The 110,412-nt window shown below is 35.1% G+C and overlaps 8 protein-coding genes, 1 non-coding gene and 1 pseudogene across 10 annotated transcripts; 4 read left to right on the top strand and 6 right to left on the bottom strand.

Moving 5' to 3' along the window:
* Positions 1-4,040: 4,040 nt before the first annotated feature.
* LOC141711904 (uncharacterized) lies at positions 4,041-8,504 on the top strand. Its single transcript, XM_074514607.1, has 7 exons — positions 4,041-4,196; positions 5,000-5,156; positions 5,349-5,431; positions 6,237-6,401; positions 7,311-7,421; positions 7,814-7,880; positions 7,958-8,504. Exons 2-7 carry the CDS (start codon positions 5,039-5,041, stop codon positions 8,218-8,220), a joined length of 807 nt encoding a protein of 268 aa, XP_074370708.1. The 5' UTR covers positions 4,041-4,196; positions 5,000-5,038; the 3' UTR covers positions 8,221-8,504.
* A 2,624-nt stretch (positions 8,505-11,128) lies between these two features.
* Positions 11,129-18,726, bottom strand: LOC141711903 (ubiquitin carboxyl-terminal hydrolase 8-like). Its single transcript, XM_074514606.1, has 13 exons — positions 18,234-18,726; positions 17,892-18,119; positions 16,832-16,958; positions 16,293-16,352; positions 16,121-16,207; positions 15,480-15,809; positions 15,252-15,392; positions 14,981-15,151; positions 14,494-14,751; positions 13,703-13,860; positions 12,350-12,916; positions 11,584-11,857; positions 11,129-11,438 (listed from the first exon to the last, which is right to left on the bottom strand). The coding sequence occupies exons 1-13, from the start codon at positions 18,455-18,457 to the stop codon at positions 11,331-11,333; spliced, it is 2,733 nt and encodes a 910-aa protein (XP_074370707.1). The 5' UTR covers positions 18,458-18,726; the 3' UTR covers positions 11,129-11,330.
* Positions 18,727-29,357: 10,631 nt separating this feature from the next.
* LOC141711902 (uncharacterized) lies at positions 29,358-33,461 on the top strand. The gene is made up of 4 exons (XM_074514605.1): positions 29,358-29,979; positions 30,786-30,941; positions 31,067-31,747; positions 31,956-33,461. Exons 1-4 carry the CDS (start codon positions 29,635-29,637, stop codon positions 33,081-33,083), a joined length of 2,310 nt encoding a protein of 769 aa, XP_074370706.1. The 5' UTR covers positions 29,358-29,634; the 3' UTR covers positions 33,084-33,461.
* Positions 33,462-34,014: 553 nt separating this feature from the next.
* On the top strand, positions 34,015-35,894 carry LOC141711900 (UDP-glucosyltransferase 29-like). The gene has a single exon (XM_074514603.1). It carries the CDS (start codon positions 34,165-34,167, stop codon positions 35,680-35,682), a length of 1,518 nt encoding a protein of 505 aa, XP_074370704.1. The 5' UTR covers positions 34,015-34,164; the 3' UTR covers positions 35,683-35,894.
* A 1,188-nt stretch (positions 35,895-37,082) lies between these two features.
* Positions 37,083-42,339, bottom strand: LOC141711901 (uncharacterized). The gene is made up of 4 exons (XM_074514604.1): positions 42,123-42,339; positions 41,208-41,306; positions 37,622-37,779; positions 37,083-37,348 (listed from the first exon to the last, which is right to left on the bottom strand). The coding sequence occupies exons 1-4, from the start codon at positions 42,217-42,219 to the stop codon at positions 37,232-37,234; spliced, it is 471 nt and encodes a 156-aa protein (XP_074370705.1). The 5' UTR covers positions 42,220-42,339; the 3' UTR covers positions 37,083-37,231.
* A 10,842-nt stretch (positions 42,340-53,181) lies between these two features.
* On the bottom strand, positions 53,182-55,498 carry LOC141711899 (33 kDa ribonucleoprotein, chloroplastic). Its single transcript, XM_074514601.1, has 4 exons — positions 54,958-55,498; positions 54,669-54,770; positions 53,769-54,077; positions 53,182-53,681 (listed from the first exon to the last, which is right to left on the bottom strand). Exons 1-4 carry the CDS (start codon positions 55,369-55,371, stop codon positions 53,595-53,597), a joined length of 912 nt encoding a protein of 303 aa, XP_074370702.1. The 5' UTR covers positions 55,372-55,498; the 3' UTR covers positions 53,182-53,594.
* A 404-nt stretch (positions 55,499-55,902) lies between these two features.
* LOC141711898 (nuclear transcription factor Y subunit A-10-like) lies at positions 55,903-59,586 on the bottom strand. Of its 2 annotated transcripts, none has more exons than XM_074514599.1 (6): positions 59,331-59,586; positions 58,530-58,863; positions 57,853-57,971; positions 57,686-57,751; positions 57,168-57,308; positions 55,903-56,667 (listed from the first exon to the last, which is right to left on the bottom strand). In XM_074514599.1, the coding sequence occupies exons 2-6, from the start codon at positions 58,762-58,764 to the stop codon at positions 56,281-56,283; spliced, it is 948 nt and encodes a 315-aa protein (XP_074370700.1). In that variant the 5' UTR covers positions 58,765-58,863; positions 59,331-59,586; the 3' UTR covers positions 55,903-56,280. The 2 variants fall into 2 exon arrangements, with proteins under 2 accessions (XP_074370700.1, XP_074370701.1); XM_074514600.1 differs by lacking the exon at positions 59,331-59,586 and adding an exon at positions 58,964-59,105.
* On the top strand, positions 58,326-58,398 carry TRNAK-CUU (transfer RNA lysine (anticodon CUU)). Its single transcript has one exon. It is a non-coding gene; the product is annotated as a tRNA-Lys (tRNA).
* Positions 59,587-73,595: 14,009 nt separating the features above from the next.
* Positions 73,596-75,113, bottom strand: LOC141713959 (uncharacterized; annotated as a pseudogene).
* Positions 75,114-75,579: 466 nt separating this feature from the next.
* LOC141713958 (uncharacterized) lies at positions 75,580-87,207 on the bottom strand. Its single transcript, XM_074517515.1, has 3 exons — positions 87,117-87,207; positions 77,226-77,392; positions 75,580-76,098 (listed from the first exon to the last, which is right to left on the bottom strand). The coding sequence occupies exons 1-3, from the start codon at positions 87,205-87,207 to the stop codon at positions 75,580-75,582; spliced, it is 777 nt and encodes a 258-aa protein (XP_074373616.1).
* Positions 87,208-110,412: the final 23,205 nt, after the last annotated feature.

The raw sequence follows: 110,412 nt of genomic DNA, 5'->3' as shown, positions 1-110,412 counted from the left end.
AAAAATCTCTGGTGTAGTTACTTGTTGTTAAAGTGTTATTGATATTATAGTAATGCATGTATATATAGGTCTGAGTATGTGTCTTTTCTTTTTCTTTTTTTTTCAACTTATATGTTTCGTAATACTTACATATATAATATATTATGTATTGTTAGTTGCCATGATTTGTATTTAGTTGTATAACAGTTTGGTAATTTATGTTAAATTGTGTAAACATGTTACAATGATTGATGTTAAATTCTATAAATGTGTTACGGCCTCACAAAACATGTTTACATAAATAGTTAAAATTGTTAATACCTAAATGTTTCATTCTGTTGTTAAAAAAAATTTAATGTTATTAGTTTAAATATATGCAAAAGAATGAGTAAATTGTATACTTATTTAAATCATTTATTGGTATAAAAAAAATTTAAAATTATATTTAGTTTCTTGTTGATTTAATTTTATATAAATAAATGTATTTATGCTAATATTTATTTTGAAAAAAGAATACATATACTTTTATTTGAGTTTGTTTTTTTAGAACAAGTATTGTATTTTTAGCATAATTTAAAATAGATTGTGATTGTAATTTTTATTATTTAATAATTGTAGTCAACTAAATATATAAAATTTGTTAAGTTAAAATGTAATTCTTTGTGTTAGTTAAGAATTATATTTAGGTATGGACCTATGTTTTTGCCAGGTTGTTTACAATAATTAATATTCTATTAGCCATATATATGTTATTAATTTGTGGGACTTAATTTCATAATTTTTACATATTTTTATTTTACTTCTTTGTAGTTTTATAATAAAGATTGCTTATTTGTTTAATGTAGCATATATCTCTAGGGATTGTGTATTTGGTGATTTTTCAACTAATATAAGTTAACTATTCACACTTTATTTTATTTTGAAATCTTTTAAATATTTTTACACTGCTTTTGTTTTAAAATTTATGGATCAAGTTTTAGCTGAATAGTTAAGTATAATTATCGTGGAAAAAGTCTAGAAGATAAGGCTAAATTAAACAAATAAAAATCTTTATCATAAAACTACACAGAAGTAAAATAAAAACATGTAACAATCATGAAATTAACTCCAACAAATTAATAACATATATATGGTTAATAAAATATTAATTATATAATTATAGGTCATGCAAATAACATGACAAAAACATACGTCCATACACCTAAATATAATTCTTAACTTAACACAAAGAATTATATTTAACTTAACAAATTTAAATATTTATGACTACAATAATTAAATAATAACAATTACAACCACAGTCTATTTTAAATTATGCTAAAAATACAATACTCATTATAAAAATAACAAACCCAAATAAAAATATATGTATTCTTTTGTCAAAATAAATATTAGCATAAATACATTTATTAATATAAATCAAATCAACAAGAAACTAAATATAATTATAAACCCTTTTTTATACAAATAAATGATGAGTATATGTATTATTTTGTCAAAATAAATATTAGCATAAATACATTTATTAATATAAAATCAAATCAACAAGAAACTAAATATAATTATAAACCCTTTTTTATACAAGTAAATGATTTAAACAAGTATGCAATTTACTCATTCTTTTGCATATATTCAAACTAATAACATTAATTTTTTTAGAACAAGAGAATAAAACATTTAAGTATTAACAATTTTAACTACACTTATGTAAACAGGTTTTGTGAGGTCATAACACATTTACCGAATTTAACATCAATCCCTGGAACATATTTACACAATTTAACATAAATTACCAAATTTTTAATATGTTATACAACTAAATGCAAATTATGACAACTAACAGTAAATATTATATTATATATGTAAGTATTACAAAACATATAGTACAATATTAATATCAATCAACACCTTAAAGTACTAACTACACAGAGGAAATATATTTTTATAAGACAAGAAATAAAGAAAATAGAATAGAATAAGAGGTACCTTAAGAATAAACTGTACAAAAATATAAGCTAAGATACATAGGTTTAAGGTGCTCATAATGGTAAGTGACCATTATTTTAAAATGATGTATATCTCCACTAACAGTAGTTGTTTTAGACTAAAGATACTTAAATAAATATATTTGTCAAACAACTACACAAATTTTAAAATTATAGTCATAAAATAATTACACAATAAATTAAAATTATGCACACATCAATCAAAACAATTTTTTTAACCTTACTAAATATTTTAAATAACTATAATATAAATATTTTTAATATAAAAATAATACACGTCTTTATATTATATAACTAATATATATACATTAAAATATTATTTTTTTATCTAACCAAATAATTAAAATCCTAAAAGTGTATATAGATTTAAGAGTAAAACGCAAGATGTGTACGTGAAGTTATCAAATTGTGCAACTTGTGTACTTGCAATTTGGAAATAGCAAATTGTGTACCTCAAGTTAATAAAAGGCATGTATTTTGTGTACAACCGTTAACTTCATTTAACACCGTTAGTGGATGCCATTTTTAAATGTGTACATAAAGATTCGAAATGGTGCAGATATGTTTATTAATCTGAAATGTTATAAAAAATAATCAATTTAAAATCGAAATACAAAATAAAAATAAATTTAATAGGTTTAGTATTATTTTATTTCCACTATATCTTGAATCATATTTAATTCAGCGATGATTTAAAAGATATCGTAAAACTAAAATTATATAGAAATCGGAGAAAAAAGTCATCTCAAATTATGTATTCTTTCATCTATTTGTTTTAATATACAACAAACTTTATTATTAAGTACCATGACTATCAAAATTCGAATAAAATCCCTCTTTTGTCTATTATATATAAAACTAAATCCGGAGTTTATTACACAACACAAAATACGTGACACGGAAAAACACAAAAAAATAGTGTTTGTATTTATATTTTGATTACACAACACGAAAGTAGTTGAACACGAAACTGCATAAGTACACGCCTTATGATATATATATATATATAATTTTTTAATTAAATATTAATATTTGTAATGAATATATGCAGGGGTGAGGAAAAAATCGAATTAAAATCAAAACCCGTCCGAAATCGTTAAAAACCAGTTAAAACCGAACCGACCTAACTATTAATATAAATAAAAATATAATTTATAACTTAAATAAATTTTAGAACGATATTTTTTTAAAACAAGTAGCCTACAATTGTAATAAAATAAGATATGATCACAGACTCACTTTTAAGTCATATTTTTTTAAAAAAAATCATCTACTTGGGAACTTGTATAAATTGCCGTAGTGTATTGATTTTATTGTACCCGGTAAATTGTAAAATAAAATATTTTTTTATTAAATTTAATTTACCTAACTTGTACATTTTAATTATTCTTTTTTCGATTTTAAAATAAAACCGATTCAGTAAAAACTGAATCGAGTTCTTTCAAATTGAAATTGAACCAATAATTTAGTTGCAATTGCAGTTTTCGATTTTTTTTGGTAAACATGCCCATGCTCTCCTAAATATAAGAATATTTATTAAAAATATGTGCATATTCATTTTTAAATTTATACTTGATATTTTAAAATAATAATTGATATTATGTTGTTTTTTATAAATGTAATATATATATATAAATAATATTAATCTAAAAATATTATATTATATTTTTGTTTATTTAATTTAGTTTATACAAATATTGAATTTTGCACAAAAATACGACACGAAACATTTTGCACGAGTTTCTTTGGGTACACATTTTGTTATTCTCAAAATTCAGGTACACAATTTGTATCATTTCAAATCCTCGGGTACATATACTGCAATCAAAAATAAGTTTTCACTAACGGTTAAAAAAAGGTAACTGTTGTACACAAATTGCATCTTTCTGGTAATTTTATGTACACATTTTGCTATTTGTAAAGTTCATGTACACAAGTTGCATAATTTGTAAAGTTCAGCTACACATCTTGCATTTTACTCTAAATTTAATTACAAAAATCATGGTTATTACATTGCCAGCGAAAGAATAAAATACATATTTCGGCCCATTTACATCTATACCCAATGGGCCAGGTTAGAGTCCAAATTAAAGATTGGTCTGCGCAATTAAATTACTCAAGTGAAAGCTAGGTCAAGCGAGTGTAGTGTTCTGAAAAGCACGGAGAAGAAGAAGGAGCATCAAAATTCGATATCCTTGGATCTGTCAACAGGTATTAATCAAAATTTAATCAAACTCAATATTTCCTTTTTTTTTTCAAACAAACATATGCATACATGTATTATTTTTATTCGAAATGTTTGTTTGTGTGATTTTGCATCCTACATGTTTGATGAAATGCCACTCAGTAGCTTATTTCAAATGCATTATATTTGTTTCTGTATCTATATTGTAAAAGAGCAAGCATGTAGGTTTATCTATGCAGTTGGCCTCACATTTCTTGCCAGAACTTTTTCGCCTAATTTTCGTGCTTTTTATTTAGCGGTGAGTCACTTTTTCGATGCATATTGTTAGTGGGATGTTTAGGTTATATGCTATGAATAGTGGCTAGGGTTACAAACCAGTTGCTTTCTGATTTAGTAGGATTCTTGATACATACGCACTAGCATACTTTTTTAATCCGCAGGTAATACACTAATGGCCTGTAATATTAAAGGGCTTAAAAACACATGTAACAACGTAAAGAGCCTTTTATGATTCAAGTATTATAGAGCTATTAATCAACTTATTTCTGAAATGCCTCAGTTGACTAAATTATTGTAGCTGTACCATTTGAACTGCACGTATATTGGCAAATTTAGTTAGTTGAATAAATACGTTCGTAGAATTGCTACATTATGGAATGATATTTCTTTTTTCGGAATTAGGATTTGAAGCATAGTTTTTATGATGATGAATGATTGCTTTTTGCGTAAAAACTTTGGTTTGGTATCGTACTACTACGTTCTTCATGGTTTTGAGGTTTCATTGTTTTATTTTGTTACTTGAATTACTATATGGTTTGTTGTTATATAGATCGAAATCACTGGTGGAGAATACCTTTGAGCTTTAGTCATGGTGGGCTGGCACCGACATCTGCAGTCTATAATTCGTCAGGTTGGAAAAAGAGTGGAGCAAAATTGCACTGCTACTGTCAACACTTCTTTTTATCATTCGAAGTCCTTGATACATGGTATGTGTATCTAACATCTTCTCTGAAAGCATAGGGAATAGAGCTCTAACCAAGGATAATTGAAATTTAGCTCTCTCTCTCTCATGGCTTTTATATTAATTTGAGAACTGGCAATATTTTTTTTCTTTACTATGTATCATGACCCTGCATTATTTTCCAGAATTTCATATTTGTTATTGGATGATCTTGCAGGAGAGTTGCCATATTTGCGCAGCCCTCAGGGTCCATTGCCTACTTACTATGCAAGACCGTTATATAACTGTTTTCAACAAATGGTAATGAAATTGCAAGTTGCTGCAAGGCCCGTAGTGGATTTGTTTGGAATGTATATTTGTAGCTTTTACCCCTAAATAATGGTGAAATTGTCATATTGATGCAAGGAAATTTCAAATGACAGCAGAATGAGGCCCCTTTCTGCTGTATATATGTTCCACATTTAACTTTTAAATATTTTTTTAATGCCTGTTTATGAGTTTTAATGAGAATTATGTAAGGTACTACACTATAATTGATTTGATATGCTGGATCACTTGTTCCTCCATACCCTGTGTATAAGTCGTGTTTAAAATACAGTGTCCTAATTTTAGAGTACCAGTGTACCACTAGTGCTAGTATGAGATGGTTAATCTTTACTACTGTCCACTATCACTGTATCTGTTTTAGTTTCTGGGAATATGAGATTGATTAGCGACCTAGTAGGTAAGATTAGATTATCTTCTTTAAGATGCACAAAATGTCACTGTGGGTGGTAGAAGATTATTTTTCTATAAAGTGTTTGTGAGGAGGAGGGAGTTAATTTCATATGCAAAGCTATGAGATTTTATAAGTAGTTGCCCTAATTTTGTTCCACAGATTTCAACACTTGCTTAAAAATAGATAATTGTGGATTTTATCCTGCTGAATTCCTATTTTTAGATGCAACATGTCCTTATTTCCATACTTCCATGTACCTATGTCTTCCTCTTCGCCTTTTCATATGCATTATGGACAAGTCAACTTTGTTTCGAGATAATAGTAGACCACTTTAGTGCAGGTACAATTAGTTACAAATTTATGATCTACTGCTTCTAATGATGGCAGGGATTCACAAGTTCAAGGATTTTACTTGCAAATATTTCTGATGAAACACCAATACCCTCTCCACTAACGCCGCAGTTGGCATTAACTAGTGGAAAAGATGATGCCAAGGAAGCTGTCACCAGTAAACCTTCGAAAGTTCAAGCAGTCTTGAAGAACATTAAACAGGTATAAAATTGTTTATATGTAGAGTCTATTAACCATATATTTAATTACCACCAGTGGTTAACATTATTGAACTATGTCATTATATCCTTCTCTCAGAATATTCGCTGATTACATCATTTTTTAACAACTAGATTCATCTGTGTTATCTTCTTATTAGAACATCTTCTGTAAAAATAAAGAAACAGAGAAAAAGGGAAGTGGATTAGTGTTATTTATTCAAGTACAGAGGACTACTGAACAAAAAGTACCTTATGTTCTATGCCTCTATTCAGTTATACAGCCTAAACTAAACTTTAATTCCCATTAAACTATAGATCTGTGTAGCGTGTACCAAGCCTTTAGTACCATGGGAGTACCATCTGGTTGGAAGGAATGGATGAGTGAGGATGGAAAAAATTAAATTATATTGTGCATGTGAAAGCATAGTTTATCTATTTGTCCGTTCCAACCAGGTATTTTAAGTACCGGGGGGGATATGTACTACCGAGTGTGGACATGTGGTTGGAGTTGTGACCCTAATGCATGGATATGTTGTTTGTTGTCTTATCGTGGTCTTTTGTTTCTGTTGTATTCTTGTTCTTGCCCTGTTATAACAGGGAGTGGGAGTCTTTACAGAAACAGCCTCTGTGCTCTTAGAGGTAAAAGTAAAGTCTGCATACATCTTTACCCTCCTTACTCCCTAGACCCTGCTCTATGAGCGAGATACACAGATTCATGTTTGGTGTGGTTTGGTATGAAATTTTAAATCCATCATTCTTTTCACTTGTCCCACCCAGTCTTCTTTTCAACTCGTTTACACCTTGTTCCATTAGTTCCTTGTATATTCAGTCCGAAGTATAAAAATGTAAGGTCTAATATGCTAATATATATTTTTGCTGGCCTTGTAATCTTTTTCCCTTCTTATTTCAGAGTCCTAAAAAGGTGAACCTTGTAGCTGCATTGGTTAGGGGCATGCGCGTTGAAGATGCATTGCTGCAGTTACAAGTCACTGTAAAGCGAGCGTCAAAAACAGTATATCAGGTGACTAAATTACTTGTTCTTCTATGAATGCAGAATGCAGTTAGAATTAGTAGCAAGTTATGATTTAGTGAAGTCTATACACATCTCAGAACTTCTGTTCTAATTTGGATTCTCAATAACTGTAAGCCAATGTGAGGCGCCTTTGGATCTGAAACCTGGAACAATGATTTTTAGTTGCAATGACTTGATCAAATGTAGTCCTTTTACCAAGGCCAATCACATAGGTAGTAAACTGATTTAGTAAACTACATATGATATGAGACGATAATCCAAGCATTGCTCATCAGCGGTATCAATTACTATCACATTATGATGAGCGAATGGCTTGCACAAAAAGTACCATATCTGCGATATAGTCTTGAACTATTTAAATAATGTGCGTGCTCTCTCAGGTCATTCATTCAGCACGGGCAAATGCAACGCACAATCATGGATTAGATCCAGATCGTCTTCTCATTGGTATTCTTGCATCTTATTCTCAGTAATTGTTTTTAAAGTCTAACTCTACTTACTGTACATCCTCTCATTTTTCAAAGCTGAGGCACATGTGGGAAAAGGATTTTTCAAGAAGAGAATAAATTACCATGCTAGAGGAAAATGTGGGATTAAAGTGAGACCGGAGTGTAGATTAACTGTGGTAGTCCGAGAAATTACCCCCGAAGAAGAGGCTGAGATCGCAAGGCTAAGGGTTAAAAACTTCGTCAAGCTCAGCAAGAGGGAGAGGCGGTTAGTCCCCCACAAGCTTATTGAGACTACTCCAATCTGGGATCGCAAGGGCAAAGCTAAATTGCAAAGTTAAGGCCGTGGAGGTGTTGTTGGCTTGTTGCCTCTTTAGCAGTTTTTGTCTGACCATGGATGCAGCTATTTTTTTTTTTGTTTGCCCAGAAATTATGTATCAAGCATATTTATCAGTTGGATGTTTTTGAAGAAAACTTAATGAAAATTAAGGTTGAGTTTGCATTGACGGACTTCCTCGGGATGCTGCTTATGACTTATGTGGGGGGAGAGTCTTGTGCATCTGATAGGATCTTCTTTTGTAATAAAAGAACAAAAAAATGGTAATAAACAAATGTCGTTTTACCATATCGGAGATATGCGGATGTATATTTTAATATTTTAACAAGGGGATGGCTGCAGTTTCAGGCTAAAACCGAAACAAAGTATAAATTCTTTGGTTTCTAATTTTGAAAACCGAAATGACAACCAATCCTGCGGTTCAGTTTCAGTTTCAAAATTCACGGTTCGGTTATAATCGATTTGATTTTAGTTATAAAATCGCATCACACGAAATTCACAGAAAAATGGCAACAATCTTATCTTGATTGAAATGATGTGAATATCATGATATTTTTTGTGTTATTGTAAGAAAAATATGTAAATAGATAATTTTTATTATCAAATATTTACCATCCATTTATGTGTTTTTTTAAAATTAGGAAAGTGAATGATTAGATAGATACGTGATATAAATTAAATCATATAATACACAAATCACAAATCAATCACTATCTTATAGAAGTTTTATAGAGTGTTATGTCGTGAACATGATCCTTATTTTCCTACAGGAACTAAGGAATGGGGGTGGCTGTTAAAACCATCAAATAACAGACAAGATTATAGTTGCAAACCAATGATAAAAGACTACTTAACTACATTCGGTCACATTTTGACCATCCTGGTAAAACAGACGTCAAGCATATATCTTGCTCTTTATTTTGACCATTGAAATTATTTGTACGCGTTATGGTTGCAATATGTGTAATGCATTATGAGTTTTTCGATTATTTTAATATTCGAACACACTAACATTTAAACATGATATGTTGTCATGAGGGGTTAGGGGTGTAAACGAGTCAAACTGTTCGTGAGCTACTCGAGCTCGACTCGTAAAAAATTCGAATACGGCTCGAAAATAATCGAGTCGAGCTCGAACTTGAGCTTTTCGAATTTTAAACCGAGCCGAGCTCGAGCTTCAAATTATTCGGCTCATAAGGTTCGCGAGCCTTATCGAACCTCTATTATTTTTATTTTTTCTTAGTATAAATATATTTTTATGTAAATATTTAATATTTATTATATATTATTTATTTTTATCGAGCCGAACTTGAGTCGAACCGATTATATTTCAATTTTTTGTTAATATTTAGTGAATTAATTCAAGTTTTCGAGCCGAACTCGAGCCTACCGAACCTTTTACGAGCCGAGTTTCGAACTTGAAATTAAATGCTCGATCGAGCTCGAGACCGAACTATTTTAATCGAGATCGAGCCGAGCCTGACAGTATTCGGCTCGGCTCGGCTCGTTTACATCTCTCGTTGTCATATTCAAGTACATTACACGGGGTAATTTGCATGATTTACAATGTGTTTCTTCGCCGGTGGCAGGATTCGAAATATTAACATGGATAATTTGTATTCCTTGATTTATAATCAGCTTCCAAGTTAGAAATACAATAGCGGAGAAATAAATATATATGTAAGGATATGATTCCGGTGATAATAATTGTTTTGTGATCCGTAAAACTGCTTGTATAAGAATATCTTCGACCCATACTCACTTATTACCTAGATTCTACATGGATAACGAATTTTAGCTAATAGTCTTAATTTTGGCTTTTTCAAGTGCACAACATTTTAGCTAAATTTTTAGATAATGCTAAAATAATCCTATAAATTTGTTGATTGGGAAGCCATCATCTATAATTACCATATCAGCTCTGTCCAATTAAAAAAGTTAAAGTAATATTTTCTTTATAGATGATGTAAAGTCATTCACAAGATCTTGAAATTTTAAAACTAATACTTTATTATTATTATTAAAGAATAGCTAATCATTATAAATAATAATATTGGAACAAAATACCTTTTTCATCATCTAAATTTTAATTAACTATTATTTTATATTATTTTAGCTAACCAAAATAACTACACCTTGAAGACAGCTCTAACACATTTTTCACGTGTTCAACACTGTATTGTTGTACAGCAGAATAATAATAATGTATTCAGGGTTCTCACTCCAAGAATTTCTTTTTAAATTTTGTTTCCCGAGTATTTTGTGAAGAGAATAGAAAAGTTAAAAAGAAAATTTCCCTAGGTTCTTTCTTAAACTTTTTTTTTCAGAAAATGAGATGAGATGTTTCGGAAGATCACAAATCTGTTTTTAAATAATTCATGTTCGTGTTTAAGCCGGCCCCAAAATTGAATTTATATCATGATATCAATGTACTATCCTACATTCTTACTTAAATAAGCCCACAAATTGAACTGAGATTCATATTAAGCCCTACCATATATATTATATAATATATGCAAGTAAAATAGAAAAGGACTTGGATAAAATTTGAAAAATCAGTTAATATTATTTGAGTGACCCGGATATGTGAAAATAAGGCACAAAAGAAATATGTATACTTCGTCAACTGCATGCAATGTTATTACATATTTTGAGGCACAGCACAACTAATATAAAATTAACCTCGTTTTAAGAAAATCTAATATATTTACCAAAATGTAAATATGCACAACTTACAACTAACACAGATACAGATGCATTTTGGGGGAGAGGAGGGGAAGGGGGATGCATTATCAGGATAACATAATAACAAAAGATACAGCGTACTTTTTTAAAACCAAAGCATAAAGTTAAGGTAAAAAAATGTACAAAACCAATCAACCAAATACCTCCTAAACAAACAACACTAAAAGTTAACTGCAAAAACATTCTGCCTTTAGTATTGATAAATATAACCAACTATTACCAGGTAGAGATTTGGTATCGAGCTGCAACTTTGTACAGTAACCACAAATTCTGTTGAACTATAAAATACTATACAGATTATATTCAAAAAACTTAGCCCTGCCAATTGCCAAGACTAGTTCTACATTTACATTTTACCACTGTTGCCCATCAAATTCTCCTATAGAACAGAACATAAGCAGCTGATGTCTTTATTTGTTCCTGAGCAACAGGTGAAACATGGCTATCGTCAAACTCATACCACTGATTTTGTCCCAGCTGCAAAAACGAACAGCATAAAATAAAAAACTGGCAGATTTTCCATAAAAATATTAGATATAAGGAATTGTAAGAAAAGAAAAATATCAAGGACGCAGGTTAGAGTGAACAAGGACACTACCCTCGACAAGTTAGTGCAACTTACTTGGACAAAGGCGGTATAATGACCCCCTCCCAGGCTACCATAGTGGTTAACAATCCCATATAATACATAGCGTTCTGAAACCCCACTAATTTTGTGAACAGTATAATCCATGAGATTAAAGTCCTCAACTGGAAAGTCCACAAAAGTTCCCAACTTATTCTTAGAAAATCTGTTGTATGAAAACCGCTTTAGATGAATAACCAAAATTTCTGGCAGTCTCCAAAGATCCAATTTTTTGCTGGCCTGGCGATGCTCCTTGCACTTGGGACAATACCTAATTAGATTTTTAAAAAGTAAATAAATCATTCATATGATTACCTGTACAATGTTTAAAAAGGCAAACATAGCAATATCAAAACAGCGGAAAGAAATAAGTCAATAACAATTGTACCTCAAGCATGAGAAGCTAAAAGGATAATTAAGTGTGTCTAAGTGGAGAATTAGTAACTGCTAATACTATGGTTCTGGGAGATATAATCAGTGTAACAGTGGGCAAGTGAGTAGCAGTGGCAGTTTTGGTACTATTTAGTGAATGTTAATATCAGGTCACCATCATGGTCTTGTTCTTATATTGATCCCTTTGTTACAACTTTAAAACCATTTCTTTAGGTTAAAAAATCACCATTTCCTATAAGCTAAAAATTCTTACCTCAAATCCTTCAAGCACAATCAAAATGCTCACAATTACATATTTTTGTGTACTACTTCGAGGGTTATACAGTTATACTATTACTAGTCAGGCAGAAGAAATTGAAAATATACGTACCACATGTCCTCGGGTCCTAAAGGCTCCTCTTTCAAGAACCCGTCCAGGCATTTATAAAGAGAAACAGATTCTTGAGGCCTTTTGGTAAATAATGAAGATTTAAATAACTCCGGCAATAAGCTTAGGCGAGCTGTGTCATACAAACTCCTCATCTTATTTGACCATGAAACAAGCACAGTAAATTTCCTGCAGGACCTCGGGGATGGTAACGGCTCATTCATCTGTATTGGGGTACCTAATAATGAATTGTTCTCTTCTATTAGAGAAAACTGGAAATCATCTTCCACATCCAAGGCAGCATCAACTACAAAATTAACATCATTATCCTCTAATTCGCTATTTGCATAGCCGTTTAATGTAACAGTGCTTCCAGCATTCTTCATCTTAGAGTCTTCACTACCAGTGGTCTGGGCATCATCATCCTCCACAAACATATCATCCACTGACATTAAAAATGGATTAAGTAACTTGAGAAATTGTTCACGTATCTCAGACCCTTTAGGAATATCAGGTATTCTTGCTAATAAAGGAATGCCGAACTTATTCCATTTTGATGCATATATCGACCTGATCAAAATAACAATACAGAAATTTACCATAAGATATACCAGGAAAATAGGGATTTGGATAAAGTTACAAGCAAGAACTACTATTAACATCTTCTCACAATGAAGATTGAAGAGAGCGATGAAAAACATACCCCCCAAAATTATTGGAGGTAAAAGTGGACGAATTCTAAAATTAAGAATGACAGCTTCCTTTCAAGTATGGTAGAAGTGTAAGTGCTGCAACTTTCAGGAACCACAGAGACATATAAGAGAACATGATAAAGTGTGACAACAGGTGTCAATTTTTTAAACTTCAACGTTTTGTTTATCAGATCCGGATAAATGGAAATATCATCTCTAAAAGGATAATAAGCAGTTATGATAAAAAAACCCAACTATAGAAACTAGTCATTTGAAGAAATAAGGTGATTATTAGATTTTGATACCTTTTGTGCACATGATACAATTTCTAAACCGGCTTCACAATATATTGATAATTTTTCTTACCTATCAAACGAAGAAAAACAAAGTAAAAAGGAATAGACATCAACCTAGCGCTATTGCTAAGATGACTAAAGTGAACTAATTATAGAAATTAGAGTCCTATCAACATAATATGCATAACTGCTAATATTCATTTACTGAAAATTAACACTGGGACAAAAAGAAGCATTATTTCTATGCCACAGAACCTTTTCGGCAACTGCCTTCTAAAGCATACTCTAACTATGCTTATCATTAACCAAAATCAGTCAAAATTATGATATTAAAAAAAATTAACTGGAACCCAAAAGATTAGACTTACATCGGCTTATATTCATGCTGATGCATGAACACAACCAAATAAGATGAATCATTGTTATCTTTTGGCAACCGATATGCCACAAGTTGATCAGAATCTCTAAGCAAGTCTACTGAGTCGGCTGGCTTGTCCAAAAAATGCATGATCTGATTGCCATATACCTGCCAATCACAGAATCACTTGATAAAGACAGGTACTAGATCCAAAGTGACCAATACACTACACACATAAATTTTTTGATGGATCTGCTTCGGAGTTGTGAAGACTGTAATCACTTAGAAATAAAAATCACACGAGTCAGTATTCCTGATCAACTTTGATATTATTTACATACGTACAAAATATCCATAAGTTAAATATGAAACCTGCACCTTACATTGCTCATCACAAGCCCCAAATCTATCTAAGAAACTATCAGTTTAAGGCTTCCTGGGACAGTTTTGTAAATTTTTCTCAGCACTACAAACTCAGAATGATTTTGAACCTCACGGTAATATACATCTAAAGGTAGAGCATGTTAGACTGCAACAAACTGGTTCTAGGAACTATGATCTCCTACGTTTGGTTTAAAATATATTAATTAGGTCTAAATGCCTATTCAGAAAAATTTGTAAACATGTTAAATAGACAAAGAATAAATTACAATACTCCAGCACAGTTAGGCAAGGCGATTTTAATATTTGGCTCAAAGTCAAAGCATATCCTCTCATGACCATAAAGTAACTTCACACTCATGATACATTGATAAACTAGAATGGTTCTCTAATTCGTAGACACGATCAAGCCACACATACCTCTGCCAGCAGTAGTGTTTCATCATCACGCAAGGAGCACGAGACACTTACAGCTCGAACAAGATCCTCACACTTTGCAAACTTGGGGACAGTTACAGTAACTGGAATGGGCATACTACTCCCATCAGTGCTCAAGACTGTCAAAGTCATAGTCCGCATTGTTGTTGAAGGCAACGGCAATGATAAGTACATAAAAGGATCAAACGTAGTTGACACCTTGTTGCAGAAAGGGCAAACTAATTTTGATCGAAATTGGCCCTGCAAGAAGCAAGAAGGTACACTTGTTTAACATGGTAGATCAAGTCATATTCACTATAAATGAGTTAATTAATTGTGTATTAATCAAGCTTGTGATGTCATCGGGGATTGTATAGAAGTGGGAATGGGGTGAACTACATGATGAAATTTTAAGATTATATAAATTAATGTCTCAAGGAAATGGAACACATTTCAGACAAGAAAGTTCTCTTGGTGATAGTATACTAACTTGGCACACATCCACGATAATGGAATCATTACGAGCAAGATGATTCCTCCAGTGTTCATCTGCTACTTCATTGTCTGGAATATCATCTGCATCTTTTACTTCAATATATGGCTTGCATTTGACTCGATTGAGATCTTCATGTAGTCCATCCAACAAAAAAGCAAGGAACTCCTGTATCAAGGGAAGCAAGGTTACATAATAAGAGAATCAGTATACATTTTCTGCAAAGCAAATAAAATGCCACCTAATATTTAACAAACATCATACTAACTTGAGAATCGTGCTGGTTGTAACCACCGAATTGAGGTGCAAAGTCAGAAAGTGCTGATTTAAACGTAGTAGGAGCCACTGGTCTTGCTCCTGGTGTCCATAGTTTTCTAAACAAATCCCCAGCTGCTAAAGCAAGCTTACCCTAAACAAGCAGTATAATGTTAGAGCTGGATAGAGCGAGACTTACTTTCAAAACTATATGTCAAAGCTTGATTATACATAAACATACATTCATGCCCAGGGGATTTTCAAAATTTAAATCTTTTTTAAAGTCCCCAAGGAAATAATCAACAAACTTTGTAGTATGCACCAAACACTGGAAAGCACTGTTCATAAAACAGGTGTTCCCAAGATTAAACAACCCAGTCATTCCCATTGCACGAGCTTCTGTGTACAGACTAGCAGATTGTTGGTAGTCTACTCTCAAATTTAAACTTATATCAGTGTTCCCATTAATTTTAGGCGAACCAGTCCAAAGATCTACTGCCGTTTCATCCTTGGAATGTTGTCTTCCTTTGGTCATTTGTGATAGCCCATATAGTTCCAATTCCAGAAGAATCTGCATAAAAGTTTTGATTTATATGAGCAAAGAATTACGCTTCTCTTATGACTGCAGAGACTAAAATACATAATTTATCGATCTCAAACATATAAACAATACAAACACATATTCACAATTACGACATATTATATCACAAATAGACTGCAGAGCCTGACGACACTTATATGGGGAGCTTGTACAGACTAAATTCTTATTAAACATATATAGATCCCAACAGATTCCTAATAACAGCACATTCAATATTACATCCTACACTTCACCACACATTATTTTGTTTCTGCGGCAAAAAAAACCAAGCAACCATTTACCCCTTCATTTTGTAGAACTGAATCTGGTATGTTTCTGCCATTTATGCTGAACTGGGTTATTTGTCCTGAATAGTCCCAAATGCGTAACTGTAAACATAAATCAAATGAACAACTTTTGCCGAAAAACCATTAAAATCTAACACAGGTATGAATTTAGAGGGTCTTGTCTCACCTGGCCATCACCAACACAGAAAATATTGCATGCTCTTTCAAACGTGACAGCTTCATTGTCCTGCAAAGTGCAATTTGATTGTAAGATAAAGGAAAAAAGAACTTTCACATAAAGATAAGAGTATACAATATCCTACACATTGACAGGATTCGGGCTTTATTAAAAAGATTCAGGATTTCCAGCAAGTACATATTATATATTCAACAACTTAAAATGATCAACTCAGATGCATTGAACTAGGGTAGCAGGGAAGTGAAGTGAGATACTAAAATTGGAACAAAAAAAGTAAGTATCATTTACTCATTTTGTATTGCATATGATGTCTCCTGCACCTACCTTATTATGAAACTGAAGGACACCAAGAGGTGCTTGTCAGTGTGGAGTAGTTGAAGAATGACGAGTATGACAAGTTTTTGACAATCTAATAGAGCCATACGCATAGTAGCATATATGGATGCATGAGTTTATGACAACCATTTTCATACATATGTTTGGTAACAGAAAGTAAGTAACAAGAACAAAGGTAATTTGCACTAAACCTTTCGACTAATTTTGGCAACCAAAATATTCATCTTTCCCAAAAAATAACGTATTTTCAGAGAAAATGAATCCTGCATGGCATCTTCAGCAAAAAGGATGGTTCCGACCTTGTTTACATCATTATGCCTACATGGAAGAATATAAAGGAGATCAGCAAGGACTGATATACAACACGCCAACTGTTATTTACAATATGATTCCATTTTGAATAGAATAAACATCTCCGTGAACATAAGGAGAACCGAGTTACAAAATATTTAATCGATATTAGGATAATGAAGCTCAGACTGCAGGAGGTTAATTATAAACAATACAACTACCAACAGTTCTAAAGTAGTTACTCTTTTTTTCTCCTAAACCTAAGCTATGCTAATTTAGAAATTCCCACCTCATACTTATCATGTAACCATACATCAGGAATAATAATTAATATTATAAGGGATAGTAATATATTATGTTTTCATAAAATTCAAGTTACACATGTACGAGTAGGTAAACAGGTAAAAAGCTGCGCCTGCGGCGCAAAAAAACTGAAAATGTGATCATTTGCGGCAGTGAGGATTCATATTAAAAGCCAATCAAATCTGGCACCAGGATTTATGTTATGGTTAACTAACATTCCCGGATTTATGTGATGGTTAACTAGCATTTCCACCCATGATATCAGTATTTAAATGCAAGGGCAACGGTCAAGGATATCAACAGGGCATCATAATTCATAATTCTAGCTAGAAAACCGTGTTTTATTAAATTGCAATTTCTTTGCTATGTAAACAATAAACAAGTAATCTACGGTAAAAAGGTATCCCGACAAGGATCCAAGAACAAAGTCTAACACAAAGGAAGTCGTATCTTATTCTAGGCCCAACTGCCCAAGAAGAAATTCAAATTCAATGCATATCTCACTTTTCTACTTTAATCTTATAGGACATATAAATGCAGTTCTAACAGACAAAAATTGCAATGCAAATAAATAACTAAGTAAACTAAGTTAGTAACCAAATTGAAACACTTAAAACAATATATATCACATGTAGAATCTCATACACAATGCCCTACCATTTAAGCGCCCGCAAAAACATCCAATCCGAAATCAAAGCATACCCACACGCCACGCCTTCCTCCTCAGCTTCCACCTCCTCTGGTGTCATTTTCATCAAAATTTCCGAGGTATATTCATCAATCTCCCAGAAAGCATCCACTTTCACAAATGTCGAAGTGGTGAGATACGATACCCCTATGTTATCACCGCCCGATAACACCGCCTCTCGCGCCTCATTCCACCACCTAAACACAACAAAACAGTAATTCAAACCACAATTCACTAGTAAAAACTAAAAAAAAAACAAAACAAATAATTCACTAATACATACACACATATAGACAAGGATATAAATATACCTGTCGTGAACGAGGTAGAGTTGAGGATCATCATTGGGAGGAGTGAAGGGGAGAGCGAGAGGAGCACCCCAAACGTCGTCGTTTTCGTTTTCGTAATCGAACAACATGGAATGAAGAGAGAAAGGTTGGATTAGGGTTTTAGAGAGGAGAGTTTTGAGGAGAGAGAGTGAGTAGAAGAGAGAGAAAATTAGGGTTTTGAAAATTCGATTCAAGCGACGGTTCATGAATTGTGTGTCCGTCAATTCTGATTACGGCGTTGACTGTTTTTTTTATATTCGGGGGAAATGGAACATACCGAGAGAGAGAGAGAGAGAGAGAGACTTGGAGAGACGTTTTTGATGGGAGTGGAGTACACGCGAGGGAGAGTGAGAGTGGGGAAGGGGATATGAGGACAGGTGGAGGACACGACAGCAGCTTTTGCCGTTACGGATCTCAGTTAGTATGTCTTTACGGTTCCGTTTCTGGTTGTGTCTACACCAGACTTGTCTGTCACTTGAGTTGAACTTACTTTTTTCTTCTATCAATTCACTTTAGGTTGTGTAATTTATAGGACTATAGATAAGGGATTTACAATCTTTTATCTATATCGATATTTAATTTAGATTTCGTTGGATTTGGATTGCAAAAATGGATATTAATTTGGATATCATTAATGTATAGGCGTAGTAGTTAGTTAATATAGATTTTATAGAGTTTTTGTTGTTTCTTACAAACTTAGAAATTAATCAATTCGAGTTTTAGATAATTTTTTTAAAATCTTGATCAATCTAATATGAATTATTAATAATTTATTACAATCCGGTCACAATATATGTTAGTTTTTTAAAAATCTCCCTAAAGTTTTTTAAAAAAATTATTACGAATACATGCACAATTCCGGAAGTCATAAAGTAGACTCTACAAATATTGCTTAAAATCTTCAACCGAACTAAAATTTATTAAAAATCATTAATTTTAATAGCATATCTAAATATTTTAAAAAGTCCGAAGATAATAAATAATTTTTTTTGGAGTCGTTTAGTTCAAATAGCGGTATGAGATTGTAATTTGAAATCGGATTAAAGTTGTATGAAGTCGAGTTCTCATTTTTGATATCATGTATTCGGTTGAGTACTGAAATTAGCATGTTTAAATTAAAATATTTTTAAATCATTAATTTTAATTATTTTAAAATATTAATTTAATATATAATTTTGGTTTTTCGATTGATTTTCGTATTAAACAATTATATTTGTGGTTAAATAATGATAAAAAAATAGAATTAAGTTTAATTAATTATACCCCTCTTTCATACTCATCTTTCCGTATAAAAAAAATCATAGGGTTTTACATAACGGTAAAATTACAGAATTAAGTTTGAGGAATAAGAAAAATCTGAACCTAATATGTGGATCGGAGATGAACGAAACAATCCCTTATTACTCATCAGATTTGTATAAAATGTTTAAAGTTATAATTAGCGCAAAAGCACGGCTATTTTACAACAATCACTTTTTTTGAACTTAACGCACATTTTGGGAAGGAAGTCATTCAGCTTAACAGAATTTTTATCTATGCCCAGTCACATTTCTCTCCTATAAGTTTCCTAAACGTACTGAATTTGGGCCCATAATCAACACACTCTGGCTTTCAGCCTTCGAAGTACATGGGCCAATATTAACTGGTAGTTAACCCGTTGAAACCAGCCCCACCCAATTCTTCATTGGGTTGATCAAACCGAACCATCCAAAATCATAGGTTAATTGAGTTAAATTTTTGTTGAGCCGGTTATATTAGGTTAGTTTAGATTTTAATTTTTAAAAACCTCAACCCAAGCTGGTCTTAATTTTAAGGCCAGCTCATTTTCATTATACATTATCGACTCCCGACCCATTTTAGCTTAGTATATTTATTTTTGCCCATAATTCAATATGCACTATGCTCTAGACAAATGAAATAATAACAATAATTTGTTTTGTATTTTATTGTACTTTTGCACTAAACTTTTAAATTGAATTGAACTCGGGTAATATGAATCAGACTATGAGTTGAACCAAAATAACATACTTTCACAAACTATTATGTTAGACCAATTTGATTAGTTATAATACTTATGCTTATCATATATTTATGCATAGTAAAAAAAAAATCACAGTTTATGAAATTAAGAATTTATGTATCTTGAATCAAGTGTATATTTTTAACTTTCCGCTTATTTTTCCGATAGTTGTGTATATCTTTAACTTTACACTTACAGTATAAAATATATTTATACTTATTTTAATATACTTGTAATAATTTAGATGATCATTTATTTCTTGTATATAGCATTTTTTTTATAGGCTACTACTCCCTCTATCTCATTCATTTCTATACACTTTCCTTTTTTGAATGTTTCATTCAATTCTATACATTTCAAAGTTACCAAAAATAGTAAAAATTTAATAATATAAAAATCAACTACATTCACTACTTACTCCCACAACAACCACTTTATCCATTAAATAGTGATTGGTCTCACCACTTTACCCAACTTTATACTTTCTTCTCACTAAATAATACTTTTTCATTTTCTCTCATTCCACTGTCTTACCAAAATTACAAAAAATAACATTATTTTCCTGTTATGTCTTTTTCTTCGTGCCCAAACTATTTGTATAGAAATGGTCGGGACGGAGGAGTATTATTCTTACTCAACCCATTCAATCCAACTATACTCGACCCAACCCATCACTCGTATAATAGGATTAGGTTATATTTTTTTCTTTGATATTAGTGGGTTGAAAATTTTGAAACCTGAACTAAATGGATTGATTAACTAAATTGTTGAAACCGACGTTACCAGGTAGGATTAATGTTTGTTTGGTTCAAATTCCTCTTTCGATAGAAATCAAGACATGTTTTGGAATCAGCTGTATAAAGGTTTAAATTAGTTGTTTTAAGATTAAGTAAGTTGTCTTACTTATCGAATTTAATTTAGCTGTTACGAATAAAATTATTTGATAAATAGGTGTTTAAATTATTATTTTCTGTTATCTACTTGTAAAAGCTCTACCCTTTTCCAAAATTAATTTTTTGAGATCAAAAAAATATTTCAATCATCTTATTACCAATATTATTATTAGATATTTCATTTGATCAAAATTTTAATTTAATATAAAAATAATTTTTTGACAAAAAACTAATTTCCAAACGTGCCTAAATTTTGGTGTGGGAGCCCCTTGCCATATAGAAATGATTTTTCATTGGTGGGATAGGTTACTTAGTAAGAATTGGATAAATAATATTTTTTTTGACAAATAGAAATGTAAATTTTGTACATATCCAAACTTCAGCGTATCTTTACTTCCTATTAGTGTAAGGGACCAGGCTGGGAAGGTCTTAGAGTCAAAAATCAAAATCCCCTAACACATACCCAAAATACAGTTTATCGAATATTCCGTTCAAAATAGAATATACATATGGGAGATATGTGTTTATTTTTTCTGGAAAAAAATTGTAAAAAACTTTCATTTTGACTTTACTATTTTTATCTCTATGACGCGTATACACTCAGGTTAAAAAATGGAACACACGTGCATGTGTGTTGTATTTTAAAAAGTTAAATACGCATCTATTAAATATATATTTCGTGACTATTTTAGACGGAACGTTTGGCAGTTTGAACTGGAAAATAGTCATGTTCCCAAAAGGTTATCTTAATATTTACTTAATATATTATAGTAATTTAATTTTTAATTATTTGTTATGTAAATAATTTTCTTTTGGTTTTATGGGATAAAATTTAGTATATTAACCTCAAATTTAAAACTCAATCTCATAATGTTCATGTATATATAATATTGGTATACAAGATATTTTATTTGATTTTAATAACTTTTTATTTTTAAATATATTGTACTAATATATTTGAGTTTTTCAACCCCATTTTATTTTTTATTGTATAAATTAGAGATAAATGACTCAAAATTGATTATGAAATATTATCGATTCAACTTTTAGTTTAAATACGCACGTATTTATTTTTATTCAATATTAAAAGAAAAAGTTTAAAATTGGCACCCTTGGATAAATCTTGGCTTCGTCCTCGGTCCAGACATTCACAAACGGTTAGGTATACCCAACAAAAACGAAACAAAAATTCGTGATTCTTTTTTGCGTGGCTTGCTAATTATGGTCGCAGTTCAACTTTAATAAATCCTGACATATACATCAATGGACGTCGTTGCCGATTTGAAGTTGAAGTTGATAGCCACTACTATGAAGGGAAAAAACAAGCATAAATTGACATGTACAAGTTTCTACTAGTATAATTTTTACGTTATTTCAGGAGCATTGCACATTATCCGGCAGGACCAGAACCAAACTAGAAAGTCATGTGTGTTGGTAATGAGCAGGGATGCACATGAGTTTAACTCTGCGTGTCCTACTCGAGTTCCGTAATATTTGAATTTCATTCGATAATATTCGAGTTGAGCTCGAACGATTCGAATTTTTTTACCGAATCGATCTTGAGCATCAGAGATTACCCGGCTCGTAAGATTCGGGAGCCTTATAAAAACCTTCACTAATTTTAATTTTTGATTTTAAATAAATTTTTATTAGAATTATTTAATATTTTATTTCTATTTCATAAATTTAATCATATCGAACTTGACACTAACCAATCATTGTTCGAGTTTTAATCAATATTTGGTAAAATAAATTCAAACTTTCGATCCAAATTTGAGGTTATCAAACACCAACCAAGTTTTAAGTTTGAAATTCAAGACTGAATCAAATTGAAGTTTGAGGCCAAACTTCTTAATCAAATTCGAATCGAGCCTCGTAGTATTCGATTTGACCAGACTCGATTACAACCCAAATTGGAACACATATATGCCAGTATATCATGATCACTGATCACATTTACAATACTATTCAGATCTCCCCAAATTTTGGCACGTTTATATTCTGTAGACTGTACTAGTAGTGATACCTGTGGTAGGAAATTTGTAAGAAGAAAATGAAAAATTGGTCCAGGAATAAAAAAGAACAGAAACAAAGACATTGATCAAGAAATTGAATGGGGGTGGATACAATTAAATAGGTCGGCAGACAAAATGAATGTGTTATGGGAGAAGGATGGAAAACAATGGAAATACAGCAAAGTGTGATAAATTACATGTCAAAAGCATGATACACAACAAACAAGTGAAGTATGGATTGCCGATAGCTAGGTGAGATCAAGTCAGCAAGATTATTATCCGTATGAAATTTACCATAGTAAAGCTGACAAATAACCTAATCCACGCAAAGTTTTCCTGCAGCCCCTATGGACTATGACTATTTTCTGCTGCATTTAGAAAGTTACTTTTGAACACCCTATCAAGACTCTAGAGCCCTTTATACTTATGGGCTGCTTTTAAGATAAAAAACAATTATAACCTCCCTTCACTCTAGGCTCATCAACACAATTAAGTATTGCTAATCAAGTTTTTAATGCATCTCTCCCTTGTACAATCACCAAAATTAATCTTGTTGTGGACCCTAAATTAAACTTAATCACAACTGAAACCTAACTCAACTCTTGGGGAAAAAGAAAAGGAACCCTAGTACAAGCAGACTTAAAAGGACTCGCATTAGAGACCAGAGCAATTGTCAATGTCGTCGAGCGTGTCACAACTCACAAAACAATTGGGTTCAAATAAATTTTTAAAAATTATATTTTTATACTCTTTTTTTGACGTGAGTCCTAAATAGGCCCAATAAACTTTGCATCATGAATCAAGTAAGAATGAGCCTGATCATAACAGTAAATATGGCCACATTAAGAGTCATACATGAAATTTGTTCACTGGGACGTTTTTACGGCCCTGAAAAGTAATATATCCACTAAAAGGGATCGTTATTATCATCAATGACGAACTTAATTACAGGAGCGTGTTATTCCATTTCTAGATATATGGAGGCTCGCAGACAAAACTTTTAACAGAGCGCCTCGCGAATGTAGAAAACCAGCTAGCCAAACTCCTAACTGAGCGCATCGCAATAAAAACTCACAAATATAAGTTTCGAGTCACATAGCATTATTATGAGATCGTTGTATGTGCCAAGATCCCTATGGATCGCATATGGGGTGCCAAAAAAATCTTACTCTGTACAGTCATGATACCAAACGCCGCTCAAATTTTGATTGCTGGGCTTTAATCTTGATGGCCGAGACGAAACCCTAACCCACTTAAAGTAACTTGTTTCTTATTTTAATTCAGAAATGGTTTGTATTAGAGAGAATATATATTTTCTCCGATATCCAAATAATCAATCAAGAAGATTAACAATCATTATTTCGTATTTTTCATGTGCTTATCAACACATCCATATTTCATTCTGTAAATTCAACAAACTCCGAAAATATTATTATACCAAATTAAGCCAAATTGGGGCAATGAACCGGAGATACTCTGATCTAGGGGTGGCAAAATCAGACCCGACACGAACCCAACCCGCAAAAGTACGAATTAGGGTTTAGGATTTTAACTTTCGGGTCGGGTAAAAATTTATCTGAAAAAATCGGGTCATTTTCGGGTTGACCCGAAATACCCGAACCCGACCTGTTTATTTAAATAATTAATATATATTATATATGTATATAAATGGTAGGTTATATTTTATAAATCATTTATAATATTGTGTTTTATTATATTTTTATTTTTTATATTAATTTGACATAATATTTTAGTTTTGTAATGATGTAAATTAATTTTTTTAATTTTAATTTTTTTAATTTTTTCTAATTTTTGGGTTATTTCGGGTCAAACAGGTCAATTTCGGGTTATTCGGGTACCTATCAGGTCGGGTTCGTGTTACAATTTTTGAACCCGTTTCGGGTCGGGTCGGGTTCGGGTCAGACTAAAAAAATCAGGTACATCCAGTCCGACCCGAACCCGACCCAAAACCCGAAATTGTTCCCTCTACTTTAATCCCATTACAAAACAGTACTCCACTAAAATTTATTCCATTGCATGCTAATCTCATGCACCAAACATGATCATGTTCACAGTTCACACTTCATTTCCTAATCCCCACACACCAACTTTAATTTGTGACCAAATATTATTATGTGGTGCCCGTTTAAGTCAATAAATGTGGATTATGCCTTTAATATATATTCATTATTCAAGAATAATATATGTTAATTTTCAAGAGTGAAGGAGTTTATGATACATTCTTTTAGTAAATTTTAAAGAAAAAAAAAAGAGAATTTTAATAATTAAATAGAATTTATTACCAGTTTTTTTTACCTTCGCGGGTCGAAAGCTCAACGTCATGGTTGACCTTTTATTAATTCCAAATATATTTTATTTAATCTTGGCCACTGACTCCCTAACATTGGTCGGCAATCACGCCATTAACATTGTAAGTATTTTAAACTAGTGCAAGATGTATGGCATTAATCATCAGGAAATAGGGGCCAATTTTTGGTCATAAATAGACTACTAACAATTCAAGTAATGTTTACTCAAAAAAGTGAATTCCAACCAAGTTTAGAACCGCTTATCTTATTACCGGCCATCTGGAAATTAACTTATAAAGCATGCTTAACAGCTGAACCATGCTGCCTCCCACGCAATTGCGTTCAGCCACTTTTTTATTTTATTCATTTTTTAAATATATTTATGTACTTAGAAAGGAAAAATTAGTAAGGTAACTCAATTTTATTTTTTTATTTAGGTAATATCAGACACCCCTTATTGAAGCTTAATTATGTATAAAATATGGGTTCTGTCGTACATTTATTTGATCTCTTGTATCTCATGTTCTATGTCTTGTTTAAATTATTAGGGGTTAAATTGAACAATATTTAACCATAAATTACACATACTATATGATTAAGAAATTTTTAAATGTATAGTTAGTTTAAAACATATTTTATCACTTTAAAATCTAAAATAATTTGTTTTATTTAAATTCAAACTTTGGTTAAATCGATCATCTAATAATCAAAATCTATATTATTATATTAAATACTAAATATTGAAAATTTGGTTGTTGGTACTTGATCACTTTTATTTTGGCAACTTAATATTTAACATAAAACACTTTTCTTAATTGAATAATACTCCCAATGTAATTACATAAATACAAATATAATTAAATATGTATAATAGTTTCTAGTCGAAACAAAATAATATATAATACTGACCCGGCCCAAAATAAATTATGCTATTGAGCCGGTGTAAAACAAAATAATTAAATATGTATAGTGGTCTCTTGATAGAAAAAATTGTATACTAATCATCGGGGCCAAAATAATTATATTATTGAACGACTCTAAAATAAGATTAAAATTAGAATAATTGGTTGGTAGGTATGACAACCCGAGATAAAATAAAATAATACAAAACGTTCATACGGGTTTAAACAACATTATACTAATGACCCGTGTTAAAATTAAAAATAAAAAAGTAAACATTGTTAGTTGATTTATTGTATTGGTCTAAAAAATAATAATAAATATTACCGGTGCAGTTTAAAATAATATATAGTACTCATCGGGCTAAAACTAAATGCAGCTAATTCAGACTCATCCAGCCTAAAACTAAATACAACTAATTCGTTGGTTGATATAATGACATCGAGTTAAAATAAATAATATATATTACCTAACTAGGCTAAAATTAAATAATATTCAACCCAAACTAAAATATAACTAAAAAAATCAAATATAATTATTTGAATTTTGTTGATTTAAAGGTCTTATATAATGAAATTGAAGGGTTTTCTTCTATGTCTACAATATCCATATTATTTTATAAAAATGAAACTAGAGATAATATTATTTTCGTAAAACGAAACTGGATATTATTATGTCGGATAAACACAAAATAATATATGTTGTCATCTGAACTAAAATAAATGTATGTAATTAATCCCAGGTAAAAATTGAAACCCAAAATTAATTAGACCAACTAAATACACAAACACACACACTTTTATCAGGGCTAACAAATTTATATAATATATCCGAACTTAAATAAATTATATTAAAATTTGAATATAATTACTTGGATTTTTTTATATAATGGGTTTATACCCAAACAAAATAATGTGTATAATTGAAGGCTAAAACAATGTTAAAATTGAAGTAAATATGATTCTCACTATTGAATATGTTAAAATATTAAAATAAAATAATTAAAAAAATTAAAACAATGTAAATAATAGAATATTAAAATTAAAAATAATAACTAAATATATTTAAAACAATCGTGCATCGCACAAATTTTAAATATACTATTGAGTAATATTTTGGTTAAAATTCTTTAATCAAATTATAAACTGTGTGCCGGTGTATACTTGCTAATCGTGAAATCTCTTCATTTTAATTCATTTTGATTGTTTCATATCTATTAATAATAATGGACCACCTTGTATAATAAAAAATGAGTTAAATTATTTATGATTATGTCCGCTGAGGCAGAGTTTAAATGCAGTTTACATTGTTTAACGTGATTTGTAGGTTATTGCGTGAGCCCGTGGAGTTTTACCTAATACGCACCTGAAGGGTAGCGACTACGGGTTTCGGGACTGAGCAAAACCGAACCGAAACCGAAAAACCGAACCGAACCGTGTTAATTCAGTTCGGTTCGGTCCTAATTTTTTAGAAATTCGATCTATTCAGAAATAAAATTCGATTCAATTTGGTTCTTTTAACAAATATTTTGGTCCGGATCAAATAGATCGAATATACCAAATCATAAATATTATAATTTTATATTATATAAATTTACATATATCTTAAAAGTTATAATCATAAATTTTAATTGTAATTATATTTGTAGACTATTAGAACTTTACATATCACATTACTTTAATTATATTTTAAATTTTATAATTTGTAATTTATTTTTTAATGCAATTTTTGTTTTCTGTCTGTTCGGTCCAAAAACGGACCGGACCGAACCGAACCGAATTCGGTTCGTTTCGGTCCGGTCCATAATATAACTTCGTCCGGTTTGATTTAAAAAAAAATGATTATTCGATTTATTCGGTTTGGTCCGATTTTGGATCGAACCCGAATTCTCAGCACTGACGGGTTTTCTATGATAATTTTTTTAAAAAAATTTAATGTGCGCTCAAAATCCAAATAATGAAATGCAGTAAGGAAATGTCGGTTTTTTCAAGAAACGGCAATTTTGGAGTTTAAAAAAAGTAGAATCTGTTCTAAAACAGTCGTACACAATTCAATACAAGTCTTATCTGTACGCAGATGCAGAGACGTTGTCATCATTGTTGTTCATGCCTCAACACAAATGTCAAACAACAGTTACAAACATAAACTCCCCCCCCCCAAATCAATATGTTTGTTCAATTTTTAAATGCAATACTAATTGTTTTTCTTCCAAATTAAAAACTACTCCAAGCAGTCCACCTCAGTTTAAACTAGTAACGGTATTTCCAATAAGGTTATCATATTAATTGTCAACTTTACTAAATTATCATATATATTAATATTTTATTTTTACTCAATTTTATATCAACTTGATAACGTTTTATTCTAATAAATATCAACCTTTAATTGTTGCCTATTTGTTCTCTTAAATTAAATTGTAAATGACTAATAAATTAAAAAAGACATTAATAATATACTCCCTCGTCTTTTTCATTTCTTTACACTTTCATTTTTGGGATGTCTCATCTATTTATTTACATTTCAAAACTTACCAAAAATAATCAATTGGTCCCCCTGTTTACCCCACTTTACCTCCCTTTTCGCGCTACTTTTTTCCCACTATTTTTTTTTATATATTAAAAATCGATGGATCCCACCACTTCACCCACATTCTTTCTCACTACTTTATACATATTTCTTAAACTCGATGCCTAATCCTTTTGATAACAATTTAAAAAGATGGAGGGAGTAATTTTTTTGCATTTATATATGTATTTTAGTCATTTTAAAAATTGCTAGATAAGGTTTGGGCAAACATACAACTCTAGTAGATTAACAATCAAAAGTGTCCTGCACATAAAATTTGTGAACCCATTAGGAACCTATATTCGAGATACTCCCGGCTTTAGCTACAAGAAAAATTATTTTGAGTTAATATGAAATATAAAGGCTATGTAAGCATGTGATATAAACTTTTTGGTGACCCAAGATCAACCCTACCCTCAATCTCTTTCTTCTCATGTCTACTGTCTAGTCTCTACACACACCCGTTTCTCTTTCAATATATACACACACATATATACATACAAAATTTGGAAAAACCTTAGTTCTGCCGGCCAACACCCCATCCCCTTCTTTCTCTACTTATTCTCTCTCATATTGTTCTCAAATAACATTACTCTCCATCTCTCTCTCAAAAAGACCCCATTTTTGAATAAAGACACAACCTTTTTCACTCTTTTAAACACCCTTATCAAAAAGAAGACAATGGGGGTGAAGATGATGAGGTGGAGGCCGTGGCCCCCACTCGTATCCAAGAAATTCCAGGTCAAGCTTGTGGTCAAGAGTCTTGAAGGATGGTGTTTCAGCGGCGGGGATCTGCTGCATGCGGGTGCACACAAAGAATGTGTTGTGGAAATCAAATGGAAAGGCCCCAAGATTGCTCTCAGCTCGTTGAGGCGAACTGTGAAAAGAAATGTCACTAAACAAGAGGCTTTGGACTCAAACGGTGTCGTTTTGTGGGACCAACAAGAGTTTTGTAATGTTTGCACTCTTTCAGGCATTAAAGATACTGTCTTTCATCCTTGGGAGATCTCTTTCACTCTTCTCAATGTGAGTCTTGTTGATTAGTAGTACTTGTGTTTTTAATTTAATTTTAATTTATTTTAATTGTTTGCAGATTTATGTGTCTGTCTAGCAAATTGAATTAAAATAAACTTGTTTAGGCTTTGTAATGTTGTGAAATTTCCTTCTGTGCAAGGCTAAACATAAACATTAATAGATGAATACGTTTGGAACCGGATAATTTAGTTATCGAGATTATTTGATTGAAGTTAAAGATACATTGTCTCTATTAATGTGGACTCCGAAAAATTGTTAATCTATGGATATATTAATTTATCGAGCGGAAATCAGTCTTTACTATACTTGTAGCATGAGACATGTTGGAGGTTAGCTATGATACATTAATTGAAGGAAATATGTAGTTTAGGTTTGCTTGCTTTAAACTTATGCTAATTATTATCCGGAGAACTGAATTTGAGGTGTCAATGATCTTGCTATTAGATTCAGCCAGTTTCATGGTTTCACGGATACTTTGTCACGCGGTCAATACTCATGAAGTCTGTTTTGTTTGCAGTTTTAGATTTAAGTCTATAGGATTCTTTGATATTTCAAAGATTAGGTGATTATTGTAGTGAGGGGTTATATTTGTGACGTCGAATCTTGTGTTTTATAGGTTTCTTTCCCGGTAAGGTGTCTTTTTTACTTAGTTGTATAATTTAGAGAATCTTGGAGTGCTATTGATGATGATGGGTTTGTAACTAGGTCAAGCGGAGATTCTTTGGGAGGATGACGTAAATCATCTTAAATGTTTACATATATAAACTATTTACTCATTTATGTTTCTACAAGTTCAGGGATCAAATTTGGGACCAAAGAACAAAGTTCCGACAATTGGAACAACGACTTTGAACCTCACGGAATATGCCTATGCAGCTGAAGGAGAAGAATTTGAGCTAAGTTTACCTTTGATAGTTTCTGGAACTGCAGCTGAGCCTCAACCTTTACTTCGTGTGAGTACTTCAAACATGTGTTCTACTGCCTATACTATTTGTTATCGTATAATTAAATACTACTTTACTTAAATTTCCTTGTAGGTTTTGGTGATTGTATATATTGACAGACATTCATTTTGCAGATAACTCTCGCCTTGGTGGAGCAAAGAATTGCTCAACAGCCAGCACAGTCGGTTTTGATGCCCAGAGTGCTCATTGCTTCTCCACTTCCTGCTGGAGATAATTATTCCGCGGAGAAAGATGAGCTTTCTGCGCTTAAAGCTGGTCTCCGGAAGGTAAGGATCTTTACTGAGTATGTTTCGACTAGGAGAGCTAAAAAAGTCTGCCTTGAGGAAGAGGACAGTGATGGCAGGTACTCTGCCAGGAGTGAGGAAGGTGATTATTCCTACCCATTTGATTCGGAGTCTCTTGATGAATTAGAGGAAGGGGAATCTGATGAGATCAAGGAGGATCCTTCTGTCAGGAAATCCTTTAGTTACGGCACATTGGCTTCTGCAAATTATTCGGGGTCAGTTTACTCTAATATGAAGAACAGTGAGGATGAGGATTGGGTTTACTACAGCAACCGCAAAACAGATGTAGGTTGCTCAAAATTAGAGGACACACAGGCATCTATTCCCGAACAGTCCGTGTGTGTTAATTCAAAGCGTAGTATATTGCCTTGGAAAAAGAGGAAGATGAGTTTTAGATCTCCCAAAGCCAGGGGCGAGCCGCTTTTGAAGAAGGATAACGGAGAAGAAGGTGGAGATGACATTGACTTTGATCGTCGACAACTCAGCTCTGATGAATCTCAGTCTTCTTGGGTAAGATTTTTTGAACTTGCTTTTGTTTGATTTTTACCAAATATGTCTACAAGGATATGCATATTAATTAGCTTGCGTGAATTGATAGTTTATGCTTTATATACTACGTAGCAGTAACTAAAAGTAAGTCATTCACAAATTAAACGAAATAAACAAAATAGAAAGATAAGGCAGATTATTGACAGATTGGTTTAACTTGATATGCCAGTGGCAGAAGACTGATGAGGAATCCTGTGCAAATCGCTCATCCGTATCTGAGTTTGGAGATGACAGTTTTGCCATCGGTAACTGGGAACATAAGGAAATACTGAGCCGTGATGGACACATGAAACTTGAAACACAGGTCTTTTTTGCTTCTATTGATCAGAGGAGTGAGCGGGCAGCAGGAGAGAGTGCCTGTACCGTACTAGTTGCGGTAATTGCAGATTGGTTACAAAACAACCAAGACATTATGCCCATTAAGTCCCAGTTTGATAGTTTAATCAGAGAAGGCTCATTGGAGTGGAGGAACCTCTGCGAGAATGAAGCTTACAGGGAGAGATTTCCTGACAAGCACTTTGATTTGGAAACTATCCTCCAAGCTAAAATACGATCTCTTTCTGTTGTTCCCAGGAAGTCCTTTGTTGGTTTTTTCCATCCTGATGGGATGGAAGAAGAGATATTTGATTTTCTGCATGGTGCGATGACCTTTGACAGCATTTGGGATGAGATTAGCCAAGCAGAATTAGAATGTTCAAGCTCTGCTGAACCTCAAATTTATATTGTTAGTTGGAATGACCATTTCTTTGTCCTCAGAGTTGAAGCGGAAGGTTACTATATTATTGACACATTAGGGGAGAGGCTATATGAGGGGTGTAACCAAGCTTACATTCTGAAATTTGATAGGAATACAACAATTCACAGGCTGCCCGGTAACCCTGCCCAACCGCTAAAACCAAATTCTACAGGTGACCAGCAGCAAATAGTTGCTTCAGCACCGGTACACAGGAATCAACAGGTTGATGCCAATGATAACTCTGCAGAGAAGGCAGAAGAAGAAAACCTTGGGGAAATAGTGAACAATGATAAAGAAGAGGTAGTTTGTCAGGGAAAGGAGTCGTGCAAGGAGTACATAAAGAATTTCTTAGCTGCAATCCCCATCAGGGAATTACAGGCAGATATTAAGAAAGGTTTAATAGCATCAACTCCGCTTCATCACCGCCTACAGATTGAAATTCACTACACACAACTACATATACCAGAAGGGCCTGAAAACTCAAATTTAGAAATAGTTATGCCCAACAATGAGCTCAGTTTGCCTGCATCATACATTACAGTGGCTGATGTTGCTGCATAAAGGACTTGCTAACTTGTAGGGAAGTGTGATTAGGCTAACATGTTTCTTCAGTTATATACCATGTTTACATCTTGAGGCGGCCAAATGGATGGGTCAAATCAAAGGGAAACCATGTGAGTTTGAGTTTTGTCATTTTTTTTATCGTTTTTGTTTGTAATCCGTATATTATTAGATTATATTATGCTAATAGCCAGGTTTTATTATGTTGTATTTACACATTTGTGAACTAGTGTATGTTTTGCGAAACACAAACCGTAAAAAGTGAGTAGAAGATGTGTTCTTCGTCCAACTCCATTAAAACTCCATCTAAGATGTGTGAGTGTTTAGTTTTTAGACCAATATATGAAGATTGTAGTGCCGTTCTAAATTATCTTTTTAGATTTGCTTATTTGTTTTTTAGTAAATAAAACACGACCATATAATAGGTAAAACTGTTTGAAACGAAAGCTTATACGTTGGTTGGCATTGTTAATCATGTAGCATTCACAATTCAGTATCCACAATAGGTAAATGTGCACTGGAGAGATTTCTTTTGATTAGTGCTAGGTAGCAGTATCCCGAATCCTTTCTCAAATTTTTTCCCGAATGATTTGGTGTGATATTTGTCTCGTTTTGGGGGCGTATATGTATACACGGTTTTGGAACCGTTCTTGGACTACATTATCCCTCTTTGTATTGGCTGAACTATATATTAATCGTCTGATTTACATTACAAACCCCAGTCCAGTCAAAGTCAAAATTACTTGCTCCAAAATTATAGTATAGATTTGTACGTATAATGGTATCCGATTCTAATTTCTAAGAAATGTGTGCATCCGTTTTTGAGAATTTTTTTAAAGTTTCCATATTTGCTTAAGGAGTATTAATATGACTATAATCTGGGTAGCATTAACATACCTTCATACCCTATCGGAACTAATAATGATATTAAATCATATTATACACTTGCAGTTAATAAGAAAAGATATACAAGTATGTTGTACACAGCACTTCATAAAAAACGATGATTTGAGATATCTTTTTGATTTTCTCATAGTTTACATGATTTTCTGTTCTTTTTTCCTTATAAATAAACGTTGTTATGACCCTTGCATTACCCAGAACCATAACCATTACTCCATTAGCTTTGAAAAAAAATACTTATACACCCTTCATGGATTGCATGCAAAAGAAGTTGAGTGTTTTGATGTTTCCATGGCTAGGCCACGGACACATATCACCGTTCTTAGAGCTAGGAAAAAAACTTAGCCAGAGAAATTTTACCGTTTATCTTTGTTCCACGCTGGTTAACCTCAAATCCATTGAGAAAAAGGTTGGTTTCGAGGACAGTTCGATTCAACTGATTCAACTCCATCTCATAAATTTACCAGATCTCCCTCCTTGTTACCATACCACTAATGGACTTCCATCACACCTCATGCCTACTCTGAAAAAGGCCTTTGACATGTCAAAACATGCCTTTGCAGACATTCTCAAAAACTACAAACCCGATTTGCTTGTTTATGATTTTCTTCAGCCATGGGCGCCCGAGGCCGCTTTCAAGCTTGACATTCCTGCTGTTCAATTTATAACCAGCAGCACTACACAAACTGCGGTTTTGTTTCATGCATACAAGAAGCCTGATGTTGAGTTCCCATACTCGCAGATTTATTATCGAGATTATGAGACTGCTAATGTGGGGGAATTGAGAAAATCTGTCAATGATCACAAGAGAGATCGCTCCAATCTGGTTATTGATTGCATAGAGAAGTCAAGTAAGGTGGTTTTGATCAAGGGCTTTAACGAGATTGATGAAAAGTACATCAAGTATCTGTCTGGTTTGTGTGGGAAAAAAATTGTTCCCGTCGGGCCTTTGGTTCAAGAACCTACCAACAATGTTAAAGACGAGAACTCGGAGACTTTAAGATGGCTGGACAAGAAGGAGAAGGCATCCACCGTGTTTGTTTCATTCGGGAGTGAGTACTTCCTCTCGAATGAGGATTTTGAAGCAATTGCAGAGGGCTTGCTGCAGAGTCACGTTAACTTCATATGGGTTGTAAGGTTTCCTCTTGGTGAGAAGATGAGTCTTGAAGGTAAACTGCAACCTCTGGGGTTTTTTGAGAGGGTAGGGGACAGGGGAATGGTTGTGGAGGGTTGGGTTCCACAAGCAAAGATTTTGGGACACCCGAACACTGGTGGCTTTGTTAGTCACTGTGGGTGGAACTCTGTGATTGAAAGCATGAAGTTTGGTGTCCCAATCATTGCCATGCCCATGCATATTGATCAGCCCATCAATGCAAGACTTGTTGAGGAAGTTGGTGCGGGCATTGAAGTCTTGAGAAGCCATGACTTGAAGCTTCATGCGAAGCAGGTGGCAAGTGTGATTCAGCAAGTGCTAAATGATGAGTTTGTGAGGGAGAAAGTAACTGAGTTGAGTTATCAGATTAAGATGAAAAAGGATGAAGAAATTGATCAAGTTGTCAAAGAGTTGAAGAAGCTGTGTGTAAAAACGAAACCTGCAGTAGAAGTGGAACCGGGATGCAGGGACATCTTCAAGTTGATAGGTCGACCCAATGGGTGGTTCGCCAAGTTTGGGAAGCAATTGCTGAAAATATCCTGATTGCATTATTAGTATGTTTTATAAGGTTATTATATTAGGTTTTAGTAAATAAAAGTTGCAACTAATATAGTCCCAAGTACTCATCATTATAGATGCAACATGTATCAGTTAAATCTACTAGTACGTGTGTGATGTTTATACATCTAATATCAACATGTACTGTTAAGCCGGCTGGTATATATGTACCGGTGATACTCAGTAATATCCAATATATATGCTATTTAGTTATATATTTTCTAATGTAATTGATTGTAATCAAGGGAAACCATGGAAGTTTGGTCATTTTTATTGTTCTTGTTTGTCATCTCAGTTCAACCATCATATTATATACTCCATCCGTCCCATATGGGGGTTAAAACAAGTGTATTATATAAAAGGTTAGTCTATTATGCACGTTAAACACAAACTTTTATGATTTTGGAGTGCATTTATTAGTGAAATTGATATAAATTCAAAGGTCCATCAATGATTGAAAGTCCAACCAAAATTTGACACATAATTTCTTATTGTCAGCCCACACCGCAAAAAATCCGTTACATAAATGTGTGATTAGAAAATTTTTAAATGAATACTATAAAAGAAGCTTCATTCTTTTTGGAAAAGGGAGCTTCATTCTTTTTACTACGTTCAAAAAAGGAAAATGGTTCATACAAAATAAAATAAGTGATGTTTGAATGTTTATCAGGTGTAAATCTGTTCTATAATTGAGGTATAACAATCACAATCATAATATAATATAATATAACACGTAACATTTAGTAAACATTTTTTCCCCGATTCGTACTTTTTCAACACTCCTTCAAAACATAATTTCATTCATCGGTCTTTCTAATGTGTGCCCAAGAACACACAATAAGTACTAAATTTTATGAGTTTGGTGCATTTTTATTGGTGGAGTTGTTATAAATGCAGAGAAGTCCTTCAATATTTATGATTAGAAGACCAATCAAAATACACTAAACTCATAGAAGTTGGTGCCTATTGTATGCTCTTGGGCACACATTAGAAAACCCGTTCATTATACGTACCTAGTTGGACGAAGGAAGTATTAAACTAGTAGTCGAGCTTCATTCTGTAGTCACGCATTTGTCAAGGAGTACATATTCATACATAGTGGTTGATTGCGCCAGATTGGTGAGGAAATCAAATAAAGCTTCACCACCTCAAAAGACCAAGTCATTTTTGAATTTTAAAAACTCTCCAAATAATGTCCCCTATATTTGTTCAAGCTCAAAACATCCCTCAAAATTAGCATGAAGCAGGTAATTTCTTCTTCTAGAAATCCTTCATATCAGACGATGTTCTACTTGGTCAATTGGTTTACAACAATTCCAAATCATTTTAAATACCATCTAGATAAGGGCATACCAAGTCCAAGAAGAGATGCACAAGTCTGCAAGTAGAAGCTTTAAAGGATTTAAAATGTTCATTTAACGGGTACTTGTCCATTTTTGTACTTCTTATGGAAAATTGTAACAATATACACAGCTACACGGAGCACGTATTTATAGTCTAAGCAAAGTGCAACTGAGTTCGAAAACAAACACATTTAAATATCCGCAATGGCCTCTGCTGCTGCAAACCATCCAACACTAAAATCAAAGGTGATGCATGTCAGCTTTTGTCCGTCTCCATCAGTCATCGTCATTTTAAGTGTGTAAGAACCCTGCAAATGTCAAACACTATAAGCACCTTGATTCGGGTATAGACGGTCCGATATAGATATGCTTAGAGAAATCTAGTGCTGTAATTAGCCAATCATATCAACTCTATCAATGTCCCAATATTGTAGCCATAATCATACACCTGAATGATTCCCTAAATATAACTGTACCCTCTGTATGTTCAGTGCAAATGTAGACCGCGTTACATTACATTGTACACTAAAAAATGGGAATGCAATTTTTTATTGGGAAGGAAAATAACATATACAACTTACTGGTGGAGTTATTCCAGGTAATACTTGAGAGTGAGAAATAACAAAATCACCAGTAGCAGGGCAAGAGGTCTCCCCGCAGAGGTCATGATCTTCACTATGGATATACCATCCATAATATGCAACTTCAATCAACAGTTTTCCTTCGGAAATTGACTTATCTGCACATACCAAAAGCTGATGAATCATACTGCCTTTACCACCAAATATTATATTTTACTCTTCTCAAGGATATTAAGGTTAGTCCTTGACCATAACTGTTCGTGACAGGAAACTCAAACAAGCTTCCCGTTAAAAGAGAGTATGCGAAACAGCACCCGTTAACTAGTCTATTGAAGTCCATACATGAAATTTGATAAGGATGAAAAAGACGATACATATTTATTGTTTAAATAGTAGTATAGCAGTACTGCCAGTACCTCAAATAATATCATTCAGTGATCAATAAACAAGACAGAAAGAACAATGGTAAAGATTAACAAGGAACCAGAATACAGGATGGAGATGAGCAAGTTCAAATAATCACAGAAAATGCATAACCACATATCTAACACCTTGCAAGAACATGACTCATGTTTAGCAATATATCTGCATAGCATGTATGTAAAATCCGCATTATTTTTTTTAGTTTATTTATTAGATATTAGATATTAGTTAGTTTAGATAAATATTTAATTTAGAATATTTCGGAAAATTTATGTGCAAGTTATTTAAGTTAGGAAAAAAATTTGTTATTTTTGGAAATAAGTGTAAGAATAATTTAGAAAATCAAAATCTTTTTAGATTAGGTATTTTTGTGTGTCAAATATTTTATTTTAGGAATTTACTTGGAGAGCTTGTAAATTATTAAGAGGAAAATTTATTATTTCTTAGTTAGAATTAGGGTTTTGTGCGCCTATATAACAACCCCGGTAGACAATAAATTAACTCGTACAGCTTCTCACCTTCAAACAGGTACAACCTTTACCCTGTGCCGCGTATGTTTATTTTGGCTTGTTTCATGTTCATATTTTAGCAAAGATAATTGATTTTTATATGACCTACTTTCATGTGTCTGTTCCTTTTTGTCATGCTCCAATTTTATTGTTTTGTACTATTTTATGTGGTGTGCCAAGGGATTACTTAACATATAAATTTGTTTTTGAGTGTGTGATTGAATAGGTTTTATGCATGTGTACATGATATGTATAATTGATTGTCTACATGATGTTATTGTAGTTGATCTATGATTATGTTCAGAAGTATATTTGCTTATTATGATATTAATACTTAATTGCTATGCTAAATTTCATAGAATCTTAAAAAAAAAAAAAAAAAAAAAAAAAAAAAAAAAACTTTTAATTTACTAGAGTTCCATGGTAATCAACTTTGGTGCATACTTTACTCTTATTAATTCCAATGATTAGCTGGTAGTGTTTAGGATCATTCATAATATTTTGTCTTGTCAATTTGTTAGTAAAATACTATTTTTGAAATTATATTTATGTAATCTATAAAGCAAAACCATTTTAATGCATTTAAATATTATTTTAAGTGTGTATGTAATATGCTAAATTTTGATAAATTTAATATGAAACTGTGATTGAATTCGGTGAATTAATTTGTGGCCAAGTATAAATTTATTATTTTATGTATTAAATTTGATGATTTAAATATAATACGTGCACCTAAATAGTAACTTGATTGCTAGAATTTCTCATGTGTACATTAAATTCATTGGCTCATTTATGGTAGCATGCTTGTGTAGATATGAAAGCAGTAATAGATTTATATAAAAAAAAAAAAAAAAAAAAAAATCATGTTAGACTAGAAAGAGTAATGTGGTGATCACTTGTACTTTGTATTGGATTTGGACCAGACAGGTTGCATGCATACTTGGGCTTGAAGCCCATTTGTTTTGTTTGTTTTGTTTTTCTTAATTGCATGGTTAAATTGTTGTCGGTCCATTTGATAGTGATAACAGGTGTTAAGTTTTGACCTTCTGCGATTACATTATTAGATTAAAATTTCTATTTGACCTTAATATAATATAATATGACGTCTGTTTGTAAAATTTGTACAAAGTATGTTGTAGATTGAATTAATTAATTATGTTCTGCTTATTAAATGCTAGGATTTGTTCGTGTTATTATTTTTGGATTTTTAAGTGTCGACTTCGAGGTAAGTACTTTTGACTTACTTTTATTTTTCGGAAAATATATTTCAGTTCTGTTTTTAATTTCGTATAAGATATAAGAATTTTGATTTCGAAATTATAAGATATAAGTATTTGTGAATTTTAGAACCCAGTCTCTACGTTTTCGAACCCGTTCGTAATTTACGCTATAGTTCCGGAACTAGCCTTAGATACCCTTAGTAGGCGCACAAGTGTGCAACTTTAGATACCTATTAAGGGCGCGTAATTATTGAACTTTAGATGCCGACCACCGGCAAAGTGTGGTATAAAGAATAAGAATAAGAATTAGATGCCGGCTACTGGCAAAGTGTGGCCGTAGATCAAGACTGTGGTATTTATAAGAATTATCGTTTCGTTCTGTTTTATTCTGTTCAGATCTGTTATAAAATCTGTACTGTTATAAATTTTGCTCTGTTCTGTTTTAAATTCTGACTTATAAAATATAAAACTTTGGGTTGGATTTATTTTAGAAAATGTTTTACAAAATTATTATTGTTTTAAGAAAAATCGTTTTATCAAAACACCCATTGTTTTTCTGTTTAAAAGTTAGTCAATTTGTACTTGCTGAGCTGTGTAGCTCACCCCTTTTAACATTTCAGGTTCGGAATTTGGAGCATATTAAGATTAAGGAATGAGAACTATGTGGAGATCTGTGCTGCTTCGTTTTGTGCTATTTGAATTAGAATAAAGATTTTGTTTTTAGAGAATGAATTTAATTATCTGTTAGACAATTATTATCGGATTTGTGGAGCTGCGTCTCTGTTTTTATGATTTTGATTATTGAGTTTGACCGCTGCTTTGACCTTCGTGATATATTTGAATTATCGAATAAGAATCTATTTTATTTAAATTTTGGTATTTAGATTTAATAGTCCGGAAGTGTGGGCTGTTACAATGTAGCTTTTAAGAAGGCTCAAGGAATAGAATAAGAAAGGGATAGCATTTCAAGTATCTTAGCACAACTTCTAATTTCACCATCCAGGTGGCTATCAAGTTAAGAAGACAGTGTCACATGCAAATTCATCTATTTATCTTACTATCTCTGATGAACTCCAATACAAATGACAGGTAATTTTTATGTATACAAGTATCATGTTCAGCGTAAATCCAGAGACCTGGAAAGGTAGATAAGATTGCAATTTATACATTTCTCCTATTTTTCTGAGTGTGTTTATGTTTTTCTACATTATGAGGTCTTTTCTTCCAAATTTAATATTAAGGTAATAGGTAGCATGCTAACATCATAATTCATATCCTGTAAGTTGTTTGAGAAACGTATAGTCAGTGGAACATTGCTAGTTAATATACATGGTATATTCAGTGGAACATTGCTAGTTAATATACATGGTATGACGCATATCTAAAGAACTTGACAATAATCAGACAAAGTGGTAAATAGAACAAAGTAACTACCTGTAGAAGCAGATATGCTGAAGGTGGCCTTTTTCCCTCTTGACACCGGATAAGGTTTGATTTCAACTCCGTTTACTTTTACATCATAGTTAGATTTATCTACACACATCATCAAAGGAGAAAAATTAGAACAAGTCAAAGGAAGATAACATAATACCTACATCAAATGAGCCAAGAAATGTGAAATATAACTGGTACAAAAATATTTCTATATGATATACATCGAAAAAGTCATTCTTTTGTCTTTGCACACAGGAAAACCATTTGCTGTTAAGCAAGCAAGTAATCCTGATAACTATGGTTTTACTATCATAAACCAAAACAATTTCTAAAATCAAATAATTACACACACATATAATAGGAAAAAAGAAAAAAGATCAGTAACACGGTAACACTCCAAGTACCATTTGCTGCTTACTACAAACAACGAAACTCATTATCGACCAAAACTAGACAAGTTTAAGGATCGAATACATGACAAAACAAATTAGAAAGGCATAAAACTGCAGTGACTATCTTTTTTTATTAGCCTTACATGATACATCCAATCCCTCATTTCAACAAACTACAACTTATTGACAAAGAAAAGTTCCGAAAGTAAGATTCCAATAGTGTAATCACAATTACAATACAAATTTTCCGATGATTCTAATTATCTAGATGATTCACAAACAGACAAATTACTTACCACCCAAGATCTAACTTTTTTTTTCCATTTTTGCCAAAACTCATCAACATAACAAGGAACACTATATAAGCAATATATATAAAAACAACAGTGCAAAAACGAAGATGTATATAAAATATAAATTAAGATTGAGATAGTAAAGTATGATTATTGATTAAGTAGGCAGAAGCAAAATCAATAAAAAATGGGAAAAAATAATCAAAAAAAAAGAGAGAAAAGAAACGCACCGCAGTACTTAATATCAGTGGCTTGAATCAAAGAAGAAAGTGAAGAGACAGTGAACAGAACAAGAAAAAGCAAGTTAGTGCATCGAGTCAACGCCATGGCTTCTTGATACTTGACTTGTTAGATAAGTTCTTGAATGTATAAATAAGATAGATAGATCGTGCAAGAAGAAGAAGAAGAGGATTTTGTTTATTATATAAAAAAGGTCGGTGATGATGTGGTTGGAGAAAACGTAAGTACTACGCATGTCAATTTCCGGGATTCTAGTAAATAGTATTATTAATAGCTTATTTTTCTTTTGATAAAGAGTTGAATTTTTATTTAAGAAATTTCTTTATATTTTTTTACATATTTTAAGACAACTATGAAATATAGTTTCAGGATTTATTTTTAATAACTTTTTTTATAAAAATTTGAATATTATATTTTCATTTTAAAAATAATAATTTTAAAATTAATTATGCAACTATATCTAATAGGAACATTAAATGAGTATTGAGTCTCTATATTCAAAATATAAAAATTTGAGTAGGACGGAAGGGGTATATTTTAAACAATTAATCTTTTGTAGATTGTTCAAAATATATAAAAACTAGTTATGTGTGATGTTATCCAAAACGAGGTAGTGCTAAATTGCTCATATTCGTTTCCTTGTCTACTCCGCCTACTTAAGTTGTCGAGACGGGCACAACAACTTCGACCATTTGTGTTTTGTATGATAATTGGTTTAGTAGGCGAGCGAGTGATTGTTTGGTTAGAGTTGATACAATTAGGCTTAGACGAGTATCTCTTCTAAGTTAAAAGTTCCGATAAATCTCGACGGCGAAATCTAAAGATAATAACTAATAATATCTTAATTATTTAAGCTATCTCATCTTTAACCACTGAACTCATCGCTTGATACCATATTTAAACATTAAAAAATAACTGGAATTCAACCATTTCTTTTGATATTAACACCACGCGTTACCAATGTGTCTCGTCTCGGATATGTTGGACAACCTTAGTATTTTAGACTAAATTGTGAATCATTTTGAGACTCTATAGCAGTGAGACACATTCTGTGTTAGTGGTGTGTATTTATTGGAACGTATTCTCCTCTTCGAGGGGATTTCAACGCATATTTACACGCTCAAAATGAGTAAAAGGTGAATAAGAACTGATGTTCCAAAGTTTTACCTTTTAATATAAAAAGTGGTTTTGTACCGTATCGAAAGTAGCACAAACCTATTCCTTAGTTTTTCTTATAAATACCGTGTACCACGTCGAAAAGAAAAACAAGTCATTTCAAGCCTCTCTTTATAAATAGAGTCTTAGGGCATCAGTTTTATTAAGTCAAGGGAATAAGAGTCATCTCTTTCATTCTCGGTCTCTTTAGTCTTAAATTTTTTCGATATTTCGGTGATAGTTCTCGGGCTTAGTTCAAGTTCGCTGAGAGTATATTCGATTTATCGATTATACTGGTATCTCGTTTTATCCTGGGAGGCTATCGACTCGCACATATGGTGAGAGGCGAAATAGCTTTAAGGAGACAGTTTCAACTGGACTCGAGGATCTCCCTTTGGTTATATCCTTTCTTTCTCTGTTTGATTTCGTTTACTCACGCACACACTTATTTGATTTATATGTATTAATCGCAGATTGTATTAACAATCTTAAAGCTATTTTATTTTATACATATGTGACTGATACATCTGTATCTGCTTGTTTTGTTGAGTAACAGATCGACGGAGAACCAAACTGTGAACGATCTGATGAACATGACGGCTGATCCCAACGCACAGATCACTGGATCTGATGGGGTTCACCAGCAGCCGATTAACCCTAACGCACAGATCGTACGATCTGATGGGGGTCAAACGCCTGTTGGACATGTGCCTTCGGGACATGTGCCTGTGGGACACACTGTCATTGGACAGTTTAGTGTTCCTCTTGGACAGATATCGGCAGGATTCACTCCTCCGATCATACCTGCGGTGCCTACTGGTGTGCATACACCAGTAGTACAGACGCACGTACCATCTGTTCCACATGTGGTGCCTGCTGCACCTGTTATGCCAACTGTGCCTGCTGCACATGCTGAAAAACTTGAGAAGTTCAACGGAACGAACTTCAAATGTTGGCAACAAAAGATGCACTTTTATCTGACCATATTGCATATGGATCGCTTCCTTAAGGAAGAACCATCGTTGCTCACTGCTGAGAGTAACATGCAGACTGTGTGTTGCTGATGCTTGGAAGCACTCCGACTACATTTGTCAGAACTATGTGTTAAATTGTTTGTCTGACTCGTTGTATAACGTATACAGCGCGAAGCCAACAGCTAAGGTCTTATGGGAGTCACTTGACCATAAGTATAAAACCGAGGACGCTGGGGCAAAGAAGTGGATTGTTGGCCGCTTTCTTGATTATAAGATGGCAGACTCTAAGATTGTGTTCAGTCAGGTGCAGGAACTGCAGGTGATCATTCATGACATTCATGCTGAGGGAATGGTCATAAGTGAGTCTTTCCAAGTTGCTGCTGTTATTGAAAAGCTTCCACCTGGATGGAAAGATTTCAAGAACTACCTTAAGCACAAGCGAAATGAGATGTCTATGGAGGATCTTATTGATAGACTTCGTATTGAAGAAGACAACAGAGGGTCCGAGAAGAAAGTTAATATTGCCACTGAGAAGGCAAACATGGTGGAGCATGCTCAAAGCTCCAAGCCCAAGAAGACTAATTCTAGTAAAGGGGCAAAGCTGGCACCCAAAGGAGAGATTTCGAAGTCGAAATTTCTGGAGAAGTGCTACAACTTTGATAAAGTTGGTCATAGGTCTTCTGACTGCAAGAAGCCTAAGAAGCCCAACAAGAAGAAAGAAGCAAACATGGTAGAGAATATCTCCAAGGAGATGGGTGATATAGACCTCTGTGCTACGGTCTCTGAAGTGAACCTGGTCAGTTCTAATCCACGTGAATGGTGGATTGATACTGGTGCTACTAGGCATGTTTGCTCAGACAAGTCAATTTTCTCTAGCCTTAAAGCTTCCGATGCTGGTGAGAAGCTCTACATGGGGAATTCGGCAACTTATACCATTAAGGGTGAAGGCACGGTGATCCTGAAGATGACCTCTGGGAAGAATCTGACATTGAAGAATGTACTTTATGTGCCTGATATTCGCAAGAACCTTGTGTCTGGTTCTCTGTTGAGTAAGCATGACTTTCGCATTGTAATAGAGTCATATAAAGTTATTTTGTCTAAGAGTGGTATGTTTGTAGGCAAGGGTTATTTAACCGATGGGCTTCTTAAGCTCAATGTAATGTTCGTTAAGGACGATAATGAAATGAAGAATTCTCCTGCTTACTTGCTTGAGTCTCCTAATTTATGGCATGCTAGATTAGGACATGTAAATTATGACACTTTATGACGTTTAAGTGCAAAAGAATACATACCTAAACTTACTATCGATTCAAAACATAAGTGTGAGACTTGTGTTGAGGCAAAATTAACGAGATCATCATTTAAACGTGTGGAAAGGAACACCAAAGTGCTAGACCTAATACATAGCGACATATGTGATTTAAAATTCGCTCCAACAAGAGGAGGAAACAAGTATTTTATTACATTCATTGATGATTGTTCAAAATACTGCTATGTATATTTGTTGAAAAGCAAAGACGAAGCTATAGATAAATTTAAAATCTATAAGGAAGAAGTTGAGACACAACAGACTGAGAAAATCAAAACGATACGAAGTGATCGTGGAGGTGAATATGTTGAACCATTTGGGGAATTCTGTTCACAACATGGTATAATCCATGAGGTCACTGCACCATACTCCCCTCAGTCAAATGGTGTGGCTGAAAGGAAGAATCACACTCTGAAAGAGATGATGAATGCGATGTTGTTAAGCTCTGGGCTTCCACAATCGATGTGGGGAGAAGCCATCTTAAGCGCAAATAATATTCTAAATATTACGATGCGCAAGAATAAGGATGTAAGTCCTTATGAAATGTGGAAGAAAAAGAAACCAAGCTACCAACACTTGAAAGTGTGGGGGTGCCTTGCAAAGGTACTGATCCCTACACCGAAGAAGGTGAAGATAGGTCCTAAGACTGTGGATTGTATCTTCATCGGATATCCTCCACACAGTACTGCATATCGGTTTCTTGTTCATGAATCCAAGATTCCTGATATTCAAAAGAATACCATTATGGAATCAAGGAATGCCTCATTCTTTGAGACGTTGTTTCCATGTAATCCAGGAAACCAACAATCCTTGAGAAGTTTCTTAAGGATGACTTTGAGAAAGCTAGGACACTCGTGGATATGACTTTGCACCTATCCAAGAACAAAGGTGTAGCTGTTTCCCAATTGGAATACTCGAGGATAATTGGTAGTCTGATGTACCTCATGAGTTGTACAAGACCAGACATTGCATACTCAATTAGCAAGTTGAGTAGGTTTACGAGTAATCCGGGAGCTGATCACTGGAAAGCGATCATAAGGGTACTAAGGTACTTGAGGGGAACTCGAGACTATGGATTGCACTATGGAAGATACCCAGCAGTATTAAAAGGATATACTGACGCAAACCGGATATCTAGCAAGAAAGCACTTAAGTCTACGAGTGACTATGTGTTTACATTAGCTGGAGCGGCAATATCATGGAAATCCTCAAAACAAACGGTGATAACTCATTCCACGATGGAAGCTGAGTTCGTGGCACTAGATAAATGCGCCGAAGAGGCTGAATATCTATGACAGTTTCTGGAGGATATTCCAAGATGGCCAAAGCCTGTAACTGTATTAGGGATTCACTGTGATAGTCAATCCGCTATTGGAAGAGCACATAGCACGATGTATAATGGAAAGTCTCGTCATATACGACGACGACACAGTTCCATTAGACAATTGATCTCAACCGGAATTATCACTATTGACTATATACCGTCAAAAGATAATATCGCGGATCCACTAACCAAAGGGTTATCAAGAGAAGTGGTTGAGATATCATCGAGAGGGATGGGCCTTAAGTCTATTGCTTAACGGCATTATGGTGGACACCCAACCATTACTGACCGGAGATCCCAAGAACTTGGTTCAATGGGAAAACTAAATCATGATGACCAAATCACTGTGGGGTAACCCCTGGCCTGATCCTATGATGAGGAAACAGTGAGACCCGTAAGGTACGAGGTTAAATTTTGAGCTTTTAATGATCTTTGATGAATACATGGAGTTCATGAGTGAACACATGGAATTCAGTTGAGTATCACCTATGTGGGAGAGAAGTGAGGCCGCTTCAAAGGAGAATTGCGAGGCACAATTCTTTAGAAACTCCTGCAGAACCAGGACGATGTTCCATGGCCAAATTGGACATAATCATGAGAACTGAATGAGTCAGGAAAGATATAGTGATGAGTATGTCATCGTTTACACAAACGGTCGAACATTTCAAGGACATCGCGTCATACTGTCTACCAGTAAAGTCGATATACTAAGCTAAAAGTTAAAAGTAGGCGAGCGAGTGATTGTTTGGTTAGAGTTGATACAATTAGGCTTAGACGAGTATCTCTTCTAAGTTAAAAGTTCCGATAAATCTCGACGGCGAAATCTAAAGATAATAACTAATAATATCTTAATTATTTAAGCTATCTCATCTTTAACCACTGAACTCATCGCTTGATACCATATTTAAACATTAAAAAATAACTGGAATTCAACCATTTCTTTTGATATTAACACCACGCGTTACCAATGTGTCTCGTCTCGGATATGTTGGACAACCTTAGTATTTTAGACTAAGTTGTGAATCATTTTGAGACTCTATAGCAGTGAGACACATTCTGTGTTAGTGGTGTGTATTTATTGGAACGTATTCTCCTCTTCGAGGGGATTTCAACGCATATTTACACGCTCAAAATGAGTAAAAGGTGAATAAGAACTGATGTTCCAAAGTTTTACCTTTTAATATAAAAAGTGGTTTTGTACCGTATCGAAAGTAGCACAAACCTATTCCTTAGTTTTTCTTATAAATACCGTGTACCACGTCGAAAAGAAAAACAAGTCATTTCAAGCCTCTCTTTATAAATAGAGTCTTAGGGCATCAGTTTTATTAAGTCAAGGGAATAAGAGTCATCTCTTTCATTCTCGGTCTCTTTAGTCTTAAATTTTTTCGATATTTCGGTGATAGTTCTCGGGCTTAGTTCAAGTTCGCTGAGAGTATATTCGATTTATCGATTATACTGGTATCTCGTTTTATCCTGGGAGGCTATCGACTCGCACATATGGTGAGAGGCGAAATAGCTTTAAGGAGACAGTTTCAACTGGACTCGAGGATCTCCCTTTGGTTATATCCTTTCTTTCTCTGTTTGATTTCGTTTACTCACACACACACTTATTTGATTTATATGTATTAATCGCAGATTGTATTAACAATCTTAAAGCTATTTTATTTTATACATATGTGACTGATACATCTGTATCTGCTTGTTTTGTTGAGTAACAGATCGACGGAGAACCAAACTGTGAACGATCTGATGAACATGACGGCTGATCCCAACGCACAGATCACTGGATCTGATGGGGTTCACCAGCAGCCGATTAACCCTAACGCACAGATCGTACGATCTGATGGGGGTCAAACGCCTGTTGGACATGTGCCTTCGGGACATGTGCCTGTGGGACACACTGTCATTGGACAGTTTAGTGTTCCTCTTGGACAGATATCGGCAGGATTCACTCCTCCGATCATACCTGCGGTGCCTACTGGTGTGCATACACCAGTAGTACAGACGCACGTACCATCTGTTCCACATGTGGTGCCTGCTGCACCTGTTATGCCAACTGTGCCTGCTGCACATGCTGAAAAACTTGAGAAGTTCAACGGAACGAACTTCAAATGTTGGCAACAAAAGATGCACTTTTATCTGACCATATTGCATATGGATCGCTTCCTTAAGGAAGAACCATCGTTGCTCACTGCTGAGAGTAACATGCAGACTGTGTGTTGCTGATGCTTGGAAGCACTCCGACTACATTTGTCAGAACTATGTGTTAAATTGTTTGTCTGACTCGTTGTATAACGTATACAGCGCGAAGCCAACAGCTAAGGTCTTATGGGAGTCACTTGACCATAAGTATAAAACCGAGGACGCTGGGGCAAAGAAGTGGATTGTTGGCCGCTTTCTTGATTATAAGATGGCAGACTCTAAGATTGTGTTCAGTCAGGTGCAGGAACTGCAGGTGATCATTCATGACATTCATGCTGAGGGAATGGTCATAAGTGAGTCTTTCCAAGTTGCTGCTGTTATTGAAAAGCTTCCACCTGGATGGAAAGATTTCAAGAACTACCTTAAGCACAAGCGAAATGAGATGTCTATGGAGGATCTTATTGATAGACTTCGTATTGAAGAAGACAACAGAGGGTCCGAGAAGAAAGTTAATATTGCCACTGAGAAGGCAAACATGGTGGAGCATGCTCAAAGCTCCAAGCCCAAGAAGACTAATTCTAGTAAAGGGGCAAAGCTGGCACCCAAAGGAGAGATTTCGAAGTCGAAATTTCTGGAGAAGTGCTACAACTTTGATAAAGTTGGTCATAGGTCTTCTGACTGCAAGAAGCCTAAGAAGCCCAACAAGAAGAAAGAAGCAAACATGGTAGAGAATATCTCCAAGGAGATGGGTGATATAGACCTCTGTGCTACGGTCTCTGAAGTGAACCTGGTCGGTTCTAATCCACGTGAATGGTGGATTGATACTGGTGCTACTAGGCATGTTTGCTCAGACAAGTCAATTTTCTCTAGCCTTAAAGCTTCCGATGCTGGTGAGAAGCTCTACATGGGGAATTCGGCAACTTATACCATTAAGGGTGAAGGCACGGTGATCCTGAAGATGACCTCTGGGAAGAATCTGACATTGAAGAATGTACTTTATGTGCCTGATATTCGCAAGAACCTTGTGTCTGGTTCTCTGTTGAGTAAGCATGACTTTCGCATTGTAATAGAGTCATATAAAGTTATTTTGTCTAAGAGTGGTATGTTTGTAGGCAAGGGTTATTTAACCGATGGGCTTCTTAAGCTCAATGTAATGTTCGTTAAGGACGATAATGAAATGAAGAATTCTCCTGCTTACTTGCTTGAGTCTCCTAATTTATGGCATGCTAGATTAGGACATGTAAATTATGACACTTTATGACGTTTAAGTGCAAAAGAATACATACCTAAACTTACTATCGATTCAAAACATAAGTGTGAGACTTGTGTTGAGGCAAAATTAACGAGATCATCATTTAAACGTGTGGAAAGGAACACCAAAGTGCTAGACCTAATACATAGCGACATATGTGATTTAAAATTCGCTCCAACAAGAGGAGGAAACAAGTATTTTATTACATTCATTGATGATTGTTCAAAATACTGCTATGTATATTTGTTGAAAAGCAAAGACGAAGCTATAGATAAATTTAAAATCTATAAGGAAGAAGTTGAGACACAACAGACTGAGAAAATCAAAACGATACGAAGTGATCGTGGAGGTGAATATGTTGAACCATTTGGGGAATTCTGTTCACAACATGGTATAATCCATGAGGTCACTGCACCATACTCCCCTCAGTCAAATGGTGTGGCTGAAAGGAAGAATCACACTCTGAAAGAGATGATGAATGCGATGTTGTTAAGCTCTGGGCTTCCACAATCGATGTGGGGAGAAGCCATCTTAAGCGCAAATAATATTCTAAATATTACGATGCGCAAGAATAAGGATGTAAGTCCTTATGAAATGTGGAAGAAAAAGAAACCAAGCTACCAACACTTGAAAGTGTGGGGGTGCCTTGCAAAGGTACTGATCCCTACACCGAAGAAGGTGAAGATAGGTCCTAAGACTGTGGATTGTATCTTCATCGGATATCCTCCACACAGTACTGCATATCGGTTTCTTGTTCATGAATCCAAGATTCCTGATATTCAAAAGAATACCATTATGGAATCAAGGAATGCCTCATTCTTTGAGACGTTGTTTCCATGTAATCCAGGAAACCAACAATCCTTGAGAAGTTTCTTAAGGATGACTTTGAGAAAGCTAGGACACTCGTGGATATGACTTTGCACCTATCCAAGAACAAAGGTGTAGCTGTTTCCCAATTGGAATACTCGAGGATAATTGGTAGTCTGATGTACCTCATGAGTTGTACAAGACCAGACATTGCATACTCAATTAGCAAGTTGAGTAGGTTTACGAGTAATCCGGGAGCTGATCACTGGTAAGCGATCATAAGGGTACTAAGGTACTTGAGGGGAACTCGAGACTATGGACTGCACTATGGAAGATACCCAGCAGTATTAAAAGGATATACTGACGCAAACCGGATATCTAGCAAGAAAGCACTTAAGTCTATGAGTGACTATGTGTTTACATTAGCTGGAGCGGCAATATCATGGAAATCCTCAAAACAAACGGTGATAACTCATTCCACGATGGAAGCTGAGTTCGTGGCACTAGATAAATGCGCCGAAGAGGCTGAATATCTATGACAGTTTCTGGAGGATATTCCAAGATGGCCAAAGCCTGTAACTGTATTAGGGATTCACTGTGATAGTCAATCCGCTATTGGAAGAGCACATAGCACGATGTATAATGGAAAGTCTCGTCATATACGACGACGACACAGTTCCATTAGACAATTGATCTCAACCGGAATTATCACTATTGACTATATACCGTCAAAAGATAATATCGCGGATCCACTAACCAAAGGGTTATCAAGAGAAGTGGTTGAGATATCATCGAGAGGGATGGGCCTTAAGTCTATTGCTTAACGGCATTATGGTGGACACCCAACCATTACTGACCGGAGATCCCAAGAACTTGGTTCAATGGGAAAACTAAATCATGATGACCAAATCACTGTGGGGTAACCCCTGGCCTGATCCTATGATGAGGAAACAGTGAGACCCGTAAGGTACGAGGTTAAATTTTGAGCTTTTAATGATCTTTGATGAATACATGGAGTTCATGAGTGAACACATGGAATTCAGTTGAGTATCACCTATGTGGGAGAGAAGTGAGGCCGCTTCAAAGGAGAATTGCGAGGCACAATTCTTTAGAAACTCCTGCAGAACCAGGACGATGTTCCATGGCCAAATTGGACATAATCATGAGAACTGAATGAGTCAGGAAAGATATAGTGATGAGTATGTCATCGTTTACACAAACGGTCGAACATTTCAAGGACATCGCGTCATACTGTCTACCAGTAAAGTCGATATACTTATTCGGGTGAAGGTTCAAGGAGCATTCTCTACCTATCGTATGCTATATCTGACCGCCGGAACTATCACCAAGTCAAGCTCCGCGTCTGTCTGTCTATGTGGACCATCAATCTCATTTGTGGGGGATTGTTGGACAAACTTAGTATTTTAGACTAAGTTGTGAATCATTTTAAGACTCTATATGAGTGAGACACATTATGTGTTAGTGGTATGTATTTATTGGAATGTATTTTCCTCTTCGAGGGGATTCCAACGCATATTTACACGCTCAAAATGAGTAAAAGGTGAATAAGAACTGATGTTCCAAAGTTTTACTTTTTAATATGAAAAGTGGTTTTGTACCACATCGAAAGTAGCACAAACCTATTCCTTAGTTTTTCTTATAAATACCGTGTACCACATCTAAAAGAAAAAACAAGTCCTTTCAAGTCTCTCTTTATAAATAGAGTCTTAGGGCATCAGTTTTATTAAGTCAAGGGAATAAGAGTCATCTCTTTCATTCTCGGTCTCTTTAGTCTTAAATTTTTCTAATATTCCTGTGATAGTTCTCGGGCTTAGTTCAAGTTCGCTGAGAGTATATTCGATTTATCGATTATACTGGTATCTCGTTTTATCCGGGGAGGCTATCGACTCGCACATACGGTGAGAGGCGAAATAACTTTAAGGAGACAGTTTCAACTGGACTCGAGAATCTCCCTTTGGTTATATCCTTTCTTTCTTTGTTTGATTTCGTTTACTCACGTACATACTTATTTGATTTATATGTATTAATCGCAGATTGTATTAACAGGATAATAACCGGAAAAATCTTGCACCAAATTCTCAATGAAGAGGTGATATAGATGACAATTACGGTATGTCTGAAGTCTGACTATAACTATAGGCACATTTCACAGTCCAATTATGCTCACTTTTACCAAAAGATAATAAGCATGTACACTCATTGGGAGCTTAATAAGCTATGACAAACCCTTCACAACTAGACACCAGACAAAAAATCGGCTCCAAGGTACATGCTTCTGTGCTCATCAAGTGTAATAAGGCCCTAGAAATCGTAACCAAACAGAAAGAGGGATCACGGTGAGAAGAATTTCATCTACAAAGCTGCATTACAAAGTTGATATGCACGTCTCAAACACATTTCCATAGAACATCAGAATCGACGTTTTCAAGTAAAGAACTTTCACAGATTCAATGCAAATCATCAAGCTCTGTGTGATTCTCAAAAATTTCTCTCTACTGTAGGTGGAGGTGTTCGTCGAGCTCTGTCTTCAGCCATATTTAATCTCATGATACGCCCTTCAACGTCCTTATTAGACACAAGCAAAATACAATCTTATAAGATAGCTGAATATGGTTTAACGCATAACAATTATCAATAGAAACCAAATCTTACCACTCCATTCAGTTCGTTAAGTGCAGATTCAACCGACTCAGCAGATTCAAAAGTAATGAATCCATAGCCTTGAGATCTACCGGATTGCCTATCATAAATGACCTTAGCACTCAACAAACCTGGCTGATCCGCAAAAATTTCTTTAAGTTTCTGCGAAGTGACACTCCAACTCAGGTTTCCTGCATACAGCTTGTGAGGGCTGTCCACGAATGACTGATAGCTGCTCTGTATCCTTGGTCCCATGACTTCTCTTTCACCTCCCCTTGGCACCTCAGGAAAGTTCACCTTCACTGTTCGTCCTCCAACTTGCTGTTGAGCATCAATGCATCATAACCATTACATATTATAACAAATGCACATTAATCACAATTTATAATAGGGCTCAAAGTTACACTTTTGCATATAGAACAATCAACATTGCGTCAAATTCCCTTGGTTCTAGTATCAGAGTACATCGTTATAATTCCGAAACTCCAAGAGAAGGTCACACTTGTGTCAAACCAATTGCAGGTAACAAAAACATACACTTTACAATGTTATTTTATTTTCTACTTTTCTTTTGATGCATTTCTGCTGCGTTTCAGGACTTTTCAAAATTTTCCATGATTTTTCATTATCTTCGAAAACTTGCATAACCTTTATTGAAAGCAAGGGTCTTTACGTTAACTACCTTTACAATACATGTAAAAGTCCAACCCTGATTATGTCCATAAAATACTTATACCACATACATTTGGCTTAATTGAACTTGTACACTTGCAAGATGCTCCACAAGTTGAAACAAGAATTTCCAGCAGCCAAATTTTTCTTAACTGAGCTCTTTTCATATCCAATTCTTTAAGCTTTTATGGTACTTACATTTATCAATTCAATATCTCAAAAGGTAAGCAAGGAACTTACTGATCCGTTAAACATCCGAATAGCTACTTTAGCTTCTTCCACACCTGCCATTGTCACAAACGCAAAACCACGACTTCTATCCGTAACTCTGTCATACACAATCTGCCCAAAATCAACAACACCAACTCAATTACCACAAAAAATCACACATTTCTTTAATAAAAATAGAACAAAGTGTTGTTACAGTGGTTGCGCTCTTGTATCCGTTGCGGGAGGTCAGGAGTTCAACTCTGGTATGTGCGTGTGTAATCAATTAGCAGAAAAAAATCGAAACTTTATCGAAACAAACCTCTACAGAAATAACAGGACCAGCTTCAGCAAAAATGTCAGCCAACTGGGAAGAAGTCATAGCATAAGGCAAGTTACCTACATACAATCTTCCAGCTTCAGCTGAATGTGACTCTACTCTATCATCTTCATCATCATCATAATAATCTTCTTCATAATCATCAAATTCTTGATCATCTTCTGTTTCTTCTTGGGGCTCTGTGGTTTGGGAAAATTCAAGATTGAGAGAAGATGAGGAGCAAATGAAGAGGGGTGAAAAAGAAAAGTTGGGTTTGATTTTGAGGGTAAAAAGTGTGTGTTTTGATGGTGGAATTGAAATTGAAGAGCATTCAAAGGGTAAGTTTCTTGAATTGAAAAGAAGGGGATTTGATGAAGTGGCGGTTGCAGCAGCAATGGAGAGTGAAGAAGTTGCCATTTTTATTTGCAGAATTGTAGTGAAAAATGGCTGTATGGTGAAACGCTGATATTGTTTGGTAGTGTCTGATTGGTGAGAGTTTTTTTTTTTGTTTGGAGAGTTTTGTAGGAGGACAATTTAGAGGCAATGAAGATAAGGGGATAAGATTTTTTTGTCCAATATCAAAGAGGAGTAATTCAATTTACGATTTTCTTTTTAATCTTATAACCCCTTTGTATTCTAAAACTTCATTACATGTCTGAGTAAAGACTTACGCATTTTACCTTTCGAGAACCTCGAAAGATCCAAACTTATGAATGATTCGATAAAATCAATACAGAATTTGGAATGACAGAGAACGAACTATTACCACTAGTTTGCTTTTAGGTTAAATAAACGGTAAATCATGGCATCACAATTCTCTTTTAACCCGAGTGCAAACATGATGCATGAACCATGAAGAACAAACAAGATGAAAGAACACTCGGCCATTCATTATCTTTAGGGAATTTAAAACTTTCAACCAAAATTGGAACACAAAACAGCAACAGCTACAAAATAAATATAGTCAAAATTTTACAACAGATGCTTCATCAGCAGAGTATCAGATACACACAAATACCTCTCGAACGCCAAACCTCAATTTCAAAACAGTCACAAACATAAGCCATAGTTTGAGGATCTTATTTAAACAATGATCAAAACCTATTTGCAGCTACATTTTCATACTGCAATAAAGTTTTTAGTATCTCTTGACTGCCTCATGAAATGAGGACCTTCATGGGCGGGCAGAGACAACCTTATTGCAGAAAAGCCAAGAATGATTTGCCTATGCACCCCAAATGTTAATGGAACAGAGTCATCCATTTGGTTGCATAAAGGACGGGATTGTTCCAAGAACTTGAAAACCAACCCCGTCACTCTCTTGCGTCAAACTTTGAGGTTGCAGCAGCTGTCAGCCTCTGCAAACCACTTACTGTGCGTAAAAACACCGTGGCCATTCATCATATCAGCAAGAGAGACTCCAGTTGTACGGAGATTACTCATAGGAAAGTGATTAAGATCTGCCATGGAGAACATACTGGTCGCCTCTGACCCAGACAGATTTTGTGTGCTGTAATTATCTTCCCTTGGTGATGTCAAATTGCTGCTATCAGACTGCAGAACTTCAGAATTTTGGGACCTGGTAGGCTGAAAAAGTCGTCTTCCACCAGTAGCTCCTTTACCATCATCTGTTTTCTTTGTGTTCAAGAAGCGGCCACCACAACCCCTCGGGCGACGCATTGCATGAAGGTGGCGTGAGCGGTGCAGATACGGCTGTGTAATAAAACTAGAGTTCAGACTTCCGAGTGTTGCAAACTCCAGAAAACATTGCATTAGTACAGTTGAATAATGTAGAAAGCATCAACCTTATTTCAGTTTGTGAACTGACAAGTTTTAATCAAAAGGATTTCTGACAAGTTAGATAATATTGATACTTAAGAAGCTAATTTTGATTAGGAACACAAAAGAACCCACCCCCTGTGCTAAACTTGCACACTGAAATTTGGATTCAATTTTTTTTATGGTTGTATCATTTTAACAGGAGTTGTAGAATTGTAATTCGCAACATCAAAGTAGTCAGAATGCTTTTCACTTCTTCTATTCTCTGGATTTCTCTGCCTGTTATAATTCAAAACCAATGGTTTTAGTATGTTTAATATCTAAATTGATACCTGGTTCAGACAATTTTGACTCTTGTTCTAAAAATAAGTTTCCTCCAATTTTGTAACATCTAGTTCTTAATTCTAAACGTAACTTAAATTTTTCAACCTTACCTTACGGCTCTTGGTCAGTTTCTGCTCCAGCTCCGCCTTTGCACGAGACTTTCTGCGCCTTAGTATTCCATGGTACTGCTTAGCATTTACAAATATTGGTCCATCATCAGTGGCCAAATTCAGTGGTAGCATAACCCGGCCCTAGATTATCGCGAAGGTATTTAATTATCAGAAAAAACTACGAGACAAATATTTAAATGTACAGTTACAGCAGCAGAATGATCACGTTTACAAGAACATTATAAATTAGGTTTTAATTATCAGAAAAAACCATAATCATGTTATAAGGTCCCACATTTTTTCATAGTTCAGTGCAGTGAGCCAAAAGAGAACTGATCATAATCTTGGTATCAGCAGAAAATTTATGTTATATTTCTAAAAAAAAAATTGAAGCTAAAGTTAGATAACTGATTAATGTGAAGTGGAAGTTCTACAAAAGTAGTTGGAAGTAACTATATAGGATCATTTAGCAAAAAACAGAGAAACTATGCAGCATCCAAATTTGAAGGGAAGCAAACCGTGAACTGAGGAACGTAAGTTGAGAAGACTCCGTAACAGTGATCTCCATAAGGGTTGGCAGAGCTCTATACCAAATCAGAGAATAAAAAAACCATAAGTATCCCCTAATTTTTTTTAAGGCCGTAAAACTACATGAAGCAGTTTCTACTCAGGAAGGTCATCTTACCACAGGCTTGCCAAATCCGAGCTCAAAACCACTGCCATATGCATGCGGAGTTGCTTGAGTTGAGAATGCTGCCCGAGATTGCCGAGGTTTTTCACCATTTTCTAGACTTCGACAATCACCTGATTGAGAAATTACTTAATTGATTAAAGGAAATCAAACCCAAAACTAAGCGTTACAACTATTTTACATTTCTATTAAAATAATACACTTAAAATGATAGATCAAGTTTTATGTAAAAATAACGAACTTTGGCTTACTAGCTAATTACCACTACATCATAAATTGTTGTCTTAAGACTTATGTAGGTTTTGAGTATAATCTTATTGGTACATAGATATACTTCCTCTCTACAACTATTAAATCATGTGTATCAGACTAGCAGTGTAGTTGAAATGCCCATGCCTGAGCAGTATTTTTAGTGTTAGATTATAGGTCAGTTCAATAAAAAAGGTAAATCAGAAGCAAATCAACAAGCCCGTCTAGCTCAGTTGGTAGAGCGCAAGGCTCTTAACCTTGTGGTCGTGGGTTCGAGCCCCACGGTGGGCGAATTTTTAGTTTACATTTCAATATATTATTTCTAGCCAAGGGCCATTGATCATTGCCCCTCTTAGGTTTCTAAAAACTTTTTGGCATGTGTACGTATACTAAAAGAAAAGGAATCTGCCTGCTATAATTACCTGGAAAGATAGTGAATTGAGTTGATGTTCTTTTTGAGAGCTGGGCCTCATCATGGGTAAATTGGCCTCCAGTAGAAGAAGATTTTGATGGGCAAGAAGAGTGAGTAAGAGGCACTTGAGTCCCAAGCCCAGTCCACCAAGGAACTGAAGCAGATGATGACAAGTGGCCAGTGGGACTATATGCAGCAGCAGCCCCTTCATGTTCTTCTTTATTATATACACTATCCATAGTCATCTGTTATGTCAATGATCTATGTGTGTGTGGAGCTTTTCTTCTACAGCTGCAATCTAAAGATGAGTAATACCTTATATGTGTACACTCTAGCACTTGTTTCTGAAAAAACATAAAGTAGATTCCCACCAATTAGTGACCCATCGAGAACCAATAACTGCAAAATTTACAAAAACTAACAATAACTGCACAGTATAATTACTGTACTTGACTTGATTGATCCCAGAATAACATAAGAGTAACTCAAGAACAACAAACTTGGGACAAAAAAGAGTAGTTGAAACATAGATATATACAGGAAAGAACCAAAAGGAATCTTTGTCATGGGTAAGAAGAAAAATAAAAAAGAAGTTGGTAATTAAAGTTACCCAAGTATGTAACAAGATAAGATGGATAAGGATGGAGAAAGAGGAATGAAACCTAATAAGTGGCTAAAATTATATAAAAATATATATCTACACTATGCCAGAAACTATGGAGAGAAAATAGTATTAAGTAGAGAGATAAGCATGTAAATTATTTACTCAAGTGAAGGAATAAATTAGGAGGAGGGAAGAGTAGTGACTAACAAGTCTGAGAATGGTTTCCTAGCCACAAGGAGCGTAGCGGAGCCACTGTCGGTATAATTTTATCTACAACGACGGAGAGAGAGAGAGAGAGGAGGAAAGAGAGGGAAAGAGACGGACGGCCGAGGATGTTTTAATTACAGCTTGTCTAGTGGAACTACACGTCAATCACCATTCACCACACCAACAATAATAATTTTAATAAAGCTACTTGATTATTAGCTTTTGTCATGCACTAGGATGACACTTCCGAACCCACCCAGATTCGATCTACTCCACAGAGAATTGTTCAAAAGATTTAAGGAACGGGAAGATAATTCATATATTAATATCTTTTTCGGGCATCGGATTAAAAATTTCAGAAAATGAATTTTATTGACTACTGTTATGGATAAGAAATCAAGGTTATTACTTGCTGTATTTAATACTAAGATTCGGGAGCTCAAGGCCTTTAATGGCTGCTCTCGTGTTTCGTGACTCAATCTGCCTTTACGAGATGCCTACGTATCTCTGTGAATTAGAGAATCAAGCCAAAAAACGTAGTTCTGATTTGTGGGGTGAGGCCCCTTATATAGATGTGGGAGTCCTTGAATTGGACTTGGTATAGGAGACTTGGTGGACAAGCCTCTGAATTAGGATAGACTTAGGAGTCCTAGGAAGTAGGAAGCTGATTCCTTATCCTTTTAGGTCCCCTTGAGGCTAATCTATAAGGATTTATATCCTTATCGGGACTCTTCTCAATAGCTGATTTTTCCCTTATTAATTAATTACGAAATTAATTAATAATTAGGGCTTTTGGGCCTTTTTTATTCCATCAGGCATGATCTGGTCCATCAGGCTTAACCTTTCTGGTCTGAGTTTCATATATCTTTTTATTGGGCCTAGCAGCCCACAGCTTGTACAATTAATGCAGTATTTAATTATACAATCATAATTTATTTATCCCTATCATTTGCCCCCCAACTTTTGGGAAACATTAATTAGGTTTCGCAGAAGTTAAGTCTATTTGTTCCCTTACAGGGTTTCGTTTTTCCGTAAAGTGTGGAGCGACCTACACATTTACAATGAATTTTTCCTTTTATTCAGGAATTATCTTAATTTCCAGGAATTTTTCCCTTATTTCCGGGATTTTTTCCTTATTTCCCGGGTCTTATCCTTAATTTTCTGGATTTTTCCCTAATTTCCCGGGACTTATCCTTAATTTTCTGGATTTTTCCCTAATTTCCCGGGACTTATCCTTAATTTTCCGGATTTTTCCCTAATTTCCCGGGACTTATCCTTAATTTTCTGGATTTTTCCCTAATTTCCTGGGACTTATCCTTAATTTTCTGGCTTAAAATCGATCAGAATGCATTCGAAATCGATCAGGATGCAGACAAAATCGATCAGGATGCAGCCAAAATCGATCAGGATCCTGATCGAATTAGCTCAGGATCTTACACTCTGGTCGACAGGATTCCTGATCGATTTCGATCAGGATTCTGACCGAATTGGCCTTCAAAGTGACACCCTAGTCGGTTGCTACACGGGCTTAATCGACCAGGATTCCTGATCGATTTCGATCAGGATTCTGAACGAATTAAATGGCTCTCGACCATTCTGATCGAATGGAATATCGATCAGGACTCTGTTCTCCGTCGATCAGGACTCTGATCGATCTTAGGGGATTTCTTCCCTCCTGTTCGAATAGCATATCAATCAGGACTCTCTTCTCTGTCGATCAGGGCTCTGATCGATCTTAGGGGATTTCTTCCCTCCTGTTCGAATAAGATATCGATCAGGACTCTCTTTTGCATCGATCAGGACTCTGATCGATCTTAGGGGATTTCTTCCCTCCTGTTCGAATAGCATATCAATCAGGACTCTCTTCTCTGTCGATCAGGACTCTGATCGAACCATATTCAGGTTCTGGTCGATTTTTGACTTTTTAAATTCCACAGGAGCTTCTAGATTGTTCCTGATACTTCTTGTAGATGGGCCTTTAGGTTGGGCCTAGCTAAATGGGCCTAAAAACGCCTCGTATGCCGAGCTTTTCGCCTATATAAGTGTAGTGTGGAGTGAGAATCCTCACTTCACTTCCCACTTCTCATTTCATCTCACATTTTTCTCTAAAGTTCTCCCTTTTGAAGGCGATTTCCGGCGACCAAAGCCACCGCAGCTCCTCCATTCTCAAGTATTTCTGGGTTTCAAGCCTTCAACCGAAGCATATTAATGGCGGACCGTGACCTAGCTCGTTTGCAGAAGATGAATGTCTCTAAGAGAGGTACAAACATCCAAATTCAATCTCCATATACTTCCCTCATTGATATGATTAACTCGAGAGGTGATGAATATCCTTCTCTGTCTGAGTTAGATTCGTATAATCATGGTAACACTTTTCATGAGTTAGATGGTAGGATAGAGTCTATGAATACCCTGTACAGACTTCCACCCCACCTTAGGATCACTCCAGCCGCCCCTGGGGATAGGACTTGTAATTGGGAGGGGGATACCCTGTTCATTTATCGAGGAGCCCTGACCGCAGGTCTTAGGTTCCCATTTCACGAATTTATTCCTCGTTTACTAGCCGATGTACGAATCAACCCTTGTCAACTCCCTCCTAACGCCTGGAGGAACATTATCTGTTTTATGGTCCTTTGTCTCAGGAATAGCTTTCCTCTTTCCGTAGCAGTCTTTAGGAAAGTTTTCCAATTCTATAATAGTTCCATGAGTCAGCCGGGCTGGGTTTTAATTCGCCAACGGCCCAAAATTCCCCATATCTTTGATAGTAACTCTATAGTCGAGAACAACCCTAAATGGAGGGATGAGTTTGTTAGGTTGACCTGGGCTGGGGGTGATTGGGCCACACTCTTCCGTAGGCCATTTTGCAAAGTATCAGATGGTAGTCCTGGTAGCATCAGATTAACTGATGAGGAGGAGGTGGCCTACCAAGCCTTAATTTCAGACGATGGGAAAACAGACACCTGGACCCTTTTAGAGGAGTTTTCCTTGAAGAAAGTTGGTCTCTCCCAGGCCAGTGATAAGGGTAAACTTATACCTGCGAAATTATTTTTCCTTCTCTTTAACCGTACTTTTTCTTTTTTCTGGATTTTAATATTCCTTCTGCTTTTCCTTTCAGCTTGTGAGGCTATTAATAACGTCAATAGGCCCAAGGAGGGGGAATCTGGCCGCCAGAAGAGGGCCAAGTTAAACAGGGATCCCAGGAGCAAACCTGACGGTCCTACTTTCCTTAAGCCCCACGTCCCGGTGGTCGAGCTGGGGGACGATGTGGATCCTCCACTTAAGGCACATTCCTTCAGGCCTAACTGGGGCTTCAGGAGGAGCGATACGGTGGTTGGATCCACCAAACATGCCAAGGATTGGTCGTACCATTCCATCACTCCCCATGATTTCACTGACATTGTTACGGGGAGTGATGTCGAGACTATTGAGCTTCTGGGCTCTCAAGCCCAAGCTGCGGTAATTTTCTTTTTTCTTCTCTTCCTTTTGTGAATTTCAACTTTTCTTGTATCCCAATAAATTTGCGCCAACTCATACATATTTCTTTGCAGAGTAATACCTATTTCCAGGCGGCCCTACATCAGGCTAGATCTTGGAAGGGTAACTCTGATGTTTTTGAAAAGGAGATGAAGAAGTGGGAGGAGAGAGCCAAGGTCCTAGAGAAGAAGCTAGACACGAAGAAAGAGGAGCTGGCTAAGGCTCATTCCGAGCTGGTGAAACTTAGGAGCGATAAGGATAAGCTCATTGATGACTACATGGATTCTGACAAGTTTAAGAATCTCATGGAGATTCATGATGAGGGTCTTTACTCCCTACAGTTCACTCAGGGATGGGATGCGGCCGTGAAGGCTGTTTCTGAGAAGTACCCGGGCTTAGTCGACCCTAAGGACTTTATAAGTCCTGAGCAGGCTGAGTCAGAGGACAGCATAGACGCCCTCTTCGACTCTCCTCAGCCAGATGATCGCATCTTGGATCCTAACACTGCTTCTCCTCCCGCTTCTCCTGCGAAGGACGCTGAAGGCGCTGATAAGGAGAAAGAGAATGAAGGCTCCCGCATGGAGGAGTAGTTTTTCTATTTTGTAATTTTATCCTTAATTTATGTCTGGACTTTTGTTTGTATTAAAACTTATTACCCTGCGGGGCTATGCTACTTTCCTTATTTGCATTCTCTCCTTCATTTTTCCGATACTTTAATATATTCAAACTTGGCTTAATGGGCCACACAAGTATTATCACAACTCAAACATCCATAGGTTGAAATAATTTCGAACTCTTCAATTTCAAGTCTGGTTTTCCAAAACCTTACATAATATGGGTTCGACCCTGATCTATAATAGCTAAAAAAGAAAAATACTATGCAAACAAAGCTTCAAGGTGCTTTTAAACCTACTTGTCATAATGACAAGTGAGAATCGTACTTCGACCATCTTACACGTAGTAAACCTTCAGGTTTTGTGCGTGCCAGGTTCTCGGGACTTCAAAACCATCCATAGTCTCCAGCTTGTAGGTTCCTCTACCCTGAACGCTCTTGACTCTATACGGCCCTTCCCAATTTGGGGCAAGCTTTCCTTTCTGTCCGACACCAGAAGCCTCTATTTTTCTCAAGACTAGGTCACCTTGTTTGAAAAACCTCTCTTTAACCCTTAGGTTGTAGTAGAATGAAGCCTTTTTCTGATATTCTACTATCTTTGCGTGTGCTTTATCTCGCACTTCATCGATTAAATCCAGGGCTAACTTCTGCCCTTCCTCATTTTCTTTTTCATCAAAAGCCTGAATCCTTGGAGAGAAATGTGATATCTCCACGGGAACTACTGCTTCTGCCCCATATGCCAACATGAAAGGAGTTGCATTTGTCGTGACTCTACCAGTAGTCCTATAGGCCCATAATATGGGAAGTACCTCATCCACCCAATTATTTCTTGACTTTTCGATTCTCTTCTTTAGTCCATCCAGGATTATCCGATTTGCTACCTCCGCTTGCCCATTGGCTTGCGGGTGAGCCACAGAGGTGAACCGTAACTCAATTTCATTTTCTTCGCAATACTTCTTGAATTCCTCGTTGTTGAATTGTGTTCCATTGTCAGTGACGAGGATACGGGGAATTCCATATCGGCACATAATGTTTTCCCACAGGAATTGTGCAACCTGTTTAGTTGTGATTTTGGCCAAGGGCTTGGCTTCAATCCACTTAGTGAAATAATCAATGGCTACAATCAGAAACTTCCTTTGTGCTGTGGCCATAGGAAAAGGCCCTAGAATATCCATCCCCCACATAGCAAAGGGAATAGGTGAGTTGATAGAGGTCAGCATCTCGGGGGGTTGTCTGGCCACTGGTGCATGTTTCTGACATCGATCACACTTCTTTACATATTCTTTGGCATCAGCCATCATTTCTGGCCAATAGAAGCCTAAACGGGTTATCTTATGAGCCAAGGCCCTGCCCCCCAAGTGTTGTCCACAAATACCTTCATGCACTTCTTCAAGAGCCAAGCGTGTCTCATTGGGCCTGAGACACCTCAAGTAGGGAACCACGAAAGATCTTTTGTAAAGAATCCCATCTATCAAAGAGTACCTTAGTGCCCGAACAGTTAACTTCCGTGCTTCAGTTGCATCATTTGGCAACCAACCGGTCTGAATGTGAGCCTTGATGGGATCAATCCATGACGTCCCCAAGCCTACGGGAGCCACAAGCTTAACATTTATGCTTCGTGTCTTCAAAACACGGAAGTACACACTCCCTGAACTTTCTTCAATCTCAGATGAAGCAAACTTTGATAGCGCATCTGCTTTAGCATTTTCTTCCCTTGGAATGTGTTCAACATGGCATTCATTAAATTGGGTCATCACAGCCCTTACTAGGCGAACATACTTAGCCATCGTATCATCTCTTGCCTCAAATTCTCCCTTTACCTGGGATATGATCAGCTTCGAGTCTCCACGGACCTTTAAGTTTTTGACTCTAAGTGTCCCAGCTAGACCAAGGCCAGCAATCAGGGCTTCATACTCTGCCTCATTGTTTGTGGTTGGGAAGTCTAGCTTCATGGCATACTCAATTAAGAATCCATCAGGGCTTTGCAAAACCAACCCTGCTCCACTGGAATTTGTTTTTGATGCTCCATCAAAATAGAGAACCCAATATTCTTTCTCCTTGTCCCCATTGTCGACTCCCTTGTCTTGAGGTATGGTATCTTCCTGCCCCCCGACTTCTTGGTTGGGTATGGTACATTCCACCACGAAGTCAGCTAGTGCCTGGGCTTTTATGGCCGTACGTGGCTTATACTTGAGATCGAACTCTCCCAACTCTATTGCCCACTTAATCAGTCTCCCACTTGCCTTGGGACTGTGAATGATATTTCTCAGTGGCTGATTTGTTAGCACTTCAATTTGGTGAGCTTGAAAATAAGGACGCAGCTTTCTTGAAGCCATTACCAAGGCTAAAGCGAATTTCTCAATGGCTGAATAATTCAACTCAGCACCATGCAAAATTTTGCTGACATAGTATACGGGTTTCTGGACTTTCAGTTCCTCCTTAACCAACACCGCGCTCAAGGCGCTTTCTGAAACAGCCAAGTACAAGAATAAAACTTCACTCAGAACTGGCTTGGCCAACAACGGGGCCTGGCCCATATACTTCTTTAACTCTTCAAATGCCTTCTGATTTTCCTCACTCCATACAAAGTCTTTAATGTTCTTTAATGACTTGAAGAATGACAAGCACTTGTCTCCTGACTTGGAGATGAATCGTCCTAGCGCAGCAACCCTTCCTGTGAGTTTATGAACATCCTTGACAGTTTTTGGGGGTTCCATGTCCAGGATTGCCTTTATTTTATCGGGGTTAGCCTCAATTCCCCTCTTTGAGACCATCAATCCCAAGAATTTTCCAGATCCTACTCCGAAAGCACACTTCGTGGGATTCAACATCATCTTGTGGTACCTCAGGACCTCAAAAGCTTCCCTCAAATGGGTTATATGATCAGTCTTTACTAGACTCTTGACTAGCATGTCATCAACATAGACTTCCATAGTCTTCCCAATAAGATCCTTAAAAATTTTATTCACCAACCTTTGATAGGTGGCTCCTGCATTCTTGAGACCAAACGCCATAACAAGATAACAATAAACACCAAAGTCAGTGATAAATGATACCTTTGGAATGTCATCCTTATGCATTTTGATCTGGTTGTATCCGCTAAACCCATCCATGAAACTCAGCATCTCATGTCCAGCGGTGGCATCAATCAAAGTATCAATTCTAGGCAGCGGAAAACAGTCTTTGGGGCATGCATCATTCAGATCGGTGAAGTCTATACACATCCTCCACTTTCCATTTGCCTTCTTCACCATTACAGGGTTTGCTAACCACTCCGGAAATTGAATCTCCTCAATGAAACCAGCCTCTAAGAGCTTTTCCACTTCCTGCTTTATAGCCTCTTGTCTTTCCGGGGCAAAATTTCTTTTCTTTTGTTTCACTGTCTTCCGACTTGGATCCACGTTTAGCTTGTGAGTAATTAACTCCGGGTCTATGCCTGGCATATCAGCTGCTGACCATGCAAACACATCACTATTTTCTTGCAAAAATTTCACTAACTTCCCTCTAAGGGGCTCCTCTAATGTGGCTCCAATGAAAGTCATCCTCTCAGGATTCTTGGGATCTAAAGGAACCGAAACCAATTCTTCTGCTGGCCTTCCTCTATTCTCATCATTTTCTCGAACATCCATATCTTCAATAGGAAGAACCTGCCCCCCGACTCCGTCTGCCCTCAAAGAGGCCACATAACAGCTTCTAGCCATTTTTTGATCTCCTCTCTCTTCTCCAATCCCGTTTCGGGTGGGAAACTTCATGACTGAATGGTAGGAAGAGGGGACTGCCTTGAAGGCATGTATCCCTGTTCTCCCCATGATAGCATTATAAGTTGAACTAGCCTTTACCACTACGAAATCCAGCATCTGCGTTGCTTGCCTTGGCTCCGTACCTATGGTGGTTGGCAACTTGATTATCCCTTCCACAGGACATTCTACTCCAGCAAATCCATATATCGGCATGTCGGTTGGTGTTAACTGGGAGTCGTTATACCCCATCCTTAGAAAGGTGTCGTGGAGCAAGATATCCACAGAAGCACCATTATCCACAAGGACCCTCTTAATCGGGCTATTTCCTATTATTGGTGTTATGACCAGCGGGTCGTCATGGGGAAACTTCACACCCTCTAGGTCGGAATCATCAAAAGCCAATGTTACTTCTGTCCTGGCCCTCTTCGGGGCTTCTCCAACAATATGCATAACCTCTCTAGTATATGCCTTTCTGGAATTTTTGGACAATCCAGCAGCAGTTGGACCTCCAAAGATCGTGTTTATCACAGGCCCTTGAGGTCTCGGCCCTCCATAAATGGTGTTTATAACTGGTCCTCTAGGTTGGGGATTCCGCCCCTGATCATCTTGGTCCCTCCTACGATCTTCAAAGTTCTTCCTTCCATTATTATTTCTGTCCCCTCCATCTCCAGTATACTTATTCAATCTTCCTTTTCGAATCAAAAACTCAATTTCATCTTTCAATTGCCTACACTCATCGGTGTCATGGCCAACATCTTTGTGAAACCTGCAATACTTGCCCCTATCTAGCTTGGCGGGATCAGCCTTCAAGGGCTTAGGCCAGCGAATATCTCTGTCTTTCTCAATCTCCATCAAAATCTGACTTCTGGGAGCATTCAGCTTAGCGTATTCAGTGAACTTTTGCCCAGGTCCTCCCTTCTTGGGGGTTGAATCAGGGTTTTGTTCGGTTCTAGGATATTTGTCCTTAGCGATATACTCCAAATCAGTTTTTCGTTTCTTGCCTCCAGTGGGCTCATTACTTACTACGGTCTTCCTCATACTTTCTTCAACCTTGATATACTTCCCTGCCCTCTCTTGGAGCTGCAACATGCTCTCAGGGGGTCGTTTGGCCAAAGACATCTTAAAAAACTCATCCCTAGTTCCTTGTTGCAATGCTATCATGGCTACCTTATCATCAAGATCTGGGACTTTTAAAGCCTCCTTTGTAAAACGATTCAGGTAATCTCTTAAGGATTCCTTAGCTCCTTGCACAAGACTCATAAGAGATGCTGAACTTTTCTCATGGACTCTTCCACTGATGAATTGCTTAATAAAAGCCTGACTTAGTTCTCTGAATGATCCAATAGAATTTGGGGGTAGGCGACTGTACCATCTTTGAGCCATACCCGACAGGGTTTGAGGGAAGGCCCGACATTTTATAGCATCATTCACGGGTTGCAGCAGCAGTGCATTAGAGAATGTCCTAACATGATTAGCGGGGTCTCCCGTGCCATCATAGGCTTTGATAGTGGGCATCTTGAATTTCCTTGAGACATGGGCATTCATTATCTCTTCTGTGAAGGGTGGAGTTGGATCATCAGGATCTCCAAGGGGAAGGAGATTGCTCGGATCAGTTCTTGGGACAACAGCCCTTCTTCTTACCGGACCATCCAGGTCTATGATAGGAGGAGGATTTCTCCCCCTAGGAGGTATGTGGGCTCTGGTGGCTTGGTGAGCCTCCAAATCACGCCTCAGCCTTTGGATTTCAGCCTCATGAGCCCTGATCTTTTCCTGCACTTCTTGGGGATTCGCCCCTGGGGTGCTTTGGGGGCGTTGCCTTCCATCGGCTATTGGCTCTTTTCCAGGGCGCCTCCTTCTCGGGGCCACTTCATCATCCGAAGATTCGGAGTCTCTCTCAGTGTATGGATCAGAAAATTCCCGATCCTCAGGGATAGGATCCAAACCTCGTATATAGGGGGGCGACCGCCCTCGTGCTTCGCTTCGCCCAGCATATCCGCTTCCTCCAACCTCAGGGTGAAGGGGCATCCCATAAGGGGGGTTAGTAGTAACAACAGTTGAATATTCATACCCGACGGGTCGAGAATTCACAGGTATATGTACTTGCTGAACTTGAGGATTCGTACCTTGAATAGTCGGGGGAGTTGTCCCTTGTGGCTGAGGTTGAGTTGCCCCTGTCTGGGCTTCCCCCTGAGTAGATGCATAAGTTGAATGGGGAGGAACCTCCACGGTTGATGAAATCACCTGGGTTGTCTCTGATGGAGTTCCTTTCTCTAGAGCTCCAATTGTTCTCCGTGTTCTCGCCATGGTTGTTATTGCTTTCCCACAGGCGGCGCCAAATGTTATGGATAAGAAATCAAGGTTATTACTTGCTGTATTTAATACTAAGATTCGGGAGCTCAAGGCCTTTAATGGCTGCTCTCGTGTTTCGTGACTCAATCTGCCTTTACGAGATGCCTACGTATCTCTGTGAATTAGAGAATCAAGCCAAAAACGTAGTTCTGATTTGTGGGGTGAGGCCCCTTATATAGATGTGGGAGTCCTTGAATTGGACTTGGTATAGGAGACTTGGTGGACAAGCCTATGAATTAGGATAGACTTAGGAGTCCTAGGAAGTAGGAAGCTGATTCCTTATCCTTTTAGGTCCCCTTGAGGCTAATCTATAAGGATTTATATCCTTATCGGGACTCTTCTCAATAGCTGATTTTTCACTTATTAATTAATTACGAAATTAATTAATAATTAGGGCTTTTGGGCCTTTTTTATTCCATCAGGCCTGATCTGGTCCATCAGGCTTAACCTTTCTGGTCTGAGTTTCATATATCTTTTTATTGGGCCTAGCAGCCCACAGCTTGTACAATTAATGCAGTATTTAATTATACAATCATAATTTATTTATCCCTATCAACTACAAACAAATCAGGATCGTAATGGGACAAAACCCAAATTATAGTACTCCTTATTTATTAACTTTTTTCACATACTTTTAAATTTTTTGGAAATACAGGAATTACAGAATTTTTAATTTTTTTTTATACATTTATATTTAGAAGGGTTTATTTAGTGTGTGCCCATGAGCATACATTAAACACTAAATTTTATGAATTTTGAGTATTTTTATTGGTGAAATTGATGTAAATGTAAGGAGGTCCATCAACATTTATAATGATTGAAAAAACAATCAAATTTTGACATATAATTTCTTACTGTGGGCACATAGCAGAAAATTCATATTTAAAAAATAAAAAAATTATTATTTTAATTATATATTCAAACACGTTGAGACAGTGCAAAAACTGATGTACAATATTTTATGGATTAGGAAAGACGCGGCGTTTGATGGCAAAGTTATTTTTGTTATGAAATAACCAAAGACAAAGAGAGCAAATATTGAGGGGGCGTTTGGTTCATCCGGGGAAAACGGAATGAAATTGAGAAAAAAAAAGATGAGAAAGAAAAGTAATGACCCAGAATTGTTTTATGTGTTTTGTTCAAATCCAGAAACGAAATAAAAATTTACATAATTATATTTATTTTTGATTTTTTTAATATTAAGTAATTTCAATATAGTCAAATATATTTATATTAGTGAAAATTACAAAAATAGTCAATTTTTGAAAAAAAAAACCAAAATAGTCATTTTAAAAAAAGTGGTCAATTTTAACTGATTGAATACTCTACTGTCAGTTCAGTATCCCAATTTGTATAAGATACTGCACTGATAGTTGAGTATTTTATATATGGGATACCCCACTAACACTTAGATATCGCATATAAAGTGAATACTCCACTTAGGGGTGAACACGGTGCGGGCGGTGCGGTTTTTTCCTCAAACCGCAAATCGAACCGCACATGCGGTTTGATCAAATTTCTAAACCGCAACCGCACCGCGTACCCTCAAAAACCGCATAAACCACACCAAAAAAATGTGGTGTGGTGCGGTTCAATGTGATTTATACATTACAAGTTTGAAAATTTTAAATAAATACAAAACTTAAATTTAATTAAATTTCCGAATAATATAACAAAGTCGCCAATATTCTTCAATAATACAAATTAGAAATTTTACACTGTAAAGTTTAACGTAGAAGTTTGGCTCGGCAATTAAATGAGTTTACTATTAAATAAGTGGTTTTGTATCATGTGTCTCATTATTTGTGAAGAAACACAAATAGCATGATCACCACGCAACAATTGGTCTTGGAGAAATAAGATGATCACTAAGTAAGCACTCCTAGTATGTTAAATGAAATCAGACTTAATAAATGGGATCATGAAATATAAGTATTATATATATATATATTTATATATATTAAATATTGTAGTGCAGTGCAATTTGATCGGCATTTCAGAAATTTAAAATCACAACACGCACCACACTGCGCGGTTTATTAAAAATTCAAACCGCAACCGCACCACGAAAATTAAAAACATGAAAATGAAAAACTTATATATAATCAGACTCATTTCCTTAGTTAATGTTTGTTTAGTAAAAACAATCATTCTCTTTTCTCTTTTTGGTGGTAGGTTTATCAAAAATTCCTCAAACTCCATTTCCCACCTCCAACTAGGTATTTGAATTCTCTTTCCCCCATTTGGTTTTTTTATTTCAATTATAATTTAAATCTTGGACGTAAAAATAGATCAATATGCAAAATTAATTTAAAATTTTAAAAATGATTTATAATTTAGTTTTTATAAATTAAAAATAATTTTGATATAAATTTATATGTAACTTATTAAAAAAATTGATGGTTCTATTAAATATTTAAATATGTTGTTTATTATAATGCTAATATATTATATTGTTGTAATATAAATATATTTGACTATATTGAAATTGTTTAATAATAAAAAAATAAAAAATAAATCTAATTATCTAAATTTTCATTTCATTTCCGAATTTGAACCAAACACATAAAATAATTACGGGTCATTACTTTTTTTTTGTCCTCTTCTCCCTTTTTTAATTTCATTCCGTCCCCCCGAACCAAACGCCCCCTCAATATTTGCTCTCTTTGTCTTTTGGTTATTTCATAACAAAAATGACTTTGCCATCAAACGCCACGTCTACCTCTCAACGCCAAGTACTAGTTTCAAATTGAAACCGGGTCCTACAGAAAAGGGTGTTTGTTTCATGTGATTGTTTGTCTGCCATCCACGTCAGATTCAGCCAAGATGATTTAAAATTTTAATAATAACTGCCAGCAACTATGAGCTCACCACCATTAAGATATTGATTATTTTGTCATGGTATAAAATGAGACTGTACTGAATTATTTACCACGTACTGTAAGTTACAAAGATAACAAAACAAAGCTGGAAAACTATTTTCTCGTCTATGATAAATAAATTATAATTAAATATGATCAGCAAGGCAAGGGATTCTCCAACCGTTGCAGATGTAGAATAAAGTGTTTTTCATACTAATTACTATTCTTTAATGAAAATCATAGAATTACTAAGTTATGAATGTGTTAAAAAGTAAGCGTGACCACAACATAAAAATATATTTATGTTTGATATTTACACCAGAAAATTGAATATATCCTCTATATATTTAGTATAAATCTTTAATTTCAATGAGTTACGCTCACTTTAATTGGTGAAATTTTGTGCCGGTTATAATAATAATAATAATAATAATAATAATAATAATAATTTATGACTTGAAAATTAACAAAAACTGTAAAGAAGAGTATATAAACAAGGGTGTATTGTTACGGGGGCACCTGAATCTAAAGTCACCACTCACCATTCGGGTTCTAGTTGATGTTAGATTTTCTTATTGATTTTTTAAAATCAAGAGGCTGTGAGATAAATTTACTCTTAACCAAATATTTTGTTGCTGCACAGACTATACTTTGCCTCTTTGTAGCGTGTTTCTGTTGATTTATGATCGCTGATTTTGTGCGACTTATTTTCATATGAGTTTATTTCATAAATCATTATATTTCCTTTTAGAAAAACAGATTTAGAATATAAACTTTTTTGAAAGAAATACATTCGTGTTGCGAATATTATATTTTAATAAAATTCATTTACGTATATGTAGATGTAAACCAATAATATAAATATCATTAGTATAAGAATTTACATTATAATAGATTAATGTATTGGCTAATTGGACTGTGAATAATTTACTCTAGGATGTAATATATTAGGGTCCGTTTGTGAAATTTTAAAATAAGTAATTTACGACTTAAGTGTGATAAGTGACATATATGTAATAAGTGTTTTTAACAAATAAGTTAATTTTGGTGTTTGGATGTTTCATTTATAAGTAAAGTGGAGTGTTTGGTAGAATAACTTATAGGTTAAAAATTATAAAAACATTTAGTAATAATTTTTTGAGTATAGAAATATATAATTTTATTAGAATGAATTTTTTTTATTTATTTATTACAATGCCCAAATAAAAAAATCGAGATATTACAACATTTACGTTCTGCTGTGAATACTATTAGCGATACTATCACGCAACACAATCAACCTACCGTCATAGTCAGTTTCATCAGTTTCATCTATCTCGGTCTCTCGACTCTCATTGGTTGTTGTTGTAGAATCCGGAGGAATATAACTTTCTCTTTCGGCCGTGCGAAATGCGCTGTCATTACAATTTGATTTTCTAATGTAGTTATGAATCGCCATCGTGGACAGAACGATATCAGTTTGCGTATCTATCTTATACATCGGCATATTTGCTAAAATAGCAAATCTAGCTTTCCACACCCCAAATGTTCGCTCAATAACCATTCTACAAGAAGAATGAAGATGATTATATTTTTCTTTAGGATTTCGTGGTACACGTTCGCTGCCATCACCCCGACGAAAATCTGCAAGATGATATCTATTTATCTAATGTTTGATCCTTTATAGAGAGCCATGTATCCTTTTTTGTGTGCATAACCTGTATCTACAAGATAGAATTTTTTTCCAGTTGGATGTGGAAAATTCAGATTCCCTTGAGTTGTAGCGTCATTTAAAATACGACTATCGTGTGCTCCCCCTTCCCAACCTGCCCAAGCAAAAGTAAAGCACAAGTTAAAATCACATATTGCTATAATATTTTGAGTGGCATATCCCTTTCGACCAAAATTGGGTGTACGCTCTGTTTCTTTCACTCGACATTTAATATGAGTACCATCAATAACTCCAATAGCATTATGCGATTAATATTGAAATAATATTAATTTTTATCAACAGAAGTCATGAAAATATTTGGATATAAATATATACACTTACTTCAAAATATGGATGATATCGTTCATGTTGAGGTGTATGATTACCACATCCAGTATTATAATTTGAAGCCGGGTCAATGTAATCACTTGCAAGTCTGCAAACAACTTGTAGAACATAATGAAAATGTCGACTAATAATCTCACAAGAGTGATTCCACATTTCTTGCATTAAACGATTCCCACACCCATGCGCAACAGTCATCAAGAAGATCCATACTTCCTCATATTCAGACATGCCTTGTGTGGGAACCAACCCATAACGATCTACTAATATTCGACAAAAACTTATATAAGTATCTTTAGACATACGAAAATCTTGATAACAACGAATTTCATTCCCTTTCATATTTTCGTCAATTAATTTACCTCCCGTTCTAATTGAATCATGACATGGCTTTTTGTGCACAAAACTTTCATAGTAATACACCAGTGTGTAAGCAGCAACACGATAAACCGTTTGCCAATCCAACAAATTTGACTCATCTTCCTCAGTTTCATTTGGAATTTCAAAATCGTATTGATATGCACTGTTTAACTGGATACAAAAATTATTCTCGTACGAAGATTGAGGAAAAGGATTAAATATATAAGAAGACTCTACATTTGTATTAGAAGAAGACGTACCTTCCGTATTATAAGCAAAATGATCAAATGTATTAGAAGTCTGACCTTCAGAATTATTATAACCAAAAGGGTTATAACCATATGGATCCATTTGAGATGCTACACTTGATGGCTTATAACAAGTTTATGACTTCTGCTGAATGTGAAGATGAAAACTTTGAAGCTAGTATTTATAAACATACGTACAGGAACACAGAAGGAAATTATTAGTTTCACAAGTTGAACAATTCACGGTACAGATTGATAGTTTCAAAGTAGCATGCACTGGTCACATTTAAAATAGTACAAACAGGATAAATCTACACTACTTTTAAAAAAGCAGATTTGAAAATCCTCATCATGCAGAGGTCATTCACTACAAACAATTGAATACTGATTTTGAAACACACGGACCCTAATAATACACTCAACTTGATATGGCACTGTAGTGCAGTAAACTTAACAAATAACTCAACATAAAATTACAACCAATTAACATTTATTTTCACTGCCTATCAGAAGAACCTCCTGGACCTTTAAAGTGCTTGTAGTTATACTGCAATTTTCCATAGCGTAGTTCATTGTTGCGTGCCTTTAAAAAAAGCGTCATGTTTCCAGTGTTCAGAATATACCGCTGAGCAAAAAAAATACAAGTCACTGCCAACATCAACTTCCGGCATGACGTCAAGTACGACAATTGCTTCGTCCAAGTTGCGGTCTTCTGCACTACCAGCAGTACTCTTGCAAGACATGGCTACTGCTAAACCATCAAGCCCTTCCCGAACGAACTCTGCTCCTGATTTCTTTTTTTTTTGGCCACTAGTCGAACCAGATCTAAAAGAGTTTGTGGGAAATAGATTCTGCAATGGTGGTTGTGGTGTTTCATAGTTGTTATCATCGCTGTCACTGCTGCCTTCATTACCATCATCTTCTCCGAAATCTGGAATATTTTCACCCTCCTCTAAATTCACCGCAGAGTAGTTATTCGCGGCTTTTGCCCGCTCACCAGTTGTAATGACATCACCGAACAATGTATCATAGTAATTGACGAAATACGTCATATCCTTATTCCTGAATTTGCTAAATTTTGTATTCTCCTGCGATAATTAACAAGTAACAAGTTTAAGAATATATCTTAAAAGCCTGGTAGAAATTACATAGATTGGTTAGGTGGTAAATACGTTGTCAGCAGTCCAGTTGCTTTTACTTGGACGTGATCAAAATAATTAAGCAGAATAACATATACCAAGCACTGTAAATTATCCAAAAGGTCTAAAGGGTCACCTCATCAAACCATTGATCAATGTACAATAAATTATCCTACAGGCTACAGCTTTATGCAACCATGAAGGAGATCTGATCCAAGTTCTCAAGCATCCTGCATGAAGGAAGGCCTGTAGTAGGTTCATTCTGAAAGCCATCTGTGCATTATTGGTATTTGTAACCAAGGATTCATGTGTATATATGTACTCTATAGCTCGCTTAAGTTATTCAAACTAGTGACCATTGGTATATCAGGGTCACTGTTGCACAGGCACAACTGATATTCAATGAAAGATTTGAAGTACTCTATACTGTATAAGGTAAAAAAAAACCATAAATGATATATTTCGACTACAGTTTATTTCTCCACCAGTACCACTAAATTTATTAAAAACCGGATGATGTCTATTTAGGTTAGGATTGTTACAATTACTTGCGATATTGGTTAGGGAAGTACAACTATAGTTAATACCCATTTTTCGACCTTTGTTCTGCAAAGTCACACATTTTTCATCGGAACTTAATTAAACAACACATTTAGGTACAATAACGTATGAAATACATGAAATATGCCATCCGATGCATAATATACGATAGCTTACAGAACTCTATGAGGTTTTAAGATTTTCGATCTTATACACATGAGGACTGGGATGCAGGCTTCATGAATCAATAAGTAGATAAGCAAACCTAAATCACATTGCCAGAAATCAATATCAGCCTCTCTGATAAAATCAATCATTATCGTACAAATTACAGTTTTGCTATATAATCACTTAAAAGGCTCAAGTACTATTCATTTGTTGCATTTTCTCTGCACAACTCACTTCAGCTAATGCAGAACAATAAGCCTTTTTTCAGCTAAATAAATAACTAATAAATTTATATAAATACTTTAACGTTCTTAACATAAAAGCAAGCTGCCTGCTTCAATTAAAATCGTAAATTGTAAAAGATGTACCTTAATTTTCTCCTTCCACCATTCATCAGACGCTTCAAATTGTTTTGTCAACTCGTTCCATCCCAAACCAGTTTGCCCAAATTTTAATTTCCTAAAAAAATTATAATCTCCTCCCATCGCATCCCAATGATTCTTTAGTTTTCTTAAATCCCAAACAAGATCCTTTCCTAGAATGAGCAGCAAATTGCTGATACACAGCGTTCCAACCTTATTTGTTCAAAGTGGTATTAGGCATGTTGCCTTTAACAACCTGACCGTAGCATATCCTTGCAAATAAATCGTGTTCTTCATCTCCCCACTTGGAAGCAAATGATACAGAAGGAGTCGCACATACGGGAGGAGCCGCACCTGATGGTTGATCTTGTCGCCGTATCTTCGATTATGCCCTTGACATCTGCACAAACCATTACATCGATTAATGATCCAACTTAAACCTTAAAGTCAACTTAAGTAAAACTCCTATAACTAAACACAACAACATAACAAGAACTAAACAGCTCAATTCATCACTAAACACAAAATAATTACACATAAACCCTTTTGAAAAAATACTGCAAAGAACAGCAATTATCTATCATACAAGGTGAACAAATTATAAAAAAAATAATTTACCCAGAAGTGTAAGGAGAGCTTGAATGTGGTAGAAATGAACAATACATACATATATACACAAACCATTGACATCGACATCGATAAATACACGAAACCAATCAGATTTGCTATTTTAACGAAACTAATACACACAAATATATACATACGGGAGAAAGGGGATATACCTGATGAGAACCGAAGCAGGTGTAGAGAGATCGAACCGGATTTGAGCGCCAAACTGAGAGAGAGCAGAGATGGGAGAGAGGGGAGAAAGAGGCGCCTAGGTTAGAGATGAATAAGTGGAGAAAAAAAGTATCGGGTGAGGTATATTTTACTTATGGGCTTATCCCATTTGAAGTAGTCGTTGATAAGTTAGAACCCAAACGGTCCATGATAAGTTTTTATGGGCTTAAGCCCAATTAAGTGGACTTACTAAAAATGTAAAACAGGTGCTTAGTCTAATGGAATGCGGATAAGCATGAGCAATGAAGGATCACGTGGTACAAGTGCATAACTGTAATTGGTAGTGTTTTAGTTATGCTGCAATAGTTAGGTTGGTAATACTTAATGTTGCTTTTAAACGAATTATTCCATCCGTCCCCCCAGATTCTTTACATATGTTTTTTCATATATGACACGCATTTTAGGATTACTAAAAAATATAGTTTTATATTTTTTTTAAAAATTTTTTATATCCGTATAAAAGTTTAAACACTATTTTTTTTATTAAAAATAAAAAATATTTAAAATTATTTAAGAAACCATAATTTACGCGAATTTTAAAATGCGTGTCAACCCCCGCCACCCAATATAAAAAATGTAGTGGGACGAAGGGTATATTAGTATTGTATATGTAATTAAGTGATTTTAAGGTTGGATGAACGATGATTACCACTAAAACTCCCACGCTACAACTACTTTTTTGTTTGGAAAGAACTACTACTACTCTACTAGTGTCGAATCTAGGCATTTATGTATACTAATTTTGTGCGATGTACGGGTTCGTTAATATTTAAATAATTTTAAAATTTTATGTATTCAATTATATAATAACTTTAATATATTTATTGAAATATATAATAATTATAGACTTATAATAAAAATAATAAAAGAATTAGGAAGAAATCGTGATTGTAATTTAGTAAAATAAGTTTTGGTCGTAGTTTAGCAAAATAAGTAGACGATATAGGGGATGACCGTTGAACCAAAATATACTTCATTCCGGTTATTATAGATAAATATCATGCTTTTATATATAACAATAAATTTTTACAATAATATATTTATGAAAAACATATAATAGTAGTTGCAGATATATTCGAGTAATTATATAATTTTTTTTGTCAGGAAATATATTATACGTAGCTGAATTGTATCGGAAGGACACAATAGCTAGATCAAGTAATCCTTTCATTCAAGAAAATTTGTCAATCTAACCGACATGTATAGATGACTGGGACATTTGGACGATAAATTTTTAATATCTGATAATAAAATCCATCTGGGACAAAACCCATCATCTTGAAATCAGCTAAAAAAGAAAGGAAGCAAACAAAAAAAAGGAACATAAGTCGATGCATCAAATAAAAATAATAGTTTATAATATGTTTAAAATCTTGGCAAACATTAGATTTAAGGAATAACTAACATAATTGATTTGATAGATACTAATAGTTATATATAATAATTACGAAGAGGCTTATTTGATTGATGATGACGAAGAATATATCTAGTGACGTGCCTCTAAACTCGTATTTTAAAATCACTTCACCAAAAAATATTCATGATATCTCCGGAAGTAATGGTAATAGAACTTTAATTTTCAAAAATAGAATTCCTGAAAGTGAGCTCTTTTCTTGAAAAAGGACAAAAATTGAACTTAATTGAGTATTTTGACAACTACTAAAAATTTAAAAATCTTAAGATATAAAAACTTAATTAAAGTAAATAATAAACTTATTCTAATTAAAATTTATTCTAAATTAGAATTAGAATAAGTTATTGTAACAGCCCACACTTCCGGACTATTAATTCTAAATCGAAACTAGTACAAAATTTAATTTATTAATCCAAAATTCTACTACAAGGGTGACTATTACAAAAGCGCAGCTAACGGAAACCCAAAAGTCAATCTACTCCAATTCTAAGTCCTCGAATTCCAATGTTATCCAACTCGAATTATAGGCGAAACCTGAAATTGTAAGTAATGAGCTATACAACCCAGAAAGAAAACAATCGATCAAACTAGTTGGCCAAGTAACATGTACATACATAATAAAATATGATAATCTATACGATACGATATACGAAACAAACACTTTCGATACATATTCTTATTCATATTCGATACACACGATACACATAACACATAAACAACAATAATTTAGAACCCATAATCCATGCCACGACCACTACAACCCGGTGATAACGGTCCTAAATTTTCAGAATACTGTCATTACAATCCGGTGACTGCGGTCCTAAATTCTTATTCGATATTTTCACAAAGCATGACATAAAGCAGAGATCCAAAATTATCGTCGAGACCCCACACATACACAATAAAAGCGTACTATAACACATTATATTTTCAAATATATCATCACTTAGCCCATATTTTGATAATCAAATATACTTGCATAACATACAATTTTGAAAACACTAGTAAGATCGATCGAAAACTTACTCAACACCTGACCGGATCTGAATATAACCTTTTTAACCCTCTAAACGACGCTTTCTTGAAAAACAAAAAACACGAAAGTTGTAGAGAACGAAAAGACTTTTCCGAAAAGTCCATAATGAAGGAATTCCGACTTACGATGAATTTACTATGAATTTTACAAAACTGCTGATTTATGCTGAGAAGAGCCCTACGAATTTTATGAATAAAAACAAGGAAGACGAATAACGTGTATTTATAACGATACAAATCCCTCTTTCTTAACCTATAAGTTATCCATATTAAAATCTGATCCAAATTTTAGGTCCATTATTCTAATTAAATTTTAAATCCTAGTCCTTATCCAATTTTAATACTTTTTAATCTATTATTCTATAATTAATCGAATTCTAAAAATTACGGGATATTATGGTTATAATTAAAATAATCTATAAAATTTATATATTTTCTTGTAAATATAAATTACAAATATATTATAGCTATATGGAAATGATAGTCAAAAAGATAAACTAAATTTTTTTTAGTCAAATGGAGTATTTTGTTAAAATATAAATAAAGATTTATCTGCTTTCGATCTTCGAAAAATGAGCATAGAAAAAAAAAGGTCTAAAACAATTTTTATGAAATTTTAAAATATGAATAAATGCAGAATTTATTATAATGAAACAATTTTAAATTTTAACAAAGCACATTTATCTAGTTTTAAAAATTAAAACAAAAGTCACATAAAGTTACACAAAAAGTCATCGATGACATAAAACACCAACAAAATGTTCGAAACGTCATCATATATGAGACCCCATGAAGGTACAAAAAGTCATCAATTATGACACAAGTTCGAATTTATTTGTAATAACATATTCTAAAAAATTAACAAATAACTAAAAAACATAATTAATATAACTAAACAGACAAATTGACTTAATATAATTTGTATAATTAATAAGAACAAATTATCTAACTAATATACGGTTCATTTACACACGTACTGGTTCATATTGTCGTATATTCTGTTATTTTCCTTAGACTCCATAGAGTAAATTTGGGACTTATGTTCAACTTATAAGTTAAAACACTATTATTTACTTGCACCAAAAATCATGATCTTTTTGTCGTAAGTGCCGAGACACTGCACAAGTTCCATATGTGTGTTTATGGTCTAGACAAGGAAGTCTTCCCAATAAGAGTGGGTGTTTGTAACATCTCACGTATATAAGAATAAAAGGATTTGGTGTTTTTATGTATACAAGTCAACAATTAATTTGTACCAAATCGATAATTTTTTCGGATTAACTTTTGGTGGGCCATTGAGTCCAGTATACATTCGGTTTGGATTGGATATTAAACCTATGTCAAATCCCGAGCCTTTTTCGAATATTGGGTCAAGTCCCTTTACGAACTCAAAATAAGTCGAATCTTATTTCAAAATGCAACCAATTTGGATAGTCCACGAACCTACCACCAGGCCCCAAAATATATGATATATTGGTGCAAATTAGTAACAATAATTTGCCTTATAATCGATATGGGAATGTGGTTACAAATTCTCACTTAAACTCGTAACATCCTCGACATGCCAAACAACTCAGAGGTTCGCATCATTTCTGTCTAGGCATTGTGAGATAATATTGGCTAGCTTCGTATCGTTAAGACTAGACCTCTGTCCATTGTGGGATAATATTACTATTCTTAGTGTCCCCACTTCCGATAACTTTAATACATCAAATTTTTGAGAGTTGTCGTTGATAATACTTATAACATTCAAACACACAATGCATACCATATCCAATAATCCATCATAAATCAGTCCGAAAAATCCGCAATTTGGTAAAATTAGTTGTTAACCTGTATCCATAAAGACCTTTAAATATATTTATTATTATCAATGTGTCCATGTATAAATTAGCTTGTTTTAGAAGAATTTTGTAAAATATCATGTAATTTGGCTAATAGAATACTTTCAGTTTTAATTAATTATCTGAAATATAAACTGAAAAACTTAGATCTTCAAGATTCATTAGAATTTTTAAATTTTGAATACATCGAGCGAAAACATTTTAAAAAAAATACTTCTAGATATATATTTAAAAAATGAGCATACGACATCTAGGACATATAATAAAGGGCCACATAATAAATTCACAAATGAAAAGAAAATGAAAGAGCCTGAATTACATTACTCGTTTACAAGATTATTTTTGGATTTCAATCTTTCTGAATTATCAAATCTTAAATTATAGATAGTCATAATTGTGATAATATAATTTATATACAACTTGATAAATTAATAATTAATATTTTAATAACATCATAAATTTTTAGATAAATTAAGATGCAAATAATATTAAATTAATTTTAAATTTATAAAATAATTATAAATAATTTTCAATTTTTGAATTGTAATTGACACACGAATCTATTTTTTGTATAAATTTTAAAATACAAATGCAAATTAAAAGAGAATGAGGAAAAATATGATAAATTTTAACAAAAGAGGGAAAAAATTAACATTTTTAGTAAAACAAAAAGAGAATGAGTTCACTACATCCCCTTCCATTATAAAATACCTCCAAACAAACACGCATGTCTTATTTATTCTCCCGAATTTTAAATAGGAAAGAAAGCAAGTGTAGGGTGAGTAAAGTAGTTTCACTGGCATTTATAATTGTGCTCCCAAGTTTTCAAAAGGAGCAAAAATAAGTGATAATAATGCAAATTTAATAAATTTTTACTCTAAAAATGTGATGAAAATATTTTATCTCCGTAACACTTGCTTCCTTACCTTTAAAAAACTCGGGAGTAACGCCTTGGGTCAAGCATTTTTCCAAACAAGCAAATATGGATACCAACTTACGACTTACTCTTCATTTTAAAAAATACCAATTACTCTCCCGTTTTCTTAAAGTGGTGGTATATGAATGTTAAAAAGGAAACACGTATGACCATGAATTAAAACTAGCATAATAACTCGTGCGAGGCACGAGTCATTTTCTAGAAATTTTTTATGCATCATGCAATTATAAGGTTTTTAGTTTTTTTTTTATTTTTAAATGTTGTACAATGTCTAACGTATATCAAATACAAGTTGATTATTTATCAATGTGTATTATTTTCATACAAGACATTATCAAATTACATAACATTTCTAATATATGTTAGGTCACACAACACTGTAGAAGGGGGTTGAATACAATGTTTATATAATCAAATCGATTTAACACAAGTATGTAACAAAGATCAAGTATATTAAATAAACTCTGTAACAATATGAACTGTTGTTCTCTCTCAGTGATGAACAAATATCACTAAGAGCTGCTAGGTTCTAATGTATAATCTTCTCGATAATGATAACACATATAGTGCAAACCCTAAGTCTGTGTTTATATAGTACACAGTTACAAGATAACTTCTAATTGATATGGAATATAATTTTGTCTCCTAAAAATATTAATCAGATATCTTCTACAAGTCTTCCAGTCTTCTAACTCTTTCCATGCATATCTTCTTTTGTTTTAGTCTTGATCTTCTACTGTAAATCAACTTCCTTCCTTAACTGTAAGTCTTCCCGCACTTAAGTTCTGATATGACCTTAAGTTCTGATATTAAGTTCTGACTTCCAGTAAGTCCTGACTTTAGTAAGTCATGATTTGTCCTGTTTGTTAAGATCTGAAAACTAAGCATGAATCATATTAGACATGACATCTCAAATATATCTAACAATCTCCCCCAACTTGTAAATTATGCAAAATATACTAGCTAATAGATTTGATGATGTCAAAAACATTTAAGTATAAATGTGAATAAGAGTTTAAATAGATAACTAACTACAACTTACAGTCCTTGTAGCTTTTACCAATCTCAGTGAGTCAATCTGAATCCATAATGATTCTTGAAAAAGCTTGATATCAGCTTTTTTTCTTTACTCCTCAGGACTTGAGACATTGAAGCTTTAACTTGATTCATCTCTTCATCTTGACTCCCAATTTGGTAGATTGCAGTCCTTAAAGCAGAGATATGGTTTCTTTATAAACCATCATTCAGTCTTATTACCCTAGGATGAGAAGAATCTTCATTGTAGCACAAACATTTCTCATTCAGTAACACTTTAAGCTTAGCAGAATCCTTCTTCATTGGAATCTCATTTCCATCATCTTCAACAATATTAGGAATGAATTCTGTAACCCTTGAACCAGAATTTCTTGCTTTATCTCTGATGGTCTTCAATATGAAATTTGACCACCTCCTGGTAATATCAGACTTTACCTCTAAAAGCTAATGAAAGAATCGAAGTTCTTTCAGTGATTTGTTTAGCACATCTGATTCTGACATTTGATATGTCCTTCCATCTTCAAGAAATAGAATCATATTTTCCTTGACATTGTGCTTGTCATGAGCATCCAGTACCACTTGAACAGAGATAACCTTATCAAGGTGTTTCTGTGTAACATCTTAAAGAGGTCTGTCAGACAATAGAAATGGATCTCTAGTAGCAACTTCAACTCCTGTCTTGATCTTTGCTTCATCAGAACCTAGTCCAGCCCCGTCTCTTGGTTCTCTAGCATTTAACCCAATAATCATGAAAGTAGACATCAATTGGCTTTTCTTTGGATATGATGGTTTGACATTTTTCCACAAAATTTTCTTTTTATCAGCTACTTCCATCTTGTCTAAATCAACTTGAGTATTGTCAGAGGTTGATGTCTTGATGACTTTATCAGAACTTGATGTTTCTGTTGTAGCTTGTTATTCTTCACTCTGAACAACTTGAGCCTTGTCAGAGGTTGTCTTTGATTCTTCAGAAATCTTCTTTATTTTCAGAGTTTGAACATCTTTATCTTCAGCAAGAGTATCATCAGTAACTTGAACCATTTTACACACTGGTTTTATCAGAATTTGAGGAATTTTCATCTCCAGTGGCTTGGTTGGTTCATCAAATTTTCCCTTCCCTTTATCTTTGGGATCAATCTCAGATTGTGATATTGTTTTGGGCTTTGATGCCTCAGTATGTGACTTCTCCTTGATCACAATGCCTTTTACCTTAGGCCTTGGAAGTTTCTTTACAACAGAAGCTTTTGGCTTTAGATTTGTCTTTTCAGCTTTAAATCTAGCTTCTTCCTCCTTGAGATTTTCTAAGTCCATTCCTGGATTATGCTTCAGAAATAATCTTCTAGCAATTTCCTCATCAAGTGTCTGAATCTTGGGATATTTGTAGTAGACTGTAGTCTGCTTTCCCTTTAGCTTCAGAGTTTGCATAAACTTTTGAGAGTCTTGACTTCCACCTTGTATCAGAACATCAGGCTTTGTCATCAGACTTTTCTCATCAGAACTTGATATCAGATTTTGAGTATCAGCACTTGCTATCAGATTTTGAGTTTTAGCAGCTTCAGAACTTGTCTTCTTTTGAATAGAAGATCTGCTTGCATCAGTAATTAGTTTCCTAAAAGAAACCTTGATGCTGTGCTCTTTACCTTGAACTTGACCTCTACCCTTGCTAGGGTTTCCCTGGTCATCAGCTTCATCATCTTTCTTCTTCAGTATTTGATCATTAGAGTATTTGGACTTAACTATCGTATCCCCCTTTTGGCATCATCAGTTAATAAGAGAGAGAAGAAGTTCAACTGAAGATTTGAGTTCATCCAATTGAGCTTTTTGAGAAGCTTGATTTTGCAGGACCTCAGCAATTTGGGCCTGTTGCTTCTCTTGAATCTTCTCAATGGCTTCAACCATCTCAGAAATAGGTCTGATAAACCTCTTTTTGTCAAGCTTGGTCTCCAAATCTAGCTTTTCATCTTTTTCAAGAAGCTTATCAACCTTTTCTTGAGTAGCATAGTGTATACCTTGAAGATTCTTGGTAGACATAGCCGTGACTTTGAGTTGTGTCTTGAGATCAACATTTGTGAGCAACTCATCAGCTTTACCAATATGGTATGTCAATACTTTAGAGCTTGGAATGAAATCAGTTTCATTACACTTCTTGGTCCACTCCACACCTCTGTGAGTATCTTCCCAAGGAATAGGTGCTGCTTGCTCAACAAAATTTTCAATTAGTGCCTCCTTTCCCAGAATAGGAGCAGGAGTATCAACAGAAACACTGTTTGCTGAACTTGAGGAAGACTCATTATCTTTAGACAGTAGTAGAGTGTGTGAAGCAACTGTAGATTATGGAACAATCTCACCTAAATTCTGAGCATCAGAATTTATCTCCAGAATTGGTATTGTTGGAGTAGATGGTATCTCAGCATTGAAGATTGGATAGTTGACTTGAGATGGCTAAGCTGTTGTCATTGGAGCTTCCAAATAAAGAACAGTTGGTATATTCAGATTGTGAATATCTATTTCAGAATTTGTGGTTTGTTCTTCAGCATCAGCTGTTGCTTTTATTGGAGAGACAGGAGGGGTGAGCACTGTATCAGGAACATTGTCTTTTGGTGCTGGAAGGGATTCAATGATAATTGGCTCTTTGGAGATCAGAGATTCCTGATCCTTTTCTTCAGCTTCAACAGTATCTACTGATGGAGGCTTAGCCAAATGCCTCTTAGCCCTCCTTTTCTTCAATCTCCTTTCTAGTGAAGGAGTTTCTTGAGCATCAGAACTAGTAGTTCTCTTTCTTTTCAAATTACCTGAACCCTCAGCTTCAACACTTATCTGTGGGGTTGACCCTTCAGCTTTTGTTTCTTTCTGAAAAACCAGAGTTTCAGCTTCAATAGTCATAGGTTATGATGCATGAACCTGTACTTGTTCCTCTTCATTGTCAGATTCATCCCTGAGAATCACCTTTCTTCTCTTTTGTGGAGGTTGAGGAACAAACTTTTCCCTCTTAGGCTTAGAAGATGAAGGTCTGATGGTATGTGCTGATAATTGTTGTTGTGAGGATTGAGTTGATGGTTGGAAGTAAGTTCTGATGGTAGGTTGAGTTGGTTGAGGTTGAGAAGTGGTTTGTTGTGTAGGTGCTGATGGAGGTTGGGATAGTTGGACATCAGGATATTGAAAGAGATATGTCCCAAGTCCAATCATGTATGAGGATTTAGGAATAGCTTTTATGTAATCTATTTTGATTTCATTGATATTAATAAAAGACTTGTTTTGTTTTTATTGCGGGCTCTATCTATTTAAATGTTTAAATAAGATATACCATAATTTAGAGTAAAGCTTTTTATGGATTGTGATGAGAACATAATAATTAGACCTAAAAGATGATAACTCTAAACATAAATAGTTCCTGGTCGTATGATTATTAACTGGTAATTAATAATCCGCAAAGATCGGTACATACTATGCTTGCTTCATTATGAAGGATGTCTGTTCTCATAGACATTTGTGTGGTGACACTATAGCTAGTATGTAGGTGCTTATTATAGAATAAGTTCACGGAACATGACTCACACAGCTGAACAACTGATGGAGTTCACTCACGTGTCAGCAGTTGTTCACATAGTGATAGTTGTACAAGTATCCTTAGACTTGAGGTCATCATAGTCATCTTGTGTACACTGAACTATGCTTTGGTTTAGTTCTTAGTCTCAAGGGACAATTATAAGGGCTCTACTGGGTATATGAATTTGTACACGAAGATAGTGTATGATCAATAAAGGATCTACCCCTTCCAGTGTAGGAAGAGAATGTTCAATGCTGATCCACTTATGTTAGTTCAGGAATCTCTGGCCAGATTAAATGAAATTAGAAAGGAGTTTCTAATTTACATTAAATAGAACTAAGCATAGTGAATGGAAAAACAAGTGATTAAATAAGATAGGCTCGACACAAGTTCCATGCCTTGTATTTAATCGTGACATTGCAGGGTAGAAGGAATTGATTGTACGATAACTACTCACTGAATAGGTTCTTGGTATTCTAAGCCGTGAATTCGTATTATCCGGATAGTCGCGATATGCTGAGAAGTATCCCTCACGATGTAGAAAAAATATGATTAATTAGTTAATCATATTTAATGAATTAGAGAATTTATATAAATAATGATAAAAATAGTTTTATTATTATTTATTTCTACTACCGGCTTAATATTGAACCTACAGGGTCACACCATAAAAGAGAATGATTTAATGGTGGAGGAAATAATTAATAATGGCTTATAATTATTTATTTATGAAATAAATAATTAATTGGCAAATTTAATAATTGATTAAATGAGATTTAATTGATTATAAATTAATTAAGAAAAGGTTCTTAATATTATTAATTAAGAATTTAATTTTTGGAAACTAAATCAAGTGAGAGAAATTATTTCTAAAGAGTTTAGAAAAAGGATTAATAATTAAAAGGTGTTTTAATTATTAGTGAGAATAATAAAGGGTTAATAATAATAATATTTTGTGGGAAAATTTTCAGCTGAAAATTTTGCCTATAAATATACCATTATAAACCCTATTTTTGACTAAACCAAAAAGATTTACAAAACCCTAATTCTCTCCATCTCCTCCTCCTTCATTACATCATTTTCTTGGTGGATACCGGTGGAGTGTTTCACACTTGAGGAGCTGCTGCTAAGGATCTACGTTCATCATTTTTGTATCGCCATTAAAGACCTCCATCTTTCCATTAACGTAAAGTTTCTTAAGGTAAACATACTGAATTACGAATTAAATATTATTTTTCGCATGGATCCTGCGGATGGTTTCGGTTTTTTTTAAGATTTAAATTTACGTTTTCGCTGCATTTATGTGCTAAAAACCCTTCAATGGCATCAGAGCTACTTGCGAAAAGTTTTTTATTCATTTATGTGTTTAACTGTTTTCAATATATGAGCATGTACGTTATTCGCCATGATTTGATGTTGATATAATATGCTTATATATGTATGGTTTTGAATATATGATATTCATGTGAGTTGTATAATCATAAGATGATTATGTAAACTGTATATATACTGATATATACATGATTTATGTTTGTTCTAATTATGAGAATCATATTAGATACGGATTCTGAATTGGCTGCTGCAGATTTGCTGAAATCTGGGTCTGGTGTCCGATTTACGCAAACGAATACCCTATTCCATAGGTAAACGAGATTCTGAACAAAACTGATAGCAAAAGCTATCAACGACTTGTCTGTAAGGCGTGTGACGTCGTTTACTGCCCGTAAACAGTGATTCTTGTTTTTCTGATTTGATTCTAATTTTTCTGATTTTTGTCATATTTTCTTTTTATGATTAGATCATGGATAATATGATATGTTAAGATCAGATTATGTGTTTTAACATGCTTTTATGTGTTGTATGAGCATGGTGGATGGTTATGGCCTTTCAACCTTAGTGTAATGGTTTTGGTTTTGGTTTTAAATACGACTTGCATGTCGTCAATCTTTGAAATCGTAAATATCGAATGTAACTCGAGTTATTATTGTAAGTTCATTAGATTAGTTTTACTTTCAATCATGTAATGTAATTGAAGACTCAAGAAGGCTATTCAATGGAGGTGATACGAAGAAGAAGATGAGGCATACAAGAAGACTTATGTAATAAGTAGTTGTATTTATTTCCATCACCATATTAGATTGACCTTGATCTTTATCATGAGCTTGATAAAGATCACATAGGATGGGGCCATAACTGAACACATTTACTTTATTGCACTTTACATTTACTTGTTTATTTAATTTTATATATGAGATATATGCCTATGTTTACCATGTGATGATAGATTTAGGGGAACTTAAATCAATATAAAGCGTGCTCTGGAAAATCTAGAATAAGAATCGTTTCTTGCCTTAACAATAAATATTATGAATACGATCATGAGATTCTTGTGTTTATGAAACACGTAATTGAATATGAATTTTCAATATTGAGAGAAAGGATGATTCTGTCAACAACAGATTTCTATCTGTAAGAAAGGGTTATTAAGTGACGCCTCTTGACAATACTCCACCCGATCTGGGAATCATCTGATTATCGATTATTGATTTGAAATATTTAATTTAAGAGGAAGAATCTCTTTATAATATGATTATGATTGTAACGTAATATAATCCCTCTAAAATTAAATAATATCAAGTAGTAATTGGCCAATGACACAACGGGATTGTGTTGGTCATAGCCTTCCAACATGGTAGAAAGTGGTTCTTATTTTTAAATCATTGTCGTTTCGTGCTACAGCCGAGGGCTTTGATTTTGAAATAAGAAATACTTGTCTATTACATAGAGATGTGTACATTGAATTAGAATCTAAAGGTCCGTGCGTGCCACAGCCGTTGGCCGTTGGAGACTGATTCAATTGTACGAAATGTTGGGTTAAACTTGACTTAGAATATTGAGTTTGTCGTGCCATAGCCGTGACTCAATTATTCAAGAGGCTAAAGTTATATTAGGGAATAAAATAAGATGTAATTGACAAGAGTTGTCTGCCTATTGAACATCACATGACGTTTCATGCCACAGCCGAGGTTGTGTGATGGAATGTAGGATCCCTATTCCCACTAGCATTATGAATGCTTAATTTTCACTTAGGGGGTTGAATAAATTAGATAAACTAGTGGGAGACACTTATGAATAAAGACCCGATTCATATAGTGTTTTGAATGAAATTGAATATTTGCTAAGTGTTGTTATGTGTTTATCATTTGCAGATTTACTATAATCGTCATGTCTTCTGCACTATCACTCCGGAGCATACTAGATGCTCACAAGTTGACTGGTCCTAATTTAGCTGTTTGTTTTCACTATAACAAGTTGGGGCACTGGAAGAGGAACTGCAAGGTTTACCTTGTAGAATTGAAGAAGAAGAAGGGTAGTAAGACTACCGCTTCTGATTCAGGCATGTTCATGATCGAAGTTAATATGTCACTAGGTCAAATTTCTAATTGGGTATTAGATACCGCCTGTGGTTCTCATATTTGCAATTCGTTGCAAGGACTAAAGGGAAGTAGGACTCTTGAAAAAGATGAGGTGATTCCACGTATGGGCAATGGAGCAAGGGTTGCGGCCATATCTGTAGGATCATTTAGTTTACATATGCCTACGGGCAAGACTATTATTTTGAATAATTGTTATTACGTTCCCTCTATTGTGAGGAATATTTTTTCTATTCCTATGTTGGATGTGGATGGTTTTTTCGTTTATTATTAAGAATAATGAATGTTCTATCCTTAGAGATAATGTTCTTTTTGGACGTGGCATTTTAAATAATGGTCTGTATGTATGTGACGTAGAGCATGCTTTACTTCAGATTGAACAAACTAATAAAAGAAAACGAGATGATGAAAATCTGACCTATTTATGGCACTGTAGGCTAGGTCATATTAGTGAAAATAGACTGCGGACATTGCATAAGGAAGGGTTACTTGACCCCTTTGATTTTGAATCATATCCTACATGCGAGTCTTGTCTATTGGGTAAAATGACCAAATCTCCATTTAGTGGACATGGAGAGAGGGCTGCAGATTTGCTAGGATTGGTACACACAGATTTATGTGGACCAATGTCTACGCAAGCCATGGGTGGATTATCATACTTCATTACTTTCATAGATGATAGATCTAGATTCAGATATGTGTATTTGATGAAACACAAGTCTGAAGCCTTTGAAAAGTTCAAAGAATATAAATATGAAGTGGAGAAACAAACCAAACACAGTATTATAACTCTTCGATCAGATCGAGGTGGTGAATACTTGAATGGAGAGTTTCTAGATTATCTCAAAGAAAATGGTATAGTCTCCCAGTGAACTCCTCCATATACTCCACAGTTAAATGGGGTATCTGAAAGGAGAAATCGAACTTTGTTAGACATGGTTCGGTCCATGATGAGCTATGCGAATCTTCCAGTATTCCTATGGGGTTATGCATTGGAAACCTCAGCATATTCACTGAATAAGGTGCCTTCCAAATCTGTTCCTCAAACACCATATGAGATATGAAAAGAAAGGAAACCGAGTCTTAAACATGTTAAGATTTGGGGATGTCCAACTTATGTCAAGAAAGTTGACCCAGATAAGCTGGAATCTCGATCCGTAAAATGTAATTTTGTGGGATATCCTAAAGAGACTTTGGGGTATTACTTTTACACCGATTATCGGGTGTTTTTCTCCAGACATGCTATCTTCTTGGAAAAGGAGTTTCTCCTTGAAGGAAACAGTGGGAGCAAAATTGAACTTGATGAAGTTCAAGAAGCACAAACTACTACGGATCAAGTGGAAACACCTATTCAGACTGAACAATCTTCTGTGGAACAACCTATTCGTAGGACAGGGAGAGTGTCTCGCCAACCTGAGAGGTATTATGGCCTTGTCATTGAGAATGACAATGAGTTGTCAATCATTGATGATGACAACCCTGTGACCTATAATGAGGCTATGAGTAGTGTTGTCTCAGAGAAATGGCATAGTGCCATGAAATCCGAAATGGAATCTATGTATACCAACCAAGTATGGACTCTGGTTGAGGCGCCTGAAGGTGTTAAGCCTATTGGGTGCAAGTGGGTATACAAAAGAAAGATTGGAGCAGATGGCCAGGTGGAGACCTATAAGGCTAGGCTCGTGGCAAAAGGATTCAAACAAAGGCAAGGGATTGACTTTGATAAACTTTTTCGCCTGTAGCCCTGTTAAAATCAATTCGGATTTTGCTTGCGATTGCTGCTTACTACGACTATGAGATCTGGAAAATGGACGTGAAAACGGCCTTCCTCAATGGGGAACTTGAGGAGGAAGTGTATATGACACAGCCAGAGGGTTTTCTTTCCAAGGGAAATGAACACCTAGTGTGTAAGCTGCTGCGAACCATATATGGTTTAAGGCAAGCTTCTCGTAGATGGAACATCCGTTTTGATGAGACAACCAAAGAGTTTGGTTTTATCAAAAACATAGATGAAACATGTATCTACAAGAAGGTTAGTGGGAGCGCGGTAACATTTCTTGTATTGTATGTGGATGACATACTTCTTATAGGAAATGATATATCGATGCTACAATCAGTCAAAGTATGGCTATCAAAGAACTTCATAATGAAGGACTTGGGAGAAGTATCCTACATTCTTGGTATGAAGATCTATAGAGATAGATCTAGAAGAATGATAGGTCTTACCCAGGGTACATACATCCAGAAAGTGCTTAAAAGGTTTAGCATGGAAAATTCCAAAAGAGGTCTCATACCGATGAGCCATGGAGTGTCCCTTTCCGAAAAAATGTCTCCTAAGATACCTGAGGAAAGAGAGCGTATGAGTAAGATTCCTTATGCTTCAGCAATAGGATCTATCATGTACGCGATGTTGTGTACAAGGCCTGATGTTGCTTATTCAATTAGTGTGACGAGCAGATATTAGTCCAATCCAGGTGAAGACCATTGGAAAGCAGTAAAAAACATCCTTAAGTACTTGCGAAGGACTCATGACATTTTTCTTGTTCTTGGTGGTGAATCTGAGTTGAAAATAGAGGAGATGTCAACGTCGAGAGAGTTGACACACATAACAACGTAGCAGACCCACTCACAAAGCCACTTTCTCAGAGTCACTTTGATCGTCATAAAGACAAGATGGGTATTAGATACCAGAGTGATTGGCTTTAGTACAAATGGGAGATTGAAAGAGATATGTCCTTGTTATTCCTAGAGGACTAACAATGAGATTTACAGAAGGGGGGGTTGAATGTAAATCTCAAAACTTTTTCAAGTTTTGAGAAGTTTATTAAAGCAGTGTGTTCTAGATGAACAAGTGTATGAATTGCTTTGAGCTAATGCAGACAGATATATATTCAAACACAAAATGTAAAGAACACAACAAACTTTAAAAACTTTTCTGGTGGATTTGTTGTTCCACCAGAGATGGTATATTAGAAAATCTGTGTTCAACAATGTTGATCACAGCTGCATCCTAGTACAAACTAGATGAATTTTCTCTCAAGATATTTCTTAATAGCTCTGGAAAATCTCTCTCTAATTACTAGCTTCTTATTGGTTTATATATATTACCAAGTGTACAAGTGAAAAACAATATAAAATTACAATAGTAAAATAAGTTCTTCACTTGCTTCTTTTCCTGTTCACTCAAGTACTTTGTTGACTATTGCAACTTTGTACTAAAGAAGAACGGCTGCTTTTTCTGTTGATCCTGAAATTCGGCTACCACATCTCAGGTTTTCTCTGTCAACCCACGTGCCTCTGTTTGTAGGTACAACAACCACTTATCAACGGCTAATTAGCAGAACATCCGTTGAAGCTTTCATCCGTTGATGACTTCATCCGTTGAAGGATGTTATCCGTTGAAGCTTTAGAGACATCCGTTGAAGCTTAGCTTCTCATCCGTTGAAGGTCTTTAAGTCATCCGTTGATACCACTTCATTTATACAAAATTACAAGGCATGAAATATTTACAATTGGCCTTCCTATCTGCATATCATCTAGTAGTCAACATGACTCATAGTTTCTCTCAACTTCTAAGAATTACAATTTTAAATACAGAGACTGAAATATGCTACAATACTAGACTTATTTCTAAGTAAAGCTACACCATCAACGGATAGCCAAAGTGGTCTTATCCGTTGAGGCTACAGACACTAAATTTCTACTTAAGTGTTTAAACATATCATCAAACTAATGCACATATATTCCTAACAATCTCCCCCTATTTATGTCTATAAGAACTGTAGGCATAAATTCAGGGTTAACTTGATGATAATAAAACACTTAACAAATATTTGAATTGAAACTAAGTAGAAATATAAAAAGTGCTGCAAAAGTGTATGTACTAGGAGGTAATTGAAGATTTACAGTATTTCCAAGGGTGCTCCTCTAGCCTGAGCAAATCATCATTTTCTTCTTTGTTCCCTGGTTTTCTTTCCTAGCCCTTTGTCATTTTCCTCAATTTGGAGTTGGAGTTGTCTGAAGAATTCAGCTTCATCTTCATCACTGATATCTAACTTAGATTGTATTTCCTTGAGAGTTTCATTGCTGGCAATCTTGAGTTGGTCTTCAAGTCTGAAAAATCTTCTGACTCCTTTGTCATCTCTAAATTCCATCAACCAATGAGGTGATTTGTGAATTTTAGTTCCCCTTTCTTGTATGAGTAAGGTTCTGGGCAAAGCATTTGGTTCCCTCCAAGTCTTCCTTATGTTGGCAATCTTGTTGAGAATTTCAGTCTTGGCTGTTCTGGTAAAGCCAGAATCCTTTTTGATGGCTGAAAAGACTCTGATCAAGGTAGAGTAGCCTTCATTTAGAATCCTGTAGAGAGGCCATGTTCTTTCCCCAGCTCCCTTATATCTGAAAACCAATCTCTCTGGTAGCTGTCTGTAGGCAGCTATTCCCCTTACTTCCTCCAGCTCATCCAGATAGAGATTAATGTTTGAAGCTTCTTTTATGTCACAGATGTGAACATAATCATCTTTAGAAATGGGTGGCTTAGGGTTAGGTTTTTGTTTTTGAGTGAATTTCTTAGAGGTTAGGGGATGTGTAGATTTAGATTTTCTTTTCTGTTTCTTTGGTAGTGGTATATTGGTTACAAAGGTAGGCAATGTGATGTTGTCCCAATCAATAGGTTCCTCTTTTGGAATGATTGGTTCACCATGGATATTTATAGAGGGATCAGCAACAAAAGGTTCAGGTATGGAAGGTAGTGGTTTAGATATAGATTTGGTATCTTCAGGGTTATCTTCACTCCTTCTGTGTGCCTTGGCCTTTCTTCTGTTTCCCTTCTGCCATTCCTCTCTTTCCTCCATATTTTCACCAAATATGCTCCCAAGAACCTCATCTAAGTTAGCAATCTTTTCTTCACCCCTGACTTCAATTCCTTTCATTTCTTCAACTTGGCTTGACTTTAGCTGTTTTTCAAGCTTTGCTTGTGCTCTTTTGTCAGCCTTGAGTTTTACAGCTTCTTTCTTCAACCTTCTGGTTTCTTCCCTTTTAGACTTTAGAAATTTGGGATGTCCTTGCATCACACAGATACTCTTTCCCTCTCTATAGATAAAGGCCATGTTCATTCTCTCACCCTTGTCCTTGGTCTCCTTCTTCTTTATGATGCTTGCACTTAGAACTTTGTCTCCATCAGGTTTTGGAAGAGGAAAGTCTACTTCCTTTATCTGAGCAAAGTCTAGGGGATTCTTTGTGGAGTCCATACTGGATCTAGTGTTAGGCTTTAGAACCATAGGTTTAAAATTCTTGAAAGAAGTCTCTCCAACCTTATTTCTCCCTACTGGCTTGAGCTCCATGTTGATTGGTTCAATCTTTGTGCTAAATTTCACAGATGTTGATTTATTTTGTGTAGAACCAAACACCAATTGTAACCTTTCATCAATTTTCCTCCATTGTTCTTTCATTTGTATTTCAGCTGCTGCTAGCTGAATCAAATCAATTCCATCAGGTTTTCCCTTGATTTGAATGATTGGAGAGGTAGTGATGGCAGGAACTAGCACTTTAGATATCTGAATCTTTGTAGAGGGCTCTCCTTCCCCTTCCCTTTTATTCTCCCCCTTTTTGTTATCATCAAGGAGAGGGGTCAAGCCTTGTGCTTTTGCCAGCTGCATTAGGAGATTGGTTTGAGATTGTTGGTTGAGAAGAAGGGTGGCCACAGAGTCTTCAATTCCTTGAACTCTGTCTTCCAACTTGGCCAGCCTTTGTTCAGTAACTGATTCCTTTTTCAATCTCGAAACCAAGTCCTGCAAAGTACCATAGGGCATGACTGAATCCAATTTTTCTGAAGTGAAGGATTTCAAGTCAGCAATATCTTTCCTGAGATCATCTAGACTCATATTTTGCTTTACTTTCTGCAACTTCATGAGATGCAGTGAGTCCAGGTGAGCTTGGAGGATAGCCTTGATATTTGCATTTGAAGTGTTCTGAATGGCCTGTTGAATAGTGATGATTTGTTTGACCAAGTGGACATTGAATTCACCTGTTCTATGCTCCTTAGTCAGGGCCCATTCAGGTAGATTAGGAATGGAACTAGGGTCTTCATCTCCCCCTATGTTCATGCTTCCATCAGAAGAAATAGAGTCATCATCATCAGAATTTACTCCAAATTCCTCAGATGGCTCACCAGCTGTAGAAGGCATCCTGTTAATAGCAGCTTTATCCCTTTGAAGAGATTCTGTTGTGTGCACTAGATGTAGTGTCCTTTCTGCCTCCTCATTGCCCTGAGCAGCCAACATTTGAAAGGCTGTCACAGGATGAGTAAAAGTGTCAGCATCCAAGGAAATGTTATCAATTACAGCTTTGTAATGTTGCTGAAATTGTCTTTCCTTTTCAGCATCATCCACAATCATTGACTCATGAGCAATGGCTGGTTTCACCCTTGTATCAACTGTACCTGCTTTTCTCTCTTTTTCTCTATGTTCTTGCATCAGGGGCTCCCCCTGGCTCACACATCTCACTCCCTCACCTTCACCTTCTAAGGTGGTACTCCACTCACTGACTTTTGCCATGCTGGAAGAAATAGCATGCATTTTTGTGCTCTCAATCTCTCCTTTTGCCTGGGAGCAACCCAGCCTCTCACTCAAATTTTCACTCCCTGCCCTCAATCCTAAAAGTGATTGCACAGTATTCATGTCTTCTACACTTGGAATCATTTCAGTTATTTGTGTAGAGACTATCAACGGATGTGGAATATCCGTTGAAGTTGAAACTGTTGTTATCAACGGATAACTGTTGTTAAGCTTATCCGTTGAAGAGCAACCACTTGTCAACGGATGAGTGATATCCGTTGAAGAAGGAAAAGAAGATGAAATTGAAAGTGATATAACTGTTGAATCTGTATAGATTGATTTGATATGTGTTGATACAGATCCTTCAATTATATCTGAAAGAATTTGCGGGTGATCCAACAAATCATCTAAAAGATGATGATCACCTGTATTTGAGTGGGGCTCCTCCCTTAGTTGTAAAGAGGGAGAATCAGGAATTGATGGGAATAACATATCCACATCCAGAGATGGTGAAGAAGTATTTGGTGATTGATGTGTAGTTATTGTGAGAGAATGGGGCTGTGACTCCACATTTATTGGAGTCACATCAAACTGAGTTTGAGAAGGCACAGAGACAGATGGATGTATCTGTGCAGTGTGTGCACCCTGTGTAGAAGATTGGGTTCTAGCCTTCTTTCTTCTAATAAAAGCTTTTGTAGGTGAGTGTTTGGCTTTAGTGTCCCTCCCTCTTTTGTTCTGTGTTCCTGGTTGGGAACTCTTTTCAATAGTAACATCCTTTTGGGAGGATGCTACTAGGGATGTGCTAGAAACCTTTTCAACCACCACAGCTTTTTGAGAAACTGGGGCTTGGCTAGCTTGGGAAGCACTCAACTCTCCTTCCTTATCCTGGGGGTTTCTTTGATGTTCACCCCTCCCCTCACCACTCACACCCTGATCACTTCCCTCAGGGTTAATGGTTGTTGTTACAACTGTTGTCTTTTGAGAAACAACAGAGGTGGTTTTCTTTGTCTTGGATTTTGAAAGTTTAGATTTGGTGACCTTGGTAGAAATCTGTTGGGGCATTGACACAGATTTCATGGCCACACTAGAAGATAAAGAAATAGAGGGGTTGGAAGAAGTAGGAGTTGTAGAAGCAATTACCTCACCTACCTGGGGTGCATTCATGATTGGTAAATATACCAATTGCACACTGCTGTTGAGATCCATTCTCAATAAGTCTGCAAGAACTCTTTTCTCTTGTGCCCAGCACTTGAGTTTATTATTCTCATTGATAATGACTAAACCTTCAGCAACATGGTTAGCCAATAACATAAAGAATCTAGCATAATAGATGTTATTAGGTCTATTAGCTTTGTTACCTAATCTAGTACCTAATTCTAGCATCACATAGTTGCTAAAGTTAAAGTACCTATCAGAAACAAGCATATAGAACATATTAACAAGAGATGAAGTTATGGCATCAAAATTACTAATTTTCCCAGAGAAAACCTTTATGAAGGCATCCCCAAGAAAACTCCATTCTTTCCTAAGGCCTTTTCGTCTAATACCCCCTAAATTAGCAGAGTTAAGAGAGTAACCTATGGAATCTAACATGCTGGATACATCACTATCAGTGTGTGGTGTCATGGCATTGTTCTCAGGTAATTTAAAACATGCTTGTAAGTCATCACAGTTAATACAGTGATTTTTACCTTTGAGAGTGAAGGAGATAGTCATATCCATGGAGTTGAACTCAGCAGTTGTCCAAATCTCCTCAACTACTTCACAGAAAATCGTTGGGGCTTCCAGCATTGCATAGCTAAGTTTACAGTTTTTGATGAAGTCCATCATTTTGTGATAATCTGAGTGGGCTTCATTCTTTTCTACCAGAGCTATGAAATTGTTCTTCTCGTAGATGAACCCAGATTGAGACATAATCTTCACGACTGGTGCCATTGTTGTGAGTAGAAATTGCAGAGAATAACTTGAAGGTTTTGCAGAGAGAAAATGGTAAATGCTTGAAATTCTAAGAAAGCGTAAAGTAATAATGAACAATCAGAAGGGCTTATATGCTTTCAAAGAAAAAGAAATAAATAAAGGATTAATCAATAAATAGGTGTTAGTGAATTTCAGCCGTTTAAGAATAAACTGTAAGTATTCTAATAACTACCTTTAAAACCAATACATACAGATGTATGTATGGTATCAACGGTTAAGAAAATAGAATCAACGGCTGTGAAACACCTCAAACGTCTGATGTGACATTTCAACGGATAATGTAAATTGTCATCCGTTGAAAGGTACTTCAGCTTTATCCGTTGACGGATAAAAGTTCCAGAGATATACTTGTCTTTCAACGGATAATGAATATCCGTTGATAGAGCAATTTTGACTTTCAACGGATAGGGAACATCCGTTGATGGAATAAACTTTGTTAAAAGTCAAATTTGTTCTAGCAACTAATATATTTCAGGCTTCACATCAAATTGCAAAGAAGACATGAATTTTAAGAGTAATTAAGCATACCTAGCTCACTTACCAATCTTGTGAATGTTGATTCATCAAGTGGCTTGGTAAATATGTCAGCAATTTGTTGTTCACTTGGAACAAAATGTAGTTCCACTGTACCATTCATGACATGCTCCCTGATGAAGTGGTACTTAATATCAATGTGCTTGGTCCTTGAGTGCTGCACAGGATTTTCTGTTATGGCTATGGCACTTGTGTTGTCACAAAAGATAGGTATTCTATCAACATGAAGTCCATAATCAAGGAGTTGATTCCTCATCCATAACATTTGAGAACAGCAACTTCCAGCAGCAATGTATTCAGCCTCAGCTGTAGAAGTAGAGACTGAATTTTGCTTTTTGCTAAACCATGATACAAGCTTGTTTCCCAGGAATTGGCAGGAGCCTGTTGTACTTTTCCTGTCTATTTTGCAACCTGCATAGTCTGCATCTGAATAACCAATTAGATCAAAGCCAGATTCTCTAGGATACCAAATTCCTAAATTTGGTGTACCCTTGAGATATCTGAAAATTCTCTTGATAGCAATTAAGTGAGACTCCCTAGGATCAGCTTGAAATCTAGCACACAGACATGTAGCAAACATTATATCTGGTCTGCTAGCAGTTAAATATAAAAGTGAACCAACCATGCCTCTATAACTTGTAATGTCCACAGACCTTTCAGTCTTATTTAATTCAAGTTTGGTGGCAGTGGCCATGGGAGTTTTTGCAGATGAACATTCCATTAAGTCAAACTTCTTTAAAAGATCATGAATATATTTAGTTTGACTAATGAAAATTCCATTACTAACTTGTTTAATTTGTAAACCAAGAAAATAGGTTAGTTCTCCCATTAGGCTCATTTCATAATTACTTTGCATTAGCTTAGCAAACTTTTTACAAAGTTTATTATCTTTAGAACCAAATATTATGTCATCTACATAAATTTGAACAAGTATACTAGAGCCATTAACATTTCTAAAGAAGAGAGTTTTATCAACAGTACCTCTAGTGAAGTGATTCTCCAAAAGAAATTTTGATAATGTTTCATACCAGGCTCTAGGTGCTTGCTTCAGTCCATAGAGTGCTTTCAACAGATAATACACATAGTCTGGAAAATTTGGATCTTCAAATCCTGGAGGTTGACTTACATAGACTTCTTCCTCTAATTTCCCATTTAGAAATGCACTCTTGACATCCATTTGATAGACTTTGAAATTGGCATGGGCTGCATAGGCTAGAAAGATTCTGATAGCTTCAAGTCTTGCAACAGGAGCATATGTCTCATCAAAATCTATTCCCTCTTGCTGAGAATAGCCTTTAGCAACCAATCTGGCTTTATTCCTTATGATAATGCCATTTTCATCCATCTTATTTCTGAATACCCATTTTGTATCAATAGGACTCTTGTTCTTTGGTTTGGGTACCAGCTTCCAAACTTGGTTTCTCTCAAATTGGTTTAGCTCTTCCTGCATAGCTAATATCCAATCTGGATCCAATAAGGCTTCTTCCACTTTCTTAGGTTCCTCCTGAGATAGAATACTACTATACAGACATTCATCTTGAGTAGCTCTTCTTGTTTGCACTTTAGATGATGCATCACCAATGATCAGTTCAAAGGGATGATTCTTGGTCCATTTCCTTTGAGGTGGAAGATGAGCTCTAGATGAGGTGATCTCAGTATTGTCATGATGTGAGATAGAGTTTTGATTAGTTGAAACTCCCCCTGAGTTGTTGGTCCTTTGCAGGGAACTTGGAGTTCCATCAATTAATGATGTAAATTGATTATCAGTTGATGAGCTATGATCAACGGATGCTTCATTAAGTACTTCAACGGATGATGCACAATGTCTTTCAACGGATGCTGAATTTTGTGCATTATCCAGGAGCAAATTTTGTATTCCTTTTGAAGTGTCGTCTCCATCAATCTCTTCTTCACTATCATCACAATATATTTCAATATTGTCAAATTTGAGTCTCTCATAATGTTCCTCATCTGTTAGTCCATCAATCTTTTTATCATCAAACACAACATGCACAAATTCCATAACAATGTTGGTTCTTAGATTGTAGACCCTATAAGATTTTCCAGCTGAATAACCAACAAATATTCCTTCATCAGCCTTTGCATCAAACTTCCCTTTATGGTCAGATTGATTCCTCAGTATAAAACATTTACATCCAAAGACATGAAGAAAGTTTAGAGTTGGTTTTCTTTTCTTGAACAACTGATAAGGAGTCATGCCTTTAGCTTGATTGATCAAAGAAATATTTTGAGTGAAACAGGCACAATTAACAGCTTCAGCCCAAAAATATGTTGGTAACTTTGATTCTTCAAGCATTGTTCTGGCAGCCTCAATTAAAGATCTGTTCTTTCTTTCAACTACCCCATTTTGCTGAGGTGTTCTTGGAGCTGAGAACTCATGCATGATTCCATTTTCTTCACAGAACAGCCTTAATGTCAAATTCTTGTACTCAGTTCCATTGTCACTCCTGATGTTTCTTACCTTCAAGTCAGGATGATTATTGACTTGCTTGATGTGATTGATAATGATTTCACTTGCTTCATCCTTTGATCCAAGAAAACAGACCCATGAGAACTTTGAGAAATCATCTACAATCACTAAGCAATATCTTTTTCTTGCTATTGACAATACATTGACTGGTCCAAACAAATCCATATGTAGCAGCTGTAATGGTTCATCAATTGTTGTTTCAAGCTTCTTCTGAAATGATGCTTTCCTTTGTTTGCCTTTCTGACAAGCATCACACAGACCATCCCTTGAGAATTCAACAAGAGGAATTCCTCTTACTAAGTCCTTTTTGACTAGATCATTCATTGTCTTGAAATTCAAATGGGATAGCTTCTTGTGCCATAGCCAACTCTCAACTGAACTTGCTTTGCTGAAGAGACAAGTAATAGATTCTGCATCTGTAGAGTTGAAGTCAGCTAAGTACACATTTCCTTTTCTAACTCCAGTTAGAACCACTTTGTTGTCTTTCTTACTAGTGACAACACAAGCTTCAGAATTGAAGGAAACTGTATTCCCTCTATCACATAGTTGACTGATACTCAGTAAGTTGTGCTTGAGACCATCAACTAATGCAACTTCTTCAATGATGACATTCCTTGTTGAAATCAAGCCATATCCCATAGTAAACCCTTTGCTGTCATCTCCAAAGGTTATGCTGGGGCCAGCTCTCTCTTTAAACTCTGTGAGCAGGGAGAAATCTCCAGTCATGTGTCTTGAACAGCCACTGTCCAAGTACCATAGATTTCTTCTATTTTCCTGCACACCACAAAATCAATCAATTTGATTTTGGTACTCAAGTTTCCTTGGGTCCATTCTTGTTAGCCTTTCTCCTAGACTTCATTCCTCCTGCATCTTTAGACTTAGGTGAGTTTGAGTCAACCTTGGTCTTAGATGTGGTTGGTTGAGGTGTAGGGTTAGTCACAACATTATCCAGCACATTTATAGAATTATTAGGCATGGATTGTGCATACATGTTATTCCACATTGGCATATTGTATGGCAATTGAGGCATACTGAATGCAGCAAGATAAGGATTGTTAAAATATGGCATGTTTGCAAAATGTGCATAAGGATTTTGTTGAGACATAACAGGCATAGCATGTAGAGGTGATACAGACATGTTAGGCATGGAAGAGGGTACAGTTATGGGAGATTTCTTAATAGATTTACAATTAGCAGATAGATGATTAACACTGCTACAATGCACACAGCTTTTTCTAGGAGCATACTTATCAGGTGTGTAATTGTTATGTTTGTTAACTCCTACCTTCCCATTTCTGTTGGATTTCCTTTTGGATTCCTTTTTATCCTCAACCATCTTGAGCCTATTGTTTAACTGTTCTAAGGTCATGTGCCCTACATTCACCTTTCTGACATCTTTGGATGTGCTTGCTTCTTCTTTGACAAAGTTCTTTGAAGTTGAACCAAACTTTTTGTTGAGTTTCTTTAGATTTTCTCTTTTAGAAACATCTGCCTGTTTTAATTGAGGAACCTTCAACGGATGTTCCTTTTCTTCCTTCAACGGATAACTTTCATCATCCGTTGATTCCACATCCGTTGACAGTCCATCAATTAATTCCAGTTTCTTTTTATTTTTATCCCAGGCAGTTTCACAGAATGATTCAATTCCTTGGACTTTGGCAATTTGAGCACTTACATCCCTAGATGTTTTCCAGGCTTTAATCACCTCTTGCTCTTTCTCTAATTGATTGGAAAGTATTTCTACTTTCTTAACAGATTCAGCTAGTTCATTCTCAACAGATATACAATGCAATTTGGTTTTCTCTAGGTCAATCAACTTATTTTCTAACACAGTATTTCTATTGCTTAAAAACAGATTGTTCTCTTTGATCCTACTATTTTCTTTAGCAAGAGATTTAAGAGACACACGCAAATGATACAATTCAGTAGACATGTCATTGAAAGCATCATTGCACTCTTCTTTAGTAAGCTGTGTTAAATCAGTAGTGATTACCTGATTGCTTGATGAACTAACTTCGTTTTCTTCAGAATCAGCCATGAGAGCAAGGTTGACATAATCCACATCTTCATCCTCTTCATCTCCATCAGCTGCCCAGTCCTTTTCTTGAGTAATGAAAGCCCTTTCCTTCTGTTTGAGTAGATCAAAATATTTCTTTTTGTAATCTACTTGTTCAAATTTCTTCTTTTCAGAGGTTGGCTTTCTGCACTCACTTGCAAAGTGTCCACTTATACCACAATTAAAACACTTGAACTTGGATTTGTCCACCATGTTCTTATAGGGTTTAGTGGCTCTAGTGTTTTTCCTGAACTTCATCTTTGCAAATCTCCTGGACAGAAATGCAAGATGCTCATCAATACCATCAGAGTCATCTTGACTGGAGTTGTCTTCATTTTCAGCAACTTGCCCTTTACCCTTGTCTGATTCTGGATTTCTTACACCATCTTTGGAGCTTGATGTAGATCTCACAGTTTCTTTTCTGCATTCTTTCTCATTTTCAGCTACCAATGCAACTGAACCTCCTTTCTTTCTCCCCCTCTCCAATACCTCATCCTGTTCCAACTCTAGTTCATAAGTCTTCAAGATTCCATATAATCTTTCAAGAGTAAAGTCCTTATAATCCTGAGAGTTTCTTAAGGAAACAGTCATGGGTTTCCATTCCTTTGGTAAGGATCTCAAAAATTTAAGATTTGAATCCTTCACCTGGTACACTCTACCATACAGCTTCAGTCCATTCAACAGTTTTTGGAATCTATTGAATGTGTCATTTAAAGATTCATTCTCTTCAAAATGAAAGTACTCATACTGTTGAATGAGAAGCTGCATTTTGTTCTCTTTTACTTGTTCTGTACCTTCACACAGCAGCTGAACTGTGTCCCAAACCTCTTTGGCAGTTGAACAATTTATCACATTATCAAACATATCCTTGTCAAGACCATTAAACAAAATGTTCATAGCCTTCTTATCCTTGTGGACTTCTTCTGTGTCTTCCATTGTCCATTCTGCTCTAGGTTTTGGAATGGATTGACCAACAGCAATTGTGGCCGTAGCAACTGTGGCTACTTTGTGGGGAATGTGAGGACCATTCTCAATGCAGTTTACATAACCTTCATCTTGGGAGAGTAGATGAAGGTGCATTTTCACCTTCCAGTGGTGATAACTGTCTTTGTCAAGAACTGGGATCTTTACTCCAATATCCTTCTTACTCATCTTTGTTAGATTCCAAGATCTTTAAACTCTTTGTGTGTCAAGAGCTTGCTCTGATACCAATTGTTATTCCTAGAGGACTAACAATGAGATTTACAGAAGGGGGGGGTTGAATGTAAATCTCAAAACTTTTTCAAGTTTTGAGAAGTTTATTAAAGCAGTGTGTTCTAGATGAACAAGTGTATGAATTGCTTTGAGCTAATGTAGACAGATATATATTCAAACACAAAATGTAAAGAACACAACAAACTTTAAAAACTTTTCTGGTGGATTTGTTGTTCCACCAGAGATGGTATATTAGAAAATCTGTGTTCAACAATGTTGATCACAGCTGCATCCTAGTACAAACTAGATGAATTTTCTCTCAAGATATTTCTTAATAGCTCTGGAAAATCTCTCTCTAATTACTAGCTTCTTCTTGGTTTATATATATTACCAAGTGTACAAGTGAAAAACAATATAAAATTACAATAGTAAAATAAGTTCTTCACTTGCTTCTTTTCCTGTTCACTCAAGTACTTTGTTGACTATTGCAACTTTGTACTAAAGAAGAACGGCTGCTTTTTCTGTTGATCCTGAAATTCGGCTACCACATCTCAGGTTTTCTCTGTCAACCCACGTGCCTCTGTTTGTAGGTACAACAACCACTTATCAACGGCTAATTAGCAGAACATCCGTTGAAGCTTTCATCCGTTGATGACTTCATCCGTTGAAGGATGTTATCCGTTGAAGCTTTAGAGACATCCGTTGAAGCTTAGCTTCTCATCCGTTGAAGGTCTTTAAGTCATCCGTTGATACCACTTCATTTATACAAAATTACAAGGCATGAAATATTTATAATTGGCCTTCCTATCTGCATATCATCTAGTAGTCAACATGACTCATAGTTTCTCTCAACTTCTAAGAATTACAATTTTAAATACAGAGACTGAAATATGCTACAATACTAGACTTATTTCTAAGTAAAGCTACACCATCAACGGATAGCCAAAGTGGTCTTATCCGTTGAGGCTACAGACACTAAATTTCTACTTAAGTGTTTAAACATATCATCAAACTAATGCACATATATTCCTAACAGTCCTAAATCCAATCATGTATGAGGATTTAGGAATAACTTTTATGTAATCTATTTTAATTTCATTGATATTAATAAAAGACTTGTTTTATTTTTATTGCGGGCTCTATCTATTTAAATGTTTAAATAAGATATACCACAGTTTAGAGTAAAGCTTTTTATGGATTGTGATGACATCATAATAATGAGACCTAAAAGATGATAACTCTAAACTTAAATAGTTCCTGGTCGTAGGATTATTAACTGGTAATTAATAATCCGCAAAGATCGGTATATACTATGCTTACTTCATTATGAAGGATGTCTGTTCTCATAGACATTTGTGTGGTGACACTATAGCTAGTATGTAGGTGCTTATTATAGAATAAGTTCACTGAACATGACTCACACAGCTGAACAACTGATGGAGTTCACTCACGTGTCAGCAGTTGTTCACATAGTGATAGTTGTACAAGTATCCTTAGACTTGAGGTCATCATAGTCATCTTGTGTACACTGAACTATGCTTTGGTTTAGTTCTTAGTCTCAAGGGACAATTATAAGGGCTCTACTGGGTATATGAATTTGTACACGAAGATAGTGTATGATCAATAAAGGATCTACCCCTTCCAGTGTAGGAAGAGAATGTTCAATGTTGATCCACTTATGTTAGTTCAGGAATCTCTGGCTAGAGTGAATGAAATTAGAAAGGAGTTTCTAATTTACATTAAATAGAACTAAGCATAGTGAATGGGAAATCAAGTGATTAAATAAGATAGGCTTGACACAAGTTCCATGACTTGTATTTAATCGTGACATTGCAGGGTAGAAGGAATTGATTGTACGGTAACTACTCACTGAATAGGTTCTTGGTATTCTAAGCAGTGAATTCGTATTATCCGGATAATCGCGATATGCTGAGAAGTATCCCTCACGATGTAGAATAAATATGATTAATTAATTAATCATATTTAATGAATTAGAGAATTTATATAAATAATGATAAAATAGTTTTATTATTATTTATTTCTACTACCGGCTTAATATTGAACCTACAGGGTCACACCATAAAAGAAAATGATTTAATGGTGGAGAAATTAATTAATAATGGCTAATAATTATTTATGAAATAAATAATTAATTGGAAAATTTAATAATTGATTAAATGAGATTTAATTGATTATAAATTAATTAAGAAAAGGTTCTTAATATTATTAATTAAGAATTTAATTTTTGGAAATTAAATCAAATGAGAGAATTATTTCTAAAGAGTTTAGAAAAAGGATTAATAATTAAAAGGTGTTTTAATTATTAGTGAGAATAATAAAGGGTTAATAATAATAATATTTTGTGGGAAAATTTTCAGCTGAAAATTTTGCCTATATATATACCATTATAAACCTTATTTTTGCCTAAACCAAAAAGATTTACAAAACCCTAATTCTCTCCATCTCCTCCTCCTTCATTACATCGTTTTCTTAGTGGATACCGGTGGAGTGTTTCACACTTGAGGAGCAGCTGCTAAGGATCCCCGTTCATCGTTTTTGGATCGCCATTAAAGACCTCCATCTTTTCATTAACGTAAAGCTTCTTAAGGTAAACATACTGAACTACGAATTAAATATTATTTTTCGCATGGATCCTGCGGAGGGTTTCAGTTTTTTCTTTTAAGATTTAAATTTACGTTTTCGCTGCGTTTATGTGCTAAAATCCCTTCAGATATATGGTAGAATATGTGGCTGGATCAGAGTTTACCAAAAAATCTAGAGGGATCTCAAAACAGTCTTCTTATTATCAGTAGATAATAAGTTAGTAAAGGCTCTCTTAGCAAGCTTAAATGATTCAATTATCTCACTTGCTAGTTGGGGTGCATCAGAACAGCAAAAACTATAAATAATCTGACAGATTCTAGCAAAATAAACTGTATTTCTGTCTTCTGTCATCCTATCCCCAATAAAGCCTAAAATAACACTTGCATAATCAAAATGAGTTTGATTAATAATAGCATACCTAATTTTTTGACTGAGAATTGGGATTGCATCAAAATTAGAACATTTGTTGGCAAAGGCCTTTGTGATGCAGTAAAAGAAGAAACTCCATTCCCTTCTTATGTGAGGTCTCTTCAATTGACCCAGCTTTGCCAATGTCTTTTCATAGCCCAAACTAGCCACCATCTGGCTGAAGGGCTGGCTCCTCAACTGTTGAACTGTAGACACAGTTTTCTGGCAAATGTAAAGCTTGTCGAACTATAGCCAGAGTCACTACATGCTCATCCTCCCCTGTTGAAAAGATAATACTTGGGGACCCATGAGCACCACCATCATCATACATGCCACTTCTCCAAAACTCCAGCACTTGAGTTCCAGAGATAGCTTCTGGTTGGGTCAAAGCATACCCAATCTCAGAGTTAGCAAGGAAATCCTGAATAAAGTGAAGTTCTGATGGAGCTTCACCCTTGCTAAGAATAGCCAAGTAGTTGTTGGGAACAAACTTAGCTCCATTGAAAACAATATCTTTGGGTGCCATTTCTGTGAAAAATAAGTGAGAAAATAGAGTGCACAAGGTGTTTGATAAAAGTCCTGTAAGAAAAAGGCTTCAGATAATATTACAGAGAAAGAGAATAAGAGAAATTAGAGAAAGAAAAGTAGGTAAAAGATTATAAAATCTTTTAACTCCCATACTTATACTCTCTTTTTGACAACTGTTATGATTGAAGCAGAACAGACTTTAGACACCTAGCAGCATATCATTAGTCAAAACATTATTAGTGGGTACGGGTATTAAGCAGTAATAAATGTGCACATGTAGTGTTTCAAGGAAAACATGTTTCCCACTTAATGATAATACTGTTTTTATCTCACCTAATTATATTCTGATAAAATATGACCGTTACTGTATTTACCACAAATGAGTCAAGTAAATAAATAATGTCACGTAAGCATCAGAGTTTGCATCAGGATTTAATATCAGAACTTGACTCTTATCAGATTTTAACAGTCATCAGAACATGGATTCTGTACCCAAAAAGTGAATGTTTGTATTTGTGATTTTTCATACAAATACTGACTTGTTTCTTTAGAGTTTAATCATCAGAACTTCCATCAGAACTTGTCCTCGGAATTTATGCAAATGACACTTAACTATTTATCTAAAACAACTTAATCACCACAGTAATTTTCATCATTCATATGGAGTGAGAGTGTGTGCATTTAGCAAAATACCAGATAAAGATTAAAGTCTGATAAACTTTAGTATATCTTAGAAATAAGGCATAACTAAGAAAAGTGATTAA

The sequence above is a fragment of the Apium graveolens genome, chromosome 3, assembly GCF_009905375.1.
Source record: "Apium graveolens cultivar Ventura chromosome 3, ASM990537v1, whole genome shotgun sequence".
NCBI classification, from domain to species: Eukaryota; Viridiplantae; Streptophyta; class Magnoliopsida; order Apiales; family Apiaceae; genus Apium; species Apium graveolens.
This window is presented reverse-complemented; position numbering and strand designations above follow the sequence as displayed.

Excerpts from the sequence above, each read along its gene's own strand:
- LOC141711904 (XM_074514607.1), top strand. The coding sequence starts at position 5,039 with ATGGTGGGCTGGCACCGACATCTGCAGTCTATAATTCGTCAGGTTGGA. Across the intron at positions 6,402-7,310 it reads TCTTGAAGAACATTAAACAG|AGTCCTAAAAAGGTGAACCT; the intron begins GTATAAAATTGT and ends TTCTTATTTCAG. Across the intron at positions 7,881-7,957 it reads TCCAGATCGTCTTCTCATTG|CTGAGGCACATGTGGGAAAA; the intron begins GTATTCTTGCAT and ends CATTTTTCAAAG.
- LOC141711903 (XM_074514606.1), bottom strand. The coding sequence starts at position 18,457 with ATGAACCGTCGCTTGAATCGAATTTTCAAAACCCTAATTTTCTCTCTC. Across the intron at positions 12,917-13,702 it reads CAGCATGAATATAAGCCGAT|GTCGATATATGCATCAAAAT; the intron begins GTAAGTCTAATC and ends TATTTTGATCAG. Across the intron at positions 11,439-11,583 it reads ATTATACCGCCTTTGTCCAA|CTGGGACAAAATCAGTGGTA; the intron begins GTAAGTTGCACT and ends TCGTTTTTGCAG.
- LOC141711902 (XM_074514605.1), top strand. The coding sequence starts at position 29,635 with ATGGGGGTGAAGATGATGAGGTGGAGGCCGTGGCCCCCACTCGTATCC. Across the intron at positions 30,942-31,066 it reads AGCCTCAACCTTTACTTCGT|ATAACTCTCGCCTTGGTGGA; the intron begins GTGAGTACTTCA and ends TTCATTTTGCAG. Across the intron at positions 31,748-31,955 it reads ATGAATCTCAGTCTTCTTGG|TGGCAGAAGACTGATGAGGA; the intron begins GTAAGATTTTTT and ends TTGATATGCCAG.
- LOC141711900 (XM_074514603.1), top strand. The coding sequence starts at position 34,165 with ATGACCCTTGCATTACCCAGAACCATAACCATTACTCCATTAGCTTTG.
- LOC141711901 (XM_074514604.1), bottom strand. The coding sequence starts at position 42,219 with ATGGCGTTGACTCGATGCACTAACTTGCTTTTTCTTGTTCTGTTCACT. Across the intron at positions 41,307-42,122 it reads CACTGATATTAAGTACTGCG|ATAAATCTAACTATGATGTA; the intron begins GTGCGTTTCTTT and ends TGATGTGTGTAG. Across the intron at positions 37,349-37,621 it reads TACCTGGAATAACTCCACCA|GGTTCTTACACACTTAAAAT; the intron begins GTAAGTTGTATA and ends TGACATTTGCAG.
- LOC141711899 (XM_074514601.1), bottom strand. The coding sequence starts at position 55,371 with ATGGCAACTTCTTCACTCTCCATTGCTGCTGCAACCGCCACTTCATCA. Across the intron at positions 54,078-54,668 it reads TTCGGATGTTTAACGGATCA|CAAGTTGGAGGACGAACAGT; the intron begins GTAAGTTCCTTG and ends GATGCTCAACAG. Across the intron at positions 53,682-53,768 it reads TTAACGAACTGAATGGAGTG|GACGTTGAAGGGCGTATCAT; the intron begins GTAAGATTTGGT and ends GTGTCTAATAAG.
- LOC141711898 (XM_074514599.1), bottom strand. The coding sequence starts at position 58,764 with ATGACTATGGATAGTGTATATAATAAAGAAGAACATGAAGGGGCTGCT. Across the intron at positions 57,309-57,685 it reads CTTACGTTCCTCAGTTCACG|GGCCGGGTTATGCTACCACT; the intron begins GTTTGCTTCCCT and ends GCGATAATCTAG. Across the intron at positions 56,668-57,167 it reads AACTGACCAAGAGCCGTAAG|CCGTATCTGCACCGCTCACG; the intron begins GTAAGGTTGAAA and ends TTTATTACACAG.
- LOC141713958 (XM_074517515.1), bottom strand. The coding sequence starts at position 87,207 with ATGACTATTGAAGCTGAAACTCTGGTTTTTCAGAAAGAAACAAAAGCT. Across the intron at positions 77,393-87,116 it reads TGTTGAAGCTGAGGGTTCAG|GAAAGGATCTTGTTTGGGAT; the intron begins GTAATTTGAAAA and ends TGCTCATTCTAG. Across the intron at positions 76,099-77,225 it reads GGTGGAAGGAGAAAATTAAG|GAGAATACAAAATTTAGCAA; the intron begins GTACATCTTTTA and ends TAATTATCGCAG.